General features: G+C 44.8%; 4 protein-coding genes and 2 non-coding genes across 6 annotated transcripts; 4 read left to right on the top strand and 2 right to left on the bottom strand.

Annotated features, from left to right (window-relative positions):
* Positions 1-7671: 7671 nt before the first annotated feature.
* LOC119933893 lies at positions 7672-7809 on the top strand. Its single transcript, XR_005452761.1, has one exon. It is a non-coding gene; the product is annotated as a small nucleolar RNA SNORA7 (small nucleolar RNA).
* Positions 7810-28450: 20641 nt separating this feature from the next.
* Positions 28451-48773, bottom strand: RPE65 (retinoid isomerohydrolase RPE65). Its single transcript, XM_038752954.1, has 14 exons — positions 48760-48773; positions 48069-48151; positions 46575-46725; positions 44523-44630; positions 44271-44412; positions 42270-42417; positions 39766-39847; positions 38704-38836; positions 38492-38631; positions 34651-34780; positions 30759-30873; positions 30205-30299; positions 30001-30112; positions 28451-28852 (listed from the first exon to the last, which is right to left on the bottom strand). Exons 1-14 carry the CDS (start codon positions 48768-48770, stop codon positions 28701-28703), a joined length of 1602 nt encoding a protein of 533 aa, XP_038608882.1. The 5' UTR covers positions 48771-48773; the 3' UTR covers positions 28451-28700.
* Positions 48774-58119: 9346 nt separating this feature from the next.
* On the bottom strand, positions 58120-77911 carry DEPDC1 (DEP domain containing 1). Its single transcript, XM_038752796.1, has 13 exons — positions 77864-77911; positions 75315-75332; positions 74166-74431; positions 73567-73723; positions 71585-71700; positions 71080-71210; positions 68322-68369; positions 66786-66923; positions 65436-66284; positions 63761-63933; positions 61945-62121; positions 60556-60741; positions 58120-59523 (listed from the first exon to the last, which is right to left on the bottom strand). The coding sequence occupies exons 1-13, from the start codon at positions 77909-77911 to the stop codon at positions 59383-59385; spliced, it is 2448 nt and encodes an 815-aa protein (XP_038608724.1). The 3' UTR covers positions 58120-59382.
* A 2408-nt stretch (positions 77912-80319) lies between these two features.
* Positions 80320-90787, top strand: CLRN2 (clarin 2). The gene is made up of 3 exons (XM_038752095.1): positions 80320-80572; positions 84042-84221; positions 90522-90787. Exons 1-3 carry the CDS (start codon positions 80320-80322, stop codon positions 90785-90787), a joined length of 699 nt encoding a protein of 232 aa, XP_038608023.1.
* LOC119933790 lies at positions 88682-88821 on the top strand. Its single transcript, XR_005452661.1, has one exon. It is a non-coding gene; the product is annotated as a small nucleolar RNA SNORA7 (small nucleolar RNA).
* Positions 90788-101511: 10724 nt separating the features above from the next.
* LAP3 (leucine aminopeptidase 3) lies at positions 101512-121313 on the top strand. The gene is made up of 13 exons (XM_038753059.1): positions 101512-101638; positions 105009-105127; positions 105918-105972; positions 106431-106536; positions 108176-108335; positions 109913-110077; positions 111720-111878; positions 112616-112740; positions 113584-113672; positions 115108-115210; positions 119220-119299; positions 119915-120024; positions 120773-121313. Exons 1-13 carry the CDS (start codon positions 101519-101521, stop codon positions 120966-120968), a joined length of 1587 nt encoding a protein of 528 aa, XP_038608987.1. The 5' UTR covers positions 101512-101518; the 3' UTR covers positions 120969-121313.
* The last annotated feature ends 583 nt before the right edge of the window (positions 121314-121896 follow it).

Consider the following 121896-nt stretch of genomic DNA (forward strand, 5'->3'; position numbering starts at 1 on the left):
CTCATCTGTCTTCATAATGATGGCATTTGTTAAGTGTTTACTATATGCAAAGCACTGTTCTAAGCGCTGGGGAGGTTACAATCAGTTTGTCCCACAGGGGGCTCACAGTCTTAATCCCCATTTTACAGATGAGGTAACTGAGGCCCAGAGAAGTTAAGTGACTTGCCCAAAGTCACACAGCTGACAACTGGCGGAGCCGGGGTTTGAACCCACGACCTCTGACTCCAAAGCCCGTGCTCTTTCCATCAACTCAGTCCAGGCAGTGTCGCCAAAACTATTATCTGGGAGTATTTTCTCCTTGTGAAATGGCACTACCTAAGGCAGCAACAGATTCCGGATTTAATGAGTCATCCTCTCATCCATATGTTTATTTAACTGGTCTAACCACAAACATTGTTGCTGATTACATGCAGGAATGATCTAACAATGTCTCATTTAATGATCTCCAGGCATGTTCATCTGGCCTGGGCCTATGTCCTCTTTATTCACCAGTACATCCTTGAAAATTCATGTAGACAGTCTGTATCTTGGCCAGAACACTGGGGCCAGTAGCATAGTTCAGAAACCTAGAAGAGAGCTTCTGGGTTCCGGGAGGCAGGCGATCCAGGTTCTAATCCTACCTCTGCCACTGGATTGCTGTGTGACTTTGGCCAAGTCACTTAGCCTCTCTGGGCCTGAGTTTGTTCTTCTGAAAAATAGGGCTGGGATACCATCTTTCAATCCCTCTTAGACCAATACCATCAATCAATCAATCAATCGTATTTATTGAGCGCTTACTGTGTGCAGAGCACTGTACTAAGCGCTTGGGAAGTACGAGTTGGCAACATATAGAGACAGTCCCTACCCAACAGTGGGCTCACAGTCTAGAAGAGTGTGGGACAGGGACTGGGCCCGATCTGATGACCAAGTAATTATTATTATTACTAAGACTATTAATATTATTATGGTATTTGTTAAGCACTGACTATGTGCCAGGCACTGTACTAAGTGCTGGGCCGGATATTAGCAGCGTGGAAGAGGTGTAATCAATCAATCAAGAAGAAGCAGCGTGGACCAGTGGAAAAAGCCTGGGCTTGGGAGTCAGAGGTCATGGGTACAAATCCCGGCTCCGCCACTTGTCAGCTGTGTGACCTTGGGCAAGTCACTTAACTTCTCTGGGCCTCAGTTACCTCATCTGTAAAATGGGGATTAAGACCGTGAGCCCCACGTGGAACAACCTGATCACCTCATATCCTCCCCAGCGCTTAAAACAGTGCGTTGCACATAGTAAGCACTTAACAAATGCCATCATATTATTATTATTATTATATAAGCAATCATCGTCATCATCATATTATTATTATTTAAGCAAATAGCATTGGACACAGTCCCCGTCCCACATGGGGTTCACAGCCTCAATCCCCATTTTACAAATGAAGTAACTGAGGCCCAGAGAAGTGAAGTAACTTGCCCAAGATCACACAGCAGACAAGTGGCAGAGCATGGATTAGAACCCATGACTCCCTGATTTTCAGGCCCGGGCTCTATGCACTATGCCACGCTGCTTCTCCAAGCAATTACCACAGTCTTCGGCTCATCGCGAGCACTTCATAAATGCCAGTGTCACTCTTCTCACTTTTATCTCCATTAGTGAGTGATCTGCCTTAGCTTCAGCTGATGAAAAATTCCTGTGGAAGCAGCTGGATCTCTTGCTCCTTTTGCTGAAGTCCCTTTGAGATCTGACAGCCAACAGTCTAACGGCAGCCAAGCTGACTGGCTGCCTCAGAGAGCGGAGAAGGGAGCAGAGAGGCAAGCCTTCTTCAGGAGAACGGCCCGGGGATCACAGTGAGTGTCACACATCCCCTGCCTCGTGACTGTAAGCTCGCTGTGGGCAGTGAATCTGTTTAGTGTTAGATCATACTCGCCCGGGTGCTCAGTGCGGGGCTTTGCACACTGTAAGTGCTCAATAAATATGGCCGAATGAATGAAAGAATTGAATAATAATAATAATGGCATTTATTAAGCGCTTACTATGTGCAAAGCACTGTTCTAAGCGCTGGGGGATACAAGGTGATCAGGTTGTCCCACGTGGGGCTCACAGTCTTAATCCCATTTTACAGATGAGGTAACTGAGGCACAGAGAAGTTAAGTGGCTTGCCCAAGGCCCCACAGCTGACAAGTGGAGGAGTTGGGCCTTCTTCAGGTTTCGTCCGACTCAGGCATCTATCTAATGACGCTCCCTTCTTGATTATTTCAATAGGGTCCCTCACAACTGCTGTTAAGGGTAGGGAATTTGTTTTCACAGGAAGAGGTGTAATCAATCAATCGAATTTACTGGGTGCTTACTGTACTAAGCTTACTGTACTACTATACTGTACTCCCCCTCCCCACCCCCTGCCTTACCTCCTTCCCCTCCCCACAGCACCTGTATATATGTATTTATTACTCTATTTTATTTGTACAAATTTATTCTATTTATTGTATTTTGTTAATATGTTTTGTTTTGTTGTCTGTCTCCCCCTTCTATACTGTGAGCCTGCTGTTGGGTAGGGACCATCTCTATATGTTGCCAACTTGTACTTCCCAAGCACTTAGTACAGTGCTCTGCATACAGTAAGCGCTCAATAAATACGATTGAATGAATGAATGAATGAATAGGATTTGGGAGAGTACAATATAACAGAGTTGGTTGACACATTCCCTGTCCACAACGAGCTTACAGTCTAGAGGGGGAAACAGACATTAACATAAATAACTAAATTATGGATAGGTCCCTAAGTGCCGTGGGGCTGAGGGAGGGGTGAACGAAGGGAACAAATCCAGCTACAAGGGCGACACAGAAGGGAGTGGGAGAAGAATCAATCAATCATATTTATTGAGCGCTTACTGTGTGCAGAGCACTGGACTAAGCGCTTGGGAAGTACAAGTTGGCAACATATAGAGACGGTCCCTACCCAACAGTGGGCTCACAGTCTAGAAGGGGGAGACAGAGAACAAAACAAAACATATTAACAAAATAAAATAAATAGAATAGATATGTACAAGATAAATAAATAAATAGAGTAATAAATACATACAAACATATATACATATATACAGGTGCTGTGGGGAAGGGAAGGAGGTAAGATGGGGGGATGGAGAGGGGACGAGGGGAGACCCCCGGCCCACGTCATCCCCCAGGCCTGGAATGCCCTCCCTCTGCCCATCCGCCAAGCTAGCTCTCTTCCTCCCTTCAAGGCCCTGCTGAGAGCTCACCTCCTCCAGGAGGCCTTCCCAGACTGAGCCCCTTCCTTCCTCTCCCCCTCGTCCCCCTCTCCATCCCCCGCATCTTACCTCCTTCCCTTCCCCACAGCACCTGTATATATGTATATATGTTTGTACATATTTTTTTACTCTATTTATTGATTTATTTATTTGATTTGTACATATCTATTCTATTTATTTTATTTTGTTAGTATGTTTGGTTTTGTTCTCTGTCTCCCCCTTTTAGACTGTGAGCCCACTGTTGGGTAGGGACTGTCTCTATATGTTGCCAATTTGTACTTCCCAAGCGCTTAGTACAGTGCTCTGCACATAGTAAGCGCTCAATAAATACGATTGATGATGATGATGCCTCCCTAAATAAGTTTCTTTCTCTTGAGACGCTGGACATTTTTAACCGCCACGAGGCCTTGGTAGATGGGGTCAGATGGATGCCCGAGTGATGGACCAGTTTTTTCTTGCCCTGTTCCTGGAAGTTTGGAGAGGGAGCCCGGAGTTGGCATCATGGCAGGGAGCCAAAGGCACTGTGGACTGATACTGCCAGCTCATGGTCACATTGCAGAAGGGACCAGCCTGGCCAGTGTGTCACTAGCCAGGGCTGGGGCAAACAGGGCGAACCGCAAGGGTTGACTATGTGCTAAACACGGTGATAGATTCAAGACTATCAGATCACATGCAGTCATTGTCCCACACAGGGCCGACCTTCTATTTTCTCCCCAATTTAGAGTTGAGGAAACTGAGCTCCAGAGAAGTTGCCCAAGCTCAGCACTGCAGGCAATGTCAGAGCTGGAACCCAGGTTCCTGTCTCCCAGTCTCATGCTCCACTAGGACACAGTGGAGGGATTTGAGGAAAAATCTCACTCATGGAATTAAACATGATATTCTCAATCTGTCTCAATATTGTATTGTAATCAACAGGATCAGAATGGGGAAAACCCAGCGACAAGAGCCAAACAGAGAAGCAGCGTGGCTCAGTGGAAAGAGCCTGGGCTTTGGAGTCAGAGGTCATGGGTTCAAATCCCGGCTCCGCCCCTCGTCAGCTGTGTGACTTTGGGCAAGTCACTTAACTTCTCTGGGCCTCAGTTACCTCATCTGTAAAATGGGGATTAACACTGTGAGCCCCACGGGGGACAACCTGATCACCTTGTAAATTCCCCAGCGCTTAGAACAGTGCTCTGCACATAGTAAGTGCTTAATAAATGCCATTATTATTATTAAACAAGCTGGAACTTGTCAAATTCACCTAAGATTAAAAAAATAAAAATAAGAAAATAAAATAAGGTCATCTGGAATTGGGAACCGTTGTCCAAAATATGGGAAATGAACTGCTTTAAAAAACGGGAAAATATTTAGCCTTTACTAAAAATCCTTCTAATTCTTTCACATAAATCATCTCTATTCATTTTGACAGGAGGGTTAAACATGAGAACTGAAGGTCTGCCAGGACCCAAAATGGTTGGGGAAGAAATGAAAAAAAGACCGCAGAAATGAAATAGACCACACTGACCAATATCCCCCCTGGCAACAACGATTGGTATGCCAGCCATCTTGTGTGTGGAGAGGAGAGGGAAAGAAGGGGAAGAAGGGGAGAAAATGGGGATAAGAAGGGGGTTGGTGGCAAAAGTTTCTTTTTTATCTGTATTAGGAATGTAGCTTACAACTTGGGCTCTCAAGGCAGCTCTCTCACCCAGAGTCCCTCAAGCCTTCTTTGACGTCCAGTCTACTGAAACTGGCAACTCAGCAGGAGGGAGGCCTTTGAAGCTCACCTGGATTTCACAGTTCAGCTTCGGCTCCTGCCAATCACAGCAGAAATCTTCTCTACCTTCCCAACTCTTCCCCAGATCTCCCTCTGATCGGACCCAGATCCTTCTCTGAGCCTTCACCAGCTTAACTGGGATGGGATCCTTTCCTCCAAATTAGAGGATTCCTTCTTGGTTATACAGTTATTGTTTGGGTTCTTCTCTCTCTCTCTCAGCTTAGTCAATAGCCTTAACTTTGGCTGTGAAACTACTTCAGGTGTGAGAAGTTAAACAAATGCAAGTCTTGTCTGCCCGACTCCTTATACTAGCAGGGTGGGGGGATTTGCTCACAGTTTGACTTTAAGGAGCTCAGAAAATAATGCCTAGTTAAGGAAGGTCTTCACTGGTTTGTGTGTTCATGAACAGCCATTATGCCTCCATTTATGCAAGCATTCATTATGGATTGGCCCCTTCACTTGAAGAGACTTAAGTGTAATTGAGCAGAGATACTTTATTGGGAAGTGCTATGGTGACTGGGTGGTATTTGTTAAGCGTTTACTATGTGCAAAGCACTGTTCTAAGTGCTTAGCGTCTGCTAGACTGCAAGCTTTTTGAAGGCAAGGATGTGTCTACTAATACTATTGAAACTCTCCCAAGTGCTGAGTACGGTAGTACAATTATAACAATAATTGTGGTAATTGTTAAATGCTTATTATAATAATAATAATGATGGCATTTATTAAGCGCTTACTATGTGCAAAGCACTGTTCTATGCACTGGGGAGGTTACAAGGTGATCAGGTTGTCCCATGGGGGGGCTCACAGTCTTCATCCTCATTTTACAACAGATGAGGTAACTGAGGTACAGAGAAGTTAAGTGACTTGCCCAAAGTCACACAGCTGACAAGTGGCGGACCTGGGATTTGAACCCATGACCTCTGACTCCTAAGCCCTCACTCTGACCACTGAGCCATGTTGCTTTTCTGCCGAATTGTTGCCGAATTGTACTTTCCAAGCACTTAGTACAGCACTCTGCACACAGTAAGTGCTCAATAAAAACGATTGAATGAATGAATGAATGAATGAATGAATGAATGAATGAATGTTGTTTCCTCAGCGTGAAACAATAGGTGAGCCTTGGTCCTGAGACTTCGGGCCCAGAAATCTGTGCAGAGGAATTGTTTATAAAGCTCACAGTTTGCAGTGTCACACACACTCTTTCTCATCCCTGCCCATCCTGTACCCCCTGAGGCTCCGAACGCCAGAAGTGAGATTCACTCAATCGTATTTATTGAGTGCTTACTGTGTGCAGAGCACCATACTAAGCGCTTTGGAGAGTACAATATAACAATAAACAGACACATTTCCCTGTGGGACAATCTCATCACCTTGTAACCTCCCCAGCACTTAGAACAGTGCTTTGCACATAGTAAGTGCTTAACAAATACCACCATTATTATTATTATTGTTATTAAATAACACCATCACCATCAGCAAGCACCTACAGTCTCTGCCAATTGTCTGCTGTGTGACCTTGGGTAAGTCATTTCATTTCTCTGAGCCTCAGTTACCTCATCTGTAAAATGGGGATGAAGACTGTGAGCCCCATGTGGGACCTGATTAGCTTGTATCTCCCCTAGTGCTTAGAACAGTGCCTGGCACATAGTAAGTGCGTAATAAATACCATTAAAAAAAAAAGAGTGATATAAAGACGTCATACAGAACTGTGTATGGGTAGGATAGGGAAGGATGGCAAGCACTTTCCTGACTCAGGTAGCCAAATGTCTGAAGCTAGCCCTGTTAGTTCAGTCACGGAGTGCAAGATCTTTAAAGCTGTTAAAATGCGGGTGGGTTCCACTCATTTCAATCCCTTCTAGACTGTGAGCCCATTATTAGACAGGGACCATCTCTATATGTTGCCCACTTGTACTTCCCAAGCGCTTAGTACAGTGCTCTGCACACAGTAAGCGCTCAACAAATACGATTGAATGAATGAATGAATTTCAGATTTATCCTCGGTATTACCAGCCGACCTTTCAAACCTAAGTCCCTGTTTTCAGGATGCTCCCAAATCTATTACAAACTGCTGCAGCTCTAATATTATTTTAAATAAAAATAAAGGAAGTTTCTGAAATGATTCATTTTCCACTACAAAATCTCCCAGCACAATGAAGAAATATGATATATAATATGACACCACATTCCTAGGTAAATCGCCATTTTGTTAAAAGAGGAATGATCAGGCAATCTGTTTAAAGTAATGAGTCTTTGAACAATAAAAGTGCCAATTTTTTTATGTAATATAAAATCCTCTGGTACATAAAAAACATTCTCTCCCCATTCAGGAAAAGTTATGTGAAGCTATTTGTTATTCATGGCTTAATTATTCTTCTGAAGCCTCATTACTATGTGTGCTGATTTAGCTGGCAGGAATGTATTTTAATGGAGATGCTGAAAGGCAACAAGGTGTAATTTCTAGCTGAGATCTGAGTCAGGACACAACAATGCCAGGCACATGAAGAGGGTCATGAAAATGAGCTGCACGTGAAAAATGCTAAACTCAAACTTATCTCAATATTTTAATTATAATCTCAACTGGTGAAAATATTGACTTCCTTTTTCACATACAATCGAAACACTGAGAAAAACTCATACTCGTAAAAACCGAGTTTTAAAAAAAGCACAGTGGAAATTGCCTCTCAGGGTCGCAACTGGAGAGTTTCCAGTACTCTACCAGTCTCGGCTATGGGAGGAGAGTCAAGAAGAGGCCTATCCATTCCATTACTAGCTTGGGCAATGGCTAGCAAGTGGAAGGCAAATCTGCTACAAGTCAAAACTCACCCATGCTGGGCAGCAGCAGCACGGGAGAGAGCCGAGGGTGGAAATTCTAGTTTAAAGTGATTAAGGTGGCAAAGGTACTTCCATATTTTTACCAAGAAAACTATGGATCCACTACCGGAACGATTGCAGATGGAGATCGCGGCGTTCTGGGAGAGCTGTGTCCATGGTGTCACTGTGGATTGGAAATGACTCAACAGCAAAAGACAAGACAGGAGAAATGACCTTTTCCTTCAGAACAGATGGCCACGTCATCACAGTTTTGTAGCAATATTACTAATGGTATTTATTGAGCACACATTTGGTGCAATGCGCTGTATTAACAGTAACTTTGGTGTCTATTGAGCGTTCACCATATGCCAATGTCTGAATTAACCACTGGAGTGGATACTGTCTAAATGCTTGGGAAAATACAACAGTACTTGGTACTTTGTACAATAGCCTCCCCCTGTATTCATTCGTTCATTCAATTCATTCAATCATATTTACTGAGCGCTTACTGTGTGCAGAGCACTGTACTAGAGAAGCAGCATAGCTTAGCGGTAAAAGCCCGGGCTTGAGAGTCAGAGGTCATGGGTTCTAATCCCGGTTCCCTCACATGTCAGCTTGTGTGAATTTGGGCAAATCACATAACTTCTCTGTGCCTCAGTTCCTTCATCTGTAAAATGAGGATTAAACTGTGAGCCTCACGTGGGACAACTTGATTACCTTGTATCTACCCTAGTGCTTAGAACAGTGCTTGGCACATAGTAAGTGCTTAACAAATATCAACATTATTATTATTATTATTACTAAGTGCTTGAAAAGTACAATTCAGCAAAAAAGAGAGACAATCCCTGCCCAAAACGGGCTTACGTCTAGACGGGGGGAGACAGATGTCAAAACAAGTAAACAGGCGTCAATATAAATAAATAGAATTATAGATATATGCTTATATACATAAGTTCTGTGGAGGGAGGAGAAGGGGGAGAGCAAAGGGAGAATGGAAGGGGAGATGAGGGAAATGAGCTTTATCTGAGAAGGCCTCTTGGAGAAGGGTGTCTTCAGTAGGGCTTTGAAGTGGGGAAGAGTGATTGTTTGGCGGATTTGAGGAGGGAGGGAAGTTCCAGGCCAGAGGTAGGACATGGGCCAGTGGTTGGTGGCGAGACAGGCAAGACAGAGGCACAGTGAGAAGGTTAGCATCAGAAGAGCGGAGTGTGTGGGCTGGGATGTAGGAGAGAAGGAGAGGTGAGAAGGGGCAAGGTGATGGAGAGCTTTGAAGCCAATAGTAAGGGGTTTTTGCTTGATACGGAGGTTGATAGGCAACCACTGGAGATTTTTGAGGTGGGGGTGACATTTCCTGAACATTTCTATAGAAAGATAATCCAGGCAGTGGAGTGAAGTATGAACTGAAGTGGGGAGAGTCAGGAGGTTGGGACAGGTTGGACACAGTCCCTGTCCCCCATGGGGTTCACAATCTTAATCCCCATTTTACAGATGGGGAAACTGAGGTACAGAGAAAATAATAATAATATGGTATTTATGCTAGTGCCATGCACTGTACTAAGATCTGGGGAATCAATCAATCAATCAATCGTATTTATTGAGTGCTTATTGTGTGCAGAGCACTGTACTAAGCGCCTGGGAAGTACAAGTTGGCAACATGAAGAGACGGTCCCTACCCAACAGTGGGCTCACAGTCTAGAAGGGGGAGACAGAGAACAAAACAAAACATATTAACAAAATAAAATAGAATAGATATGTACAAGTAAAATAAATAAATAAATAGAGTAATAAATACGTACAAACATATATACATATATACAGGGGCTGGGGAGAAGGGAAGGAGGTAAGGCTGGGGGGATGGAGAGGGGAAGGGGGGGAGAGGACGGAGGGGGCTCAGTGTGGGAAGTCCTCCTGGAGGAGGTGAGCTCTCAGTAGGGCCTTGAAGGAAGGAAGCGAGCTAGCTTGGCGGATGTGGGGAGGGAGGGCATTCCAGGCCAGGGGGATGACGTGGGCTGGGGGTTGATGGCAGACAGATGAGAACGAGGCATGGTGAGGAGATTAGCGGCAGAGGAGCGGAGGGTGCGGGCTGGGCTGGAGAAGGAGAGAAGGGAGGTGAGGTAGGAGGAGGCGAGGGGATGAAGAGCATTGAAGCCAACGGTGAGATCATCAGGTTTGACTAAGTCTCTGTCCCCCGAAGGGCTCACTATTAAGTGATTGCCCAAGGTCACAAATCAGACGTGTGGCAGAGCTGCAATTGGAACCCAGGTTCTTCTAACTCCCCGGCCTGTGCTCTATCTACTAGGCCATGCTCTTTCTCTATTGAGCATTTATTATGTGCAGAGCACTGTACTAAGCACTTGGGAGAGTATAAGACAACAGAATTGGCAGAGGCGTTCCATGCCCTTAACAAGCTTACAGTCTAGAGGACCTTAAGGACTTAAAGGACTTTTAAGGTTTTCATTCAGAAAACCATCAGGAGTCAGCTTGAGAGTACAGTGAAACCAGCAGGGTTAGCTGGTTCTCAGAAGCCTCTGGGCCAGAGCTCCCCATTAGAGCTAAACTGGTCTGGATGCTATTGATGCCTGTCTACTTGTTTTGTTTTGTTGTCTGCCTCCCCGCTTCTAGACTGTGAGCCCGTTTTTGGGTAGGGATTGTCTCTGTTGCCGAATTGTGGGTTTCAAGCACTTAGTACAGTGCTCTGAACAGAGTAAGTGTTCAATAAATACGACTGAATGAATGAATGAATGAATGGATTGGAATGACTTGGCCCTCCAATCTGAGCTCTAATTAAAATGCAGAGACCTAAGCTGTGACTCATTCGATTCCATCCCTCAGATGAAGTCATGGTTGAAGATGATCTCAGACATGATTCACCGATGAAAGCTGAGAAATAATTCGTTTTCCGTGGGTCTGTCCTTAAGTAGCTTAGAGGTCTTTCCTTAGAAGAATATGAAAAGTCCCAGTGGCTTTTCGGCAATTATGTAGACACCTGCTGTGGCTTCCCAAGGTCATCGTCATGGGTCATGCTGAACTCATGCTAGCGGATTCCAATGGATAAATTATCCCTGGGCCCTCGGGAAATGCAGGAATGATTGGATTTAAGCAGTTAGTAAACTGCAGGTGGAAAGGAGCATTCTGAAAGGGAGGCAGCAGGTTCTAGTACCACTCAAGTGCAATCACTCATTCTATCCTGACTGGATTACTGCATCAGCCTCCTTTCTGACCTTCCAACCTCCTGTCTCTCCCCACTTCAGTCTATACTTCACTTTGCTGCCCAGATTATCTTTCTACAGAAATGGAACTATCAACTTCCGTATCAAGCAAAAACTCCTAACTATTGACTTCAGAGGTCTTCATCGCTTTGTTCCCTCTTACTTCACCTCCCTTCCCTCCTTCTACATTCCAGCCTGCACGCTCCACTACTCTGGTGCAAATTCATTCAATTGTATTTATTGAGCGCTTACTGTGTGCAGAGCACTGTACTAAGCGCTTGGGAAGTACAAGTCGGCAACACATAGAGATGGTCCCTACCCAAAAGCGGGCTCACAGTCTAGAAGATATATATACACACATATATATTTATATATATAAATCTTCTCACCATACCTCATTCTCACCTGTCCTGCCGTCGAGCCCTGGCCCACGCTCCACCTCTGGCCTGGAATGCCTTCCCTCCTCAAATTTGCCAAACAACCACACTTCCCCCCTTTAAATCCCTACTGAAGGCTCACCTCCTCCAAGAGGCCTTCCCAGATTAAGCCCCCCTTTTCCTCAGCTCCCCCTCCCCTCCCCATTGCCCCAACTCACTCCCCTCATTCTACCCCCCTCCACGCCCCACAGTATATTCATAGTACTGGTGTATATATGTACCTATCTATAATTCTATTTATTTATATTAATGTCCATTTACTTGTTTTGATGTCTGTCTCCTCCCTTCTATTCCGTGAGCAGGGATTGTCTCTCACTATTCCTGAATTGTACTTTCCAAACACTCAGTACACTGTTCTGCCCACAGTAAGGGCTCAATAAATATGATTGAATGAATGAATGAATGAGTGGTGAGATCCTGGGGCTGAGCACTGGGATCTGAACGTCATTTTTATTTTTATGACTGTCTCCCTGTTAAAGGGTAAGATGTTAAGGGGCAGGGAATGTCATTTCTTTGGTTTATACTTCCCAGGTACTTAGTACAGTGTATTGCACCAATAAATACCATTATTCCCACTACTGGCTTCTAGTCTTGCCTCTGCCGCTGGTTTGTTGGGTGGCCCTGGGTAAGTCACGTAAACTCTCTGGACCTCAGTTTCCTCATCTGCTGTGTTTTTTGTTTAGTCCTTACTAGGTGACAAACACTGTGCTAAGCATCGGGATAGCTACATGACAACCGGATCTGACACAGACCCTGACCCTCATGGGGGCTTGAAAGCTCTAGACTGTAGTGGGCAGGAAATGTGTCTACCAACTCTGCTATATTGTACTCTCCCAAGTGCTTAGTAACAGTGCTGTGCACACAGTAAGCGCTCAATAAATACCATTGATTGACTGGGGCCCTGTCTAAGGGGGAGGGTGAGCAGGTATTTAATTCCCACTTTTTAGATGAGGAAATCGAGGCACAGAGATATTAGGCGAATTGCTAAAGGTCACCCATAGGTAAATGGCTGAGCTGAAGATTACAACCCAGGTTTCCTGACTCTCAGTCCTGTGTTCTTCCCAGTAGACCACAATCTTTTTTATTCTCCCAGAGATGTGGTGAGAAGTGGCATGGCCTAGTGGGACAGAGCCTGGGCCCAGAAATCGGAAGGACATAGGTTCTAATTCTGGCTCCGCCGCTTTTTCTGCTCTGTGACTTTGGGCAAGTCATACCCTTCTCTGTGTCTCAGTTACTGCATCTGTAAAATAGGGGTTAAGACTGTGGGTCCCATGTGAGACAGGGACTGTGTCCAGCCTGATTAACTTCTATTTACTCCAAAGCTTAATATGTGCCTGGCACATGGTAAGCGCTTAACAAATACCATAAAAAAGATGAAGTGGGATAACATGTGAAAGGAGACACTGCTTTCCCAAGAGAGCCTCTTCACTGGAGGTCTGCTGCTGCCATTGAATGGTTGTCAGGGGTAGCAGATAGATAGAATTCTTGGGAAAAAAAACAATCAAGATTTGAACAGAGTGAAAGAAATACAGGGAAGAGTCTGCCAAAGTCTTGTGGAGAGCCACTTCTGTACAATTGATCAGATCAGGCAGTCAGTAGATTGTATTTATTGAGCGCTTATTGTGTGCAGAGCACTGTACTAAGCACTTGGGGGAGTAATAATAATAATAATAATGATGGCATTTGTTAAGCACTTACCATGTGCAAAGCACTGTTCTAAGCACTGGGGTGGTTATAAGGTGATCAGGTTGTCCCACGGGGGGCTCACAGTTTTAATCCCCATTTTCCAGGTGAGGGAACTGAGGCACAGAGAAGTTAAGTGACTTGCCCAAAGTCACACAGCTGACAGTTGGTGGAGCCAGGATTTGAACCCATGACCTCTGACTCCAAAGCCCATACTTTTTCCACTGAGCCACGCTGCTTCTCCTTTGAAAGATACATTCCCTACCCACAATGGGCTTACAGTCTAGAGGGGAGGGAAGGGCAATGACTGACTTTACTGTAACTGGACAAGAGTCATAGATTGACCGATTCATTCATTCATTCATTCAATCGTATTTACTGAGCGCTTACTGTGTGCAGAGCACTGACTAAGCGCTTGGGAAGTACAAGTTGGCAACATATAGAGACAGTCCCTACCCAACAACGGGCTCACAGTCTAGAAGGGGGTATACAATACAGACAACAAAACAAAACATGTGGACAGGTGTCAGGTCATCAGAATAAATAAAAATAAAACTAGATGCACATTATTAACAGGTGTCAGGTCATCAGAATAAATAAAAATAAAGCTAGATGCACATTATTAACAAAATAAATAGAATAGTAAATATGTACAAGTAAAATAAATAGAGTAATAAATCTGTACAAACATATATACAGGTGCTAAGGGGAGCCACTAATGGACCACTCGTCCCTAAATGAATCCAAATCCTTCTGGAAGCAGCTGTTCTCATCAACCTGCACAGCTTCCTGCAGCAGATTCTGCACGGAGGACACAAGTAATGAAAAGATGAAAGAGGAGGGCATATACATACCTGATTCTAATCCTGGCTATGCCACTTGTCTGCTGTGTGACCTTGGGCAAGTCACTTAATTTCTCTGTGCTCACAGTCTTAATCCTCATTTTATGGATGAGGTAACTGAGGCACAGAGAAGGAAGGTGACTTGCCCGAGGTCACACAGCAGACAAGTGGCGGAGCTGGATAGAGCTGGGTCTGAAATGACATGACTCTCAGGCCTATGATCTATCCACTTGGCCATGCTGCTTCACCCTGCAGGAGGAAACAACAGAGGTACGAGACGGAATTCCCAACCTCAAGAAGGTCCCACTCAAACTAGGGAGACAGCCAGACAAATCCATCAATCAGTTCCCGATAAGAGGGAAAAGGAAATAGATGAATAATAAATGCTTAAATAGTAGCGTACGAACGTCAGGGTGGGCTAAAGTCTACCGATGACTGTGTGTGGGTCGTCACTGAGGTGGGAGCTGGGAGGCCGTGGCAGGGAGGGACGAGAGATCAATCAGGGAAGAATTTCCGGAGGAGGTGGGATTTCGGGAGGGCCTCGAAGATGGGGAGAGCTGTGGGCTGGTGGATTTGAAGGGAGAGGGAGCTCCAGAGAGAAGGTAGAGAATGAGCAAGGGGTCAGAGGCAGGAGAGTCAGTCAGTCATCAATCGTATTTATCGAGCACTTACTGTTTGCAGAGCACTATACTAAGCGCTTGGGAGAGTACAATAGAACAAAATAACAGATACATTCCCTGCCCATGAGAATGGGATACTGGGAGAAGCTTTGCTTGGGAGGAGCATTGAGTGGGAACTGGACTCTAACATGGGAGAGGGACAGAAAAAGGAGGAGGGAGGAAAGAGGATAAAGGCAGGGGGAGGGCGAGATGATGAACGCATACGCTGGCAAAGGAACACACGGAGGCCCTCCCCAGCGGGCAGACACACACATACCAGCAGACGTGCTGGGCACAGGGCCATGCACGCAGTGAGAGCGGGAGGAGAGATGCTAAGAAGCAGCTGAGTGCAGGAGGCCCTGGCTTGGGGCCCGAGGTGGCGGGGGGAGGAAGGTCCTCTGGGGAATCCGCTCCCAGCGGCAGCTGCCCCTTTGCCGCTTCGCCTCTCTGCCATGTCCAAGGAGGTCCCCCCAACTCTTCCCTCCGCCCCACCAAGGCTAGCTCAGGGCAAAGGCCCCGAGCGCAGCCCGGCTAGCTCTGTGGCTCGAGGTCTGAGGGGCTTCAGTGTGTTGGGGAGCGGGACAAGTGCAGACCACCCCGGGCCTCACGGAGCAGCAGGAGGAGGAGGGTGGGGGGGCTTGAGGGTTGGGATGGTGGCTCTCCTTCACTCGGCCCCCTCAGCCGCCTCAGAGCCTTGCCAAGAGATCAGAGCGGCGGCCCCTCGGCTGGCAGGTGGCAGAGATGGGACAAGATGGCAAATCGTTTGACACCCACTCCTGGGCTCTCTCCACAAGGCCGTCCTCTTAAGGGGCCAATGGGATGTTTTATTGCCAAAGGTATGGAAAGAAGACACCGCTTGGGGATAAGAATAATAATGATGATGGCATTTATTAAACGCTTACTATGTGCATTGCACTGTTCTAAGCGCTGGGGAGGTTACAAAGTGATCAGGTTGTCCCACGGGGGGTTCACAGTCTTAATCCCCATTTTACAGATGAGGTAACTGAGGTGCAGAGAAGTTAAGTGACTGGCCCAAAGTCACACAGCTGACAATTGGCGGAGCCGGGATGAGACTCAAAGGCTGGTGGTAAAACGATACGAGTCCACCGTCTGGAGCTCATAACCCTCTGATCCTGGTTATCCTCCTGCCATAATTCCCCCGGGCAGGGGCAGTAGGCTGACCTCTACCCTCAAGGAACAGCCTCGGCGTGTGACCCCTCGGTCCCCTGTTCCCCCGGCCAGCCCAGGTGCAAGGGACCCATGTTGGCACCCACAATCTTTCGGAGCCGAGCGTCTCTGGAGTGAGGGGCTACTCTCTCACATCCAAGAGGGCTTTGTGGAGATGTCGGGGAAAGTGACTGTGCATCTTCTGATAAGGAAATCCATGCTCAAGATGTAAATTACAAGCAAAGGGACAATTGCCTAAAGGACTGTGGGTAGAGAAAAAAACCCCTACAGTTTTGTCTGCGGTTGGCGGGCTGGGTCGGAAGGTGGTAGGATTAGTAATAGTACTTATTTTACGTTTACTGTGGGTGAAGCACTGTAGTACATGTTGGGAAAATCTAGGAAAGCTGGGAGTTTGGCCGGGACTGACCTCAGTCCCCACTTCAGGTCTCTGATAGATTCTAAGTCTCACGGTAGAGGGAAGCAGACTCCAGGAATTCAAGACTGAATATGGAACAACATTGATAACGGCATGGCTTTGATAATGGCATGGCCTAGTGGATAAAACACAGGCCTGGAAGTCAGAAGGTCATGGGTTCTAATCCCGGCTCCGCCACTTGCCTGCTGTGTGACCTTGGGCAAGTCACTTCACTTCTCTAGGCCTCAGTTACCTCACCTGTAAAATGGGTATCGAAACTGGGAGCCCCATAGGAGACGGGGACTGTATCCAACTCGATTTGCTTGTAACCACCCCAGTGGTTAGTAAAGTGTCTGGCACACAGTAAGCGCTTTAACAAATACCACAATTATTATTATTATTATTATTAATAATGGATTGTGCTTGTGTGGAAGGGGGAGCTGGATGGAAACAACTGACTCTGGGGGCTTCACAACTGGTGAACTGACAGAGCAATAGGCATTAACGGAGGGGGAGTTCCGTGAATGAAAATTCACCACCTCTGGTGGGCTCTCGGGAGCTTTCCAGAGCTGAGGGTCCACATGCCATTTTCTTCTCAAAAACCAGGACCACTGAAGACTGTCAGAGTCATAGCTTCCACCGGAACCCAGGATTGATCAGGTGGTGAGGCCAAAATGACGCTGCTGTGTGAGCTCATTCAATTTATTCAGTCATATTTATTGAGGGCTTACTATGTGCAGAGCACTTGACAATACAAGACCACAATAAACTGAAACATTTCCTTGTCACAACGACCTTACAGTCTAGAGAAGCAGCGTGGCTCAGTGGAAAGAGCACGGGCTTGGGAGTCGGAGGTCTTGGGTTCTAATCCCGGCTTCGCCGCTTGTCAGCTGTGTGACTTTGGGCAAGTCACTTAACTTCTCTGTGCTTCAGTCACCTCATCCGTAAAATGGGGATTAAGACTGTGAGCCCCATGTGGGACAACCTGATTGCCTTATATCCACCCCAGAGCATAGAACAGTGCTTGGCACATAGAAGAGCTTAACAAATACGATCATTATTATCATTATCATTAGAGGGTTGGAGAAAGTAATTCAGCTGCTCTGTCGGCCAGCAGCTGGGAGAACCTGGGTGACCCCGCCTTCTCCCTCTTTCCAGGAAACCTTCCCCAACTCATTTTCCTTCCCTGCAGCCACTTCTGTGCCCACAAAACATCTAACGCACTCAAATCCACCATTACCACGTCCGTACATATTATCTTACATACACACGGACTCATTCACGTGGGTGCATCTCCCCTGCTAGATTTTAACCTCTTTTAGGGCAGGGGTTTTGTCTTTTCAATCTCCCGCGCTCTTCCAGGCTAAATTTAGTACACAGGCCTGCACACAGGAGGTGCTCCATGAGTACGATTGAGTCACCTCGGCCTAAATGTTCTAGGTTCTGCAATTTCTCCTCCGATGCATCTGGTAAAGGAAGGCTTGAGCTGAGGAGGGGTGAACGCAGGGTCTCTTGGAGTTGATCCCCCAGCAACCCTTGAAGGACTTCTGCCCTTCAAGCACTTGACTCAGAGGAACCAATCACTAGATCAGTCTGTCTGTGGTGTTTATCGAGCACCTGCTATGAGCAGAGCCCTGTGCTAAGTGTCCCAGAGAGAGCGCAGCGGAGGCCCAAAAAAGGCCCAGCTCCCGCCTCTAAGGAGCTTACAACCTGAAAAGGGCCACAAGCCAAGAGACCTTTGCAAACCAGATCAAGTTCCAACTCCAGCCCCAGGCCGTGGAGTAGGATGGGAAAGTGAGGCAAGGAGTTCGGCACATTAAACTGTCTGAGCTCGCTGTGGGCAGAGATCGCTCTTTACTGCTCTATTGTACTTTCCCAAGTGCTTAATACAGTGCTCTGAATGAATGAATTATACAAGCCAAGAGTTCTATGATAGGCAGGGGAGAAGGGGATGTTGCCTGACTTGTGCTTTAAGCCAAGAGAGTAGGCAAGACACGCTCCAAATTGGAACCAGCTGGAGGAGTGCAGATAGAGGCCGCAAGAGCAGATATTCATAGCGCTTACTATGCGTCAAAGAGCGGCGTAATGATGATGATGATGATGATGGCATTTATTAAGCACTTCCTATGTGCAAAGCACCGTTCTAAGCACTGGGGGGATACAAGGTGATCAGGTTGTTCCACGTGGGGCTCACAGTCTTAATCCCCATTTTACAGATGAGAGAACTGAGGCACAGAGAAGTTAAGTGACTTGCCCAAAGTCACACAGCTGACAAGCAGTGGAGTTGGGATATGAACCCATGACCACTGAATCCAAAGCCTGTGCTCTTTCCACTGAGCCACGCTGCTTCTCTAAGACATGAGGTAATTAGCTCCTTAAAAGCAGGTTGGTTCCACTGAGCTGAAAATAGCCTGCTCTCCCTCCCTCTCTCCCGCTCCCACCTTTGTCATCTGGTGATTTCAGCACATCCCCCTTTCCCTCCAACTCCCTGAAATTTGTTTTGGGGTCTGGCTCTCGCTCTAGACTGTAAGCTCCTGGTGGACAGGGAACATGTCTACCAATTCTTTTGTGTTGTACTCACCCAAGAGCTTAGTATAGTGCTCTGTTCATGGTAAGTGCTTAATTAATGCTACTGATAGATTGACTTGATTAGAGAGGAAACAGCACGGCCTAGTGGATAGGATACAGGCCTGGGATTCAGAAGGATCTGGCTTCTAATTCCAGCTCTGCCACTTGTCTTCTGTGTGACTTTGGGCAAGTCGCTTCCCGTCTCTGTGCTTCAGTTCCCTCTCCTGTAAAATAAGGGTTAAGACTGGGAGCGGCCTACCTCCCAAGCACTTGGTACAGTGCTCTGCACGCAGTAAGCACTCAATAAATACAAATGAATGAATGAATGTGGGACAAGGACTGTGTCCAACCTGATTATAGTACTTTGTGCAGAGTAAGCGCTCAATAAATATGATTGAATGATTAGCTTGTATCTACCCCAGCACCTAGAACAGTGCTTGATGCAGAGTTAGCACTTAAATACCATCATTATTATTGTTATTAGACTGTATGCTCCTTGACATACTGAGTCTGTCTCCCCCCTTTTAGACTGTGAGCCCACTGTTGGGTAGGGACTGTCTCTATATGTTGCCAATTTGTACTTCCCAAGTGCTTAGTACAGTGCTCTGCACATAGTAAGCGCTCAATAAATACGATTGATGATGATGATGAGGACAGGGATCACTGTAGTCCCTGAAGCGCTTACTGCAACGCACCTCACATTACAGGCGATCAAACAGGACTTACTACTGTACTGGTTGGTCGATTCCGTGATGGGGCTCAGATGCTGGACACAACTCAGTGGAGGTGGGGGTGTAATCTTGGTCCTTCCAGACATCTGCTTGGTGTCATGGTGAACGACGGTAACACTCGGAAGAGAAGTCACTTCATAACCTCCAGCAGTTGCAGGAAACCTCAGCTCCTGTTTCTTCTGAACTACTGCCCCTCCGGAGAGTCTCTCACGGAGGAGGCAGACACTGAAATAAACTACACATAGATTTCAAATGATAAAGTATCAGTTCAAGAATCAATCAATCAACAGTACTTCAATGTGTGCAGAGCATCGTATTAAGCGAGCGAGAGAATAAGACAAAGTTGGTAGACTCGCTCCCTGCCTACACTGAGTTTGCAGTCTAGAGGAGAAGACAGACATTAATAGAAATAAATAATCTACGGGAATGTACGTAAGTGTGGTGGGGTGAATAGCTAGGGATCAAAGGGAACATGTCCAAGTGTTTAGTTGATGCAGAAGGGACAGGGGTTCTGGGAAAAGATGGCTTCATTGGAGGCCTCTCGGAGGAGGTCAAGGAGCCTTGCTACTCTTCACGGTTGTGCTGGCAGTAGTGGCTTCATCCAACGTAATCAATCAATTGTATTTTTTGAGCACTTACTATGTGCAGTACACTGTGCTAAGTGCTTGGGAGAGTCCAATATAACAGAGTTGGTAGACACAGTCCCTGCCCACCATGAGTTTATAGTCTAGAGGGGGAGACAGATATTAATCTAAATAAATTACAGATATGGACGTAAGCGCTGTGGGACTGAGTGGGTGACTACGAGAGCAAAAGTTGTCACATCGGCAGACTCATCTTTATTTTTATTTCGTGTACTGCATATTTCTCCTTATCTCCTATGTTGCTTTAATGCTTTAGTATTTCATTGCTTCCAACGTGTCCATCTCCAGTCCTCCGGACATATATTCATTGATCGTGAGCCCCTTGTGGAAAAGGGACTATGTCTAATTTCCACCTGTCTACCCTTTCCCAGCTCTTAATATGCAGTGTTCAGCATGCAGTTAAGTGCTTAATAAATACTATTGCTACCACTACTACTACAACAATGCCTTGAGTTGGGATTATTGGAATAATCCTGGATTTCTTGGGCAGCCCTCTCCCCAGATGGGAGAATGGAGGTATAATAATAATAATAATGATGATGGTATTTGTTAAGTGCTATGTGCAAAGCACTGTTCTAAGCACTGGGGATGTTACAAGGTGATCAGGTTGTCCCACGAGGGGCTCACAGTCTTAATCCCCATTTTACAGATGAGGGAACTGAAGCCCAGAGAAGCTAAGTGACTTGCCCAAAGTCACACAGCTGACAATTGGCAGAGTTGGGATTTGAACCCATCACCTCTGACTCCAAAGCCCGTGCTCTTTCCACTGAGCCATGTTTCACCAACACTGTCCTTGACAAAATGAATGGGCCAGTTTTCAAAGGTCTCATTTGGTGATTAAATCAAAGGTGTTTTGTTTAAATTTTCATTCTAGGCTCAGCACACATCCTTACTTGAAGGCAGGGGTGGAAGGATAAGGGAATAGCTAGTGAATTGCTGTCATCATCTGCAGTAGTAATGGTAGCAGTATTTATTGAGTGCCCTCTTGGTGCACTGTACTAAGCACTTGGGAAAGTCATCAGTAGCACAAGTCACTTTCCCTCCCCACAAGGAGCTTACAGTCTAATGGGGGAGGTCAACCTAAACTAAGACCCTTGACTTTCGAATGCCTCTCTTTTAAGTAGTAGTAGTCATAATACTTTAGTGCTTATTGTGTGCTACTGTTTTGGGAGAGTACAGTAGAGTTGGACACAGTCCCTGCCCTCAGGGAGCTTGCAATCTAGAGGGAAGTAGACGCTAAAATAAATTACAGTTAGGAGGCAATAGAGTTTAAAGATATGTCCCTAAGTGCTTACTTGGGGCGGGGAGTGAGTAACCAAGTGCCGAGGTGGCACAGAAAGGCTGACATCATCATCATCATCATCAATCGTATTTATTGAGCGCTTACTATGTGCAGAGCACTGTACTAAGCGCTTGGGAAGCACAAATTGGCAACATATAGAGACAGTCCCTACCCAACAGTGGGCTCACAGTCTAAAAGGGGGAGACAGAGAACAAAACCAAACATACTAACAAAATAAAATAAATAGAATAGATATGCACAAGTAAAATAAATAAATAAATAATTAGAGTAATCGTGGGGTGATTGAGAGATTAATCAGGAAAGGCCCCTGGGAGAAAGTGTGATTTCAGAAGGGTCTTGAAGATGGGGAGAGCAGAGGTCTATCAGATGTGAACAGGGAGGGGGTTCCAGGCAGGAGGGAGGATGTGAGTGAGAGGTCAGTGGTGGAAAGAGAAGAATGAAGTAAGATGGATCAGTTAGCTTAAGGGGGACAAAGCACATGAGGTTGGGGGTGGCAGAAGAGTGAGGAGAAAGGGGAGAGGGTGGATTTTAATGGTAATTGTTTGTGCTTACCATGTATCAAGCACTGTTCTAATGCACTGGGGTAGGTACAAGTTTATCAGTTCCTGTCCCATCTGGGGCTCACACTCTCATTAGGAGGGCGCTTAATAAATGCTATCATTATTATTATTATTGAGAGAGCAGCCTCCTCCCTCAGAGCCTCACCCCAAGCCTGGCCTGCCCCACACTCTCTCTATATATAGATATAGATTTCCCCCATTTTACAGATGAGGTAACTGAGGCTCAGAGAAGTGAAGTGACTGCCCAAAGTCACACAGCTGACCCTCCTATCCCTCCCCACAGCACTTGTATATATATTTGTACAGGTTACTGTAGTTATTTTACTTGTACATATTTACTATTCTATTTATTTTGTTAATGATTTACATATAGCTTTAATTCTATTTGTTCTGACAACTTGACACCTGTCCACATGTTTGGTTTTGTTGTCTGTCTCCCCCTTCTAGACTGTGAGCCCGTTGCTGGGTAGGGACCGTCTCTGTATGTTGCCGACTTGTACTTCTCAAGCGCTTAGTACAGGGCTCTGCACACAGTAAGCGCTCAATAAATACGATTGAATGAATTAGGAGGGAGAACAGGTATTGAATCCCCATTTTACAGATTGCGATAACTGAGGCGCAGAAAAGTTAAGTGATTTGCCCAAGGTCACTTCGCAGTCAAGAGGCAGAGCTGGTATTATTATTATTAATAATATTGGCATTTGTTAAGCACTTACTATGTACCAAGCACTGTACTAAGTGGTCCTCTAACTCCCGGGCCTGTGCTCTTTACACTAGACCACACTGCTCCTCTACTGGGTTGATACAACTCGTTGAGCGCTTACTAATGTGCCAAGCACAATGTGAAGTGCTGGAGTAAACACAAGGTCACCCATCAGGTCAGACTCAGTCCCTGTCCCTGCCCCTTCCTTCCTCTCCCCCTCGTCCCTCTCTCCATCCCCTCTTACCTCCTTCCCTTCCCCACAGCATCTGTATATATGTATATATGTTTGTACATATTTATTACTCTTTATTTATTTATTTTATTTGTGCATATCTATTCTATTCATTTTATTTTGTTAGTATGTTTGGTTTTGTTCTCTGTCTCCCCCTTTTAGACTGTGAGCCCACTGTTGGGTAGGGACTGTCTCTATATGTTGCCAATTTGTGCTTCCCAAGTGCTTGGTACAGTGCTCTGCACATAGTAAGCGCTCAATAAATACAATTGATGATGATGATGATTACTCTATTTTATTTGTGCATATCTATTCTATTCATTTTATTTTGTTAGTATGTTTGGTTTTGTTCTCTGTCTCCCTGGGCCTGTGTGGGCATCCTGTCTGGGGCTGGTTACTCACTCTGGGCCTGTGAGGGGCAAGGGCTGGCCCTGATTGCATTGAATAGTAATCAAAATAATGATGGTACTTGCTAAGCGCTTACTATGAGCCCACTGTTGGGTAGGGACTGTCTCTATATGTTGCCAACTTGTACTTCCCAAGCGCTTAGTACAGTGCTCTGCACACAGTAAGCACTCAATACGATTGATTGATTGATTGACTCAAACGGGGCTCATCCTTAAAAAGCGGGTAGGCCTCGCCAAACAGGAATCTAATTCGGGATCGCCGATGACTGGTTGGCTAAACCTGATCTCCAACCCGAACTCCCCAGAGCGGCGCGGTGTTTGTGCAGAGGCTCGTGGCCTTGTCTCTTTCAGCGTGGCGAACGCTCGACAGCTGCGACCCCTCTCTTTCCCTCTCTCCTCCCCCGCCTCCTGTCCATCGACCCCTCCGTGGGTGGGCTCAGGGCTGAGCCACCCTCCGAGGATGGAGAGGAGATATCCGAGCATCTGCCCCCGCCCTGGATGCTGATGGCCAGCTGGACTCCGACCGGCTGGGGGAGGCCCGTCTTCCTTCCTGTAACCCAGCGGCCGCTGCGTTTTCCAGACGGGGCTGTCGCATCTGCCTGGGCTGGGATGCAGCTGTGGCTACTGGCCCACGTGCCTGGGAAAAGGGTCGTGTCCACCCTGGACCCCACTTGGCAGCGGCGGGCAGCCAGAGCTGGTCCAGAGATGCCCTTCCCTGGGCCTGTGTGGGAATCCTGTCTGGGGCTAGTTTCTCACTCTGGGCCTGTGAGGGGCAAGGGCTGGCCCTGATTGCATTGAATAGTAATCAAAATAATGATGGTACTTGCTAAGCGCTACTATGTGCCAAGCACTGGGCTAGATACAAATTCATCAGGTTGGACACAGTCCCTGTCCCACATGGGGCTCACGCTCTCAATCCCCACTTTACAGGTGAGATACCTGAGGCCCGGAGAAGTGAAGCGACTTGCCCAAGGTCACCCAGCAGACATGTTGCCAATTTGTACTTCCCAAGCGCTTAGTACAGTGTTCTGCACAGAGTGAGCACTCAATAAATCCGATTGAATGAATGAATGAATGTGGCGGAGCTGGGATTAGAACCCAGATCCTTCTCTTGTTTCACTTTCAGTGGGGGAGATTCTGTGGTTTAACGTGTTGGAGTGGTTCTTGTCAAATTTTCCCCCAGAGGGAGAGGAAGGCTGCTGGAGTGAGGAGGCCAGGTCTGAGTCACTTGAGTTCCCGGCATCCCGACCAGCTGCATTTGATACATCTTTCCCCTGCAGGAGCTCTATGTTCCAGTCTTACCCCTAGGATCCCTCAGTCTCCAAGCTCCTGTCCCTTTGGGTCCTCCCACCATCTTCAAACCAAGGCAGTCGTCAGGCTGTATCATTCATTCATTCAATCGTATTTATTGAGCATTTACTGTGTGCAGAGCACTGTACTAAGTGCTTGGGGAGTACAAGTTGGCAACATATAGAGACGGTCCCTACCCAACAGCGGGCTCACAGTCTAGTATCAGACACCGAGCCAGATCCTGTCTAATAATAATAATAATAATAATGGCATTTATTAAGAGCTATGTGTAAAGCACTGTTCTAAGCGCTGGGGAGGTTACAAGGTGATCAGGTTGTCCCTCGTAGGGGCTCACAGTCTTAATTCCCATTTTACAGATGAGGGAACTGAGGCCCAGAGAAGTTAAGTGACTTGCCCAAAGTCACACAGCTGACAATTGGCGGAGTTGGAATTTGAACTCATGACCTCTGACTCCAAAGCCCGGGCTCTTTCCACTGAGCCACGCTGTCTAGCACCGGGCCCGGCCCGGGCTGGCGGCAACATCCAATTCACCACACCTCAGGGCCCCCAGACGTTTGGGGCCTGTATCCTGCCGCACAGGAAATGGAGAGCAGGGATGACAGGGACACTGAGTGGGGTCACTGCCTAGGCCAGAGAAACTTCTATTGGAACATCAGAGCCCCATCCACTGTCTCCCCCACCCCTGACCCCCTGAGCCTGCTGGTTGAGGAGGGAGGTGAGGAAAGTTGGGGGCCCAGGAGGGCAGTAACTATGGCCAATGGCAATACCTGCCCTGAGCCTCCTCGCCCAGGGTCATTGCGCTTTCTCAGAGAGCCAGCTGCAGCCTGATGTGGCTTCTGGACTGTTGCTTTAGACTGGCTGCGTCTCCACTTTCTGAAAGTGGAGGCTGACAGTGGGGGGAGAGTTTGAAGAAGAGCACAGAGCCTGCTCCTCTGGGGCAGTTTCTGGGACCGGCCTGCTGGTCTGGCTCCTGCCCCATCCATCCTTGTTTCCTCCTCCACTGCACTCTGGGCCTTAGGTCAGGGTATTTGAAGAGCTGGGCTCTAACTCCAAGTTCTGAGGCCATGATCCACCCACTGTTGAGAAGGAGCGTGGCCTAGTAGACAGAGCACAGGAATGGGAGCCAGCGGCCCTGGGTTCTAATTCCCGCTCTACCACTTGCCCTCTTTGGTGACCTGGGGCAAGCCCTTTGACTTTTCTAGGCCTTCATTTCCTCATTTGTAAAATGGAAATTCAGTACCTGTTTTCCCTCCAACTTAATCCCTGTCCAACTTGAATATGTTCTTTGTTTTTATTTTTTTTTGTTTTAATGGTATTAGTTAAGCACTTACTCTATGCCAAGTGCTGGGGTAGATATAAGGTAATCAGGTTGGACACAGTCCCTGTTCCAAGTGGGGCTGACAGTCTTAATCACCACTTTACAGATGAGGTAACTCAGGCCCAGAGAAGTTAAGTGACTTGCCCAAGGTCACCAAGCAGACAAACAGCAATGGTGGAACTAGAACCCAGGTGCTCCTGACTCCCTGCGCTCTATCCACTAGATCACACTGCTTCTCAATATCAGCATCCTTTCTCATCTCCCAACCTCCTGTCTCTCCCCACTTCAGTCCATACTTCACTTTGCTGCCCGGATTATCCTTCAACAGAAACGCTCTGGGCATGTCACTACCTCCTCATAAATCTCCAGTGGTTGCCTCTCAACCTCTTTATCAAGCAAGCATTCCTCACTATTGGCTTCAAAGCTCTCCATCACCTTGCCCCTTCTTATTTCACTTCCCTTCTCTCCTTCTACATCCCAGCCCGCACTCTCTGCTCCTCCAGTGCTAACCTTATCACTGTGCCTCTTTCTCACCTGTCCTGCCTCCTACCTCTGGCCTGGAATGCCCTTCTTCCTCAAATCTGCCAAACAATCACACTTCGCCCCTTCAAAATCATTCAAAGCTCACCTCCTCCAGGAGGCCTTCCCAGACTAAGCCCCCCTTTCCTCTGCTCTCCCTCCCACCACCCCAACTCGCTCCCTTTGCTCTACCCCCTCCCCCCAGCACCTGTGTATATATGTACCTATTTATAATTCTATTTATTTATATTAATGTGCATATACCTATAATTCTATTTATTTATATTGATGCCTGTTTACTTGTCTCGATGCCTGTCTCGTCCCTTCTAGACTGTGAGCCCGTTGTGGGCAGGGATTGTCTCTATTGCTGAATTGTACTTTCCAAGCACACAGTAAGTGCTCAATAAATGCAATCGAATGAATGTACTGTTGTATGTTGTATACTTGACTCCTAGTAAACATATAATACCACTGCTAGTATTGTTGCCGACCTGTACTTCCCAAGCGCTTAGTACAGTGCTCTGCACACAGTAAGCGCTCAATAAATATGATTGACTGAATGAATGAATGAATATTAACACTTCATTGCTCTGAGGGCAGGGAGAGATTTAGCTCCACCTTGGCTTTTGGGATGCAGATCTCCTTGAAGTAGGGGGGACAATGACAGCAGTGGGATCAGTCCCTGCATCCAGCTGGATCTATTTAGCAGCTATCTTGAAACCAAGGCTGGATCCAGATTTTTTGTAAGTCATCACGCTAGGCAGACTGGGCACCGTTCCTATGTTTCCCTACCTTCAGTGTATACAGTGCTAAAACTTTACAGCTTCAGTGTACAAGTGTTGCTCAGATTAGCAGTCGAACCCCAAGTGCAAGGGACCGTTGGGTGGAAGCTTAGCTTTGCTGACTTGCATTACCGCTTTTAAAAACAGAACTCTGATACCTGTATAAAATTTCTGCCATGACCCTTACACAGTCAGTCAAGGCAGGTGCCTGAGAATCACCATACCAAACAAACAGCAGTTCCCTCTCCCCACCCCAGCCACCCCGTGAACTCCCAATTCTCAGGTTGACGATTCACCAGACTTCAACCTTGCCACTACTTAACATAATTAGACAGCCCCAGGGAAGAAAGGGATAGCTGTGAATGCTAAGAATGCTACAATCATACTTATTGAGCGCTTATTGTGTGCAGAGCGCTGTACTAAGTGCTTGGGAGAGTACAATATAGCAATAAACAGGCACATTCCTTCCAGGCTGGTCTCCGGCAACAAGTTGCAAACAAGCCACAGGGGGAGAGGGAGCTTTGACATATGTTGCCAACTTGTACTTCCCAAGCGCTTAGTACAGTGCTCTGCACACAGTAAGCGCTCAATAAATACGATTGAATGAATGAATGAATGAAAGCTTTGAAAGGCAGAGAGACCCTGGCCCAGGCAGGGGAATCAGCAAGCATCTCCTCAGCAAATGACCATCCCACAATGGAGAGGAGGCAGAAAGTTTAATGACAATGCCAACATGTTTTTGGGGGACTTAGTTGCTTGTGCAAGATTTGGGGGTGGGAGAATCGGGTTTAGCTGGGGGGGGTCCTATCCCCTCTGGAGTCCAACTGGGCTCTGATCGTGCAATACTCCTCTAGACTGTAAGCTAGTCGAGGGTAGGGAATGTGTCTGTTCTACTGTACTCTCCCAAACCCTTAGTACAGTGCTCTGCACATAGCAAGCACAATAATAATAATGATGTTATTTGTTAAGTGCTTATTTTGTGTCAAGCACTGTGCTAATCACTGGTAGACACGAGCTAATCAGGTTGGACACAGTCCCTTTCCCACATGGGGCTCACACTCTTAATTCCCACTTTACAGTTGATAAATTAATTGACTTGCCCAAGGTCACACAGCAGACAAGCGGTGGAGCCGGGATTAGAACACAGGTCCTTCCGACTCCTAGGCCTGTGCGCCATCCGCTAGGCCTTGCTGCTTCCCAGTAAATACAACGATTGATTGATAGCCACTTGCATCTCATCTTCCACCTGCTCCAGAGCTTAAGGTGGTTTCCAGGTGTTTTCTTCCCGTTCCGGCCCCCGACGCGTGGACCCTAGCTTTTCTGAGTGTGGGGAAGGATATGGTTGCATGGGTGTCTCCCCAGACTCAGAGCTCTATGAAGGAAACACGTAACTGGAAGGCGAGCGGTCACGACTTCCTGAAGAGGCCGTGGAAGGTAACGGGAATGTTAATCTCCACCTCCGCCCGGGCCACTTCGCTCATGTCTTTGGCATTGAGGATGAGCAGGTAAGCAGGCTTCTGGCCCGGGCCGGGGTTCACCACCACGCTCAGGACCACTCCTCACAAGGGAAGGTACAGGGAGATCACAGTTAGAAACCCTAACCCCAAACCGCCCAATTGCTTGACAGCTTTGTGGCCCGTACAGACCTCTTGTGATGAGAGGAGAAATTGCTCCTGAACTGGGGGAAAGTCTGGACTAGTAGCCACATCAGATGCAACCGATAATAATAACTGTGGTATTTGTTAAGCTTTACTATGTGTCAGGCACTGTACTAAGCGTAGGGATGGATACAAACAAATTGGGTTGGACACAGTCCAAATCCCCCACCAAGTCCCTCAACCTGGTGGAGAGTCGGGGGAGGCCAGACCCCCACTCTCAGAACTTAGTCTTAGAACTGCAGGGAGGGAAGGAAAACAGCAGCCAAACAAGTCTTCCTTTCCACCCGATGCTACTTACTGAGCACGATTGGATGTGAAAACACCCTAACTGACTGGAGTTAGGAGGAGTTGTGCTTTCAGGGGTAAGTTGAGAGGCTCTTATTTTAATACCAGTCCAGCCTGTCTGCCCCAGGTCCCTGATTACATAGCTCCACTGACTGCTGCTTTAGTGAGGTCAGGTTGTCACTGAGGAGGGGTAGGGGGGTCATCCTTGCTGCCCTAGCAGGGACCTGTAATCTAGAGCCAGGAAGTAAGTGGCAGAGTGAAGTAGCACAGTTGCCTCAGGACTAAGAAGAGCCCGCAGACAAATGGTCACAAAGCCAGAGAGGAGCAGGCCAGAGGATTTGGATCAGACCTGACCCTCCCAAACATTACCCCAGCCCAAGGAGTGGGGAAAGGGCCAGGGTTCACAGGCTTTGTCAAAGGAGCTCAGAGAACTCTCTGAACTAAGACAGCCATACCCAAATCACTCAAGGCTTAATCTTTGCAGGTCAATTCTCTCGCTTACTTTTGGAAGAGTTAATCTTGGAACAGAGCCAAGCTCCCATAGCCAAATCCTGTTGGTTTCCACCTTCCTGTTGGCATTCCATCCCTCTCTCTCTCCTTCCCATCAGTTTAATTCCAAGAGATGCCACTGGGCAGGGAGGTGGAAGGGAGCCAGCTTCGAGGACGGGGCTGGCCAAGAAAAACAGTGCTCTGCACACAGTAAGCGCTCAATAAATCCAACCGGATGAATGCACGAAGGAACATTCCAACACTGGCCTCTTACCATCGTCTTCTTCAAGAGCATCCGGGTGAGAAACGAAGATGGGCTCTGACGGGTAAGAGTCGGGCTCCTGCCACACCCAAGTGGCTTTTGTTTTGACGTTTAGTTTACAGAGCTGCCCACGTGGGAGAGAGAACGGGGTTGTATTTACTGAAGGCTTACCGTGTGCAGGGCACTGTACTAAGCGCTTGAAGTTCAAGGACTTACCCTGTCCGGGACAAAGTGATTCAGGCCGAGCCCGTAGGTGTACGTGTAAGGTTTCCCGCCGTATTTCTGGTAGTTGATTTGAGGAAACTCAAAGGCTGCAAAGACAGTGGGTGTCACCCTTCCCCCACCCCATCCCCCAGATTAAAACTGACATCCTCACGTGGAGACTTCCTTATCTTCTGCATGAAATTTCCAGTTTCCTTCTTGGGTGAATAGTGAGCTTAATTGAATTTGCCCTGTTGCTTTGTCCCTCTACCCTGTCCCCCAGAACAATAACGGTAATAATAATAGATACAATACAATCAATCAGGCTTACCGTCTAAGAGGGAGGGAGAACAGGTATTTAAGCCCCAATTTGCAGATGAGGAAACTGAGGCACAGAGAAAGAAAGTGAGTGGCACATAGTCATACTGCAGGTGAGTGACATAACCGGGATTATTACTCAAGTCCCTGACTCTGTGGACCCAGAGAGACGGGTCCCCACCTCCCCGATATGCTCGATACCACGGGAAGGCCGGAGGGAGCCAAGCAGGGTTGTTCGCTCCTGTCCTAACCTTGTCGGGGGCCAGAGAAGAGCACTTCTGGCTCCAGCCAGATGGTCTCGTCGCTGCACAGGATGGCCGCGGCTGTGGTGTGGGGGAGGCTGACGAGGTTCTTGCCCGTGTCGGCCTAGGACCGGGAGGAAACGGAAAGCAGTGTGGGATCATCGCTCCTCTTGGTATCTCCATTCTAGCGTGGCCAAAATGGAGCCTGCTAGGAGGAAGCGGGGCCTAGGCTATCCGAGCGGTCACCTCAAGACTGGGGTTTTCCTCTGGCCTCCAGGCACACGGCTGGGCCCAACCCGGTGACTGTGAATCCTCCCCTGTGGAAGGGCCGATGTCATTGCCTGGCCACTCCTCTCTGAGAAAGCTTTCTCATTAAATTCCGATCAACGTCTTCCTCAAAGTATGGCTGCCTTTCCATTTATTGCTTATTTATTGTTCCCATCTGCTGGGTGGAGAAGATTCCCAGTACCAGCTGAGTGAGAGAGAGGAGAGGAGAGATTCCTAGAAACTCAACTGAGGGCCCAGGCTGGAGAATGCAGACTCGGGGGCCGCCAGGCCCTGGAGAAATTTCTCTCTGTAGCCCTTTGGTCACAGCTTAAGGAAGACAAATGGAAATGAAGCCAGCGGTGTTGACTCTTGAGATCCTGTCCCTGCTCTCCCTTCCAAAGTTGGCTTTATTGAGAAAATAGAAACTATTAGGTCTGACCTCCATAAAATTTTCCCTGCTCCTCTCCAACCCCTCCCATCTCCTGCTCCTTCTTCGACTCTCATAGCTTACCCGACAGTATCTCAAGAGGAAATATGCCTTCTCTCAAAATCCACTCCCTCCCCCTGTAACCAACACCATCCCTTTGCACCTTAAAACACTTGCCCCCTCCCTGACCACCATCTTAAACTATTCGTTCTCCAATTACTTCTTCCCCACTGCTTTCAAAATATACTCCTACCTCCCCTTAAAAAAAAAAACCCTCCATTGACCCCCCACAGCTCCAAACTCCTTAAGCGAATTATCTACATCCCCGTCTCAAGTTCCTCTCCTCCAATTGTATCCTCGACCCCCTCCAATCTGGCTTCCATCCACTTCACTCCAAAGGACACAAATGATCTCCTTCTTGTGAAATCCAATGGCTTTTACTCCATCCTAATCCTCCTCGACTTCTCAGCTGCCTTTGACACTTTTGGCCACCCCCTTCTCCTGGAAACATTATCCAACTTTGGCTTCACATGACACTGTCCTCTCCTGGTTTTCCTCCCATCTCTCTGGGCACTCATTCTAAGTCTCTTTCGCAGGCTTCTCTCCTGTCTCGCACCCCCTAACTGTTGGAGATCCTCAAGGTTCAGTTCTGGGTCTGCTTCTGTTCTCTAATCTATACGCACTCCCTTAGAGAACTCATTCGTTCTGATGGCTTCAACTACCACCCCTATGCAGATGATTCCCAGATGGACATCTCTAGCCCTGTTCTCTCTCCCTCTCTGCAGTCTTGCATTTCCTCCTGCCTTAACTCCCACCCACTTAACATGTACAAAGCAAAGTATTCCCACCCAAACCCTGTTTTCCCTCTGATTTCCCCATCACTCTGGATGGCATCACCATCCTTCCTGTCTCACAAGCCTATAACCCTGGCGTTAGCCTTGACACATCCATAATATATTTATATTGATGTCTGTTTCCCCCTCTAGATTATAAGTTTGTCATGGGCTGGAAACATGTCTACCAACTCTGTTACACTGTTATACTGTAATAATAATAATAACAATAATAATAATAATAATAATAATAATGGCCTTTATTAAGCTCTTACTATGTGCAGAGCACTGTTCTACTCTCCCAAACTATCAAGACAGTGCTCTGCAAACACTAAACACTCAATATGGTTGATTGATTGGCTGTTGGCACCCAACTTTACTGTCTTGTCTAAATGTCAGCCCTGCCATAACTAAATATAAGTTTGTGCGTTAATATATAAATATAAAACAGTAATAATAGTATTTATTAAGCATTTTTGGCATATAAAGCACTGAATTAAGCCCTGGGGATAAACAAGCTAGTGAGAATTAAGCCCAGGCCCTTCCTCCTGCCTCTAGGATCACATAATAATAATAATATATTATTATTATTATATTATATTATTATATTATTATTATTATCATTATAAGTATGGTATTTCAGTGCTTACTATGTGTCAAGCACTGTTAAAAGTGCTGGGGTAAATACAATTTAATCAGGTTGGACAAAGTTTCTGTCCCACATGGGTCTCACATTTTAAGCAGAAGCCGGTCCTGAGTAGCACGTTCTAAGAATAAAGGCAGGAAGCGGTAAGCTTTGGACACAAATGGTGAAGCAACAAAATCATAAGGCAGGGGCAGAGCTAAACAGAATGAGAGTCCTAGGGTATTGTGATAATAATAATAATAATAATAATAATAATAATAATAATAATAATAATAATTGTGGCATCTGGCCAGACACTGTATTAAGTGCTGGGGTGGAAAGAAGCAAATTGGGCTGGGCACAGTCCCTGTCCCACATGGGTCTCCACAGTCTCAATCCCCATTTTACAGATGAGGTCACTGAGACACAGAGAAGTGAAGTGACTTGCCCAAGGTCACACAGCAGACAAGTGGCGGAGCCTGAATTAGAACCCACGACCTTCTGACTCCCAGGCTTGTGACGAGAGCTGACCCTCTCCCCAGTGCTTAGTACAGTGTCCAGTACCCGTTGGCACTGAAGTGTTTAATGGGGTCCACTGTAATTTAATAATAATAACTACAGTAACTGTTAAGTGCTTATTATGTGCCAAGCACAGTACTAAGTACTGGGTTAGATAGAAGGTAATCAAGTTGGACACAGTCCGTCCCACACGACACGGGGCTCACAGTCTTAATCCCTATTTTACAGATGAGGTCACTGAGGCCCAGAGAAGTTAAGTGGCTTGCCTAAGGTCACGCAACAGACATTTGGTGGAGCCGCAATTAGAACCCAGGTCCTCTCGACTCCCAGACCCGTCATCTTTCCGCTCCCTGACACGGCTTCTCTTACATCTTAATCTCGCCGGATGCCGCTGACGCGACTGAAAACCCCGTTGTTGCTTGGAGAGAAGAAAGCCAGAAGGAAAAGGCTCTAGTCCAGCCCGGCTCTCAGCGGTGTCTGCTGGCTCTCTTCCGTAAACTTGAGAACAAACCGCTTTTCTGTCTGTGCTGACCTCCCTGGGTTCATCTCCTCGGGAACACCATTCCTTTATGCCCTCAGCAGATCTCTCCCTCCCTGTTCCCACCCCCATGAGGCCTAATAATAATAATAATAATGGCATTTGTTAAGTGCTTACAATGTGTGAAGCACTGTTCTAAGCACTGGGGGGGGGATACAAGGTAATTGATCAGGTTGTCCCACGTGGGGCTCACAGTCTTAACTCCCATTTTACAGATGAGGTAGCTGAGGCCCAGAGAAGTGAAGTGACTTGCCCAAAGTCACACAGCTGACTAGTGGGAGAGCCGGGATTAGAACCCATGACCTCTGGCTCCCAAGCCCGTGCCCTTTCCACTGAGCCACGCTGCTCCCCCTCCCTGCCGGACCTCTGGGCCCGGATAATAATAATAATTATGATGGCATTTATAAGCGCTTACTATGTGTGAAGCACTGTTCCAAGAACTGGGGTGGATACAAGGTGATCAGGTCATCCCACGTGGGGCTCACAGTCTTCATCCCCATTTTACAGATGAGGTAACAGGCACAGAGATGTTAAGTGACTTGCCTAAAGTCACACAGCTGACAAGCGGCGGAGTCGGGATTAGAACCCATGATGGGCACCACGGGGTTGTGCCGGCCAAGAGGGGCCAGCCTGACAGGGTGCTATAGGTGGGATGACCCCTGCAGTGGGCACGGCCCTGGGGGCCGGCTTACCTTGGTGATATTCAAGGGGAGGACGTATCGCCTCACTTCGGGCTGGGGAGCCTTTTTGGCGTTTCTCTTCACCTCTTCCCAGTTCTCCCGTAAATTGGCTAAGTACAAATAATTGTAGACGAACTCAAACCTGCAGAGGGAGAGAAAAGACGAGAGTGAGCACAGCCCTGTATGGGGAACTGGCAAGCGATGGCCACTGGCGTTTTAAATGGGAGGTGTTCAGTTCTTCCTTCCCAACAGGGAAACTTCTATTAATAATAATTATGGCATTTGTTAAGTGCTATGTGCAAAGCACTGTTCTAAGTGCTAGGGTGGACACAAGGTAATCAGGTTGTTCCATGTGAGGTGCATAGTCTTAACGTCCATTTTACAGATGAGATAACTGAGAAGTTAAGTGACTTGCCCAAAGTCACACAGCTGATAAGTGGCAGAACTGGGATTAGAACTCATGACCTCTGACTCCCAAGCCTGTGCTCTTTCCACTAAGCCATCCTGCTTCTCTATTACAGGTGGCGGGGGACTGCTGGTTCCTTCTGCACAGCTTGGGAAGAAAACTTACTTGGAAGTTTTAAAATGCAAGAAGTTTTAAAATGCAAGAAGTTTTAAAATGCAAGAAGTTTTAGAAGCTTTGGGTTATGATCCCAGGTCTACCGTGCAGTATGACCTTAGGCAAGTCACTTAACTTTGCTGTGTCAGTCTTCTCCTCTGTAAAATGGGATGAAGTATCTGTTTTCCTTCCCTGCCACACTAGACCGTGAGTCCCAGGTGAGATATAGACTGTGTCTAAACTGGTTGGATGGTATTTACCCCAGGGGTTAGGGAAGCAGTGTGGCTTAGTGGATAGAGCCATGGGCCTGGGAGCCAGAAGGACCTGGTTTCTAATCCTGCCTCTGCCACATGTCCACTAAGTAATCTTGAGCAAGTCCTGAGGTAAATCATCTGTGAAATGGGGATAAGAGCGTGAGCCCCAAGTGTGACAGGGACTGTGTTCAAACTGATTAACTTGTATCATCATCATCAGTCGTATTTATTGAGCGCTTACTGTGTGCAGAGCACTGTACTAAGCGCTTGGGAAGTCCAAGTTGGCAACATATGGAGACAGTCCCTACCCAACAGTGGGCTCACAGTCTAAAAGGGGGAGACAGAGAACAAAACCAAACATACTAACAAAATAAAATAAATACAATAGATATGTACAAGTAAAATAAGTAAATAAATAGAGTAATAAATATGTACAAACATATATACATATATACAGGTCATGGGTTCAAATCCTGGCTCTGCCAATTGTCAGCTGTGTGACTTTGGGCAAGTCACTTAACTTCTCTGTGCCTCAGTTAGCTCATCTGTAAAATGGGGATTAAGACTGTAAGCCCCCCATGGGACAACTTGTAGAACAGGGCTTGGCCCATGGTAAGCGCTTAACAAGTACCCTCATCATTTAATGTCATTTATTATTTAGCACAGTGTTTGGCACAAAAATGCTTAGCAAACATCGCGTCATCATCACTTTCTCAGATGTTCATCTTCAGGAAATGCCTATCTTCTCTGAAGAGATATTAGACATTCCTGTTATGTCCAATATCAGAATTACATCCGTATTCTGTTCCTCTTGGGACACTTGGTGACAGTGATAAGTGCTTAGTACAGTGCTCTGCACACAGTAAGCGCTCAACAAATACGACTGAATGAATGAATAAGACTGATTGATTGATCAAGTCAAAACAACCGCACCCCAGCTCAGCTTTGTCTGATGGATGGACCTTTTTGACATGTGGGATAGTTTTGACTGATTCTAGGTGATTTTTCCAGAGCCCTCCAGTGCTTTCTCAATTATATTCTACCACTCTGGGGGCTGGAATCATGTCTACTAACTACTGTATAATAATAATAATAATAATGGCATTTATTAACACTTACATGTGCAAAGCACTGTTCTAAGTGCTAGGGAGATTACAATCAATCAATCAATCATATTTATTGAGTGCTTACTGGGTGCAGAGCACTGTACTAAGCACTTGGGAAGTACAAGTTGGCAACATATAGAGACAGTCCCCACCCAACAGTCAATCAATCGTATTTATTAAGTGCTTACTGTGTGCAGAGCACTGTACTAAGCGCTTGGGAAGTACAAGTCGGCAACATATAGAGATGGTCCCTACCCAACAGTGGGCTCACAGTCTAGAAGAGGGAAACAGAGAATAAAACAAAACATGTTAACAAAATAAAAGAAATAGAATATGTACAAATAAAATAAATAAACAGAGCAATACATTCATACAAACATATATACAGGTGCTGTGGGGAAGGGAAGGAGGTAAGATGGGGGGATGGATCAGGTTGTTCCATGGGGGGCTCACAGTCTTAATACCCATTTTACAGATGAGGTAAACAAGGACCAGAGAAGTTAAGTGACTTGCCCAAAGTCACACAGCTGACAATTGGTGGAGCTGTAATTTGAACCCATGACCTCTGACTCCAAAGCCTGTGCTTTTTCTACTGAGCCATGCCGCTTCTCTATGCTCTGTATGGTCTCAAGAGCTTAGTACAGTGCTCTGCATGGAGTAAGCACTCAACAAATACCAGTGATTGATTTTGCTTCCCTAAAAACTAGGACACTCTCTTGGACGGGATGTGAATTTGGCGGCGGCATACTTAACTGGCCCCAGCAAGCACTTAGCACAGCACAGTGCACACAGTAGGCACTTAATATATAATAATAATAATTGTGGTATTTTTTAAGTGCTCACTGTGTGTCAGTCACTGCACTAAGCGCTGGGGTGGATAAAAGTACATCAGGTTGGACACAGTACCTGTCCCATGTGGGGCTCACAGTCTTAGTCCCCAATTTACACGTGATGAAACTGAGGCCCAGAGAAGTGAAATGACTTGCCCAAGGTCATGCAGCAGACAAGCGGCAGGGCCAGGATTAGAACCCAGGTCCTTCTGGGTTCTAATTGAGAAGCAGCGTGGCTCAGTGGAAAGAGCACAGGCTTTGGAGACAGAAGTCAATTAATCAATCAATCAATCGTATTTACTGAGCACTTACTGTGTGCAGAGCACTGTACTAAGTGCTTGGGAAGTACAAGTTGGCAACATATAGAGATGGTCCCTACCCAACAGTAGGCTCACAGTCTAAAAGGGGGAGACAGAGAACAAAACCAAACATACTAACAAAATAAAATAAATAGAATAGATATGTACAAGTAAAATAAATAGAGTAATAAATATGTACAAACATATATACTGGTCATGGGTTCAAATCCTGACTCTGCCAATTGTCAGCTGTGTGATTTTGGGCAAGTCACTTAACTTCTCTGTGCCTCAGTTAGCTCAGCTGTAATATGGGGATTAAGACTGTGAGCCCCCCATGGGACAACCTGATCACCTTGGAACCTCCCCAGTGCTTAGAACAGTGCTTTACACATAGTAAGCACTTAATAAATGCCATTATTAGTAGTATTAATCTGAGTCCCAGGCCCAGGCTCTACCCACGATGCCACGCTGCATCGATCAATCAATCAATCAATCGTATTTATTGAGCGCTTACTATGTGCAGAGCACTGTACTAAGCGCTTGGGAAGTACAAATTGGCAACACATAGAGACAGTCCCTACCCAACAGTGGGCTCACAGTCTAAAAGGGGGAGACAGAGAACAGAACCGAACATACCAACAGAATTAAATAAATAGGATAGAAATGTACAAGTAAAATAAATAAATAAATAAATAAATAGAGTAATAAATATGTACAACCATATATACATATATACAGGTGCATCGATGTCGAGCTGAGATCCCTCCGGCATCTAGCGTGTGCCCCTAAAGGTGACCATACACACCCTTTCCAGCAGCACAGGTCCACGATGAGGAATCCGTTGTCTTCATAGGTGTTGATGTGATGGAAGAGGTTAAAAGACGACGTCCTGTACTTATGGTTGAGGCACTTGCCTTGTTTTTTGTCCGCCACGTGGAGCCAGACCTAGAAAGCAGGAAGTTTTTTATCCCCATGCACGGTTTCCCTTCCCTCTCCTCATCTGACCATAGTACCTACCCCCATGGTCTCGTTGGACTCAAAGCAATCCATATAGTTGGCACCCCAGAGACTCCAGGACGAAAGGAACTTGAACAGGTTGATTTTGATCGGCGTCTCCACGAAAACGATGTAATTCGGAGTCAAACCAAAGCTGTGTGGGGAAAACAGGAGGCATCTTTTTTTAATGGTGTTTGTTCAGGCACTATACTAAGCGCTGGGGTAGATACAAGATAATCAGGTTGGACACAGACCCTATCCCACTTGGGGCTCATAGTCTTAATCCCCATTTTACAGATGAGGTAATTGAGGCACAGAGAAGTGGGATGACTTGCTCAAGGTCACACAGCAGACAAGGGATGGAGTAGGGAATAGAACCCAAGTCCTTCTGATTCCCAGGCCCGTCGTGTAGCCACTAGGTCATAATGTTTCTCTGTAAGTAGGAAGTTGGGACTTTGAGGCACAAATCAATCTGAACAATCATGTTCAACAAAGTCATTCATTCATTCATTCGTATTTATTGAGCGCTTCCTGTGTGCAGAGCACTGTACTAAGCACTTGGGAAGTACAAGTCGGCAACATATAGAGACGGTCCCTACCCAACCACGGGCTCACAGTCTAGAAAGGGGAGACAGACAACAAAACAAAACATGTGGACGGGTGTCAAAACCGTCAGGATAAATGTAATTATAGCTATATGCACATCATTAATAGAATAGTAATAGTAAATATGTACAAGTAAAATAAATAGTGCAATAAATATGTACAAATATATATAAGTGCTGTGGAGAGGGAAAGGAGGTAGGGCCGGGGGAGCAATGGGGAGGAGGAGAGGAAAAAGGGGGCTCAGTCTGGGAAGGCCTCCTGTAGGAGGTGAGCTCTCAGTAGGGCTTTGAAGGGAGGAAGAGAGCTAGTTTGGCAGATGCGTCAAATTAAGCCATACAGGGCCTACCAGAAGATTGTTCAATTGAACAGAGCACAAGAAAACACCGTGCCCAAATATGTTTGTTCGGGAGGCAGGGTAGGTACCAGTCTAACATTAACTTCATTTTTCCTGGAGGTTGGAGCAGGTCTTCAAGTTACCTGTGAACGTAAGATGGCTTGAATCGGTCGCTGCAGGGAAATTGTACAACCACCTCTGACTTGTTTATTGGATCTTCCTTGTCTGAAATACAGTCGTTTTTAAAAGATGGGAAAGCCTGCCATGAATTAGCACATTTAATCAACCAATTAAGAGTCCCTACTGAACACCTTCCCAGGAGGCCTTCCCAGACTGAGCCCCCTCCCCATCCCTCCTGCCCTACCTCCTTCCCCTCCCTACAGCACCTGTATATATGTTTGTACATATTTATTACTCTATTTATTTATTTTATTTGTACATATTTATTCTATTTATTTTATTTTGTTAATATGTTTTGTTTTGTCTCCCCCTTCTAGACTGTGAGCCCGCTGTTGAGTAGGGACTGACTGTATACGTTGCCAACTTGTATTTCCCAAGTGCTTAGTACAGTGCTCTGCACACAGTAAGTGCTCAATAAATATGATTGAATGAATGAATGAATGAATAAAATGAACACCTACTGTGGGCAAAGCACTGTACACTTGCACTTGGGAGAGTACATTAAAGGAAGAAGATGTGATCCCTGCTCACACTAACAATAATAATAATGATGGTATTTGTTAAGTGCTAAATGCCAAGCACTGTTCTAAGCACTGGGTTAGATACAAGGTACTCAGGTTGTCCCACGTGGGGTTCACAGTCTTTATCCCCATTTTGCAGATGAGGCAACTGAGGCACAGAGTAGTAAAGTGACTTGCCCAAAGTCATACAGCTGATAAGAGGCAGAGACGGGATTAGAACCTAGGATCTCTAACTCCCAAGCCCGTGATCTTGCTGCTAAGCCACGCTGTTTCTCTCCAGCTCTTAGAACAGTGCTTTGCACATAGTAAGCGCTTAAATACCATTATTATTTATTATTATTATTATTATTATTATTATTATTATTATTATTATTTAGAGGAGAGAAGCATTAGTAGAGGAGACAGCTATAGCAGAATTTACGGTGTCCTTAATGGGCAGGGGCAGTCAGTAGAGCAAAACTGCCAAGGGATACTGTGAGGAGGTACAAAATGTTGGAGTGGTTGTGAGGAAGACATGATCCAGGGAGGAGAAAAATTCCAGTACGTCTCCTGGAGGAGGTGAGAGCCCAGAAGGGCTTTGAAGATGGGAAGAGCTGAGACTCGGCATATTTGAAGGAGGAGGGAGAGCATTAGTGAGGAGTTGGAGGCTGGAGAGTTGAGAGAGAAGTAGGGTGAATAGGTAATAATAATAATAATAATAATAATGGCATTTATTAAATGCTTACTATGTGCAAAGCACTGTTCTAAGCCCTGGGGAGGTTACAAGGTGATCAGATTGTCCCCCGGGGGACTCACGGTCTTCATCCCCATTTTACAGATGAGGTCACTGAGGCCCAGAGAAGTGAAGTGACTTGCCCAAAGTCACACAGCTGACAATTGGCAGAGCCAGGATTTGAACCCTTGACCTCTGACTCTGCAGCCTGTGCTCTTTCCACTGAGCCATGCTGCTTCTCGAAGGAATGACAAGTGTGAGCTGGGTTGTAGTAGGAGAAGAGAGGGTGGATATTTAGGAGGAAGAGGGTTGATGGTGTGCCTTATGGTCAGGAGCTGGATGTGAAGACGAGTGGGGAAAATTTGAAGAGCAACTGGATCGGGGTGGAAATGAGGAGGAAAAACTAGCAGGTCAGGATTTAAGACCACCTGCTGGAGAAAAGAAAGAGGTTTCTCCAACTTCTGCTTGGATCAGAATTTATTTTGAGTCAGTGGCATTCATATATATCATCTGAGCTATCATCGCCATTTCAATCGGTCAGTAGTATTTATTGAGTGTGTACTGTGTGCACAACACTGTACTAAGCATTGAGAGAGAATATGCAAGTGGGAAATTAATAATAATTAATAATTATGGTATTTGCTAAACCCCTACTATGTGCCAGGCACTGTTCTAAGCGCTAGGGTGTTTACAAGATAATAGGGCCGGACACAGTTCCTGTCCCACATCATAGGGCTCGCAGTCTTAACCTCCATTTGACAGATGAGGCAACTGAGGCACAGAGAAGTGAAGCGACTTGCCCAAGGTCACACAGTAGACAAGTGGCAGAGCCAGGATCAGAACCCATGAACCGTCCCTGTCCTCTGGTGGGGGTTCACAACCACAGAGTAGGTAGACACGGAAGCTCGTTATTGGCAGAGGAATGTGTCTGATTCTGTTGTATTATATTCCCCCAAGCCCTTATTACAGTGCTCTGCACAGAGTAAGCACTCAACACCACTGACTGATTGATCGACATGATCCCTGCTCAAAAGAAGCTGCATTCTCGAAGGACAATATTCTCCATGAAGCGGTGATGGAAGCAAATGGGAAAAATCTACAGGAAAAAGATCTGAACAGTCCCAGGATTTGCACACCCTATGGACAGAGAAGTCAACCTTCCCCTTAGTTCCCATCCTCTCACGCCAAGAGGGAATTTTTCCAGATGCAGTCCCGGCACGTTGGGGATACAGACCTGCTTGGAGCGGAGGGATCTTCACGATGTTATAAGCAATGGCAAAATTCTTTCCAAAACAATTGCCTATGTTGTAGACGGTTCCGTCATTTTCTATGTGGGGATGAGCTGTCATTCCATTGATTGAAATATAATTACAGAGATCCACCTGTAGAGAGGCAGATTACATGGGACACGTCAAAGCACCCTAACCATCATCAATAGTATTTATTGAGTGCTTACAATTCATTCAATCATATTTAGTGAGCGCTTACTGTGTGCAGAGCACTGTACTAAGCACTTGGGAAGTACAAGTTGGCAACATGGAGAAATGGTCTCTACCCAGAGCACTGAGAGGCAGTGTAACAGTGGATAGAGCACGGGCCTGGGAATCAGAAGGACCTGGCTTCTAATCTGGCTCCGCCACTTGTCCGCTGGGTGACCTTGAGCAAGTCATTTCACTTCTCTGTGCCTCAGTAACCTCATCTGTAAAATGGGGATTAAGACTGTGAGCCCCACGTGGGACAGGGACTGTGTCCAACCCGATTTGCTTGTATCCACCTCAGCGCTTAGTATAGTGCCTGGCACATGGTAAGTACTTAAATACCATAAAAAAGCACCGTATTGAGTACTTGGGAGGGTACAACAGAGTTGGCAGATACATTCCCTATATGTATATATGTTTGTACATATGTATATATGTTTGTACATATTTATTACTCTATTATTTATTTATTTATTTTACTTGTACATATCTATTCTATTTATTTTATTTTGTTAGTATGTTTGGGTTTTTTTTTCTCTGTCTCCCCCTTTTAGACTGTGAGCCCAATGTTGGGTAGGGACTGTCTCTATACGTTGCCAATTTGTACTTCCCAAGCGCTTAGTACAGTGCTCTGCACATAGTAAGCACTCAATAAATATGATTGATTGATTGATTGATTCCCTGCTCTCAGTGAGCTTACAGTCTAGAGGGGGAAGATAGGCATTAATATAAATGAGTTATAATATTATTTAATGACTGGTGTTTATTCTTAATAAAATCCAAAATATCTTCCTGACTGAGGAGTGTTATCACAGACCGGCAGATTCCCCATCCCTTTCTGTAAGTTGGCAATCCAGGCAGTGCTCTCAGAAACCAGATGAAGTCTCCAAGCAATTAATCGAACAAGCTTCTCAGTGCATTCCACCAAGAAACAAATGCACAAATCAGCCCCTGATCGTGCCTTTCTGGTGTGATTCTACAGCCCCTCCCATTGGGTCATGTAACAAGTGTAGAGGGCTTTGAAGAAAGAATAAATAACAGGTTGAAAAACTCTGATCGAGTTAACTAGACCTACTCTTTGATAAAAACCAAACCAAAACCAATATCAGCTAGGCTCCAGAGGCAAGCATTGGGAAATGTGGCAAAGCTCTAGAAAAATCCAGTCACTGGGCTCTAAAAATGTGTGGCTTGGGTTCCCGGAAGGGGATTTAGTAAATATGTGGACTAGACTCTATTAAGAGCCGAAGCCAGCATGAGCAGAGGGAGGTGGGTGGGGAAAGGGCTAGCTGGAGATCATCGGTCCTGCTACCTTCAGCAGACTCGAAACCAAACATGTATCATCCTACCTCAAGTCATCGAGAGAGAGAGTTGGAAACCAGGCAAAGAGGTAACATTAAGAGGCAGAAGTAGAACCCACAGACCTGGGGTCTGGGCTAGGTGGTGTGTGGATGGTTCACTTGAATCCTGGAGGCCTTGAAAATGCCTTAGAAATGGATGATGGGGAGGGGAATGGGGCATGGTGGGGATTTCCTTTGAGGTCTAAAACCCGTGAGCAGCAAGTCAAGCCTGTAAATGCCTGGAACTTCATTTCCTCTGCCACTCTACAAAAAGATGGCCCTCAAAAACAATAACAGAAAACACCCCAAATACACCACCATGATGCTTCCATTTTTAAACTGACAGGCTTCCGCTATTGTTCCTTCCATTCTGGATTCTAAATACTTTCACTCGGCTGAATTGGAATGACAAAGTTCCACCTGCTTAATTGTCTCCAGAGTCTCCGGGTTAACTTTTGTGATAAAGTTGGTCTCCGTGCAGGCGTAGTAATCTTCTCCTACCGGATAGATATTCACTAGGGCGTTGTCTGTCACCTCCACTCCGCGGAAATAAGAAAAAAACCTGAGCGAGCAGCGAAAAGGAAGACGATCAAATCCCTCTCCCCTTAAGACTTTCCGAACAGGTCAGCGAAACTGGAAGCTGCCCTTAAAATGCTCCAGGACCACACTAACCTGGAAAATATGTTCTTGCAAGGATCGGGGAAAGCACAGGTGCCAAACTCGGTGATAACGATCCTCTTTTCGGTCATCGCTCTCACATACGCGTCAGTCCGGATGAATCTAAAGGAGGGACAAGAGAGGGCAGCCAGAAAGGATGGACAGTGGTAGTAGTAATTGTGCAGTGCAAGGCAGTGACCTATTCCTGGTCCACAAGGAACTCACACTAATGTTTTTGTTTTGTTTAAATGGTATTTGGGGTACACACAAGACCATGAGGTTGGACACGGTCCCTGTCCCACATGGAGCTCACGGTCTTGATCCCCATTTTACAGATGAGGTAACTGAGGCCCAGAGAAGTGAAGTGACTTGCCCAAGGTCACACAGCAGACAAGCAGCGTGGGGAAGCAGCGTGGCTCAGTGGAAAGAGCACGGGCTTTGGAGTCAGAGGTCAGGGGTTCAAATCCCGGCTCTGCCAAGTGTCAGCTGTGTGACTTTGGGCAAGCCACTTAACTTCTCTGTGCCTCAATTACCTCATCTGTATAATGGGGATTAAGACTGGGGGCCCCCCGTGGGACAACCTGATCACCTTGTAACCTCCCCAGCGCTTAGAACAGTGTTTTGCACAGTGCTTAATAAATGCCATAAAAAAAGCCCATGACCTTCTGACTGACAAGCCCATGCTCTATCTGCTACACCATGCTATCACTTACTTCCCAAGCGCTTAGTACAGTGCTCTGCACACAGTAAGCGCTCAATAAATATGATTGATGATGATGATGCCATCACAATTTCTCTGTGCCCATTTCCTTATCTGTAAAATGGGGATTTAAAAACTTGTACTCCCTCCTTCTTTAGCTGTGAGCCAAAATGGGACAGGGATTGTGTCTGATCTGATTGCATCTGATCTACCCCAGTGCTTAGTAACAGTACTTGGCATGTAGTAAGCACTTTACAAATACAATTATGATTATTATTACATTTCAAAATTTCTTTGACAAGAAGTGTCAGAGGTTGCTACTGAGACCATTTCCCAACTATTGGTGATAATGACATTTATTAAACTTGTATTAGGTGCTAAAGCACTGTGCTAAGTGCTGGGGTAGACTCGGTCACTGTTCCCCATGGTGCTAACAATCTAAGAGGGAGAAGAACAGGTATTTTATCCCCATTTTACAGGTGAGAAAACAGAGCCACAGAGAAGTTAAGCAACTGGCCTAAGGTCACACAGCAGGCAAGTGGCTGAACCAGGACTAGAACCCACATCTCCTTGATTCTCTGTCCTCGTTCCAGTAGGCCCTGGTTGCTGCTCTGATCCCCACAGTGGCTGTTAGACCACATCTTCACAAAATCCAAGGAGGTTCGGGATCGGACCAGTGTCTGTATGGAGCGTTTTGGCCAGCCAGGATGGCTTAGCTGTGGGCCTGCAGCGATAGGAGCGGGAGGAGGTTAGGCACTGGGAGGAGTTGTAGCAGACTCCTCTAATGCCAACCTCCTCACTGTACCTCCATCTCATCTATGTCACCACCAACCCCTCACTCACATCCTGCCTCTGGCCTGGACCGCCCTCCCTCTTCATATCTCACAGACAATGACTCTCTTCACCTTCAAAGCTTTACTGAAGGCACATTTCCTCCAAGAGGCCTTCCCTAAGCCCTTCTTTCCTCTTCTCCCATTCCCTTCTGCCTCACCCTGACTTGCTCCCTTTATTCATCTACCCTCCTAGCCCCACAGCACTCATGTCCAGATCTGTAATTTTATTTATTTATATTAATATCTGTCTCCTCCTCTAGACTAAGTTTGTTACGGGCAGGGAATGTATCCTTTATATTGTTCTATTGTACCTTACCAAGTGCTTAGAAAAGTATTCTGCACCCAATAAGCACTCTATAATATGATTGTGACAGAGGGTGGTTCACTCATTTAATCGTATTTTTTGAGGACTTACTCTGGGCAGAGAAGTGTACTAAGCACTTGGGAGAGTACAATAGAATAATAAGCAGACCCATTCCCTGCCCACAACGAGCTTATATGACCTAGTGGGGGAGAGTCAGTCTGGGGACTTACCTTCTATGGTAGGTGACGTGCCCCTCTTTAAAGTCAAACTTATGGAGGAGGGCTTGCCCGTCAAACAGATGGTAGAATGGCTCAGAGCCCACTTCAAACAGGCCCGGCCCACAGCGCAAGAGGCTGCCGCTCAGCCAAACGGGGATTCTGCCTGTGGGACGGGAGGGAGGTTGGAGGCTGGGGTGAAGGCCTTACCCCTCCTCATCTGCCATCCCACACCCTCCTCCCAGAGATGGGATGACCCCTCTGCTCACCATGGATTCTGCCCCCCTCCCATGGAGAAGTAAGAGACCAGAAGGGGAGCATGGCTGAGAGGTGGATAATGGGAAGGGAGAGAAGGTTCAGGTTGGAGAGGAAAGAGCCCTGCTTTTGGACGGATGGGCCGCCTGCCTCATCATCCCCCTTGGTCAACGGTGGCCCTTCCAATCCTGGGGAGAAGGAGGAGGCAAATCCCCAAACAGAGACATTAGGAGAAACTGAAGCTGGAGTTTGCCTGGCTAAGGGAAACAGAAATAAAGCCCAGAGATATCCTTGGGGTGGGCGATTGAAGCTGCTCCAGCACACCTGGATTCTTCTTATTATGGTCTTAAAATGAGCAGGTGGGTCAGAGACCCAGGGCCCCACTGGGTGGATGTCAGACCAGACTATATAAGAATTTTAAATAACAATAATAATAATGATCATATTTGTTAAGCACTTACTATGTGCCAGGCACTGTACTAAGTACTGGGGTGGATACAAGGAAATCAGGTTGGATGCCATCCCTTGTTCCGCATGGGGCTCACAGTCTTAATCCCCATTTTCCAGATGAGGTAATTGAAGCACAGAAAAGTGAAGTGACTTGCCCAAGGCCACACAGTAGACAAATGGTGGAGCCAGGATTAGAACCCATGACCTCCTGAATACCAGGCCCATGCTTTATCCACTACGGCAGTGGGGCTTAGTGGAAAGCGCCCAGCCTTGAGAGTCAGAGGACGTGGGTTCTAATCCCGGCTCCACCACTTGTCTGCTGTGTGACCTTGGGCGAGTCACTTCAGTTCTCTGGGCCTCAGTTACCTCATCTGGAAAATGGGGATTGAAAGTGTCAACCCCATGTGGGACAACCTGATTACCCTGTATCCATCCCAGCGCTTAGAACAGTGCTTGGCACATAGCAAGCGCTTAACAAATACCATTATTATTACTATTGTTATTATTATTATTATTATATATAGTATTATTATTGCCCTTTCCCCCATGAGTTTAAATGCTTCTGGGGTGCTAAGGCTCTTTCCCTCTTCTCAGCACAATGCCCCACATGGACCATGGTGGATTCAGACCAGGAACTGCTTTTCCCTTTGTGTAAGTGGAGATAGGTTCATGCAATGCTAGGAAAGGACTCTTCCGACTCCCACCTGGGGCTCCTCATCCCCCGACACCTCCCACCCAGATCGTCAGGTCCCTGAGGCCTGAATTCCTGGGACAAAGTTCAAGGGGTCAGGACAAGGAGCAAACCTGTGACGTGAGCAGTCAGCGGAGAGGACAGTTCTTCCACCGTTTCAAAGAGTTTCTTGTACCCTCCGGCTGGGTGCTCGACCCTGAAAAAGTTTCAGGGGATGAGAGTAAGCCTGGGTGGGCTTAGAAAGGGGTGAAATAAAAGAAAATCTTTGGGGTTCCTTGGGCTGGAATGGGGCAGACCAGAAAATGGAGGGGAGGAGGGAGGGAGGAGAGAAAGAGACAAATGGGGAAAGAAGGAAAAAAAAGGAGGGGGCAGGCTGAGGGAAAAAGAGGAAAAGAGCAGAGATGAGAAATGGCCAAGAGGAGTGGAGGGAAGAGGTAAAGGCCTCTGCTCTAGAGTTTCCCTGGAGGGGGCCGCATCAGTGTGGTCAGTACCGATCCTGCCCAGTCCACCCTCCATGCCTCACCTGGATGCAGGTTGCACCATCTAGCTCTACCAGGAATCAATCGTTCAATTTATTGAGCGCTTACTCTATGCAGAGCACTATATTAAGCAATCGGGAGAGTCCAATATAAGAGAGTTGGTGGACACGTTCCCTGCCGTCAACAAGCTTTAATGCAGGAAAACAAGTGCAAGCATCCTGTCGACCGAAATGAGAACTGGCCAACCTCCGATCGACCTGGTCACCCATCTCCCTCTTCTAGTTTTCACTAAAACTCGAGACAAAAAGCTCACGGAGATACTCACTGGTTGGACATTTTCTCAGTGTAGAAGGAGCCAGGGCTCGGCTGTAGCACGAAGCTGCCTGAGCTGAATCCTCCGTATTTATGTGCCTGCTAATTCCTTCTAAAAAGGGATGGAGTTTTGAGAAACAGCCAGGCGCCAATCAGCTGGGAGAAGGGGAACAGACGTTGCTTTCACCATTAAAATTCTCCCGATGCCATATTATTTGGTCTCACGGTTTCCCATAACAAAGTTCTTTGACTGTTCTCAAGAGGCCTCGATCGTTTCTGACTTGAAACAAGTGGGGAGAAGGGCATTTTTGAGTCACACGGTTTCTAACGTGCCTCCTCCACTCCATCCGAGAGCTCCTGGTACAGAGCGATCCCTCTGAGGCAAAGATTTCCCATCTCTGGGTTGTAGTTACCCAAGCGCTTTTTAAAAAAAAGGAATGGCATTTGTTAAGTGCTTACTACATGCCAGGCACTGTACTAAACACTGGAGTAGGTATAAGATACTCAGTTTGGGACACAGCCCATGTGGGACTCAGTCAATCCCCATTTTAATAATAATAATAATAATGGTATTTGTTAAGCGCTTACTATGTGCCAAACACTATTCTAAGCATTGGGGTAGATACAGGGTAATCAGGTTGTCCCCCATAGGGCTTACCCTTTTAATTCCCATTTTACAGATGAGGTAACTGAGGCACAGAGAAGTGAAGTGACTGGCCCAAGGTCACATAGCAGACAAGTGGCGGAGCCGGGATTAGAACCCACGTCCTCGGACTCCCAAACCCGGGCTCTTTCCACTAAGCCACACTGCTTTTACTGATGAGGTAACTGAGGCACAAAGCAATTAAGTGACTTGCCCAATATCAAACAGCAGACAAGTAGCAGAGCCAGGGTTATTTATTCATTCATTCAATTGTATTTATAGAGAGCTTACTGTTTGCAGAGCACTGTCCTAAGTGCTTGGGAGAGTACAATACAGCAAAAAACAGACATTCCCTGACCACAAAAGCTTGAACCTAGGTCCTCTGACTCCCAGTCTCCTGTTCTTTCCACTGGGCCACACTGTTTTTCTTTATTCTTGTCCCATTCTCTCCTGGAGTACATATGTGAACTAATGATTAATAAAATGAGCACACAAATTCTTATCCGCATGGGATGTATTCATTCAAACAGCAGAGGAACAGGGAACATTACATTTTTCACCCTAATCCCTGCCCTGAGTCTTCTCTCAGTGGAAGTGTTATTCTCCTCCTTCCGTTGTCAGTCAACAGAATCAATCAATCAATCGTATTTATTGAGCGCTTACTGTGTGCAGAGCACTGTACTAAGCGCTTAGCACTGTACTAAGCAGGTGCTAAGCAGAAGGCAGGTGCTCCCTGAGAACCTTCCTTGCCTCAGTTTTTCAAGGCAGCGCCAGTCATGAGGAGTTGTGAGGAAATGAGACCAGGTCTCGTGAGTGGGTGGAAAAGATTAACATGCAGTCTACCAGTTATGTAGGGCTACTAATATTAGGATTCCTGAAGCAAACTCAGCCAGGAAATAGTAGCACATATTTATATTTCCTGAAGCATTTTCTGTGCTTGGGTGATTTTCATAGCAGTCCATTTATGCTGGAACAATTTTACTAGAAATAATCAGGGAAGAAGAAGCAGCACAGCTTAGATGGCTAGAGCACAGGCATGGGAGTCAGGATGACCTGGGTTCTCTCCCGATCTGCCACTTGTCTGCTGTGTGACCTTGGGTAAGTCACTTCACTTCTCTGGGCCTCAGTTACCTCATCTGTACATGGGACACGGACTATGTACAACCTGACTGAATATTTACCCCAATGCTTAGTACAGCACCTGGCTTATAGCAAGTGCTTAAATACCTTAAAAAAAAAACCCAAAAAACAAAACACCATTTGACCAATTGGTGCTCAATAAATGGCAGCAATCAACAGTGGGAGAGCAAACCTCCAAGCTAAGGTAATTGGAGGAGGTTTACATTGCAAGCTCTTTGTGGGGAAGGGAATACTTTCCCAACCACTTAGTAAAATGCCTTGTATCAAGTAGGTGTGGAAAAAATGCCATTTCTACTACCCTGCTCACCCAGTCAGTCGTATTTATTGGTTGCTTATTGTGTGCAGAGCACTGTACTAAGTGCTTGGGAGAGTACAATAGAACAATAAACAGACACATTCCCTGCCCACAGGAGCTTACAGTCTGGAGGGAGAGCTTACAGTCTAGATGGGGGCGGGTGGTGCTGGGGAGTTGCTATTGAATGCTACCTTCCAATGAGCATTATTTGGGCTTTGCTTCAAGATCAATTTAACATTTAGTCCTACCAGTAGACCTGCCCCTTCTCAGTTCACTCAGGAAAACAATATTTTACAGGAACATAAGCCATCTAGTTCAACATTCTGTCTCTGAAAGTGGTGACAAGATGCTTGGATGAACCATGTGATTGTTACCCTCTTGGTCATCCAAATGCCCATTCTCATGAGATTAGGTAAGGACCACCCAACATCCTTAACCTTTCCCCCTATATCCATTTCCTCCTAATCTCTCTAGAAATCTGTTATCTTCATCAATGGTATTTATTGAGCTCTTATTGTGTGCAAAGCACTGTGCCAAGCACTTGGGAGAGTACAATACAGAGTTGGTAGATAAGTTCCCTGCCCACAATGAGTTTACAGTCTAGAAGGGGAAGATACAATATAATCAGATCAGGCATGATAACAAATACTATAAGAATAATAATAATAATGGAAAGAGAACAGGCCTGGGAGTCGGATGACCTGGGCTTTAGTCCTGGCTCTACCATTTAACTGCTGTGTGACCTTGGGCAGGGGACTTAACTTCTTTGTGCCTCAGCTACCTCATCTGTAAAATGGGACTCAAATCCGTCTCCCACTGATAGACCGTGAGCTCCATGTGGGACAGGGACTGTGTCCAATCTGGTGATCTTGTAGCAACTCCAGTGCAGAATACGGTGCCTAGCACATAGTAACATGTACCATTAATCAAACAAAAAATATCTCGACTCTGCTGATATTTTCATCCTGGACAATTACCTATCATCATTAAGAGCTAAAGAGCTAAAGAAATACAGGAAGAGAAACTAAAATAGCTTCCCCAGTTCAGGAATTTCTCAAAACAAAATGGTTTATTTCATTCTGGGAAACCATAAAAATTTAGAGAATTCTCTTACTAAGCCTGAAAGCACAGACAGCTTAATTCCAAATCATGGGGCAGTGGGCAAATGAGGCCTTAAGGGACACGAATTTCTTCAGTGCTAAACAAAACAAAAGCTCCGTTCAAATGGACAAAAGAACTGGTTAAACACATACCCCAATTTAGCACTGGATTAGAAGTCTTGTACCTTCTTAACGGCAGGCAAGGACTCGGGACAGCCGCTTAGGAGCCTTGAGCCGGAAATCTGGTGGTCACAACCCAACTCATTCAGAGAGCAGTCCTCTTGCTAGCCAGAAGCATTCAGTATAGTTCCTGGCACATAGTAAGCGCTTAACAAATACCACTGTTATTATTATTATTATAAACAGGAGCCCAGAAAAAGATGGTGAGTCTGTCCACAGGCAAGCCCACACCAGGCTGACGGGTTTTCTCTAAGCAAAATCAAACTCCTCAAATCCATCACATTTTATTCCTCCAAGAAAGCTCTTAAAAGGGGAGATGGGGACACGGGCACCGAAGAGGGAAGAGCAATGCAGTTAACAGCCAGAGATAATAAGAATAATCAATAATAGTAATAATCATGGTATTTGTTAAGCGCTTACTATGTGCCAAGCACTGTTCTAAGCGCTGGAATAGATACAAGGTGATCAGGTGAGCCACCCGGGGCTCACAGTCTTAATCCCCATTTTACAGATGAGGAAACTGAAGCACAGAGAAGCCAAGTGACTTGTCCAAAGTCACACAGCACACGTGGTAGAGCCGGGATTAGAGCACATGACCCTCTGACTCTCAAGCCCGTGCTCTATCCGCTATGAAAACAATACCAAACTCCATCAGTTTCTTAGGCAGTTAGCTATGGGCATACAGCTTCTGTGATCTGAGGGGGGAAATGAAACAGAATGCATGTACATTAACTGGCCAAAAATCTTCTTTCTACAGAAAACTGTTCTCATATATCATGAAAATGAGAATTTGTAATTCCAGAAGGTTTTTAGTTTATGTGTTTCCTGAATCAGTTTGACTTGTTACCCCTGATTATTTCCACCCATTTTAAAGCAATGGGAAGAACACGAATCATTATTCCGCACATCTAGTCTATTTTGGTTGTAATTTGTCTTGGCTCAAGACATTTGGACATTTATTAATACAAAATGCTAAGTAATGAGAGTCGTCAATCGAGAGTCGAATCTGATAAGAATTCAGAGAAAAAGGTTACCATTTTATCTTTAGCACAGTGGAATGCACTCAACAGAGAACAAAATGAATTATTGCATCAGCATTTCCCCTCATTACAATTGGCCTTGGTTGAGTGTCCCTATCAGCCCTGTTTTAAGGAGTAAAAATTCAAAGATTCTAAGAATAAATAGCCTGGAAACTCCTTATGCTGAAAAGTTTTTTGAAAACAAATTTTGGCCCCATTTTCCAATTATGAGTGCAGGGCATAACTACTGACATTGAACTTTCCCCAAGTGGTTTGACATGAATGTGTAAATGCAGAAAGATAATGCCAACAACATATTTCTTGATTCTAAAGCCCCTGCAATCAACAGAAAATTGATTTACATTGTTCTTCAACTTAAAAAATTTCTCCTTAGCACAATCCTTAGCGAGGCCCGGGCTCTTTCCACTAGGTCACACTGCTTCTCTATTCCAGTTCACTACCAAAAATTGCTTTCTTCATTCATTAAATTTTACTTATTGAGCATTTACTGTGGGCAGAGCACTGTACTAAGCACTTGGGAGGGTACAGTACAATAATAGACACATTCCCCGCCTGTAATGAGCTTAGTCTAGTTTACGGTCTTTGTAAGGCCGATTTACAAACATGCTCTTGCTATCAAGTGGAAATTCTTGACCATAGGCTTTAAGCCACTCAACTCTTTCCCCCTCCTACTTATCCTCTCTCTACTGCTGAGAAGCAGTGTGGTTCAGTGGAAAGAGCCCGGGCTTGGGAGTCAGAGGTCATGGGTTCGAATCCCGGCTTCACCACTTGTCAGCGGTGTGACCTTGGGTATGCCACTTAACTTCTCTGTGCCCGTTACCTCATCTGTAAAATGGGGATTAAGACTGTGAATCTCACGTGGGACAACCTGATCCCCAGGGCTTAGAACAGTGCTTTCATCATCAGTCGTATTTACTGAGTGCTTACTGTGTGCAGAGCACTGTACTAAGCGCTTGGGAAGTATAAGTTGGCAACATATAGAGACAGTCCCTACCCAACAGTGGGCTCACAGTCTAAAAGACTGTGCTTTGCACATTGTAAGTGCTTAAATACCATCATTATTATTATAATCACTCTCATTCCACCCCAGCTTGTACACTTCACTCCTCTCAAGTCAGCGGTTGACCCTCCTGGAACTCCCTCACTATCTTCAGAGCCCTTCATTTATTCATGCATTCAATCGTAATGCTGAGCACTTACGGTGTGCAGAGCACTGTACTAAGTGCTTGGGAGAGTACAATACAACGATAAGCAGACACATTACCTGCTCACAATAAGCTTACAGTCTAGAGTAGGGGGAGGCAGACGTGAATACAAATAAATAAAATGACAGAGATGTACATAAGCGCTGTGGGGCTGGGGCAAAGAAAAGCAAAGGAGTCAGGGTGGCACAGGAGTGGGAGATGAGGAAAGGTGGGGCACAGTCTGGGAAGGCCTCTTGGAGGAGATGTGATTGTCTGTTGCCAAATCGTACTTTCTAAGGTGCTTAGTGCAGTGCTCTGCGCACAGTAAGCGCTCAACAAATATGATTGAATGAATGAAGAAGGCTTTAAAGGGGGGAGAGTAATTGTCTGAAGTGACTTCAAAAGTCACATCTCTTCCAGGAAGCAGTCCCTGATTTATCTCATCTCCACACCACTATCGCATTTGGATAATCACCTCCTGCCCCAGAAGCACTCCTGTACACATCTTAAAACTCTGTTGCTTCCTGCTCTCTGTAATTTATTTTAAGAGTCTGACTCCATCATTTATTTCTATTGTTTTCTTCCAAGCACCTAGTACTTTGATCTGCATAGCTTTGTAAAAAGCATAAAAATGATTTATTGGCTTTGTTACTCCCATAAATATGCATTTTGCATTGAAGTGACATGACTCAACGAGGTATTTGCATAATATTTTGTGATACCCAGAAACAGCATCAGGTGAAGTATGATCTATTGCTCCAGAGAGTTCTGCAGTGGGGAGTACACATAAATACCAATTGAATTGAGGGGGAAAAGTTTTGGGTTTTTTTGATAGAAGGCTCATCAAATCAAATAATGTTAGCGACGGGGGACGAGGTTTTAAGACCAAGAGAGACAAGTCCAATAATTAGATGAGGAAATATCGCAAACTCTATCATGAAGAATCAAAACCCTGAAAAGTTCTCCAGAATATCATCTGTGTGACAGTTTAGGAGGGGATGGCTATTGAATATTGCAGAGGGAAAGGGGTGGAAATCATTCTTTCACTAGGCTTGGGGTTCTCAGCCCTATCCTATTTGCAGATTTCTTCCACTAATCCCCCGACACATGCCGATCAAAAGAGGAGAGGAGCACTGGCAAAATCTTTATAGAAAAAAAAGTAGGGAAGTAGCATGGCCTAATGGATAGAGCTGGAGCTTGGAAGTCCAAGGACCTGGGTTCTAATCCCAGGTTGGCCACTTGCCTGCTATGTGACCCTGGGCAGGTCACTTCACTTCTCTGTGCCTCAGTTACCTCATCTGTTAAATGAAAGATAAAAATTAAAATAGGGTATTAAAAATACCTGTCCTTCCTCCCTCAGACTGTGAGCCTTATATGGGACAGGGCCTGTATCTAATCTGCTTGGAGTGTATCAGTCCCAGTGCTTTGTGCACAGTAAGCACTTAGCATCACATTATTAGTTTTTAATTACTGTGAAACACACCATTTAATAATAATAATAATAATGATGGCATTTATTAAGCGCTTACTATGTGCAAAGCACTGTTCCAAGCGCTGGGGAGGTTACAAGGTGATCAGGTTGTCCCACGGGGAGGCTCACAGTCTTCATCTCCATTTGGCAGATGAGGTAACGGAGGCACAGAGAATAATAATAATAATAATGATGGCATTTATTAAGCGATTACTATGTGCAAAGCACTGTTCCAAGCGCTGGGGAGGTTACAAGGTGATCAGGTTGTCCCACGGAGGGCTCACAGCCTTCATCTCCATTTGACAGATGAGGTAACGGAGGCACAGAGAAGTTAAGTGACTTGCCCGAAGTCACACAGCTGATAACCGGTGGGGCTGGGATTTGAACCCATGACCTCTGACTCCAAAGCCCGGGCTCTTTCCACTGAGCCACGCTGCTTTCTGTATCTCATCTGAAAATCGGGATTAAGATGGTGAGCCCTATGTGGGACGGGGATTGCGTCCAACCCAGTTAGCTTGTATCATCTACCCCAGTGATGAGCGCAGTGCCTGGCACGTAGCAAGTGTTTAACAAGAAACACAGTTATTACTATTATTAATTGGATTTTCCCCAGAGCTTACTGCAGTGCCTAACACATCGTAAGCGCTTAACAAATTCTATTAAAAAACAAAAACACCCTGCCAGGGTCACGGGAGGGGGTGTCATTGGTCCATTTAATGTGTGCCCTGCAGATTTCTTTTGACTCACAGACAATTGGTGGGCTCCAGTGATAATAATAATAATAGTATTTAAGGTTCTGAAAAGTAGAAAGCTTAGTCTCACATTTTCTCCAAGGATCTGCTGGCCTTTACCTATACTTCTTTACTTGAGCTGCTTCTTTTCACTTCTTGACCAGTGTTTTCTAGTGGCACAATATTTTTACTCCATTGCTTTCTTCCCCTCCCAGAAGTCAGTCAACTCTTGCTTCATTCCAGCTACAACTTCCTTTCTCTCTTCCACTCTTCTCTCCTTTCCTTCTTTCCCAGCACCCTCAACAACACCCTCTCACTCTGCTGAGCATGAACACTAGGAAGTAGGCAGAATTAAATGATTTTCAAGGAGGTAGTGACAAAGGGGAACACCAGCTCTACCCCTTTATTCAGCGCTGAGTACAGTGCCAGGCACATAGTAAGCGCTTAAACACCACAATGGATATTATTTACTAGATTTCAAGGTGACGATACAAGCAAGTTCATCTGCAGCGCTGCGCTCTGGAACCAGCCCACAGAAAGTGCATTACAATTGCAAGGGCATTACAACTGTGTTAATAACAATAATTGGGGTCTTTTTTAAGCACCACATGCTGAGCATTGTACTAAGCACTGGGATACATATAAGGTCAACACAGTCCCTGCCCACCTGGGCTCAAAGCCTAAGTAGGAGGAAGAATAGGCACTGAATCCCTGTTTAACAGATGAAGAAACTGAGGCCCAGAGAAGTTACGTGGATTGCTTCTAGACTGTGAGAGTGTTGCTAGGTAGGGACCGTCTCTATATGTTACTGACTTGTACTTCCCAAACACTTAGTACAGTGCTCTGCACAAAGTAAGCATTCAATACGATTGATTGAATGAATGAATGCTTCAATAATAATAATAATAATAATAATAGCATTTATTAAGCGCTTACTATATGTCAAGCACTGTTCTAAGCGCTGGGGAGGTTACAGGGTGATCTGGTTGTCCCACAAGGGGGCTCACAGTCTTAATCCCCATTTTACAGATGAGGTAACTGAGGCCCAGAGAAGTTAAGTGACTTGCCCAAAGTCACACAGCTGTCAAGTGGTGAAGCCGGGATTTGAACCCACAACCTCTGACTCCAAAGTCCGGGCTCTTTCCACTGAGTCACTCTGCTTCTCTGTAACAGATAAGTGGCAGAGCCAGGATTAGAGCCCAGGTCTCCGGACACCCAGGCCCGTGCTCTTTTCATTAGACAACTTTGCTTTTCTACTGAATTCTTAATGTGCCCTTTCAAAGGATTGTAACCACCTTGTTATGATTTGCAAGTTTTTCAGACTTCCGTGCTATTTGCCCTGGGTTGGCACTGTCACCGCAATCCCTCACCTTTACCTAATTTTTCTAAATGCCATACTTCCAAATGAAGAATGAAAAAAGTGCTCTACCTTTCTATCCTAAGCGGGCTATTTGTTTTAGTAAAATAAATTAAATCACAGGGAAATAGTCACAAGACACAACCGTTCAAAAACCCATATAATTTTCACTTCAATATCCAACATTGTTCATGCATGTTTAAATGATAAAGTTTTAACATATAGACCTGAATATTTGATTAAATTACATTAAATACGTTCAGTTAATTTAGAGACAAAACGTGGATGACATGGAGTCTAGCTCTCATTTCTTGCATAGACAAACTTCTAATAATACGGTCTAACATGCTAAATACAACACTAGCAGGTATGCAAACTAGGCATTAGATGAGTGTTTTAAAAACATGAGTTCAGAATGTGCCGACTCCTACCGGGGAAGCGTAAATGACATTAAATTTAAACACATGCACATACATAGACAAAATTCAGAACAGGAACATACAAGAGTGCAAAATGTTGCAGAGCAGAATGAATGTCACGGAGTTTGCAGAGCTAAAAAGTATCCTTGGCACTGGGGGCTAGCAGTCATGCAAGTCAATTCTGTCGTACACTCCCAAGCACTTAGTACAGTGCTCTGCACACAGTTAAGTGCTCAATAAATATCGACTGAATTTGCTTTTTATCTAAATAGACCCCCGACATCCACAGGAGTGGAAACGCCTGGTCCACTATTGTAGACCCAGGAAGGATTCTCTTACGGCATTTAAAGATAGAAACTTTGCTGCTTCTGTAGAAACAGAATTGCACTTGAATCTTGATGTCCAAACAACATTTTGAAAAGGAAGTTCAAGCATGTCACTGTGGCTCCTTCTCAGCCACTTGCATAAAAATGCTCGGAACTGCTTATCGATCCCCAGCAATTTGGTGCTACTGAACTTGTTTTTATTCTTCATTCGCTTTCAGCGGAGACCCAGTGCCTGGGTCAACTACCATCTTCAATCTGTAAACATTGAGGACGCGTCACCCTTAAAATAAAGTGATCTTGCACCCCGGCACCATCCTACCCGCTGACCGGTTCTGTTCCGGCCCGGTTGCGTTTTTCAGCGGTGCTAACAAAATTTCATGTTAGCCACTGACATTAGGAGGATTGGCTAACAACACTTTTGGTGACAATATGGCAGTATAGAGCTCAGCAGCTGGTGTAGACAGAGCATCTCTGCTCGGAGTTTGGTTCCGACTGCTCCGCTGACATCGATTTTCCAGGTGTTTGAAGAGTACGGTTCACTTAACGAGGACAAGGGATGCCTAAAAATGCTATCGGTCAATCGGACGGACTTGCTGAGGTCAGACTTCCCAGAGCAGGCGTTGGCTAATGATTTTTTGACTCCAAAGGCATTCTTCTCGTTTGTGTCGAGAGAGGCCTCATTAATGTCAGCTTGGCACCGCATGGAGCTCTGTTGTGTGGATTCAGACCAGAATGGATTCTTTAGTTCAGTTAATATCTTAAGCTACGGAACTTTGGCTTTCTTAAAATCAACATGGGTTGCTTGATTGTCGGTTTGTCAGCAAACAGTGCTGCTTCGCTTTCTGTGGTGGGAAATCTGTTCTGGTAGATCAAAGGGTATTCCTTCTGAAACTATTAAAAAAAAAAGATTAGGAGTTAGCTATCTTCCACACTGACTATCTGGGATTCTGACAACACAGCCCAGATCCTCTAACCTGTAAACTCTTGGCCAGGGAATGTGTCTACCAACTCTGTTGTACTGTACTTGCCCAAACGCCTAGTACAATGCTGTGCACACGGGAAGTTCTCAATAGTTCGGCAGAAGCCTTCTATTCCAGAGAAGGCTTCTTCCTTCCATAGCAAGGAAAGGCTCGCTTCCCAGAACTCTGGAGTGACCTGTGATTTTTATTTAATTATTGGTATTTAAGTGCTTACTATGTGTCAAACACTTGTTCTAAGTGCTGGGGAAGGTACGAGTTAATTTGGTGGGACATAGTCCCTGTTCTGCATGACCTCTCAGTCTAAGTAGGAGGGAGAACAGGTATCCAATTCATTCAATCGTATTTATTGAGCACTTATGTACAGAGCACTGTACTAAGTGCTTTGGAGAGGACAATACAACAACAGACACTACTTCCTACCCACAACAAGCTCACAATCTAGAGGGGGAGACAGACATTAAAATGCACCAAGAAATAAATTACAGATCTAGACATATATGCTGTGGGGCTGGGAGGGAGGATGAAAGAATGGAGCAAGTCAGGGTGACGCAGAAGGGAGGGGAGGAGGGCTTAGTCAGGGAAGGCTTCGTGGAGGAGATGTGCCTTCGATAAGGCTTTGAAGTGGGGGAGAGCAATTATCTGATGTAACTTGTAACAGGGCATAAGGTAGGTGGTAGATTTATCTCTGAATCCATCCCATCACGTCCAGAAAGAGAGAGGCATTAGTAACTTCACAGTTTCCAAGATCAGCGTGCATTTCTGTCTGTCATTCCAAAACTGAGTTTCCCCAATTAGTTCAGGGTCTGTCATTTAGTGGAGGTCTATCCTTCACCTCACGATGACCTTTTTAAAATGCCCGGCGTTCTACGATTAAATCATACTGTCCTGATGATTTGCCAACTAAAATAAAGTTGCACCAATGGCCCGGATTTCCTTCTCTTACCTGTTTTAGTCTCTTCTTTTTGTCTTTTAGAGGCAAGCTTTTGTCCTTAATAATATTCTCCAACAGTTCAGCGACTGCGGCTTGAGAGGTAGAGATTTTTTGCTCATCAAACTCCCGAGCACTTATCTGCTTGCAGTACGAGTAGGTTGGCAAAGCAGCAATCAATTCTTCACCAGGATACTGAATCTAAAATGAACAAAATAAAATATTGTGATGCCGTAATTCCTATTTTTAGTATACTGTCCTAGCATGGGAAAAGTGTGTTTGTTAGAGTGCAAATCAATGTATAGGCAGAGAATATTGAAAAAACTACAGGGCACGTTAGATTCATTCATTCAATCATATTTATTGAGAGCTTACTGTGTGCAGAACACTTTACTAAGCACTTGGGACGTACAAGTCGGCAACATATAGAGACGGTCCCTACCCAACAACGGGCTCACAGTCTAGGGGACGGACTCACAGTTAGATCTTTTAAAATGGTCAAAAAACAAATTTGCTTTAAAGACAGCAAAGTCTAGAGCAAAGACTATAGAAAGATATAGAGAGGCAGCGTGGCTTAATGAAAAGAATATAGATATGGAAGTCAGAGGACCTGAGTTCTAATCCAACATCCACTATTTGCCTGCGGTATGACCTTGGGCAAGTCACTATAAGGTAACAGGCACAGAAAAAGTACTTGAAAAATTGGGATTAAATCTTCCTCCCTCCAATTTAGACTGTGAGCCCCATTTGGGACAGGGTCTGTGTCCAACCTAATTATCTTGTACCCATCCTTTTGCTTATTTCAGTGCCTGGCACATAGTAAGTGGTTAACAAGTACCATTAAACACAATACAACATGATCACAGACGAGGAAGCCCTGTGGAAACAATAAGTGGTATTTGTTAAGCGCTTACTATGTGCCAGGCACTGTACTAAGCATTGGGGTGGATACAAGCAAATCGAATTGGACACAGTCCCTGTCCCACTTGGGGCTCACAGTCCCAATTCCCATTTTCTAGAGGAGGTAACAGAGGCCCAGAGAAGTGAAGTGACTTGCCCAAGGTCACACAGCAGACAAGTGGCAGAGCTGGGATTAGAACCCAGGACCTTCTGACTCGCATGCCCAGGCTCTATCCACTAAGCCATGTTGCTTTTCATTATTCAAAGTATTAATAGTCCACTGAAGGTAGAGATCCCATGCTCTAAGTGTAAAAATAAAAACTTTAAACTAAAAAAGTTACATCCAGAAAGAAGAGATGCTTCAACCATTTTTAAAATCAATCAGTCGTATTTATTGAGCACTTACTGTGTGCAGAGCACTGTACTCAACACTTGGAAGAGTACAATGTAACAGAGTTGGTAGAAACGTTCCCGGCCCACAGTGAGTTTACAGTTAATCCCTACCTGGCCTTTTTTTAGGTAGTCCAGGTGAGTCTCCACAGCAGCTTGCAAATAGGATGGTACTTTCAAGATTTCCTCATGGTGGTCCATCAGAAAAGAAACTAAGCGGGTGGCAAGGAGTTCATCAAGATCTACTTCTTCAGCACAGCAGAGCACACATCGAGAAAAAGTCTGGATCATCTGGAAATGGAGCGCAAAATGTCAGATCGTACCATCGCACATAAATATCAAAGCTCCAGAAGTCATCTAGCCATGCCCCTCGTGCTTGGTCTGGAATCAAGGAGTCCTTTTTCAGGAAGTCGGAGAGGGCCATCGAAAGATGAAACATAAGTAAGTTTCAATGTTTCATAAGCCAGCTGTTTGTTACTTTGGGAAAGATCAGGTTCCATTAATAATCACTGACACAATAAGACCACCATGCCTGGCACAGGGGAAGGAGATGCCCCATCCCTTCTCGCCCCCCTCCCCCTGTGCCCCCAACTATCAGAACTGTAGGGATTGTAGCATTTAGCTGGGTCAAATACTGTGTCTCAGATCCTCCCCTCTCCTACCTTCCCAGTTCCTCCTTCCTTCAGGGCACTTTCCGAATTGACTCAACAAGGAGGTGGAAGGGCAAAAATGAGGATCATGGAACAGAAGTTTTCAGGAGGAAGTTTGGGGCTGGTCAAGAAAGCTCCAGGGGAAGGGTGAGTGTGGGATGGGAGCCAGTGGTGAGAAGAAAAGCAGTGTGGTCTAGTGGATAGAATATGGGCCTGGGAATCAGAGGGATCTGGGTTCTAATCCCAGCTCCACCACGTGTCTGCTGGGGGACCTAGGGCAAGTCATGTCATTTCTCTGGGCCTCAGATACTTACCTGTAGAACAGGTGAGGGAAATGGACTGTATCCAACCTGATTAGCTTATATCTGCCCTGGTACTTAGAACAGTAACCGGCACATAGTAAGTGCTTAAAAAAAAAAAAGGGGGCGGGGGGGGGGGGGTTGGCCTAGATCTAGCATGGCTTTGGGCCACTGGAAGCCCTTGGAGCATAGTACTGAAAAACACTGATCTAGTGGCAGTGCAACACTGTCACAGTGCGTAGAATCTTAGAAACTAACATGGGATTAGGACTCTTTAAAATGCTTTCTTTAGTTTGAAAGCTGCAAAAGATTTGAAACATATAATTTGAAGAATATGTCAGATTGGGTGAGACAAATTAATTTAGAGCTTAGAACAGTGTTCGACCCTTAGGAAGTGCTTAAATACCATTTTAAAAAATTGATTAAACTGGGGGAGGGCTGTACCTAAGAAACGATGGGGGCACAGAAGTGGGATTTGACCCTAAGAGCAGCATGACATACAGAGAAGTAAGTATGGTGTAGTGGATAGAGCAGGGCCCTGGCGGTCAAGAAGATCATGGGTTCTAATCCTGGCTCCGCCACTTGTCTACTGTGTGACCCCCGGGCAAGTCACTTCACTTCTCTGAGCCTCAGTTACCTCATCTGTAAAATGGGGATTGAGACTGTGAGCCCCATGTGGGACAGGGACTGTGTTCAACCTGATCTGCTGTTTCCACCCAGCAATTAATACAGTGTCTGGTACAGAGATAAGCGCTTAACAAATGCCATAATTATTATCTACACTGAAACACATTTCTCATATCTAAAGAAGCTGATGTTTTCCTCAGTTTCACTCTGCAGCTGGAAAAACCTGTCAGGTCATTGTTGCTTTGTTGAAGATACGCTACAGATGGAAGCAGCAAATTCAGATGTCCTATTGTTAAATATCCTTTAAGAGCCAGAGCCACACAGTAGTCTAGGTTTTGCTAGAGAACCACTTACCAAAGATCGTGTTCCCATTGCGTCATGAAGTCGTGGCATGTCAACGTTTTGGCTCATACGAGAAATCATTCGCATTAGAAGTTGAAGCTTTCTACGATTTGGTGGAGGCAGTAACAAGCAGCAGATTTGGAGTGCGTCGATGGCCACCCTCTCCAAATGAGGCTGCAGCAAACCTATCATCAGAACGGGCATAGATTTTTAAAAAGCAAGCAGTGACGGCACAAGTCATTCATCTCGCCGCATGTACTTAAAGATTTTGCTTAGGGCCTGCAGAAAAAAAGGATTTTTACAGTGAACGTTTACAATATTGTGGATCTGAATTTGCATGAGGCAAGTGTAAGGTAACACGCTAACATCAGCAAGAATTGTTCCAAGAGTTTAATCCCTCAGTTTACCCTCCAAGATCTGTGCCAGATCGTTCATGTGTCCGGCAGATTATTGCCCCTGTCCTCTCGCCCCAATGTCACCTTGGAAAGCCCTGAGAAAATCATAGCTTGCTTCATATTGAAAATTCCACTCCAGGAAAAAACAAGTTTACGATTTCAGCAAGAGGAGAACCTCCCTACTATTGGCTAACAATGTGGGGGCCCAAAGACCTTGATATGAGGAAGAGAGATGGTTCAGAGAATATAAACTCCCACCAAAAGGCAGGCACTTCAGGGCAGCTAAGGAACAGAGAAAATCAGCGTAGCCTAGTAGTTAGAGCCCGGCCCTGAGAGTCAGAAGGACTTGGGTTCTAATCCGGGATCCTCCACTTGTCTGCTGTGTGACCTTGGGCAAGTCACTTCACTGTGCCTCAGTTACCGCATCTGTAAAATGGGGATTGGGATCCGCATGTGGGGCATGGACTGTGTCCAACCTGATTACTTTGTATCTAACCCAGTGCTTAAAACAATGCCTAGCATGTAATGAGCTTAACAAATACCATTAAACAAGCCAAAAACAAAGCAGACCAAGAATTACAAATCCATACCAGATTGGAGCTACCATTCCCAGGCAGCAGCTATCAACTAGGGACACATCTGGGCATTCCATGCCTTGCTTTCCCCCATCCCCAGTCCCGTGGAAAAAAAAAAAAAAAGAGTAAAATAAAGCCTATCCACATATCCAGAACCTGATGGTTCTCGTGTTTCATGCAACATTTGCAAATTGCCTTTATGTTTAAAAGGAGGCATGGTACTAAAGCAATTAAAAAAGAGGAGGCTTCTAAAGTCTTTCAAATAAAGATGAATTTGACTATGCAAACCCGGTCCCTCTGCAAATTTAATTACCTCCTAAAAAAACCTGCAAGATTTTGGGTCAGTGACTAGGTGCTTAATACTAAAGAAAACTGATACAGTAAAGAGAACCAAAGTTCTCAATTTTGGCTATTAAAGACTAGTACTTAAAAAAATATGAGACCAGAAGAAGGTAGATGCACTTACCTAGACTAAACTATTGTACTCTCCCAAGTGCTTTACAGTGCTCTGCACATAGTAGGTGCGTTGTTATCGATACTGAATATTATGCAAAAAGTTAAGTTGCTTGAACAAGTTAAAAAAGCATGGGTAGTCAACAAGACAGTTTGAGAAGTTTGAAAGAAAACTTCGGAAGAGGTAAGGGGAGAAAGAAAAAGAGACGGAGTTAGTTAACACTGAAAGTTAACATTCCATGCATTGGATAGCATCAGTCTTACTTTGCGAGCCAGTCAACATAGAAGCTGGAGGAGGACAGCTCCCTGAAAGTTCTAGAGTACTTTTGCAGATTCTTTTATGGACTGTGATACGGGAATCTTCGGTGTCAGTTTCAGTTACTGGGGACACACTTGTGGTTCTTCCAAGGTGACCTACAGAGTTTGGTAGTACAGTAATCTCAGCAACTGGTGTATTGATGTGACAGCGTTTTCTGACATTACTGCTTAAGAGCAAACTCTGAGACCTGCAAAGTTGCTTGGATTTGCATTTCCCTTCACACAACTCCTCTTGATTCTGGACAGTCAAAGCGGAGGTTCTCTTAAAACCAAGACTGGGTGGCTTTGGGCTAATCCTCCTCACATCATGATTTAAGCCAGATCCGCCTGTTGTTTCGGAATCTGGGAGGTCCGCATCATTTTGCCGGACTGTTTCGCCAAGATCGGGCCGAGGGAGGACGTCAGAGACTTCACTCATGCCTAACTTTGGAGAATCGGCAATTCCTTCCAAGGAGTAGCATCTTGGCCTAAAATGGGATGGTTGAGTCTGTTCATTCCTTAAACTCGCAAGATTCTGACAGCTTCCTCCTATTATCTTGTTAGCACTGGCTCTTCTGGGTCTTGAGTTGAATTGCCGCAATTTCCTAGCACAACTTTTGGGCTGTCTGTCATGGATTTGAAGAGTTTCAGGTAAACCTGATTCTTTGTTTTTATCTTGGCGAAGCAGGCTTAAGAGAAGGCATTCCGTGGATTTGAAAGAATTCATATTGTTTAAGTGAAGGGATTTTGAAGACTGTGGATCATGGGTTTCATGCTTTCCACTGGATCTCTGTGGAACTGTGTAGCCACAGACAACTAGCAGAAAATGAGACAAAAATTAAGATGCAAGTGGTGGGACAATGCAAAAACCAAAAAACCAACATCACCAACAACAAAAGAGACAAAACCCTGCAGAACAGGAGAGATAAAAATCAGGCATCATAGTTAACATTGTTAGTGATGAATAAAAGCAGATGCTCAAAACAAATTCCTTAAGAGCCATGCAACATACTCAGGCAACATTTAAGCATGAACTTGCAGGACAAAGGGAGAGCTTTTTCCATGAGAAACGATCATTTGCCTTTCAGAAATCATTAGGCTGCACAAACAGGCACGATTCCTGTTTTAATGCCTCCGTTCTGAAAACTAGAACCTCCAGCATCTGTTTGTGTGTGCTGTAGTCTATAAATTTCGGTGGCTACTCTGACAGCGGGTGAACTTTTCACATTATTCAACCCTTACTTCATATACTTTACCTCTAGATTTAAGTATGTCCAGTGCCGAAGAAATGAAATTTTTAAAGTAACTCATACATACCCAATATATTCACAAAAAGTTCATAGTATTCAAAGGTAAGTAGGGGTTCAGGAAGATCTAAAAAATAATCAGCAATGGTTCTGAATACATCTCGTTCAAATCCAACATAAGTAGGCTGGCTCATGTCATTTCTTGGCCCTAAGAGGTGAGGAGAAAAAAAGGACACAGGAGACATTTTAATTTTAATTTTTACTCTTCTTCAAAGCTACACAACTATCTAGAAGGGTGGCTGCATTATCTTAGTGAAGTGGTTATGACGTTCGCCTCAACACGTGAAATATATTTGAAGCAGCATGCTGTAGCGGATAGAGCACGGGCCTGGGAATCAGAAAGTCATGGGTTCCAAGTATATGAAATAAATAACTCACCTCCCCTTCACCCAATTTTCAATATTTCCTCTCATTTAATCTTCGGTGGACCCAAAAACAAACTGGGCCGTATCCCCTCCTTAAAGTTCCTTCATTTCATTGAAAACACTCAGAGAGGCAGCTATCCAGTGACAATCAATCAGTGGTATTTATTGAACGCTTACTATGTGCAAAGTACTGTACTAAGCACTTGGGAGAGTACAATTCAGAGTTGGCAGACACATTCCCTGTTCACAATGAGTTTACGCTCTAGAGGAACGACAGTGTGAAACAACTCCAGTTCCTTTCAATCTGGGCAGGGAATGTGCCTGTATATTGTTATACTGTACTCCCTCAAGCACTTAGTACAGTGCTTTGCACACAGTAAGCACTCAATACAACTGAATGAATGAATTTCCCATATAATAAAAACAGAACACATTTCACCCCCCCCCCAAAAAAAAAACCCTGAGAAAAATTTGAGCCTAGATAAAACAAATTGCTAGAGTGCAGTCACCAAAACTGGACTTAAAATAAGATTTGTTTAGTGCAGGATAGAAAGAATTAGTCCCTGACTGTAGCTTGTCATACTTCTGTTGATATACCCCAGCATATTTATTATTACTTTAGAGTTTTTAAAAAACAGCAGTAATAAATTGCTGTCTACTGTTCCGTTAGTTTTCTACTTGACTGTGGGACACCAGAGAGGAGAGCCAGCTTTGTAGGAGAAACAGCAAGGTTTAGTGAAAAGAGCACGGGCTTGGGAGTTGGAGGTCATGGGTTCTAATCCCAGCTCCACTGCTTATCAGCTGTGTGACTTTGGGCAAGTCACTTCACTTCTCTGGGCCTCAGTTGCCTCATCTGTAAAATGGGGATTAAAACTGTGAGCCCCCCGTGGGACAACCTGATTCCCCTGTATCTACTCCAGTGCTTAGAACAGTGCTTGGTACATAGTACTTAACGAATACCATTATTATTATTATTATTATTATTATTATTATTATTTCTGCCCACTCAGGACTGTAGGCTTAGAGGTCCTGTCTACCAACTCCATTGTACTCTCCCACGTGCTTAATACAGTGCTCTGCACACAATACCACTGATTCATTGATTGAAGTCAAGCTGACTTTTAAACTTTTCTTCACTGTTTATACGACCACATTCACAATGTCATTTCTATATAACTTACAATTCGCAAGGCACTTCATTGCAGACAATACCCAGTGAGGAAGATCATCTGCACAATTAAAAAAAAAAAGGTGATTAATACATGTACACTTGGCACCCGATCACTTCATCATCATCATCAATCGTATTTATTGAGCGCTTACTGTGTGCAGAGCACTGTACTAAGCGCTTGGGAAGTACAAGTTGGCAACCTATAGAGACAGTCCCTACCCAACAGTGGGCTCACAGTCTAAAAGGGGGAGACATTTGAAACAGATGCCACAAATATTGTAATCATTGTATTGTAATTTCTCTTCTCTGACTCCCTCCCAACCCCACCACGTCCTTTTTTCTTACCCATTTCTGCACCCTTTTCCCGCTTAACGCTATCCTCGGAAGCATCCTTTGAAAACGTGGCCTAGAAAATTGAAACTTTGTCCAACTGACTTCCACTTTCTCCTTTCCCAACCTGTCTTTGCTTCCACCTGTTTGGGGGCATCTCCGTCGAGGTGGTAGTATGGGGAAAGTCCTCACTAATTGAGCAGAGACAGGCTACACAAGTCCCATTTACATTAGGACCACTCCCATTATGAGCCTCTAAAGTCATTCGTTCATTCATTCGTATTTATTGTGCGCTTACTGTGTGCAAAGCACTGTACTAAGTGCTTGGGAAGTACAAGTTGGCAACATAAAGAGACGGTCCCTACCCAACAACGGGCTCACAGTCTAGAAGGGGGAGACAGACAACAAAACAAAGCATGTGGACAGGTGTCAAGTCATCAGAATAAACAGAAGTAAAGCTAGATGCACATCATTAACAAAAATAGAATAGTAAATATGTACAAGTAAAATAAATAGAGTAATAAATCTGTAGATCATAGGAATTCAACCACCTTTGAAACTGGAATATCTCTCTCTCTCTCTCTCTCTCTCTCTCTCTCTCACACACACACACACACACACTTTAATTTACAGAAGAGCAGCAAGAGTTCCAATATCGCCTTTAACAAATTCACTGGAAAAATAGACTGAGTAAAACGGAACATGTATACTCACTTTTGCCATAGTGCTTGTTTTCCTTTACATGGTTTGGCTAGAAAATGATTAGGGAATGTCCTTCTGACAATGCAAGTTGCATAATTGAAGAAAGCTCTTATGCACAGAAGATTACTACTGTGCTAGTTTTCTGTAATGTGAGGTTTGGTAAGAATGCAATGCACAAACTGGACTCACATTCATTAAGAACACAATTAAGACATTAAAACTACATAGCAATTACAGGAAAAGGTGGATTAAATACAGATGAGCAACTCATTTTACTAAGTCAAAATATATTTTGCTAATATAATGCGGTGTGTTATGTAATACAAGTCCTGAAAGCTTTGGTCCACACAAAGGAAAAGTAAATGTATATCTGTTAAAAGCCATAAACACATGACCATTTCACCAATGGAAATGAGTGAGCCAATATTTTGGGGTTGAAGCATTTATTTATAATCCAGCCACTTGCTATTAAATTTGTTTTGAGTAATGATTCAAACTGACTGCTTAAACTATGATCCCCATGTGGTACAGGGATTGCGTCCAACCCAATTATCTTGTATCTACCCTAGGGCTTAGTACAGTGTTTGGCTCATAGAAAGTGCTTATTAAACACCATTAAAAAAAAAAGGGGGATGGAAGCCTGAAGTCTATAATGAACACTATAAGCAAGAAACATGAGGCAACGAAGCATATTGGATAGAGCATATGGGCATGGGAGTCAGAAGATCATGGGTTCTAATCTACGCTCTGCCACTTGTCTGCTGTGTGACCTTAGGCAAGTCGCTTCACTTCTCTGTGCCTCAGTTACCTCATCTGTAAAACGGGGATCGAAACTGTGAGCCCCACGTAGGACAGGGACTGTCCAATTTGATTTCCTTGTATCCACCCCAGCGCTCAGTACAGTGCCTGGCACATAATAATCATTATTATTATTAATAACAAACAGCCACTAATCTGCACGTCTGGAATGAATAAGAGCTGGCACAAGAGCACAGACTGAAGCTCCTTGTGGGCAGGGATTGTGACTACCAATTCTGCTGCACTTTCCAAGCACTTAGTACAAGGCCCCGCACACAGTAAGTGCTCAATAAATATGCCTGATAAATTGATTTTCCTGATTGCTCGCAAAGGCTCATGGAAATCTGCTGCCCTTTGCTAATAATAACTGGGACGTTTATTAAGCACTATGTGCCAAGCACTGCTCATTCGTTCATTCAATTGTATTTATTGAGCGTTTACTGTGTGCAGGGCACTGTACTAAGCGCTTGGAAGGTACAAGCATTGGAGGAGATACAAGATAATCAGGTTGGACATAGTCCCTGTCCCACATGGGGCTCAAAGCAGACAAGTGGCAGAGTCAGCATTAGAACCCAGGTCTTCCTGATTCCCAGGCCCGTGCCCTTTCCACTCGACTGTGAGCCCACTGTTGGGTAGGGACTGTCTCTATATGTTGCCAACTTGTACTTCCCAAGCGCTTAGTACAGTGCTCTGTACACAGTAAGCGCTCAATAAATACAATTGATGATGATAGACCGTGCTGCTTGGTAAGCTGGAGTCGGGGGGAGGAAGACAACTCCTAAAATCTTTGCACTGTGATGGCTGAAGCCCCATAAGAAACTTGGCTAGCATCATGCTAACACTGAAGAGACTTGGGCCAGATGTCTAAAGGGGCAGGGAGAAATATGCTTTTTTCCCCTCCCCTGCTTCTTTCTGAAAGCCCACAAACAAACACTGACCTGATTTGTTCTGCAGCACGACGACTCCGTGTTTACTTGTACTGGACATGTTATACATTATATGTTGAGGTATTACTTGACTTGGGTCCAAGACTTCTTCTAAAGATGGTATACCTAAAATGGTTTGTAAGCTAAAGGGAGAAAGAGAGGAACATTATTTTTCAGAAGATTTGAGAGATGTAGAATAGAGACTGTATTTAGGTTCTTTCCAATAATCCAATTTTTAGTGGGAAAGAGCTAAAGCCTTCTTATTTGCTTTTAGGTACGCATAACTCTTAAGATGCCATTTCAAACCTTATAAGCAAGAGACAGAATAGGGCATGAAGGAAAAGCAGAATTCTAACAATATTAGCTGTTCTATTGGGTAGCAAAAGACCTTTTTGACAATGAGGGTCAAATCCAAAGTCTTAAGAACCAATAAGCACCCCTGTTGTCACTGATCCTCTTTGAGTGTTGATAGCAACCTGAAATTGAGGACTTGGAGTATAATTGGACATGGACTTACTGTATCAGAATAATATGTCTCCAAATTTCTTCAACATCTGCTTGACTTATTTCCCTTCTATCTATTGGGTTTTCCTTATTCTCTTCTGTTTCACATTTCATGCTTTCTCGATATTCCTAAAATGAATATATGAACATCACTGAATCAGACTTGATTCTAATCAAGAGGAAACCAAATTTCTCACCCATGATTAGTTAACAAAACAGAATCCTAAATAAAGATCCTATTTGACAGTACGTATCTGAAAGGAGTAGGACCTGGGGCAACGTGAACTTAATAATGATGGTATTTGTTAAGCGCTTAAACGTGCCAGGCACTGTACTAAGCGCTGGGGAGGATACAAGCAAATCGAGTTGGACACGGTTCCTGTCCCATTGGGGCTCACAGTCTCAATCCCCATTTTACAGGTGAGGTAATTGAGGCACAGAGAAGAGAGGTGACTTGCCCAAGGTCACACAGCAGCAGACAAGTGGCAGAGTCCGGGTGAGAACCCAGGACCTTCTGACTCCCAGGTTTGTGCTCCATCATTCATTCAATCGTATTTATTGAGTGCTTACTGTGTGCAGAGCACTGTACTAAGCGCCTGGGAAGTACAAGTCGGCAACAGATAGAGACGGTCCCTACCCGACAACGGGCTCACAGTCTAGAAGGGGGAGACAGACAACAGAGCATGGAGACAGGTGTCAAAACCGTCAGAATAAATAGAATTATAGCTATATGCACATCATTAGCAAAATAAATAGAGTAGTAAACATGTACAAGTAAAATAAGTAGAGTAATAAATCTGTACAGATGTATACAAGTGCTGTGGGGAGGGGAAGGAGGTAGGGCGGGGGGGCGACGGGGAGGCGGAGAGGAAAAAGGGGGCTCAGTTTGGGAAGGCCTCCTGGAGGAGGTGAGCTCTCAGTAGGGCATGCTTCTTCTAGCTGTTGGCTGGGACTCTGAGCCCAGGTGCCCCCAGAAGTCCGGGAGAGAGCTTGACCTCCTGGGGTGCCAGCATAGGACACATATCTTGCCTCCTCAGTTGTGAGGGGGACGGGAGGCTAGCGGCTCCAGCTCAGCCCGGAGAGGAAGACGGGAGCCCCATTAACGCCCCGGCCACGAGTCCTGTTTGCTGGCCGAGGGACCGTCACCATCTCGGCTTCACCGCTGGTCCCGAGGGTGGGTCAAGTTAGAGCTGCGGCTCTTCTTCCTGCCCAATAAGTTGTGTGGGGGTGAAGTTAAGGGTGGCCCCTCCACTGGCTGAGTCTCTGGGGGCAGCATGGCCTAGAGGAAAGAGCTCGGGCCTGGGCGTCGGACCACCTGGGTTCTAAACCTAGCTCTGCCACACGCCGGCTGGTTGATCTTGGGCAAGTCACTTGACTTCTCTGGACCTCAGTTACCTCCTCTGTCAAATGGGGATTAAATCCTACTCCCTGTCACTTAGACTGTGAGCCCCATGTGGGACAGGGATTGGGTCCACCCTGATCAACTTGTATCCACCTGTGTTTAGAACAGTGCAAGACACACAGTAAGTGTTTATTACAGTAATAACTGTCTATGCACCATGGACTCTCTCCTTCTGGCTCCCACTTTCCTAGCCCCTCCTTCTCACCCAAATCCTCCCCTGGAATTGGTTGTGCTTCGGTTGATAGCACCAGGTAAGTGATTGATAGTCCATACAAACTGAAGAGTGAGTGGTCTTTCTGTTCTAGAAGCTCCAGAGCCTTTCCCCCTTATCCATGTGATCTCCCTGCTGGAAAAGTCCCAGTGACATCTATTAAAAAGAATTAGACCAAAACTTAAGCTTGGACAACACTCACTTTAAACCCCTGGGGGCAAACAGCTAGGAAAAAAAACACACTCTGGAGACCTGTATTCCTCATATCATGCCTTTCAGAAAGGAAAAAGAACCAACAAAAGAAACCCAAGCTATCAACTTTTATCAAGGGTATTGCCAAGCACATAAGAGTACTTCAGTTATTAAACAAATAAGGTACTACCTGAGATGCACGCAATTCATGCTTTCTAGGAGTTCGCCGGGAGAAATTTCGCAGCTTAAAAAGACTTTCCTTTTCTTTAGCAATACTCTCGGTGCTGTTTTTTCTCAGTTCTGTATGATGCCGTGGAATAGTTTTAAGTGGAGAGGTTGTGGGAAATCTGTTCAATAATAATAATAATAATAATGGCATTTATTAAGCACTTACTATGTGCAAAGCACTGTTCTAAGTGCTGGGGAGGTTACAGTGTGATCAGGTTGTCCCACGGGGGGCTCACAGTCTTCATCCCCATTTTACAGATGAGGTTTGTTCGGAACATTTAAAAGGGATTTCTAGCTCGATTGTAAACATACCAAGAACATCAATTTTAAGTAACATGGCGTTCAAGGAGGCAAGTAAATTTTATTCTGCCCAATGGTCCTGTTGGGGAAATGAGAGCAGGGAACTGTAAGCAAGTAAAATAAAATTATTTTTACCGCTGCAAACAGTTGCTATCTCAGGGAAATATCTGCAACCAAAGGGTCATGTGTGTATATGTATATTATAGCACATATATGCTATTATCCTTTAACAATTCAGTCGTGCAGTTAAGTGTACAGTACCTGAAGAGTTGACTGTTGTCCTCGAGATTTTCAGATCCCCATCTACCTTTGATGTCTTCGATTACGTGATTCTTGAGAAACTTACGTAGCAGCTGAATAGTTTGCTGCCTTGTAACTTCTTGGCCGAAATTGCTATTATTCCTTAACAGTTCGCAGAGCCAATCCACTGCTTCGCAGGCAGTAAAACAGTTGCCGTGCCGTTTGAAATGTTGCCTGTGTTTCCTTAGAGGCATACCTGCCCGGAAGTGGGTGGTAACTTCATTCCACTGGAAAAGGGGAAAGGGGAGGAGGAAGAGGAAGAAACGGGGTGGGGGAGAGTCACAAGGTTTGTTAAACCATAATGATGATGATGATGATGGCATTTGTTAAGCGCTTACTATGTGCAAAGCACTGTTCTAAGCGCTGGGGAGGTAACAAGGTGATCAGGTTGTCCCACAGGGGGCTCACAGTCTTAATTCCCATTTTACAGATGAGGTAACTGAGGTACAGAGAAGTTAAGTGACTTGCCCAAAGTCACACAGCTGACAATCGGCGGAGCCGGGATTTGAACCCATGACCTCTGACTCCAAAGCCCATGCTCTTTCCACTGAGCCACGCTGCTTCTCAAGAAGAGTAGCTCGTAATTTGGAAATGTGTTGCTTGCTAAGGTACTTTTCAGAACTACTCATTTTCAAATCCCTCTTTAAAACCTTCTAGACTGTGAGCCTGGTGTTCGGTAGGGACTGTCTCTATATGTTATGTTGCCGAATTGTACTTTCCAAGCATTTAGTACAGTGCTCCGCACACAGTAAGCAAATAAATACGGTTGAATGAATGAATAAAACATCATTAAATGTCATGACTAGCTTTTCCTGCAACACGAGTCTGTTCTAATGGAACACGACCCACAGATTGTTACAATAATAATAATTACACAATAATAAATAATTAATAATAATAATTTTGGTCTTTGTTAAGCGCTTACTATGTGCCAACCACTGTCCTAAGCACTGAGGGAGATACAAGGTACTCAGGTTGTCCCACATGGGGCTCACAGTCTTAATCGCCATTTTCCAGATGAGGTCACTGAGGAACAGAGAAGTTAAGTGACTTGACCAAAGTCACACAGCTGACAATTGGCATCTCAGCTTTAAGACACAAGGTGCATACCTGACAGTACTTCCACCACTAGAAAAAAGAAAAGTGGTTGCAACTGGAGTTCTGCTTGGACCAAATCTTAAGCATCAAAAAAGCACAGCAGAGGGGAAAGGGATGGGATTTGGGGGCCAGAAGGCACGAGGTAAATGGTGTAGGGGGGAAGTCGGGGGGGAAAGGCGACATCCATCCTCCTTCAAATCCACTGGACCACACCTGTCCCCACCTTCCAGGCCCTTCAAATGTCACTTCTTATAGGAGACAATAATAATAATGATGATATTTGTTAAGCACTTACTATGTGCCAGCCACTGCTTTAAGTGCCGGGGTAGATACAAGATAATCAAGATTCAAAACACAGTTCCTGCCCTGCACAGGGCTCACAGTCTTAATCTTAGAGAAGCATTGTGGCTCAGTGGAAAGAGCCCGGGCTTTGGAGTCAGAGGTCACGGGTTCAAATCCCAGCTCCGCCAATTGTCAGCTGTGTGACTTTGGGCAAGTCATTCACTTCTCTGTGCCTCAGTTTCCTCATCTATAAAATGGGGATTAAGAATGTGAGCACCACGTGGGACAACCTGATCACCTTGTCTCCCCACAGCGCTTAGAACAGTGTTTTGCACATAGTAAGCACTTAATAAATACCATTATTATTGGGAAAGTCCAATAGAGCAATAACCAGTGACAGTCCCTGCCCACAACAAGCTCACAGTCTAGTTGGGGGGCAGGCATTCATTCAATCATATTTATTGAGTGCCTACTGTGTGCAGAGCACTGTACTAAGCGCTTGGGAAGTCCAAGTCAGCAACATATAGAGACGGTCCCTACCCAACTATGGGCTCACAGTCTAGAAGGGGGAGACAGAGAACAAACATATCTATCCTATTTATTTTATTTTGTTAGTATGTTTGGTTTTGTTCTCTGTCTCCCCCTTTTAGACTGTGAGCCCACTGTTGGGTAGGGACTGTCTCTATATGTTGCCAATTTGTACTTCCCAAGCGCTTAGTACAGTGCTCTGCACATAGTAAGCGCTCAATAAATACGATTGATGATGATGATGACATTAACAAAATAAAATAAATAGAATAGATATGTACAAGTAAAATAAAGTAATAAATATGTACAAACATATATATACATATATATATATATATATATATATATATATATATATATATATATACAGGATGAAGACTGTGAGCCCCACGAGGGACAACCTGATCACCCTGTAACCTTCACAGTGCTTAGAACAGGGCTTTGCAATCAATCAAGCGCTTGGGAAGTACAAGTTGGCAACATCTAGAGATGGTCCCTACCCAACAGTGGGCTCACAGTCTAGAAGGGGGAGACGGACAACAAAACCAAACATATTAACAAAATAAAATAAATAGAATAGATAGGTACAAGTAAAATAAAGTAATAAATATGTACAAACATATATACAGATATATACATATATAGGATGAAGACTGTGAGCCCCATGAGGGACAACCTGATCACCTTGTAACCTTCCCAGTGCTTAGAACAGGGCTTTGCAATCAATCAAGCGCTTGGGAAGTCCAAGTTGGCAACATCTAGAGACGGTCCCTACCCAACAGCGGGCTCACAGTCTAGAAGGGGGAGACAGAGAACAAAACCAAACATATTAACAAAATAAAATAAATAGAATAGATAGGTACAAGTAAAATAAAGTAATAAATATGTACAAGTATATATACATATATATATATCAGATATATATATACATATATCTATATCTATATCTATATCTATATCTATATATATACACACACAGGATGAAGACTGTGAGCCCCACGAGGGACAACCTGATCACCTTGTAACCTTCCCAGAGACAGAGAACAAAACCAAACATATATATATATATATATACATTATATAATATATATACATATATATGTATAATATGTACAAACATATACATATATATATCAGATATATATATATATATATACATATATCTATATCTATCTATCTATATATATATATATATATACACACACAGGATGAAGACTGTGAGCCCCACGAGGGACAACCTGATCACCTTGTAACCTTCCCAGAGACAGAGAACAAAACCAAACATATATATATATACACATTATATAATATATATATACATACATATACATATATATAACATATATATACACACACACAGGATGAAGACTGTGAGCCCCACGAGGGACAACCTGATCACCTTGTAACCTTCCCAGAGACAGAGAACAAAACCGAACATATTAACAAAATAAAATAAATACAATAGATATGTACAAGTAAAATAGAGTAATAAATATGTACAAACATATATACAGGTATATATATATATAGGATGAAGACTGTGAGCCCCACGAGGGACAACCTGATCACCTTGTAACCTTCCCAGTGCTTAGAACAGTGCTTTGCACATAGTAAGCGCTTAATAAATGCCATTATTATTATAGGAAGTGCTCAGTAAATACGATTGAATGACTAGAAGGGGGAGACAGCCAAAAAAAACACGTGGGCGGGTGGAAGTCAGCGCCCCTTTTCCCGTCCCGGGCCCCGCTTACCAGCTTGGTGGCCCGGTAGGGCCCGGGAGCCACCCCCGGGGTGGCCATAGTCCGGGGTCAGAGGTCAGGGGTCAGAGGTCACGGCCGGCCGGGGTGGCTCCGCGCCCCCCATGGCCGAAGCGGGGCCGACGCTCGCGCCGCCGATTTGAATCCGCAGCGGCGCCTCCGCTGATTGGCCGGGACGGCGGGGCACGTGACGCCGCGCCACCAATGGCCGCGGACAGCGCGCGGCCGTTCCAGGGAGTCACCGCCCCCCCCCCCGCCCACGGCCGTCCCCTCAGGGGCCCCCTCAGGGCCTCCCTCAGGGCTCCTGCAGTTTGCCTAATCGTCGTCATCATAATACATTATATATTATAGATCAATTATACATTCACATCTTTAATAACAATAATAATAATATTGGTATTTGTGAAGCGCTTACTATGTGCTTCTAGACTGTACATTATATATTATAGATAAATTATACATTTACATCTTTAATAATAATAATAATAATGTTGGTATTTGTGAAGCGCTTACTATGTGCTTCTAGACTGTACATTATATATTATAGATAAATTATACATTTACATCTTTAATAATAATAATAATAATGTTGGTATTTGTGAAGCGCTTACTATGTGCTTCTCGACTGTACATTATATATTATAGATCAATTATGCATTTACATCTTTAATAATAATATTGGTATTTGCTTGAAGACTGTACATTATATATTATAGATAAATTATTCATTTACATCTTTAATAATAATGATAACGTTGGTATTTGTTAAGCGGTTACTATGTGCTTCTAGACTGTACATTATATATTATAGATAAATTATACATTTACATCTTTAATAATGATAATGTTGGTATTTGTTAAGCGCTTACTATGTGCTTCTAGACTGTACATTATATATTATAGATAAATTATACATTTACATCTTTAATAATAATAATAATAATGTTGGTATTTAAGTGCTTACTATGTGCTTCTAGACTACATTAGCTAGTATAGATAAATTATACATTTACATCTTCAATAATAATAATGTTGGTATTTGTTAGGCGCTTACTATGTGCTTCTAGACTACATTATATATTATAGATAAATTGTACATTTACATCTTTAATAATAATAATAATAATATTGGTATTTGTTAAGCTCTTACTATGTGCTTCTAGACTGTACATTATATATTATAGAGAAATTATACATTTACATCTTCAGTGATAATAATGTTGGTATTTCAATCAGTCAATCAATCAATCATATTTATTGAGCACTTACTGAATGCAGAGCACTGTACTAAGCGCTTGGGAAGTACAAGTTGGCAACATATAGAGACAGTCCCTACCCAACAGTGGGCTCACAGTCTAGAAGGGGGAGACAGAGAACAAAACCAAACATATTAACAAAATAAAATAAATAGAATAGATATGTACAAGTAAGATAAATAAATAGAGTAATAAATATGTACAAACATATATACAGGTAAATCATACATTTACATCTTTAATAATAATAATAATACATTTTACAGTTGAGGTAACTGAGGCCCAGTGAAGTGACTTGCCCAAGGTCATGCAGCAAACAGGTCCTTCCAACTCCCAGGCCCGTGCTCTTAAATGGAGACTCTACCCTAGATCATTTTTCGAAAACAGCAGCCATCTTTTCTCTAAAGCCCCAATTTGCTTTTCTTTTGCAGTCAAAACTCCTTTTGACCTCAGTGCAGGTCCAAGAACTACCAGGTTGCTGTCTTTAAAAATAATTATGGATCGTCATTTTAAAGTCACCTTGTAGGAACTGGTGAAATGAAACTCTTGATTAATGTCAGGAGGGGGACTTGTCATTTCCAGAGAATAGAGTTTATTAAGACAGCCAGGCCCGTAGTGTCTGAGAGAGTTAGCCATTCACCATGTTATTAACAGTTCTGAGAGCTCTGACAGAAGTGACATTTAGAGAAGGGAGGCTGTGGAAAAGATTAAGAGACAGGCATTTGATACAGCCTGCTGATCAGCAAAATCTTGATGCCACATCACATTTTTCTTCCCGTCCCCCTCATCCCTCCATGGTTGTTGAGCATTTCTTTAAATCTGGTCTACTTAGTTTTGCATCTTAATATCTTGCAAGTGATTATGATAAGGACATCGGTGTCACGTGAGGATTTTAAACTGGAAACAATTGAACCATCTGCTGAAACGTTAGAAAAGAAGGAGCTATAGTATTACGTCCTGCAGGAACAAATACCGCTGCACTCGAGTCGGGTGAATATCGTCTTTGCCACCAGGTCAGGCTGTTGTTATGGTGAATACAGGCTAGAAATACAGGTTAGAAATTCAAAAGGATGGCGTGTAAAATGGGTTTTTTTTCAGCCTGTAGATCCAGCCTGTGGATTCCTAAGCCGAGCAGTCTTCAAGTATCCAATTGCTGCCCTGAGGCTTTGGAGATGATTTCACGAAACTCCTAGGATGCCTGGATGCTTTAAAAAGACCTGGTTTGCCCTGGCATCTTTCCTGAGCTTTGTGTCTTTTGTCCTGATCATCACTGCCATGGCAATCCCGCACTGGATGAGTGGGAAAATCCTTTGTAAAACTGGAGTCGATCTGGTCAACGCCACGGATCCAGAGCTGGTCAAATTCATCGGAGATCTCTATTATGGACTCTTCCGGGGCTGCAAGGTGCGGCAATGTGGGCTGGGGGGACGGCGGTCCACTTTCACCAGTGAGTATGTTTGGTTTCTGCACGCTGCAGCGTTCGGGAAACTCTAAGAAATTGTGCTGTAATGGAATACTCTTCCCTTGATTAGGTACACCAGAGTGCCTAAACGGGTGAAGTGAGCTAAGAGCCACAAGAAATGTTCCAAAGATATTTTAGATTACTCTCCGAGCTGATCGGGAATTTTAAAAACTGAGGCACCCAGGTGCTTTTGTGACCTACTTTTTGCAACGGGTTGGGTGACTCCATATCGATCTCCAGGATGGAGGTATCGGTTAATCGGAGGTGCCAAGGCCGGGTGCCCTTTGTCAGGGGGATCTGGAGGGAGGGGAGGAAGGAGGGCATCATCATCATCATCATCAATCGTATTTATTGAGCGCTTACTATGTGCAGAGCACTGTACTAAGCGCTTGGGAAGTACAAATTGGCAACATCTAGAGACAGTCCCTACCCAACAGTGGGCTCACAGTCTAAAAGGGGGAGACAGAGAACAAAACCAAACATACTAACAAAATAAAATAAATAGAATAGATATGTACAAATAAATAAATAAATAAATAAATAAATAAATAAATAAATAGGAGCAGGGAGCCTAGTGGCAGAGGAAGCGGACGACGACACATAGCTATTTCTCTGTCTTTCACCCAAAAGCTCTCTGGCCTCCTCTGTAGACCTCCCCAACTCCCTCTTTCCTTCCCTCCCTCTCTTCCTAGTTTTATTCAGAGGCTGGACTTTAGAAGACATGACCTTAGGGAAACTGTGGAGCAAATCCTGAATAATTACAGGACAAGCCTTGGACTCAGGCCAGGGTTGGGTTGGAGACAGACATTAATGTAAATAAATTATGGGTATCTACGTAAGTTTTGTGGAACTGAAGGAGGGCTGAATGCAGGGTGAGAATCCAAGTGCCAGGGTGACGCAGAAGCGAATGGGAGAAGAGGAAATGAGGGCCTGGTTGGGAAGATCTCTCGGAGGAGATGTGCCCTCAGTAAGGCTTTGAAGGGGGAAAGAGTGATCGCCTGCTGGATGTGAAGAAGGAGGGTATTCCAGGCCAGAGGCAGAATGAGGGAATTCTAGGCCAGAGGCAGGATGTGGGCAAAATGTCGACGGGAGATAGACGAGATTGAGGTACATTGAGTAGGTTGGCATTAGAGGAGTGAAGTGTGAGGGTTGGGTTGTATGTGGCTCAGTGGCAAGAGCCCGGGCTTTGGAGTCAGAGGTCAAGGGTTCAAATCCTGGCTCCACCAATTGTCAGCTGTGTGACTTTGGACAAGTCACTTAACTTCGCTGGGCCTCAGTTCCCTCATCTGTAAAATGGGGATGAAGACTGTGAGCCCCCTGTGGGACAACCTAATCACCTTGTAACCTCCCTGGCGCTTAGAACAGTGCTTTGCACATAGTAGGCGCTTAACAAATGCCATCATTATTTATTATTAGTAGGAAATCAAGGAGGTGAGGTAGGGGGCGGCAATTGATTTAGTGCTTTAAATGCTTATTTAAATGGATAAGTAAGTAAATAACCAATAAACAGATAAATCTTTGAGTGCGGAGATGGCTAATGAGATGGTGTGATCTGGAAGGTGAGGGACAACCCACAACGGCAACTGTTACTGGGGTAACACACTGGGCATGTGAAACCCTGACCCATTCATTCATTCATTCGTGGCTCAGTAGGAAAAAGCATGGGCTTTGGAGTCAGAGGTCTTGGGTTCAAATCCCGGCTCTGCCAATTTTCAGCTGTGTGACTTTGGGCAAGTCACTTCACTTCTCTGTGCCTCAGTTACCTCATCTGTAAAATGGGGATTAAGACTGTGAGCCCCACGAGGGACAACCTGATCACCTTGTATCCTTCCCAGTGCTTAGAACAGTGCTTTGCACATAATAAGCGCTTAATAAATGCCATCATTATTATTATTAGTATTATTATTTATTGAGAGCTTACTGTGTGCAAAGCACTGTACTAAAGACTTGGGAGAGTACAGTAAAACAACAAACAGACACATTCCTGCCCACAACAAGCTCATGGTCTAGAGGGGGAGACAGACATTAATATCAATCAATCAATAGATAAATAAATAAATTATAGCTACGTATACAGATATATATGTACGTGCTGGGAGGATGGGAGGGAGGATGAATGAAGGAGCAGGTGGGAGTGGGGGAAGAGGAGAGGAGGGCTTAGTCAGGGAAGGCTTCTTGGAGGAGGTGTGCCTTCAACCCATTGGCAGTGCCATCCAATCCCCACCCACCCCCCTACCCATTGTTGAATTACATCTTCTCCAGGAGGCCTTCCAGATCCACTTCTAATCTTCCCACTTTATATCCCCTTCCCCATCAGCACTTCCATACCATCTAAGTCCTCAAAACCCCATCAGAGCAGTTATAATAATAACCATGGTATAATAATAATAATCATAGTGCTTACTATGTGCCAAACACTGTTCTAAGTGCCGGACTTATACCTTATAAACACTCCATCACTCGTTCCAATCTGTAATACACTTTAGGGTCTGTCTCTTCCTCTATGGCGTGAGCTCTTTGAGGGTAGGGATCACGTCCAGTAGTTCTCTTGTCCTCTCCCAAGCGCCTAGTACAGTGCTCTATAGCACAGTTGATGCTTGATTGATTGATTGGGATTTGGTGTGATTTTTCTACATTTCCACCCTGCTGATGAGAGCAGTCCCCTCTCAGGGTCGCATCTGGAGAGTTTCCAGTACTTTCAGACAATATGAAATACCAACGCTTCTACTACTGGATTTTTTTTCCGACTCCAGATTGAACTTAATGGAGGAAGAGGAAAACTCTACAGTCCTCTCCAGGGACAGAAGATTACCGTTTTCCTTTCGTCTGGGGCTCTTGGGAAGCAGGCATTACTATAATGCCACAGTGGGGCTTATAAATTTCTACTCTGACCTCACCTGGTAAAAACAAGTCACGTGCTGGAGTGCGACATAGCCCATTGCATTCTAAAAAATCATGGGCAAGAACAATATTAAAGGCTATAAAAGAAGTTGAAATAACAAAAAAGAGAAAAAGGCATTTCAAAATTTAACATAGACGAATAGTTACCTACCAAAAGACCGCTTTTAAAATGCAGTAATCGATGTGAAAAATCTTAATATAAAAAGAAAGGTGAGTCGTGTATTTTAACCTCAGATCCTGAGGGTCAGGTTTCAAAAAAGGTCACTGGATTTAAAGTTCAATTAAATAGTAGCCGATGGCACTTTTTCATTGTTGACAGAGCACTGAGCACAAATCGAGAGCAAGAAGCCACTTTTCTCCTGAAGAATAAATAAATCTGGATTTCCATTAAGTAATAATAGGAAAAGATACTGATTGTTGCGAAAAATTATGCTTGTTGTTTTAATAACATCTCCACACCAATACCAACCGTAACGTGCTAATATCCAATTTATTGTTTACTGTAATATTGAGAAGAAAAGTTTTAGACAGTTGTTTCCTTTCTTCCTGTCAGTCTTTCCTCATCTGGTGAAATCGCTGAACTCGGGCCTTCACGTGATGATTTTACTCTTCTTATTTGTGGCCATGGCCTTGGCTCTGGTCAGCATGGGATTCGGAATTCTCAATATGGTCAGCGTACCGTACCAGGCAGTAAATGGCCCTGGGGGGATATGCCTGTGGAACGTACTTTCAGGTAAGGCTCCTAATTGAGCTATTTCACTGCTGCACGATCATTAGACCAGCTTAAATCACAGTCAAACTAGCTGTGTTGGTGCCTTTGAGGAAATGCCTTTTCCTCTCCATCCAAACCACTACCTTGCTGGTTCAATCTCTCATCCTATCCCGACTGGATTACTGCATCAGCCTCCTCTCTGATCTCCCATCCTCCTGCCTCTCCCCACTTCAGTCTATACTGCTGCCCCGATTATCTCTGTGCAGAAACGCTCTGGGCCTGTCACTCCCCTCCTCAAAAATCTCCAGTGGCTGCCTGTAAACCTACAAATCAAGCAAAAACTCCTCACTCTCGGCTTCAAGGCTGTCCATCATCTCGCCCCCTCCTACCTCACCTCCCTTCTCTCTCTCTTCAGCCCGGCCCGCACCCTCCCCTCCTCTGCCGCCAACCTCCTCACTGTGCCTTGTTCTCGCCTGTCCCACCGTCAACCCCTGGCCCAAAATGCCCTCCCTCCACGCATCCGCCAAACTAGCTCTCTTCCTCCCTTCAAAGCCCTACTGAGAGCTCACCTCCTCCAGGAGGCCTTCCCAGACTGAGCCCCCTTTTTCCTCTCCTCCCTTCCCCGTCGCCCCCCTGCCCACCTCCTTCCCCTCCCCACAGCACTTGTATATATTTCTACATTTTTTATTACTCTATTTATTTTACTTGTACATCTTTACTACCCTACTTATTTTATTAATGATGTGCATATAGCTATAATTCTATTTATTCTGACGGTTTTGACACCTGTCTCCATGTTTTGTTGTCTGTCTCCCCCTTCTAGACTGTCAGCCTGTTGTCGGGTAGGGACCGTCTCAATACATTGCCGACTTATACTTCCCAAGCGCTTAGTCCAGTGCTCTGCACACAGTGAGAGCTCAATAAATACGATTGAATGAATGAATGAATGTGTGAAGATATGAAAAGTATTTACCATTTATTCTAGGCAAAGTTTTGAAATAAGGTGCCTATCTATTTTACTAGACCTACAATGAAACAATTTACCGAAAGTCGAATATGAAGGAGGTGGTATGTGCGTGAGGGTGGCGGCAGGAGAGGTGAGACTGTCGTGCTGTCGGTAGGTTGCCATGAGAGGAATGAAGAGATAGTAAAATAGAGTGAATAAGTAGAAGTGAAAAACCAGATTGGGTGCCTTAAAGCCCGTGGTCAAGAGTTTCTGCTTCTGCTTCTAGGCTGTGAGCCCGTTGTGGGGTAGGGACCGTCTCTATATGTTGCCAACTTGTACTTCCCAAGCGAGAAGCAGCGTGACTCAGTGGAAAGAGCCCGGGCTTTGGAGTCAGAGGTCATGGGTTCGAATCCTGGCTCCGCCACTTGTCAGCTGTGTGACTTTGGGGAAGTCACTTCACTTCTCTGGGCCTCAGTTCCCTCATCTGGGAAATGGGGATTACGTCTGTGAGCCCCACGTGGGACAACTTGATTACCTTGTATCTACCCCAGCGCTTAGAACAGTGCTTTGCACATAGTAAGCGCTTAATAAATGCCGTTATTATTATTATTATTATTACAGTGCTCTGCACACAGTAAGTGCTCAATAAATACGATTGAATGAATGAATGAATGCTTGATGAGGAGAGGAATGGGCAACCATTGGAGATTTTCAAGAGGTGGGGAGATGGATGCAGGGTGATGTTTTAGGGAAAGAATCCAGGCAGCAAAGTGATATATGGACTGGACAGGGGAGAAGACTAGAGCCAGAGAGATCAGCAAGGAGGCTGGTGTAGTGGTCAAACCCGGATGTGACCAAGTATCTGGTCCAATATGGTGCCAGCTTGTACTTCCCAAGCACTTAGTACAGTGCTCTGCACACACTAAGCGCTCAATAAATACTATTGAGTGAATGAATGATTGAATAAGGTGCCATTTGGATGGAGGGGGCAGGGTGGATCCTGGAATTGTGAAGGCCAAGCCAACAGGATGTGGCAACAGTTGGATTGTGGGGATCGAAAAGGAGGGAGAAGACAATGATAATGATGAGATTACCGGCTTCAGGGGTGGGATTGGAGCCTAGTAGTAGTAATAATAATAATGATGGCATTTATTAAGCTCTTACTAAGTGCAAAGCCCTGTTCTAAGCGCTGGGGAGGTTACAAGATGATCAGGTTGTCCCACGGGGGGCTCACAGTCTTCATCCCCATTTTACAGGTGAGGGAACTGAGGCATAGAGAAGTGAAGTGACTTGCCCAAAGTCACACAGCTGACAATTGGCGGAGCTGGGATTTGAACCCGTGACCTCTGACTCCAAAGCCTGGGCTCTTTCCACTGAGCCACGCTGCTTCTCCTCACCAATGGTCATTATTAAGCGCTTACTTTGGCAGGTCAAATTCATATTAATGCTCACCTTGTAAAATGTAGCAGGAAATTATGGAAAGGAATTGCCCAAACCCCAGTTTTATTTATATATATATATATATATATATATATATATATATATATATATAATTTGAAAGCGCTTAACAAGTACCACAGTTATTATTACCGTTATTATATGTATACATGTATGTCTATAAACCAATAATATCTGTGGTACTTGTTAAGGGCTTACTATACTTAAGGGCTTACTATAGGAGAAGCAGCGTGGCTCATTGGAAAGAGCACGGGCTTTGGAGTCAGAGGTCTTGGGTTCGAATCCCGGCACCGCCACATGTCTGCTGTGTGACCTTGGGCAAGTCACTTCACTTCTCTGAGCCTCAGTTCCCTCATCTGTAAAATGGGGATTAAGACTGTGAGCCCCACGTGGGACAACTTGATCACCTTGTATCCCCCCCAGCACTTAGAACAGTGCTCTGCACATAGTAAGCGCTTAACAAATGCCATTATTATTATTATTATTATTATTATTATTATTATTATTATTATTATTATACGCCTGGCACTGTAATAAGCACCAAGGGTCGATACAGAGTAATTGGGTTGGACATAGGCCCCGTCCCACATTGGGCTCACAGTCTTAATCCCCATTTTAGAGATGAGGTAACCGAGGCGGAGAGAAGTGAAGTGATTTGCTCGAGGTCACACAGCAAAGTGGCAGAGTCGGGATCAGAACCCAGGTCCTTCTGAGTCCCAGGCCCGGGCTCTAGGCTAAGCACTTAATATGTGTCAACCACTGCTGTGAGCTCTGGTGTAGACGCAAGTTTATCAGACTGGACAAGGTTGCTGTCCCTCATGGGGCTGAGCGTCTAGTTATGAGCAGCAGCCATTACTAGTGGAAACAATGCAAACTTTGCAAGAAAGTCATCATATTATCATCACCTCCTGTATTTAAGCACCCAGTTTGTGAAGAGCACTGTAGTAGATGCTGGCTAAATTACAAAGAGAATTCAGAACTTGGACCATAACCCTTCCATCATCATCATCAATCGTATTTATTGAGCGCTTACTATGTGCAGAGCACTGTACTAAGCACTTGGGAAGTACAAATTGGCAACATATAGAGACAGTCCCTACCCAACAGTGGGCTCACAATCTAAAAGGGGGAGACGGAGAACAAAACCAAACATGCTAACAAAATAAAATAAATAGGATAGATATGTACAAGTAAAATAAATAAATAAATAGAGTAATAAATATGTACAACCATATATACATATATACAGGTGCTGTGGGGAAGGGAAGGAGATCATCCAATCCAATTCAATCAGTCAATCGTGTTTACTGAGCGCCTACTATCTCGAATCTACAGCGGTTAGTACAGTGCATGGCACATGGTAACGCATTTAACAAAAATCATTAATATTATTGTGACACCATTATTGTACTCCCCCATGTCCTTAGAACAGTGCTCTTGTTCTAACTTGTCTAACTTGCCAACTTGTACTTCCCAAGCGCTTAATACAGTGCTCTGCACACAGTAAGCACTCAATAAATACGATTGACGATGATGACGATGATGCTGTGCACCTAGCAGATGCTTAATGAGTACTATCGAATGAATGTATCCATTGAGAGTGAGAAAAAAATACATATAGATATATACATAGTCACGTATATATTAGACACAAGGGAACAATTACAAGTAAATAACAGAGAAGCAACATGGCTTAGTGGATAGAGCTCGGGCCTAGGAGTCAGAAGGACCTGAGTTCTAATCCTGGCTTCCTAACATGTCTGCTGTGTGACCTTGGGCAAGTCACTTCTTAACTTCCCTGGGTCTTAGTGACTTCATCTGTAAAATGGGAAGTAAGAGTGTGAGCCCCATTCATTCATTCAATCGTATTTATTGAGCGCTTACTGTGTGCGGAGCATTGTACTAAGCTCTTGGGAAGTACAAGCTGGCAATATATAGAGACAGTCCCTACCCAAAAGTGGGCTCACGGTCTAGAAGGGGGAGACAGACAACAAAACAAAACAGAATAAAATAAATAGAATAAATATGTACAAGTAAAATAAATCAATGTGATTAACTTGTATTTACCCTAGCATTTCCCCACTCAGGATGGCACCTGGAGAGTTTCCAGTACTCTACCAGCCTCAGCTAGGGGAGGGAGAGTCAAGCAGAGGCCTACCCATTCCACTCCTAGCTTGGGCAGTGGCTAGCGAGTGGAAAAGGCAATCTGCTACAAGTCAAAACTCACCTGTGCTGGGCGGCAGCGGCCCGGGAGAGAGTCGAGGCCAGTTTACTGCGTGGAAGAAGGCAATGGTAAACTACTTCCATATTATTTTACCAAGAAAACGCTATGGATCCACTACCAGAGCGATTGCAGGTGGAAGTGGGGCATTTTGGGAGAGATGTGTAGCAGCGTGGCTCAGTGGAAAGAGCAAGGGCTTTGGAGTCAGGGGTCAAGGGTTCAAATCCCGCCTCCGCCAAATGTCAGCTGTGTGACTGTGGGCAAGCCACTTCACTTCTCTGGGCCTCAGTTACCTCATCTGGAAAATGGGGATTAAGACTGTGAGCCCCATGTGGGACAACCTGATTACCTTGTATCCCCCCAGTGCTTAGAACAGTGCTTTGCACATAGTAAGCGCTTAATAAATGCCATCATTATTATTGTGATTATTATGTGTCCAGTCGTTCATTCAATCGTATTTATTGAGCGCTTACTGTGTGTAGAGCGTTGTACTAAGCTCTTGGGAAGTACAAGCTGGCAACATATAGAGACGGTCCCTACCCAACAACGGGCTCACAGTCTAGAAGGGGGAGACAGACAACATCTCCCTCATCTTACCTCCTTCCCTTCCCCACAGCACCTGTATATATGTATATATGTTTGTACAGATTTATTACTCTATTTATTTTACTTGTACATATCTATTCTATTTATTTTATTTTGTTAGTATGTTTGGTTTTGTTCTCTGTCTCCCCCTTTTAGACTGTGAGCCCACTGTTGGGAAGGGACTGTCTCTAGATGTTGCCAACTTGTACTTCCCAAGCGCTTAGTACAGTGCTCTGCACACAGTAAGCGCTCAATAAGTACGATTGATTGATTGAGCAAAACAGATACATACATAATCATCTTTCTTCGATCCATATGACACAGTATAATCAGCATGTTTCTCCAGGAACAGCGTCGCTGTGGGTCGGAAACGACTCGACAGCATAAGACAAGACCCCAGTTTTGGCACATAATAATAATTATAATGGCATTTATTAAGCGCTTACTATGTGCAAAGCACTGTTGTAAGCGCTGGGAAGGTTACAAGGTGATAAAGTCGTCCCACAGGGGGCTCACAGTCTTAATCCCCATTTTACAGATGAGGGAACTAAGGCCCAGAGAAGTGAAGTGACTTGCCCCGAGTCACACAGCTGACAATTGGCGGGGCCGGGATTCGAACCCACAACCTCGGACTCCAAAGCCCGGGCTCTTTCCACTGAGCCACGCTGCTCCTCCATTTACATAGTAAATGCTTAACGAGTACCATCATTATTGTTATTATTATTATCAAATAAACAGATAAATATGCAGCCGCTGAGATTGCTGGATGGGTATCACGACCAGGAAGATGGAGGAGGTGACTAGGGAAGGGGAAACTACTCCAGGCAGAGGAAATAAAGCGATAAAACAGGGTCCGGTATTTCGGGTTCCCTTGTTGTTCCCTTGGGACTCCCTACCTGCCCCATTTTCTCTAGGTAGGGGAAGGGAACGATTCGGCCTGCTCCTACGCTAAGCCTCGGATCAAGACCACCCGGACCGCTTCGGATTACCTAACTTCTCTGCAGCATCGAATAAATATCCTAGACTGATCATTAGGACCCTTGATGCTGTAACGACAGACCCAGCCAGCAAATTAAAACAAAACTAACCCGTATTTCTCCCTCGGTTTCAGGCGGTTTTGTGTCCCTGGCGGTTACTAGCTTCATGGCGGCTGTGAAATTTCACCGCCTTACTGACCGAATCGCCAATTTCCAAGAAAACGTCTTCCAGTTTGTAGTTGTGGAAGAAGGGTACGAGGAGTCGTTTTGGATCTGTGTGGCCAGTGCTACGGCTCATGCGGCGAACCTGTTGGTCATCGCCATAAGTCAAATTCCTCTGCCGGAACCAAAGACTAAAATAGAAGAAGTGCATGTTACTGCTGAAGATATAATGTACTAGGAGCCCTCTCTCTTCCTAGAAATACTTTTGTGGTATGAACTGAGCATCCAAATACTTTTGTAGTATGAACTGAGCATCCATTCTTTATACTTTTCATCTGGAAAAGAACTTCTTTTCAATTAATAATGCAATGACTAATTAATCAGAAATAATGCAGTATTTTAAGAGGCTTCTTATCACCCATGTATTTGCATGTACATTGTATTCTTCATCATCCTCACTGTATGACACGTTAATTAAGAATAGGTTCTCGTCACAGGTAGACAAGTTGTTTTCATTTATGATAAATTCTAGGACTCCTGGGGAAATCATAATCTCAGCAGAGAAGCAGATAGTGGAAAGAACTCAGGCCTGGGAGTCTAAGGAAGTGAATTTGAATCCCGGCTCTGCCACTTGTCTGCTGTGTGACCTTGGGCAAGTCACTTAACTTGTTTGTGCCTCAGGTCCTTTAGCTGCAAAATGGGGATAATTTCCCAGCAGTCCACAGCCACGTTTCTTCATTTTATGCTCCTCAGATAAGAGATATGAGAAGCAATACTTTTGTGGTATAAATTGAGCATCCATTCTTTGGTCCTGATACTTTTCATCTGGAAAAGAACTTCTTTTCAATTAATAATGCAATGACTAATTAATCAGAAATAATGCAGTGTTTTAAGAGGCTTCTTATCACCCATGTATTTGCATGGACATTGTATTCTTCATCATCCTCACTGTATGACACATTAATTAAGAATAGGTTCTCATCACAGATACACAAGTTGTTTTCATTTATGATAAATTCTAGGACTCCTGGGGAAATCATAATTTCAGCAGAGAAGCAGATAGTGGAAAGAACTCAGGCCTGGGAGTCTAAGGAACTGAATTCGAATCCCGGCTCTGCCACTTGTCTGCTGTGTGACCTTGGGCAAGTCACTTAACTTGTTTGTGCCTCAGTTCCTTTAGCTGCAAAATGGGGATAATTTCCTAGCAGTCCACAGCCATGTTTCTTCATTTTATGCTCCTCAGATAAGAGATATGAGAAGCAGCGTGGCTTAGTGGAAAGAGCACAGGGTCAGGAGTCAGAGGTCATGGGTTCGAATCCCGGCTCCGCCACTTGTCAGAAGCAGCATGGCTCAGTGGAAAGAGCACGGGCTTTGGAGTCAGAGGTCATGGGTTCGAATCCCGGCTCCGCCACATGTCTGCTGTGTGACCTTGGGCAAGTCACTTAACTTCTCTGAGCCTCAGTGACCTCATCTGGAAAATGGGGATTACGACTGTGAGCCCCATGTGGGACAACCCGATCACCTTGTATCCCCCCAGCGCTTAGAACAGTGCTTTGCACATAGTAAGCGCTTAACAAATGCCATCATTATTATTATTGTCAGCTGTGTGACTTGGGGCAAGTCACTTAACTTCTCTGTGCCTGAGTTCCCTCATCTGTAAAATGGGGATTAAGACTGCGAGCCCAATGTGGGACAACCCGATTACCTCGTATCTACCCTAGTGCTTTGAACAGTGCTTGGCACATAGTAAGTGCTTAACAAATGCCATTATTATTATTATTATTATTATTATTATTATTTATTATAAGAGAGAAGCATCATGGTGTAGTGGATAAACCACGGGCCAGATAGACCACAGGCCCGGGAATCAATTCCCTCATCTGTAAAAGGGGGATTGACTGTCTCTATGTGTTGCCAACCTGTACTTCCCAAGCGCTTAGTACAGTGCTCTGCACATAGTAAGCGCTCAATATATACGATTGATTGATTGATTGATTGAGACTGTGAGGCCCAAGTGGGACAGGGACTGTGTCCAACCCGGTTTGCTTGTATCCACCCCAGCGCTTAGTACAGCGCCTGGCACCGTAGTAAGCACTTAACAAACACCCCTGTTATTACTGTTATTAGTCAGATCCTCAAAGCATTCTTCCTGCTGTCTCTATATGTTGCCAATTGGTACTTCCCAAGCGCTTAGTACAGTGCTCTGCACATAGTCAGCGCTCAATAAATACGATTGATGATGATGATGATGATGATCCCAGTCTCCCCCTTCAAGCTCTCCAAACAATTCCTCAGTACGGTCATTCCTTGTCTGCTCTTGTCTCACCCATATAGGAGCTATACTGTAGCGAGCATTGCACCCATGTTGCAGACCGGCCGTGTCAAAGACTGCTTCAGAGACGGTGAATGTTAAGTCACCCGGTGGTTGATGCAGAAAACGAGTAGCCCAGTGTCTAGTACAGTGCCCTCCAGCACGAGTTGAGTACTCGAGACCATTTTCAATATTCAGCATAAAAGCTATTTCTCAGAGGCCCTGCCTGTCTACTGCAGCATTAGGCGGGGAAACTCAATCAATCAATCATATTTATTGAGCGCTTACTATGTGCAGAGCACTGTACTAAGCGCTTGGGAAGATGACTAGAAGTCCTGGTTTGGGTGGGAGAGTCGCTCAGTAAGTGATTTTTAGTTCCACCCCCCTCCAAAAAAGTCAGGACCGAATTCCTGAGCCATTGTGATGACGATGATGGTGGTATCTGGAGTGGTTGCCATTGCTCCCACTGCACTGCCGCCATGGTTAGCTGACTCTTCCGGGCCACGGATGACGTTAGGATGCTGTTGGAAGACATAAGAATAATAATAATTGTAGTACTTGTTAGGCACTAACATTCATTCATTCATTCAATCGTATTTATTGAGCGCTTACTGTGTGCGGAGCACTGTGCTAAGCGCTTGGGAAGTACAAGTTGGCAATTCATTCAATGTATTTATTGAGCGCTTACTATGTGCAGAGCACTGTACTAAGCGCTTGGGAGGTACAAGTTGGCAACATCTAGAGACGGTCCCTACCCAACAGTGGGCTCACAGTCTAGAAGGGGGAGGCAGAGAACAAAACAAAACATATTGACAAAATAAAACGATGATGATAAAATAAATGAATATGTCAAATAAAATAAATAAATAAACAGAATAAATACATAAATAGACGTGGCGGAGCCGGGATTAGAACCCATGACCTCTGATTCCCAAGCCTGGGCTCTTTCCACTGAGCCACGCTGTCAGCTGTGTGACCTTGGGCAAGTCACTTAACTTCTCTGTGCCTCAGTTAGCTCATCTGCAAAATGGGGATGAAGACTGTGAGCCCCATGTGGTTCAGCCCGATCACCTTGTATCCCCACCAGTGCTAGAACAGTGCTTTGCACATAGTAAGCGCTTAATAAATACCATTATTATTTTCTAAGTGCTGTGGGGCCGAGGGTGGGGAAAATATTAAGTGCTACAGAGGCTTAATGCTATATTTATTTTAATATGTTTTTTAAATTTATTCTTCCATCCTTTTCAGGAAGGTTTAGCAAAACCTCCATTATTGTTTTATCAAATTAAACCATTTTGAAAAGCATTTAATCAAGTTTTCTCGATAAAATTACCCTTGAGATTGGATAATGGATCTGATAGACAAAATAAAAGTCTAACCATTTCTTTTTAAAAATAGCCACCTACCTACTTTTGAGTCATACTGGCCGAATGTAATGGTTTTTTTTTTTTAATTAGCATTGATAAACTGAAAAACCAAATCAGTGAAAACCGTGAGCCCCACGTGGGCCAACCTAATCACCTGGCATCTACCCCAGCGCTTGGAGCAGTGCTTGGCACCTAGTACGCGCTTAACAAATACCAACATTATCCCGTCTCCTCCACTTGTCAGCTGTGTGGCCTCGGGCAGGCCGCTTAACTTCTCTGAGCCTCAGTGACCTCACCTGGAAAATTCATTCAATACATCGTATTTAGTGAGCGCTTACTGTGTGCAGAGCACTGTATTAAGCGCTTGGGAAGTACAAGTTGGCAACGTACAGAGACTGTTCTCTGAGCTTGGGGGGTAGATGCAAGCTAATCAGGTTGGACACAGTCCCTGTCCCACATGGGGCTCACACTCTTCTCCCCATTTGACAGATGAGGTCACTGAGGCACAGAGAAGGGAAGCGATTTGCCCACGCTCACACAGCAGACGTTTGGCGGAACCGGGATTATTCATTCATTCATTCATTCAGTCATTCTTATTGAGCGCTTACTGTGTGCAGAGCACTGTGCTTAGCACTTGGGAAGTACAAATCGGCAACATATAGAGACGGTCCTTACCCAACAACAGGCTCAGGTCCTTCTGACTCCCAAGGCCCGAGCTCTACTCATTCATTCAAGTGTATTTATTGAGCGCTTCCTGGGTGCGGAGCGCTCGGAAAGTACAATTCGGCAACAGATAGAGACGATCCCTGCCCACACCGGGTTTACAGTCTCCACTAAGCTGTGCTACTCCAGTGCTTAGAACAGTGCACGGCACATAGTAAGCGCTTAACAAATCTCGTAATTATCATTACTTCTCCAAGACATCATCCGGCCATGCTGGAGCTCTTATTCACTGCCCACAATCAATCAATCAATCGTATTTATTGAGCGCTTACTATGTGCAGAGCACTGTACTAAGCGCTAGTTTTGTTGCAGCCAGGCAACTGACCATCGTGACCACCGGCTTCCAGGACTGCTTGTCACTGCCCATCTTGCGGGTGATGGTAGCAATGGCGTTTGAAGACAGCGGGGATTATTAATAATAATAATGATGGTATTCGTTAAGCGCTTACTATGTGCAAAGCACTGTTCTAAGCACTTGGGGAGGTTACAAGGTGATCAGGTTGTCCCACGGGGGGCTCACCCTTTTAATCCCCATTTTTACAGGTGAGGGAACTGAGGCCCAGAGAAGTGAAGTGACTTGCCCAAAGTCACACAGCTGACAAGTGGCGGAGCCGGGATTTGAACCCACGACCTCTGACTCCAAAGCCCGGGCTCTTTCCGCTGAGCCACGCTGCTTCTCTGGTCCTCCAGACCCAGCGGAAGGGTCTGGGCGGCGGCGACAATGGCAGACCTGGTATTTGCAATTTGCTGAGGCTGGGCAGTGCCACATGGTGTTGGAATAACAATAATAATAATAATAATAATAATGGCATTTGTTAAGCGCTTACTATGTACAAAAAAGCACTGTTCTAAGCGCCGGGGAGGATACAAGGTGATCAGGTTGTCCCCACGTGGGGCTCACAGTCTTCATCCCCATTTTACAGGTGAGGTAACTGAGCCACAGAGAAGTCAAGTGACTTGCCCAAAGTCACCCAGCTGACAATTGGCAGAGCCGGGATTTGAACCCATGACCTCTGACTCCCAAGCCCATGCTCTTTCCATGGAGCCACGCTGCTTCTCTGGCAGAGAATGAAAAGTTCCCCTGGAAAAAGCTGTGATTTTTAATTTTTCTATGGTATTTATCATCATCAGTCATATTTATTGAGTGCTTACTGTGTGCAGAGCACTGTACCAAGCGCTTGGGAAGTACAAGTTGGCAACATATACAGACAGTCCCTACCCAACAGTGGGCTCACAGTCTAACAATAGTTACTATTAATAGTAATAGTATTTGTTAAGAATTATAATGATAATGATATTAGTTAAGCGCTGACTATGTGTCAGGCGCTATACTGGGGCTGGAGTAGCTCCAAGTAAATCAACTTGGATACAGTTAATATCCCACACGGGGCTCACAGCCTTAATCCTCATTTTACAGATGAGGGAACGGAAGCACAGAGAAGTGAAATGACTTGCTCAAGGTCACACAGCAAACAAGTGGCGGAGGTGGGATTAGAATCCAGGTTGTTCAAGGCACCATATGAGGGGCTGGAGTAGCTCCAAGTAAGTCAACATGGATACAATTAATATCCCACACTGGGCTCACAGACTTAATCCTCATTTTACAGATGAGGGAACGGAAGCACAGAGAAGTGAAATGACTTGCTCAAGGTCACACAGCAAACAAGTGGCGGAGATGGGATTAAAATCCAGATTGTTCAAGGCACTACACCAGGGGCTGGAGTAGCTCCAAGTAAATCAACATGGATACAGTTAATATCCCACACGGGGCTCACAGACTTAATCCTTATTTTACAGATGAGGGGACGGAAGCACAGAGAAGTGAAATTACTTGCTCAAGGTCACACAGCAAACAAGTGGCGGAGGTGGGATTAGAATCCAGGTTGTTCAAGGCACTATACCAGGGGCTGGAGCAGCTCCAAGTAAATCAACTTGGATACAGTTAATATCCCACACGGGGCTCACAGACTTAATCCTCATTTTACAGATGAGGGGACGGAAGCACAGAGAAGTGAAATGACTTGCTCAAGGTCACACAGCAAACAAGTGGCGGAGACGGGATTAGAATCCAGGTTGTTCAAGGCACCATACCGGGGGCTGGAGCAGCTACAAGTAAATCAACATGGATACAGTTAATATCCCACACGGGGCTCACAGACTTAATCCTCATTTTACAGATGAGGGGACGGAAGCACAGAGAAGTGAAATGACTTGCTCAAGGTCACACGGCAAACAAGTGGCGGAGGTGGGATTAGAATCCAGGTTGTTCCAACTCCCAGGCCCTTGCTTTATCTATTATGCCTGGCTGCTTCTTCCGTGATTTCTTCTCCTAGTGCCCTTTGAAGTCTTTTAGACTGTGAGCCCACTGTTGGGTAGGGACTGTCTCTATATGTTGCCAACTTGTACTTCCCAAGCACTTAGTACAGTGCTCTGCACACAGTAAGCGCTCAATAAATACAATTGATTGATTGATTGATTGATTGAAGCCTGGGCAGACCATAACAGGAACAAATGTACTAAGCTACTTCTGGGTTCTAGCCACATCTTTGGCGACGAGGGAAGATTTTTGCAAGACTTCCTCAGTGGAGATTTGTTTTTCTTTCCACATACAATTTGGGGGAAATCAGATACTACGTAGGAAAACATTGCAAAATCATAAGTGTTCTTGGGATTACGGTTCCAAAAAGCAGGAAATAATTCAATTATCAAGTCATAACAAACACGCTGAACAAAAGCCAGTTACAGATCGGGGCTTTAGATAGAGTCTAAGCAGCTGGGGAGCGGCGGAGAAGCAGCGTGGCTCAGTGGAAGGAGCCCGGGCTTTGGAGTCACAGGTCATGGGTTCAAATCCTGGCTCCGCTGCTTGTCAGCTGGGTGACTTTGGGCAAGTCACTTCATCATCATCATCAATTGTATTTATTGAGCGCTTATTGTGTGCAGCGCACTGTACTAAGCGCTTGGGAAGTACAAGTCGGCAACATATAGAGACAGTCCCTACCCAACAGTGGGCTCACAGTCTAAAAGGGGGAGACAGAGAATAAAACCGAACATACTAACGAAATAAAATCACTTCTCTGGGCCTCAGTGACCTCATTCTGTAAAATGGGGATGAAAACTGCGAGCCCCCCGTGGGACAACCAGATCATCATCATCAATCATATTTCTTGAGCGCTTACTGTGTGCAGAGCACTGTACTAAGCGCTTGGGAAGTACAAGTCGGCAACATATAGAGGCGGTCCCTACCCAACAGTGGGCTCACAGTCTAAAAGCGGGAGACAGAGAATAAAACCGAACATACTAACAAAATAAAATCAGTTCTCTGGGCCTCAGTGACCTCATTCTGTAAAATGGGGATGAAAACGGCGAGCCCCCCCGTGGGACAACCTGATCATCATCATCAGTCATATTTCTTGAGCACTTACTGTGTGCAGAGCACTGTACTAAGCGCTTGGGAAGTACAAGTCGGCAACATATAGAGGCGGTCCCTACCCAACAGTGGGCTCACAGTCTAAAAGGGGGAGACAGAGAATAAAACCGAACATACTAACAAAATAAAATCACTTCTCTGGGCCTCAGTGACCTCATTCTGTAAAATGGGGATGAAAACTGCGAGCCCCCCGTGGGACAACCTGGTCACCTTGTAGCCTCCCCAGCGCTTAGAACAGTGCTTTGCACATAGTAAGCGCTTAACAAATACCATTATTATTATAAGCGTAGTGCTCTACTGAATTATATTGTTTAATTTTTTAAAAAGACAATGACTATGCGCCACCACTAGAGGGCAGCAATCCACTGGCAATAAACACATTCCTGCGAAATAGTTCCTTATTATTTATTATTAGTAATAATACTAATAATGGTACTTGTTAAGCCCTTATTATGTGCCAATCGCTGTTCTAAGCACTGGGGTAGATAGCAGCGTGGCTCAGTGGAAAGAGCCTGGGCTTCGGAGTCAGAGGTCATGGGTTCGAATCCCAGCTCCTCCACTTAGCTGTGTGACCTTGGGCAAGTCACTTCACTTCTCTGAGCCTCAGTTACCTCATCAGTAAAATGGGGATTAAGGCTGGGAGCCCCGCGTGGGACAACCTGATCACCTTGTAAACTCCCCAGCGCTTAGAACAGGGCTTTGCACATAGTAAGCGCTTAATAAATGCCATTATTATTATTCTCTGGGCCTCAGTTCCCTCATCTGTAAAATGGGGATTAAGACTGTGAGCCCCACGTGGGACAACCATGATTACCTTGTATTCCCCCCCAGTGCTTAGAACAGTGCTTGGCACCTAGTAAACGCATAGCAAATACCACCATTATTAATCAGGGTAGATCATCATCAATCGTATTTATTGAGCGCTTACTATGTGCACAGCACTGTACTAAGCGCTTGGGAAGTACAAATTGGCAACATATGGAGACAGTCCCTACCCAACAGTGGGCTCACAGTCTAAAAGGGGAAGACAGAGAACAAAACCAAACATACTAACAAAATAAAATAAATAGAATAGATATGTACAATAGAATAGATATGTAGAATAGATAGATACGGCGTGGCTCAGTGGAAGGACCCTGGGCTTGGGAGTCAGAGGTCATGGGTTCTAATCCCGACTCCAACACTTGTCAGCTGTGTGACTTTGGGCAAATCGCTTCACTTCTCTGAGCCTCAGTGACCTCATCTGGAAAATGGGGATGAAGACGGTGAGCCTCACGTGGGACAACCTGATCACCTTGTATCCCCCCCCCCCAGCGCTTAGAACAGTGCTTTGCACATAGTAAGCGCTTAACAAATACCGTTATTATTATTAATACCACAATTTTTATGATGGTACCCATTTTATTTTTTTTTATTCCTCTCGGCAGCAGGTGGCCACCGGGATGGTGGCCCGGGGTTAGGAGTCGGAGGTCACGGGTTCAAATCCCGACTCCGCCACTTGTCAACTGGGTGACTTTGGGCAAGTCACTTCACTTCTCTGGGCCTCAGTTCCCTCATCTGGAAAATTGGAGTCAGAGTTCATGGGTTCAAATCCCGACTCCAACAATTGTCAGCTGTGCGACTTTGGGCAAGTCACTTAACTTCTCTGGGCCTCAGTTCCCTCATTTGTAAAATGGGGATTAAGACTGCGAGCCCCCCATGATCAGGACAACCTGATCACCTTGTAATCTCCCCAGCGCTTAGAACAGCGCTTTGCACATAGTAAGCGCTTAATAAAATGCCACAAAAAAATAAAGGAAAATACGATTGAATTCTATTTATTTTATTTTGTTAATATGTTTTGTTTTGTTCTCTGTCTCCCCCTTCTAGACTGTGAGCCCGTTGTTGGGTAGGGACCGTCTCTAGATGTTGCCAACCTGGACTTCCCAAGCGCTTAGTACAGTGCTCTGCACATAGTAAGCGCTTAATAAATACGATTGAATGAATGAATGAATGCCCTTCAAGGCCCTACTGAGAGCTCACCTCCTCCAGGAGGCCTTCCCAGACTGAGCCCCCTCCTTCCTCTCCCCCTCCTCCCCCTCTCCATCCCCCCATCTTACCTCCTTCCCTTCCCCACAGCACCTGTATATATGTATATATGTTTGTATGTATTTATTACTCTATTTATTTTACTTGTACATATCTATTCTATTTATTTTATTTTGTTAGTATGTTTGGTTTTGTTCTCTGTCTCCCCCTTCTAGACCCTGAGCCCACTGTTGGGTAGGGACCGTCTCTATACGTTGCCAACTTGTACTTCCCAAGCGCTTAGTACAGTGCTCTGCACACAGTAAGCGTTCAATAAATACGATTGATTGAATGACTCTATTTATTTACTTATTTTACTTGTACATATCTGTTCTATTTATTTTATTTTGTTAGTATGTTTCGTTTTGTTGTCTGTCTCCCCCTTCTAGACTGTGGGCCCACTGTTGGGTAGGGACCGTCTCTAGATGTTGCCAACTTGGACTTCCCAGGCGCTTAGTACAGTGCTCTGCACGCAGTAAGCGCTCAATAAATACGATTGATTGATTGAATGACTCTATTTATTTATTTTACTTGGACATATCAATTCTATTTATTTTGTTAGTATGTTTGATTTTGTTCTCTGTCTCCCCCTTCTAGACTGTGAGCCCACTGTTGGGCAGGGGCCGTCTCGATATGTTGCCAACTTGGACTTCCCAAGCGCTTAGTACAGTGCTCTGCACACAGTAAGCGCTCAATAAGTACGATTGATTGATTGATTGATTGAATGACTGAATGATGTCTCCCCCTTTAAGACTGTGGGCCCACTGTTGGGTAGGGACCGCCTCTAGATGTTGCCAACTTGGACTTCCCAAGCGCTTAGTACAGAGCGCTGCACGCAGTAAGCGCTCAATAAATATGATTGATTGATTGATTGATTGATTGAGTGTATGACTGAATGAACGCAGGCGCCGGCCCCGGGCCGCTCTGCGCACGCGCCGTAGGCCCCGCCCCCTCCACCGCCCCCGGCCGGCGGCCAGGCCCCCGCGCACGCGCCGCAGGCCCCGCCCCGTCCGCGGCCCGGGGACGTTCCGCGCAGGCGCGGTGGGCTGGAGGGCGGTGCCGAGGGTGCTCAATATGCTGCCCCTGCCGGCGCTCAGCACAGTCGCCTCCTGGAGCTTGGGCGGGACGCGTCTGTGCGCTCGGGGGCTGAGAGCCATCGCCCGCAGCTACGGCGGAGGAGCCACCATGCAGAAGGTACCCGGGGGGCGGGGGGACCCTGGGGGGGGGGGGGGTGCCCCTCCTGCGCGCCTGCGCGTCTCCCGGGGGGGGGGGGGTGGGCAGCGTGGCTCATTTCCCAGAGCCCCCCGCGGCCGCGGGGCCTCGGGAGTCGGAGGGCAGGCCTTCGAATCCCCGGCCCCGACGATCGTCAGGTGATGGCTCACTTGGGGAAAGGCGCCTCAGTTCCCTCATCTGGAAAATGGGGATGAAGACTGGGACTTCACTTCCCTGGGCCTCAGTTCCCTCATCCGGAAAATGGGGATTAAGACTGTGGCCTCACTTCCCTGGGCCTCACTTCCCTCATCTGGAGAATGGGGATGAAGAGTATGACTCCACTTCTCTGGGCCTCAGTTTCCTCATGTGGAAAATGGGGGTTAAGACTGTGACTTTATTTCTGTGGGCCTCAGTTCCCTCATCTGGAAAATGGGGATTAAGACTGTAACTTCACTTCTCTGGGCCTCAGTTTCCTCATGTGGAAAATGGGGATTAAAACTATGACCTCACTTCCGTGGGCCTCAGTTCCCTCATCTGGAAAATGGGGATTAAGACTGTGACTCCACTTCTCTGGGCCTCAGTTTCCTCATGTGGAAAATGGGGATTAAGACTGTGACTCCACTTCTCTGGGCCTCAGTTTCCTCATGTGGAAAATGGGGATTAAGACTGTGACTTCACTTTTCTGGGCCTCAGTTTCCTCATCTGGAAAATGGGGATGAAGACTGTGACTCCACTTATCTGGGCCTCAGTTCCCTTATCTGGAAAATGGGGATGAAGACTGTGACTCCACTTATCTGGGCCTCAGTTCCCTTATCTGGAAAATGGGGATTAAGATTGTGACTTCACTTCTCTGGGCCTCAGTTCCCTCATCTGGAAAATGGGGATTAAGACTGTGACTCCACTTCTCTGGGCCTCAGTTTCCTTATCTGGAAAATGGGGATTAAGACTGTGACTTCAATTCTGTGGGCCTCAGTTCCCTCATCTGGAAAATGTGAATTAAGACTGTGACTCCACTTCTCTGGGCCCCAGTTCCCTCATCTGGAAAATGGGAATTAAGACTGTGACTCCACTTCTCTGGGCCCCAGTTCCCTCATCTGGAAAATGGGGACTAAGACTGACTTCACTTCTCTGGGCCTCAGTTCCCTCATGTGGAAAATGGGGATTAAGACTGTGACTTCACTTCTCTGGGCCTCCGTTCCCTCATCTGGAAAATGGGGATTAAGACTGTGACTCCACTTCCCTGGGCCTCAGTTTCCTCATCTGGAAAATGGGGATTAAGACTGTGACTCCACTTCTCTGGGCCCCAGTTCCCTCATCTGGAAAATGGGGATTAAGACTGTGACTCCACTTCTCTGGGCCCCAGTTCCCTCATCTGGAAAATGGGGATTAAGACTGTGACTTCACTTTCCTGGACCTCAGTTCCCTCATCTGGAAAAGGGGGATTAAGACTGATTTCACTTCTCTGGGCCCCAGTTCCCTCATCTGGAAAATGGGGATTAAGACTGATTTCACTTCTCTGGGCTTCAGTTCCCTCATCTGGAAATGAAGATTAAGACTGTGACTTCACTTCCCCGGGCCTCAATTCCCTCATCTGGAAAATGGGGATTAAGACTGTGACTTCACTTCCCCGGGCCTCAATTCCCTCATCTGGAAAATGGGGATTAAGACTGTGAGCCCCACGTGGGACAGCCTGTTCACTTTGTAACCTCCCCAGCGCCTAGAACAGTGCTTTGCACATAGTAATTGCTTAATAAATGCTATTATTATAATCCAGCACTTCGAACAGTGCTTTGCACATAGTAAGTGCTTAGTAAATGCCATCAGTATTATTATTATTATTATTATTACTACAGGGTGATCAGGTTGTCCCACACGGGGCTCACCATCTTCCCCCTTCTAGACTGTGAGCCCACTGTTGGGTAGGGACTGTCTCTATATGTTGCCAATTTGTACTTCCCAAGCGCTTAGTACAGTGCTCTGCACATAGTAAGCGCTCAATAAATACGATTGATGATGAAGTTGATCTTCATCCCCATTTTCCCATTGTCCCCCCTTCTAGACTGTGAGCCCACTGTTGGGTAGGGACCGTCTCTATACGTTGCCAACTTGTACTTCCCAAGCGCTTAGTACAGTGCTCTGCACACAGTAAGCACTCACTAAATACGATTGATTGATTGATTGAAAGAATGAATTTTCCACATGAGGTCACTGAGGCTCAGAGAAGTTAAGTGGCCTGCCCAAGGCCACACAGCTGACAAGTGGAGGAGCCGGGATAATGTTGGTATTTGTTAAGCGCTTACTAGGTGCCAAGCACTGTTCCAAGCGCTGGGGTAGATGCCAGGTGATTAGGTTGGCCCACGTGGGGCTCACGGTTTTCATCGCCAACTTGTACTTCCCAAGCGCTTAGTACAGTGCTCTGCACACAGTAAGCGCTCAATAAATACGATTGAATGAATGAATCCCAATTTTACAGATGAGGGAACTGAGGCAGGGACTGTGTCCAATCCGATTTGTAATAATAATGATGGTTTGTGTTAACCGCTTACTATGTGCCAGGCAGTGTACTGAGCGCTGGGGTGGGTATAAGGGCACGGGCTTGGGAGTCAGAGAATGTGTGTTCTAATTCCAGCTCCACCAATTTGTCTGTTGTGTGACCTTGGGCAACTCATTTTTAACTTGTCTGTGCCTCATTTACCTCATCAGGAAAATGAGGATTAAGACTGTGAGCCCCACCTGGAACAACCTGCTTACTTTGTAGCTGCCCCAGTGCTTAGAACAGTGCTTGGCACATAGTAAGTGCTAATCAATCAATCTATCGTATTTATTGAGCGCTTACTGTGTGCAGAGCACTGTACTAAGCGCTTGGGAAGTACAAGTTGGCAACATATAGAGACAGTCCCTACCCAACAATGGGCTCACAGTCTAAACAGTCTAAACAAATAAAGGCATTGTTGTTACAAGCAAATTGGATTGGACACAGTCCCTGCCCTACACGGGGCTCACAGTCTTTATCCCCATTTTACAGATGAGATAACTGAGGTACAGAAAAGTTAAGTGGCTTGCCCAAAATCACGCAGCAGACAGATGGTGGAGCAGGGATTAGAAGCAACGTCCTCCGACTCCCATTCCCTTCCTCTTTCCACCAAACCACGGTGCTTCCCTGAAGTGTTGTTGTACTTTCAGATGTTTCAGCAGGATGGGTCGTGAGCTACATTTTGATCCGAAAACAAAAACTGCTTTAGAAACGTGACTCTTTTTTTAAAAAAAATGAAAAGCTTTATCTAGATGATTGGGACAGCAGTACCAGTATTATTAAATAATATTTTACCTTTTGACCTTCCAACTCTCCCAGGGCCTTGTTCTAGGGGTGTACGCAAAAGAAGAAAACGAAACTGAAGCCTTTCAGTTTACAAATGCAGGAGACAGTTTCGATAAACTGGTGTCTGGGAAGCTGAGAGACCTCTTAGCTATGTAAGTGTTCGTCTTTTAAGTTCAGTACTCTTGGAAGGTACTTTTCCAAATTGTGGGGAGGGGGCATTAAGTATTAGGTTTATTGTTGCAAGCCCTGTGCAGATATCCTTTGAGGTTTCACTGAAGAAAATAATTCAACCTCATCCTATCGCGGTTATCCTTTTTCTGCTTATCTTTGGAATGTTGTGGGACTTTTGTGGGAGAGTGAGGCTTGAGCGCTTACCTTGCCTATAAAAGCCTTCCTTGTTCTGCTTCTCCCCAGCTTATTTTCCCCCCCTCGATCCCAGCTGTTGACAAATCCACCTACATTACTGCCTTGAAAAAATAAAACAAACCAAATGCACTTTAGCCCTTGGACAGATCTCTCTGTCTAATGTTTGTCTCTTACCAACTGTTAAACTGCCCCCACATTCTCCCTTATAACAAACAGGTAGCTTTCATCCTTGTTCACAAGTGTTTTTCCATCCCTCCTATTTGCAAACACTTTTCAACCCACCAGACTGTCTTGTACTTCTGCCACTCAGTTTTGTTGGGTGTGTTACGTAACTATTGCTTATCATTATTATTCTGTGGGGTTTTTTCCATGAATATTGCTGACAGGTTTAGTTAAAAATTTTGTTGGAGCCACTTCCCAGGTTCTAGGAAATTTTGGTAAGCTGAAGGTGATCTGAATTTTGATGAGCATTCACTTATTTGAGAGTCAATTTTAGAGTTGTGTCGAGTGATCGGTTTTTGGGGGGTAGTTGATGCCTGCTCCAAAAGCCTAATCATTTTCTTTTTAATGTTTTAGCTCCGGGCCGCCTTTGAAAACGGGCAAAACTCGCACATTTCATGGCTTGCACCAGGTATGAATGAAACTGATGCCGTTTCTTAAAGAAAGCTTTCAGTGTTGACTGCACTTACCATTTTATATGAATTTTAAACATACTTTGGCTAGCAAAGCAAATGGAATTTTTAATGAGCTGTCTCAGACATTTTCTTTCATAATGAGTGTAAAATAATCCTATTTGTATCTGTCACATGGTCAGTGTTTCCTCAATTCAGCTTTTCACGTCTGTCATAATTGTTCACGGGTGAAATAGAAATCTTTGCAAAGGGGAGGTATCTTTTTTGAAATTAGAAAAGAGGGTAAAATATAAAAGGCAGCCGTTTCTCTTGCTACTCCCTTTGGGGCCCAAGGTCCTGAGAGCTAAGATGTCTTTGCTTCTCCCCATTCTTTTACAAATGGAGGGCAAGGTTGGCACAGCTCTCGGAATCTATGACAAGTGAAGAAATGTTTTAATTTTATTTCTTTGTACTACAGGACTTTCCCAGCGTTGTCGTAGTTGGCCTGGGTAAAAGGGCGGCTGGAATAAATGACCAAGAAAACTGGAATGAAAGCAAAGAAAATATTCGAACAGCTGTTGCAGGTAATTTTGGTTTTTGTAACTTTATTCTAGTGATTTGCAAAGTTTAACCTCAGTTTCCTTTGGATGAGTGCCGTGAATTTTGCTGTTTTCATGAAGGAAGTGTACATTGTTATGAAACATCAGCTATTTCCTGTAGAGAGGACTGATTGGAATTACAGACAGTGAAATTATTCTCAGTTGTTTTGTTTTAAAACCCCCAAGTGACGAGAGGGAATTCTGCAGTATTATTCAGGACACATACCCGATAATCTGAGCTGCGGTAGATTTAAGCAGTTGTGTGGCTTTGTTTCAAAATATTGCCCTGCTAAGAAATGGCTTCTGGATGTGGTGAATGCATTCCAAAACCCCCAGCAGTATCCAGTTAATAATTACAGTAGTTGCATATCAGTGCAGTCAATCAGTCCATTTTTGTACTAGAATGACTGGAAGGGTGGGTTACTCTGTCAGACAACCCAGATAGCTGAAAAAGTCCTCTTGGAACTGATTTATCAGTTATGCAGATTCAGCAGAAATGTAGCTGGGCCGGAAGATTGTACATTGAGAAAGCTACATAAAGTACTGAATAGCCAATAATCCTTGTGGTTAATCTCTAGGTCTTAGCTCATTATAATCACTTGTTAAATTTGCATTCAAAGTTCATATTCAGTGAGCAATAGTGAGATAATTTTTGCTTATTGAGATTCTAAACTACAAGGTACCGTCAGTGTCAGTCATGAACTTTGCCCGGTTGATTTGATTTATGATGTTACTATTAGTGCTGCCTCTTTTTTTTTTTTTCCCAAATAGTATTTATAAAGTCCTTACTTTGTGCCAGGAGCACGGTTTTTGGAGTCAGAAAGACTTGGATTCTAATCCCGGGTCTGCCACATGTCTGCTGTCTGACCTTGAGCAAGTTACCTAACTTCTCTGGGCCTCAGTTACCTCATCTGTAAAGTGGGGATTAAGAGTATGAGCCCCATGTGGGACAGGGACTGCGTCCAACCTGATTTGCTTGTATCCACATCGGCGCTTAGTATAGTGCTTGGCACATAGTAAGCGCTTAACAAGTACCATAATCATTATTATTATTACCAAGCTAATCAGGTTGGACACAATGTCCCACATAGGGTTTGCAGTATTAATCCCCATTTTACATATGAGGTAACTGAGTCACAGAGAAGTTGTGACAGAAGACAAGTGATGGTGGCTGGATTAGAACCCAGATCCTCTGACTCTCAGTCTTGTGTTCTTCCCACAAGGCCACTCTGCTGATTCTTTATTCAGCCAAATGCGTTTGAATAAATTTGGGCACTCGGCCAGTATGCCAAGAGGATGTGGCTCAGTGGAAAGAGCATGGGCTTTGGAGTCAGAGGTCATGGGTTCAAGTCCCAGCTCCACCAATTCTCAGCTGTGTGGTGACTTCGGGCAAGCCACTTAACTTCCCTGGGTCTCAGTTCCCTCATCTGTAAAATGGGGATGAAGACTGTGAGCCCCCCCGTGGGACAACCGGATCACTTTGTAATGTCCCCAGCACTTAGAACAGTGCTTTGCACATAGTAAGCACTTAATAAATGCCATTATTATTATTATTATTATTTGGATGTATTAAATATCATTCCCCTTCCCACCGTCTGATGTGAGACTCCATTTTTTGTCTCAGCCGGCTGCAGGCAAGTTCAGGACCTGGAAATCCCTTCTGTGGAAGTGGATCCTTGCGGAGACGCTCAGGCTGCTGCAGAGGGAGCCGTCCTTGGTCTCTACGAATATGATGAGCTGAAGCAGAAAAAGAAAACCGTCGTTTCGGCTCAGCTCTACGGAAGGTGATGGGAATGAAATGCAGTAAAATATCATGCCCTTTTTTGTGTGGCTGGGCCTTGTAGAGAGAAGTTATATGCTTGCCTCTTCCAAGGGCCCTAGGACAGTTGTCCCCAGAGGGTACCCCCCACATCTCGTCCTGTCGCGTCCCCCGCTTCCCCTTCAACCCTTTTGGCCACTTAGGATGGCTGATGTCATCACAGTACAAGTGCATTGTAGCATTCCTTTCATGTGCAGTTATTGGGCTTCTCATTCTCCACCCTCTCCTGCCCACTCCCAGCGTACATATGCCATCCTTATTTCCTACTGTAGGAGCTGGGTTATTATTACTTTACTAATAGCAGTAATTGTGCTACTTACTGAGCACTTACCATGTGCCAAGCACTCTGTCGAGTACTGGGATTGATACAATATAAGCAGATCGGACACAGTGCCTGACCCATTTGGAGTTTTCCCAATCCAAGAGGGAGGGAAAACAGGTATTCGATCTCCATCTAACAAATAAGGAAACTGAGGCAAAGGCTAAAGGGCAGAGCTGGGATTAGAACCCAGATTCTTTGACTTTTAGGCCCAAGCTCTTTCCACTACTTCATTCTGCTTAAGGTTTTTATTTGCAGGCGGCAACAGGGAGGCTAAGCTGGGATAATTTCAGAAAGTATTTTGAGGGTTTACTCTCTCTACGCTCCCATTTCTGTGCTGCTTTTAGTAAATTTTGGTTGCAGGAGATAAAGCATTGCATTACAGGATCTCTACATCTTTCCCCTTATATAGCTAGTCCCCTGTGGGGAGAGATCAAAAGAGGGACAGAGAGGGGTTTAGTAGGTAATGCATCGTAAAGGAAATTAATTGGGAGAACCATTACTGTTTGAGTTTTTAATAAGGCTCATAAAGCCATTAAAATTTTGCTAGCTAGTCGTTTTTGAAACCTGGTTTCCTCCTCTTCTCTTGCGCTCCATGCTTATTTATTTAGTTCCGACTTCTAACTAGCGCACTGATTCTGCTCTGTAGAAAATAGAAGAAAACTCATCCTCTCCAAACATATTCTTCTGTGGGATTAAATAAAAAATAAACAGTTTAAGAGAGATATCTAAGAGGAGCAAGGGAGTTAGTTGCTTTCTGGGTCACTACAAAGATGCCTGATTGGTTCTCCGACTGCCCAGGAAGTGGTTAGTGTGTACGTGTGTTTCCTTTAGCGTCTGAGTGGCTCTGTGTGTATATGTGCATCTCTCTCTGCCTGTCGTAATGCTGTCTGCGTGTGTCTCGTAGCTTTGTGAATCTCGGAGGGTTTTGCTTGTCACTGATATGAAATATTAAAAAGCACCAGCCTTGGAGTCAGAGGTTGTGGTTCTAGTCCTAGCTCCTCCACATGCCTGCTGTGTGACTTTGGGCAAGTCCCTTCCCAGTGCCTCAGTTCCCTCATCTGTAAAATGGGGATTAAGATTGAGCCCCCTCTGGGACAAGGAACTGTGTCCCACCTGTGATTACTTTATCTACCCCAGCGCCTATGACTTGGCACATAGTAAGCGTTTCTCAAGTACCATTATTATTATTAATTATTCCATTGTGTCCCTACTGTTTTTAGTGATGAAAGCCAAGCCTGGCAGAAAGGAGTTCTGTTTGCCAATGGGCAAAACTTGGCTCGGCATTTGATGGAGGCCCCAGCTAATGAAATGACTCCAACCAAATTCGCAGAAACCGTTGAGAAGAAGCTGAAGAGCGTCAGCAGTAACACAAAGGTCTACATAAGGTAATTTCAAATGGGCCTTTACTTTTTAAATTGTTAGGCTGAAACTTCTTTTTCTAACCTGGCAACACTTGTTTTTCTCTCTCATCATTCTAGCCCTTTGGTTTAGGTCCTCTTTGGGCCAAAGGGCTGATGGAGCTAGGGAAGTGGAAAGAAAGGGTTTTGGAGCATAACTGATAGACATTGCCTGGCTGCTGAGGGGAGATGGGGTGAAGAGAAGCAATGAGAAAGGAGATCCTTGCCCAGAGGGAGAATGGAGCTACAAATGGAGGAGAAAAGGGAAGTGGGGATATTGAGGGAGAAAGAGGAGGAAGAGTCTTCAACAGAACTTAGAAGCTGTGTAGTGGAAGGAACTGAGAAAGAGAGCCTGGGACGCAGAGAAAGCCAGCCTGTCTCTTACACTGAGGTGTTCCTGCTTGTTGCCACCACCAGCACAGGTGGTTCTTCAAAGCTCCACGACTCTCGTCTCCTCGGTTAGCTGCTGCAACTCCTCCAGAACACACAAAAAATCGTAGTCGGAGAAACCTTCGTTGTAAGGAAAACACGGCTCTCGGCGTTCAGATAGAATTTTTCAAGTTGTTCAGAATAGTTCTTGGTGGGTTCGGCAGCACAGGGGTTGGGTTTCGACAGAGTCTGGCGTTAATTGGAAATGTCAGTGTAATACTCTGGCCAGATCCAGCGCCACACCCTCGAACAATAGCCCTGGGTTCCACTGTGTCCAGGCAGGCAAGCGTTGTCCGAAAGGCGTTTCCTAATTGTGCGGTTATATTCTGTCGAAAAAGCGCGGGAAAAATTTGGCACAACTGCCTGCAGGTCATTTTTAGGGGTCTGAAAAACATCACAGAACCTTCTTCTTTGAGAAGAAATCAGTCGTTACGTGTGGGTGGATGTGGTTTGCTCCCGTGTCTTCCCGAAAGGCAGCACGGACGCCCAATAAAGAAAGCAGAAGTAGCATCCTTGAAGAGCAGGCTCTCTCACAATCACTATTTGCTATGTCAGCCTCTGCAAAAAAGATTAAAGGTCTCATTGGCTGTTTTATATTCCAGGATATCCAAACTATTTCTGTGTTTCACTTGACGAGACCCTCAGTTATAATAATACCCTGCATTTATAGAATGCCTTTCCCTTAAAAAGTTCAAAGCATTTAAGACTCTGGGCTTTTCTAAAGTACACAATCATACAGGTTGTAACGAGTCTTTCAGAATGAGTAGGCAAGAGTAATGTCATGCTTCCAGAGCATGGGCTTGTGGGTGATGAATGAATACACTGGATACATATGGGTTCTGGTAGGTTGCTATTAGTTTCCAGTTTTCTCGGGCCAACGTCTTGAAGAATCCTTTTCTCACTTTTGGGATAGATGTAAAAAAAAAAAAACTAGGTAAAATGGAAGTATACATATCAGATTTACATCTGACCCCCATTAAATCAAGTAAGCAGTAGAAATTTGACACATTGGGACTGAAAAACACCTGCTGTGTCTGGGCATTTTTGGAGGTGGTTGTAATGTCAAATATGCATGCAGCTTTATAACTGCTGGAAGGCAAAGTTATTGTACCATAGGAGTGGGTCAAGTTTGAGTCTAAGAGAAATGGTTAAAGTGTATTTATTCTTCTTTTCTACTCATGTCCTCCCATTCTTCCTCTAGACCCAAGTCATGGATCGAGGAGCAGGGGATGGGAGCATTCTTAAGTGTGGCTAAAGGCTCTGACGAGCCTCCGGTCTTCTTGGAAATTCACTATACAGGCAGTTCCGATGCAAGTGAACCTCCTTTGGTGTTTGTCGGGAAAGGAATTACTTTCGATAGGTAAGTATATTGAGTTTCAAAGCAGAGTCGTCTCTCTAGGCTGTTGTCGTTTGGTCGTGACAATTACTGTAGGCCTGCTTTTTCCACATTAATGATGCTAAGGGGTTCTGGAGAAAACTCAAGCTGCGTTTTGAAGTACTGAGTAATAATATTAATAATTATTGTGGTATTTCAGTGCTCACTATGTGCCAGGCGGAGTCTTCGCGAATGGTTCGCCTACCATTTACAAAGCGAGACTCCACCGTCACTGATCCGAGAACGAAACTGGAGATCAGGAATTCCCAGTACTCTTCTCAGTTATATAACCGACTTGCCTGGGTGCTATGAAAAATGATCTTTGAGACACTCGGGGTCAGATTCTCTTGCTAAACAACTCCACGCTCAGGGCATCTGCCAGCTTCAGCCAGTGACCTGAGCATAGAAAAAGAGAAAGCCAGCAGGGAGGATCAGCTGTTCAACATGGGTGAACAGCTCTAAGAATGCCTCTGAAACTGTTCAAGTGAAAAAGCTGGGAGTGATTCCTCAGAGGTTTTGTAAGTCGCTGTTTTGCGAGATAAAATTACAGCTCTGTTGAGGAAAAATAAACACTATTCCGCAAAATAATGGTGTTGAGTTGGTGGGTGGTAAAGAAGAACTGTGCGGGTTACTTGACATACAGTTAGAATGCGACTCTGGTCACGTCGCCTATTAACTGGGGCTGGTTTGACTATCAATGCCCTCTGACTTGTCTTCCATAGTGGCGGCATCTCAATCAAGGCTTCTGCGGGCATGGATGCCATGAGAGCTGACATGGGAGGGGCAGCGACGATATGCTCGGCCATTGTGACAGCAGCAGCTCTGAAATTGCCTCTCAATCTTGTTGGTAAGTAAAGATCAACCTTGGCCAGTGGGCACGCAGGAAAGGCTGGTAGAAATTTGGCACATGATTGAAATTAGAACTGCGGTATCCGTGGAAAAGATACGAAGGAAAGCAGAGTGGCCTAGTGGAAAGATTACAGGCCTCAGAGTCAGAGGACCTGGTTCTAATCCCGGCTCCACCATGTCTGTTGTGTGACATTGGACAAGTCAGTTTAATTTCACTACGCCTCGGTTTCCTTGTCTGTAAAATGGGGATTAAGATTGTGAACTGCATGTGGGACGGGGACTGTGTGCAAGCTGACTAGCTTGTATCTACTCCAGGGTTCAGTATAGTGTCCGGCACAAAGTAAAAACTTAACAAAAGAAAAAGAAAAAAAAGGAAAATTAAACATGAGGGCTACTTGAAGGTGCAGTGTAAACACAGAAATTCGAACTCACCACCCTCTGCCTCCCACTCTGGTTTCCCAAAGTGCCCAGGGAATGAGGCGGAGGAGAAAACTCTGCCCTTTCACTCCTACAAGGTGGTACAGTGGTGCCCGCCACCCACTGATTGGGCCTGCTAGAACCCAGTGAGGTTGGCTGTAGAAAATCTTGGTTTAAATATGCTTTGCTACTGTAGAATTTAGTTCGGGAGTGAATGCTCTTAATTTTATGCGGAGATGTTAGGAAACATCAGCATTGCCGAATCTTGATGCCAGAGAGAACTCATTGAAGTTGCTGTGGGTGAGGGAGGGAATGTAGGGAAGGGAAGAAAATTGATACTCTGCATTTCACCAGCATGTTAGGACCTTCTTTTGGCACAGTTTAATGAATATAGACACTTTGAATAGTTTTTTCTCTCTTTCAGGCTTGGCAGCACTTTGTGAAAACATGCCCAGTGGTAAGGCCAACAAACCGGGAGACGTCGTTAGAGCAAAGAATGGAAAAACAATTCAGGTAATGACATCCATCCTGAAACGTACAACTCAGTACCTTCAGATGAATCCAAAACTTGAAGTTCACTAGCTAATAATCAGGCAATGGAATTTATTGAGCACTTACTGTGAGTGGGAGCACTGTACTAAGCTCTTGGGAAAGCACAATGCAAGAGAGCTAGCAGATGCGTTCCCTGCCCATGAGCTTACTGTCTAGAGGGGTAATAATAATGATGGTATTTATTGAGTGCTAAGTGCCAAGCAAACTCCTGTCCCGTGGTGAAATATGTTGCTTTAAAAAAAAATTCAGTACAAACCTCTCACTGGAGACCAAATGAAGCGGGTCGTTCTTTGTTTTTTCCTTTTCCTCATGAGCTCCCTCAGGCTGGGCACTGCTGCTGCGAAGACTTTGTGGTTTTGTGATTTCCAGCCTGCTCCACCTTTGGAAGGCAGGGCTGCAACTTGCGTGGGGATTTTGGTAAACTCAGAGTAGCTAGCATTTTAGGAGCAGCACAGAATTGGGCGAGGGTGGTAAGCGGAGAAAAGAATTGGAGATGGTGGAATGTAGAATCTGGAAAAGAGGCATTCTAATGTCTGTTCTTGAATCAGGTATGTTTAATATCTGAAACCATCTCCTGTGTTTAAAAATAGAGAGAAAAGAAGTTTATCACTGCACACTTCTATTACCCTGTCTTCTACGCAAGAATACCCAAATCGAATAACTGAAGTAGGTTTTCATCCTAAACAGCAGACTGGTTGCCAGTTGAGTTTATAACTATGCAGTTTCATCTTGATTCACTTGTTTTTATATCAGAAATTATACCGAATTTGTTTTAGAAAACTTCTAAAAAATTTTTTCTTTAAAAAAGTGCTGGGGTGGGGAAATGGGTCAGCGTGACCTAGAGGAAAGAGTACGGACTTGGGAGTCAGAGGACCTGAATTCTAATCTCGGCTCTGCCCCTTGCTTGCTTTGTGATCTTTGGAACGTCATTTAATTTCTCTGTGCCTATCTCCTCCGCTGTAAAAATGGGGGTTCAATACCTATTCTTCCTCTTACCTAGACTGTAAGCCAATCTACTCCAGGATTTAGAACAGTGCTTGATGCACAGTATAATAATAGTAATAATTATTTTAGTTCAAAAGTCTCTGGAGGGGATTTCTAAACATAAGGTTAAAGGTACTTCTAAATCCTAAACTCTCACAAATCTGAATGGAGTTTTCAGATTCTGTTCCGAGAGAAATTCAGAGCTTCATAAAAATAATGGTGTTTTTATTATTTATTTATTTATTTATTTATTATGTTATTAATGGTGTTTTAATTGCCCTAAATTACCTTAAATCACCTTACTCTGACTCATTTTTTCTAGTTTTAAAACAGCACGGTTGAGGGTGTCTTGCTTTTCGATGATCATTTCTGATTACCTTTCTACCTGACCTTTTCCTTCTCTTGTCTGAAGGTTGATAACACCGATGCCGAGGGAAGATTGGTATTAGCTGATGCACTCTGTTATGCACACACCTTCAATCCAAAGGCCATTTTAGATGCCGCAACACTAACAGGTAATTTAATTTCCTTTTCCTACCCCGATCTTGGAAAAATGTCATTCCGTCGGTACTCGTTACAACCCAGTTGAGCTCAGAGCACTTTCTCTCTGCCCAGGACAGGACAGTCTTGGTTTGTTTTATGCTGTTCATCCAGACGCTTCCAAGGACAGATTGCAAAGAGTGCAATTGAGTAGACAGCTTTCTTCATCTAAGTCCCAACTACCGACTCTCTTCCCTCAAAACCTCAGTACAGATCTGACATACATTACGTCATGTGCCGTATCTCACGTGTATGTGTGTAGATGTGTATGTATGGTCATTCTCAACATCACTTTTATCCAGGGCCTCATGGTCCCAGGCTACAGAGTATTTCCTTGCTGCTCTGTTAGCAATAATAGTATTTATCAAGCACTTATGTGCAAAGGACTGTACTAAGCATTGGAAGAAAATACAGAGGTGGGAATTGGACACGGTTCCTGGCCCTCAGGGGGCTCACAACCAACACCAAACCTCCCCAGAAACTCTCCTTCAGCCATTCAAACAAGTCAGCCGTGTGTGTGCGCGCGTGCACACATGCGTGCATGTGCTCCATCCCCTTCCCCCCCGAAAGCCCACCTCCTCTCAGATGTCTTCCCAGATTAATTCCCAGTTTCCCGAGTCCTATTAACCCATCGGCCCTTTTGAGCACTTATGAACTGATTTATCACCCAACCTCGGCACTTAGATGTACATTTTTATTCAGTTATACGTGCACTGTTCATTTTTGATTACTCTGTACGTATTTTTGTATCTTTCTTCCCAATGGAGTTTGCTGTTTGGACAGGGAATATGTAATTTGCTTTTTTCTCACCTCCCAAACAGTATAGTACCCAGCACTCAGTGGGTGTTCAGTAAATGTTACTATAACTGCTACTACTACTCAGGCATAATGCAGAAGGGAAAGCTGATCTGTCGTTAGACTAAGCACGGGAGACCTTTCAACCTTTGTTGGCAGTGTGTCAACCCAACCCCCTTGAATTTCTTGGGGTTCAGTTTCTTGGAGCTCTGCCTCTACTAAAACCAATAGTAATATTATTGAGAAGCAGCGTGGCTCAGTGGAAAGAGCACGGGCTTTGGAGTCAGAGGTCATAGGTTCAAATCCCAGCTCCACCAATTGTCAGCTGTGTGACTTTGGGCAAATCACTTAACTTCTCTGGGCCTCAATTACCTCATCTGTAAAATGGGGATGAAGACTGTGAGCCCCCTGTGGGATAACCTGATCACCTTGTAACCTCCCCAGCGCTTAGAACAGTGCTTTGTACATAGTAAGTGCTTAACAAATACCATTATTATTATTATTTATTAAGCTTTTAGTGTTTGCAAAGCACTTGTACAAAGCGCTGGGAGAGAATGAACAGGTGGGAGTTAGACATGGGCATTGTTCCTACGGAGCAAGACTATAAATCAGGAGAAGGAACTGAAGATGGACACATCAGCAGTAATGAAACATAAAATACAATACAGACAAATTAGATAAAAGCAAAATGAGTAGCGTGCTGTGGCTAGAGCAGCAGAATTTCAGGTTCCTTTGGGCACAGAGTCTAAGGCACACCATAACCACAGCAACCAGAAAAGGTCTCTATTTATCAATCTGTGTGTTCTCACATGTTAGTCTTTGAAACTTTGTTTTCCAAAATAATTTAATGGTGAGACTTGCTGAAAATGAGCTATGCAGCACTTTGGGCCATCGCCTGCTTATCCAGAGTTAAATCAGGGTAGCATGTTGTTCAGAAAGAGCGGTGACTTCCTAACCAGTTTTAGCAGGCTATGATGCTAATAAACAGGAACTTCCTTTTCCATTTTTTTGTGGTGGTTATGACTGTGCATAAACTCCATGGCAAAACCGAGGGATACCTTCAGCTGGATAAAAGCTGTGAGAAAATTGATTTCCTTGTATAAGAAGGTATGACTCCCTCCAGACCAGTAAGCTTGTTATAGGCTGGGAACGTTTATCCTAATTCTGTTGTGTTGTACTCTCCCAAGCACTTAGAACAGTGCTCTGCACATAGTAAGCGCTCAGCCCTTATGCCTGTTTTGCAGGTGGAGTTTACTGTCCATATTCTGCTCCCTAGATTTAGTTTGGGGTTTATAGTGCAGCTCATCCAACTTGTTGTGGGCTCCTTGGTTAACCTAGGGAAGTCTCTAAGCTTGTTTAGCCAGTCCGGACGGTGTAATTTTCATGTGTTAAGTTACCCTCATCCCCCCGCCGCTGGCATAAGCTTCATTGAGGCTTTATTATGTCCTCAAGTGGTGGGTCAGAAGCCTGCCACAGGTAATAACACAGCCAAGCTCTGATGTACAGAACTGTCGTCATTTGTTTCAGTGACCTGCTTAAGCCTAGGTAATTCATACCTCTGTGAGGAACCATTCTCTCGGTAACTTCAAAAGCATCAAAGGAAGAACAAGGAAGGTCGTTTGGTGAAAAAAATGAAAAGGATTCAATAAATCAGTCAGCCGTGAAACATAATGCCCAGAGCCAGTGATCGTGCAAAATTCTATATTGGGAGACCATCAAAATACATTGGATTTTAAAGGGGACATCTATTTTGTTCAGTAGCTAGTAATAGGGAAGCAGCATGGCGTAGTGGATAGAGCACGGGCCTGGGATTCAGAAAGACTTGGGTTCTAATCCTGACTCTGGCACATGTCTGCGGTGGGACCTTGGGCAAGTCACTTCATGTCTCTGGACCTTCCTTCCTCTCCCCCTCGTCCCCCTCTCCATCCCCCCCATCTTACCTCCTTCTCTTCCCCACAGCACCTGTATACATGTTTATTACTCTATTTATTTTACTTGTTCATATCTATTCTATTTATTTTATTTTGTTTGTATATTTGGTTTTGTTCTCTGTCTCCCCCTTTTAGACTGTGAGCCCACTGTTGGGTAGGGACTGTCTCAATATGTTGCCAACTTGTACTTCCCAAGCGCTTAGTACAGTGCTCTGCACACAGTAAGCTCTCAATAAATACGATTGATTGATTGATTGGACCTCAGTGACCTAATCTGTAAAATGGGGATTAAGACTGTAAGCACCATGTGACAGTGGACTGTGTGTAACCTGATTAGATTGTATCTACCCCAGCGCTTAGAACAGTGCTCGACACATAGTAAGTGCGTAACAAATATTATTATTACTATTATAAAACGGGTTTGCTATGTGAGAAGCAGCATGGCCTGAGGAAAGAATACAAGCTTGGGAGTCAGAGGACTTGGGTTCTAATCCAAGCTCCGCCACTTGCTTACTTTTTGACCTTGGACAAGTCACTTAACTTACTCTGTGCTTTATTTTCCTCCTCTGTAAAATGGAGATTAAATACCTCTTTCCTCTCCCCTTTAGGCTGTGAGTCCCATGTGGAATGGAAACTGTAGCCAGTCTGATTTATTATATCTTTCCCTGTGCTGAGTTCAGTGCTTTCCACAAAAGCACTTAAGATAACTCTTCTAATTAGAGAAATTTAAACTAGACAGTATTAATCCAAAAAGTGTCTGGCCCAATAGAAAATGGTGGTGATTACCATACAGTCAAAAACAGTCAAATACAGTAACTAAAAGAGACTCTTTTCATTGCTCTTTTTCTAGAAAGGGTTCAAAGTGCCTTGAGGGTTGGGCTGGTATTCAGTAATCAATACCCGAAATTATTAATTTGGTGTAGTTTTATCATTCCTTTTTTCTGACAGTCACCAGAGGGGCAATTTTAAGTAAAGAGATGTAGCCCAGAGGGCAAAATGGAGGAGGAGGGACCAGGATTATTCAGACTAAATAATCATCAACTAGAATTACCCATAATGTCTCTTTTGGGGTGCATTTTTTATATCGTTTTGCCCAATGGTCCGTCTGTTAGACTGTAACCTTTCCATGATGCTAGAAAGCCAATATTCTAGAGCAGATAAGACCAAAGTCAAATTTTTTCTTGGCACATCTCCCCACACCTAAAATAATTGTGTTCTAGTGAACCTGGAAAAAAAATTTGCTTATTGTGTTTTACAGGTGCCATGGATATGGCCTTGGGATCAAGTGCCACTGGAGTTTTCACCAATTCTACCCAATTATGGAATCAGCTATTTGAGGTAGGAGATTTTTGTTTTCAAAACAACATAGTTTGCTTGAGAATGAAATTATTGGAAGTGATCGGCCTTTTTCTTTTTGATCAGAAAACCAAATTTTAATGCTGTTTCTTCCCTGCTTGTTCTTTTTCTTCGGTCGAACTGATTTTGTGGATCGTATCCCTTGCCTTTCTCCCTACCAAACCTTTCAGTAGATGCCAAATGTCATTCCTCTTCTAGACTGTAAGCTCCTTGTGGGCAGGGAACCGGTCCATCAGAACTGTTGTACACTCCCAAGCATTTAGTACAGTGCTCTGCACACAGTAAATGCTTATTAATAATAATAGTTGTGGCATTTGTTAAGCGCTTACTGTGTGGAAAGCACTGCTCTAAGTGCTGGGGTAGATACAAGGTAATCAGGTTGTCCCACATGGGGCTCACAGTCTTAATCCCTATTTTCCAGATGAGGTAACTGAGGCACAGAGAAGTTAAGTGGCTTGCCCTTGGTCACACAGCAGACAAGTAGCAGAGCTGGGATTAGAACCCACGTCCTCTGACTCCCAAGCCCTTGCTCCTTCCACGCAGCCACGCTGCTTCTCAATAAATGTATTTGATTGATTTTCTTCCATCGCTCTGCAGGCCAGCATTGATACTGGAGACCGTGTCTGGAGGATGCCTCTCTACGAACATTATTCCAAACAGGTTGTCGATTGTCAACTTGCAGATGTTAATAACCTTGGGAAGTATAGGTAAGTAACATTCACTAAAATCCATATTTGTCCTGCTAAGCCAAATTCCCCCACATCATTTTTAATAACTTTAGATGTTCAGGCTGTATTCTGTTCCATCCCTTTGTTTAGTGTCTGGCGTGATAGTGATGGCTTCACTTTTGCGGTTGATTTACAGGCTGCAGTGTCGGCCTTGCTGCAGTTTGTATTGAGATTTTAGGATCAAGTATATATATATATATATATATATATACTTGCACTTGCCAAGCACTGTTCTAAGCACTGGGATAAATGCAAGTTAATCAGAGGATGGACTTAGTCCCTAGCCCAACATGGGACTCACAATCTAAGTAGGGAGTATTTATGACTGCTATGAGATTGCCCTTGCCCACCTTTTATGTGGGGCTACCTCATTCCGCTTTTCTGCAGGCAGGGCATAACAAAAATGGAATACATCTCTCAGGATTGTACTTTTGGAGCCCTTCCTGATGTATGGGATCGTGTCCACTAAGATGGGGAAAAAGAGGGAACTTGCATTCTTTCATTTTCCATAAAAGTAAACGAGCAAATAGTAACTGAGATTTTCATGGGACTTCCTTCCCAAGAGATTTCTGGTGTACTTAAATTAGACTTCTAGGTGTAGCGTACCTCCGTAGAAAGAATGCTCTCCTTTCACCGTAGAGTCTTCAGGGCCCTCCATTTCACAATTAGGTTTCCCTTGGGGCTACGCTGTAAGTATTTTCCAGCGTTTTGTCTCTTTGTTTTCCAGGTCTGGAGGTGCTTGCACCGCAGCCGCCTTCCTGAAAGAATTTGTGACCCACTCTGCCTGGGCTCATTTAGATATAGCAGGTGTGATGGCCAATAAGGATGAGGTGCCTTATCTCCGGAAAGGAATGGCGGGGAGACCTACAAGGACACTAGTCGAGTTCCTGATTCGGTTGAGTCAAGAAAAGCAAGGTGTTTAAGTGCTAATCCGGGCATCTTGCAGCCTGCCTTAAATTGGGCAGAGCGTGTTGTAGAGAAACTTAATGATGGCTGTGATTGTAATTGAGCAGAATGAACAAGTCCTGAAGTATTTTGTCTGATTACACAGATTTGGTGATGATGGGCAAAGCTGATCTATTGCTTGACCGCTGCTATTTAAGTATTTTTGTAAGTGATTATCGATCAAGACTAGTTAACATTCAATCTCCGATAGTTGCTGGGCTCGTGAACAAATGGAAATCTACACTTTTTAAAGTTGAGATGAGCCAACTGGATATTACTATGCAATGGTCCTTTACAATAAATCATCTTTTCTGCTACCTGGAGTGGATATTTGGGCTCATTACTGCACTGACTTCTGTTGCAAAGCCATTCTCGCAACGAAATAATCCGGGAAGGACAATTTGGCTGAGGAGCAAAAGAGCTTTACGTGTACACAGGTTGTTCCATGAACGCTTGCCTCACACACATTGTTATAAGAATAAAAGGTCCATGAGACATTCTCTATAAAGTCCATCAATTTAGAAATCTCCTATCTTCACTCTTCCCATTTAGAGCAACCTGCATTGTAAATGTTCTCCTCTTCTTGACCTTTTCCCTTCTCATACATCCACAAGCCAAAGATCCCTTCATTATTCCTGTACTCCCATCTCACTGACCAAACGCTTCGTGGTTTGTAGGGGAATTCCAGCCATATATTTCTGGTGTATCACAGTTTCTCAGATGACTGAGAATCAATCTGGGACTCTTTTGTCTACTCTCTAAATCAGTCATTTGACCTAGTTTGACCAGGCTTTCAAATTTTTGAGGGTGGGCCCAAGTATTCCAAGAAAGAGGAATAGGCGTGTCATAAAGAAGTTAGTTTGATTTCATTTTCAGAGTATTTATTGGGTGCCAACTATGTGTAGA

The sequence above is a fragment of the Tachyglossus aculeatus genome, chromosome 10 (assembly GCF_015852505.1).
Source record: "Tachyglossus aculeatus isolate mTacAcu1 chromosome 10, mTacAcu1.pri, whole genome shotgun sequence".
Lineage (NCBI taxonomy): Eukaryota > Metazoa > Chordata > Mammalia > Monotremata > Tachyglossidae > Tachyglossus > Tachyglossus aculeatus.

What these genes read in the sequence shown, in the direction of transcription:
- RPE65 (XM_038752954.1), bottom strand. An exon ending in TGCAAGAACATATTTTCCAG is followed by an intron (nt 44,413 to 44,522) that starts GTTAGTGTGGTC and finishes CTGCTCGCTCAG; the next exon opens with GTTTTTTTCTTATTTCCGCG. An exon ending in ATCACTTTGTCCCGGACAGG is followed by an intron (nt 30,113 to 30,204) that starts GTAAGTCCTTGA and finishes CCACGTGGGCAG; the next exon opens with CTCTGTAAACTAAACGTCAA.
- DEPDC1 (XM_038752796.1), bottom strand. Translation starts at nt 77,911, where the DNA reads ATGGCCACCCCGGGGGTGGCTCCCGGGCCCTACCGGGCCACCAAGCTG. An exon ending in CGTGCTGCAGAACAAATCAG is followed by an intron (nt 68,370 to 71,079) that starts GTCAGTGTTTGT and finishes TTAATTGTGCAG; the next exon opens with ATGATCTTCCTCACTGGGTA. An exon ending in AAAAGAAGAGACTAAAACAG is followed by an intron (nt 59,524 to 60,555) that starts GTAAGAGAAGGA and finishes TTTTTTTAATAG; the next exon opens with TTTCAGAAGGAATACCCTTT.
- CLRN2 (XM_038752095.1), top strand. Translation starts at nt 80,320, where the DNA reads ATGCCTGGATGCTTTAAAAAGACCTGGTTTGCCCTGGCATCTTTCCTG. An exon ending in ACGGCGGTCCACTTTCACCA is followed by an intron (nt 80,573 to 84,041) that starts GTGAGTATGTTT and finishes TCTTCCTGTCAG; the next exon opens with TCTTTCCTCATCTGGTGAAA. An exon ending in CCTGTGGAACGTACTTTCAG is followed by an intron (nt 84,222 to 90,521) that starts GTAAGGCTCCTA and finishes CCTCGGTTTCAG; the next exon opens with GCGGTTTTGTGTCCCTGGCG.
- LAP3 (XM_038753059.1), top strand. Translation starts at nt 101,519, where the DNA reads ATGCTGCCCCTGCCGGCGCTCAGCACAGTCGCCTCCTGGAGCTTGGGC. An exon ending in CTGAGAGACCTCTTAGCTAT is followed by an intron (nt 105,128 to 105,917) that starts GTAAGTGTTCGT and finishes TTAATGTTTTAG; the next exon opens with CTCCGGGCCGCCTTTGAAAA. An exon ending in TATGGAATCAGCTATTTGAG is followed by an intron (nt 119,300 to 119,914) that starts GTAGGAGATTTT and finishes ATCGCTCTGCAG; the next exon opens with GCCAGCATTGATACTGGAGA.